This window comes from Danaus plexippus, chromosome 27 (assembly GCF_018135715.1).
Source record: "Danaus plexippus chromosome 27, MEX_DaPlex, whole genome shotgun sequence".
Lineage (NCBI taxonomy): Eukaryota > Metazoa > Arthropoda > Insecta > Lepidoptera > Nymphalidae > Danaus > Danaus plexippus.
Window position 1 is genome coordinate 3045024 of NC_083555.1, and position 115098 is coordinate 3160121.

The following is a 115098-nucleotide window of genomic DNA, read 5'->3' on the forward strand; positions in this document are numbered from 1 at the left end:
CTATGCTAATTTTATAAACTATGACTATTTTATTTTCTACGTTATAAGAACCTATCTTAATTATATCAAAGTAATCCCTAATATCTAAATCTAACACCTTCTGACTGCCATATAGGTTACTAACATTACTTATCATTGAATTCATAGTTTCTAAATTTAAGACCGCATGATGCACGGTGGACAGTTTAATAAAACCTAGTACGTTTTGAAGTTTATATAGCTCATGGGTAACGGAATCTACATTATCAGTTATAATTAAAAGTATCTGAGCTAAATGTGCATACTTAATTAAGTCGTTATCACTCGTAATAATGCTTTCACTTACTTGATTAATAAGGGTTTGCAAATGACTCTGATTTTCTATTATATTACTTATAATTTTTGAATACTGTGAGGACCATTCTTTAGAGAGACTGACATGACTATTGAATTCAATGACTAATTTGTTTTCACTGGCCTGAAGGGATTTTATAGCTTCATCATAATGCTGAGCGTCCGTATAATCGAGATCTCCCTTATACTTTTAATCACTGACCCGAGTCCATCTATGAGGCCTCTCTTTGCACGATCTGTCTCAAAAGACTTTAATTGATTTAAAACATTATGAAGCTTATTTTCCAAGTAATTCATGTGAGGTTGATATAATGAGTTGGTTCTATTGGTTTTTAAAGCGGCGACCCATAAATTTTTTATTGTAATTGAGTGCCTATCGCCGAGGAGGACATCGCTGTGAAGTTTGGGATTTTTCCGACAAAGGGTTCCGGAGATATTGAGGTGACCCCCAAAAACCACGTGGCACGTGGTCCGTGATCCAGACACGCCCGGGAGGCGCCACTAGTATAGCTAGGTCGGGGGGTCTCTCCCGATTCTCCGGACACATCAAGCTTCGCGCTGCGCCGAAAATTCGAGAAGTTACAACTAAAAAAGGTGCAGTGCAGTTGTTGGTAACCCTACCCAAACTTTAGACCCCTATATTTTAAAAACCAAAGCGGTGACCCTCAAATTTTATTTTTTAATTGTATAAAGCACTCAATACTCTGCATTATAAAATCAAGACGGGCTTCGCGCGAACATCGCAACTATAGTTATTAAATTTTTAATTTTAAGTAAAATATAGGTCAACTACTAAATAACTTTGTCGCCTAATTTCGACAGGTTCCTGGGGTCCTAGCTTGTTCGAAACACCATAGGCCTTATTTTTTCGGGTCCCTCCTTCGGTGGAAACAAAATTTTTTCCAAAATACCAAAGATTTAGGACACCCAAATGAAACTAGTGTTATTCGGATTTACTACGTGGATTTTATTATTTAAAAACTACATAGTAAATCCGAATAACACTAGTTTCATTTAAATGAATACTCGCGAAAATCTTAGATCTCATTATTTAGGACACCCATTTTCGGTTTCAAATTACGATAAAAAACTTGACCCCTTAAATTAAAATAGTTCCCGCAGTCCGATCTCCCTGAAACTTGGTTTCGGGATAGATCCTGCGGAAGACTACTCAGTGGGTCAGTCAAAATTCAAAATTTTCTAAAATTGAAATTAATAAAATTGAAAAAGTTTTTCCGATTTCCGGGAAAAGGTCATAGGAGGATCGGGGCGGATCTCCTGAGCACCCCGATACCCTTCATTTAATTTTCGGACCCGGGATCGAGGAGTTATTCCCATATATCGTGAATAAATCACTTGTCTCAGTGACGTGTCAGTGTACACACTTGCTCCGCATAATTTCAATTTTAAGAATATTTAAAGTGTATGATTTCGCATTTAAGTTAAGTGATTACGGGAAACTTTTGAAGATCATTGTGTGTTACTGTTGTGCAGTGTGTCTTATCTGCATATCACGGGAATATCAGTGATTTCTCTTCTCGTACGGTAGTCGGTAATCCTTGGTTTATTATAATTTTTAAAGTACCCCAAAGTTCTAAAGTTACTAGTGTATGGACCATACCTAAGTGAATTTTAAATAAAATAACATTACAGTGATAAAATAGATAGTACATAGTAAAGTTATTTGTGTGGAAACTTTGTTAAAATCAAAAGTGATAGAATGTTAGTCAATGATCAATAACAGTTTAAAATAAGTTCGATAAATTCATTAATTGAAGGAATCTGACGCTGGCCTAACGGTTTGCACGTTTAATCCATACTCCGACAAACCCGAGTTCAATTCCACCAAATTCTAAAACATTTTATAATTGAACTTTATATTTTGATAGTAAAATTAAAAGTAAAAAGAAAAAGGTCAAATAATTAAAAACAAGAGAATCTGGTATTTGTAATAAACACCGCGCCGATCATGCCTAAAAAATATATGTCAGATTATGACAATGTTACTACCAGAACTAAAGACAATAAAGACCAAATTATTACTACATCAAATGTCTCGATGCAGGAAGTCCGCGACGTCGTGCGCGAGGAGCTCAAAGTCGTATTCGACATATATAGAAAAGACATGTTGGAGCAAATTGAAAACAAATTTCAAAAAGTGCTAGATAATATGGCGGCAATTCATACTTCTATTGAATTCCTGGAACGTAAATATGAGGACGTTAAGCAAGAAATGGATCTCAAATTTGAAAGTATAAAAAATCTAGAACAAGAAAATAACCGTCTTCGAACTGACGTGAACGACTTGCAATCGCGACTATCACTAATGGAACAGCAATCTCGGGCCTGTAACGTTGAGGTGCAGTGCGTACCGGAATTCAAAAATGAGAACCTAATTACTACGTTAAACCAAATAGCATCGGTAATTAAATGCGAATTAGACAAAAAAGACGTTATAACGTGTACTCGAGTCGCGAAATTAAATAAAGATTCACCCCGTCCAAGGTCTACTTTGGTGAAGTAGCATGGATTTAGAAAGCGATTGCGAGGATTTATGGGTCTCGATACAGATGGGGGTGGGCAGATATAGACAGACTTTACACGTGTGCACTGTGTATCTGCCGCCTCCCGTAAATATTCCACTCCTAGAGGCATTTGTCAGCAAAGTGAACAGTACCATACCCGCACTTCGAAATGACAATAATTCTTTCTTGTTGGTTGATGATTTCAATTTACCTAGCATAATTTGGACGGATTCTGGTAGTAGTATTAATGGCAATAATAGTGCTTTAAATAGTATCTTTATCGATTTTTTAAATTTCAACTCCCTTTTTCAATTTAATTGTGTAAAAAACAATAAAAATAAAGTGCTTGACTTAGTACTCTACGACAGAAACGACAGTGACATCAAAGTGGAGGAATGCTTCTCACCTATTCGTAAAGTCGAGTCTTTGCACCCTGCTTTGAATATCGATGTAAGTATAAAAACTCCTCACAAGCTATCCAACTCTCGAAACACGTCAGTGAATAAATACAACTTTTTTAAAGCGGATTATGAGAAAGTTATATCTTCTCTTGACAGTGTCAACTGGTTGAGTGAATTCCAAGATTCTTTTAGTGATGTCAATAAAATGCTTGATATATTTTCTGCAAAACTTTCAAATATTATTAAATCCGACAAGGATGGTCTTAGGTGATTTTGTAGCGGAAAACAAAAATGACATATCAAACCTGTTTGCCACTCATTTTTCGTCGGTTTACGAGGATAACAATATTATTATCCGTGAAAGTGACGAACCCAAAACTTGCATTGGGAATATTCGTCTTTCACAGGAAGATATTGGAAAGAAGCTGAAAGGGCTCGACACTAGTAAAGGATCGGGTCCCGATGATATTCCCCCGATTTTCTTAGTTCACTGTGCTGAAGTGCTGTCATTCCCATTGTACGTCATCTACAAAGTCTCTTTAAATACAGGCGTCTTTCCCGATAAGTGGAAGGAAGCTAGAATTGTTCCCACTCATAAGGGCGGTAAGCTGGAGTCAGTGGATAATTATCGCCCAATCTCTATTTTGTCGACAATGTCAAAGGTCTTCGAATCTTTGGTTTGCCAACATATTTCTATCTATGTCAAACCGTATCTCAGTATACATCAACATGGTTTTATATCTGGGAGATCTACGAACACAAATTTAATAACATACGTCCACGAAATAATTCTGAACTTAGACAAAGGAGCGCAGGTAGACGCAATTTACACAGACTTTTCAAAGGCCTTTGACAAAGTCAATCATAATATATTGCTGGAAAGACTTAGATCGTTGGGTATAACGGATAGTTTACTGAAGTGGTGTGGTTCATACCTACGGTTGAGACCTTCGCGCGTTGTGATTGATGGAGTCAAATCTTAGTCATTTATTGCGCACTCCGGGGTACCACAGGGGTCCAATCTGGATCCTGTATTTTTCAACATATTTATAGACAGTCTATGCTCTAAATTTAAATATAGTAAATTTTTTCTTTACGCGGATGATTTAAAGCTAATTCGTACAGTTGACGCTCAATCCGATGTATTACTTCTTCAAAGGGATATCGAGTCTCTTGTTGACTGGTGTGTAGCTAACAGCATGAATTTAAATATAAACAAATGCTTTTACATGAAATTTACAAGGAAGAAGCAGTCTATAAAAAGTGAATACAAAATACTTAATGCTGTTGTTAAAGACGTTGACACTGTTCGTGATCTTGGTGTAATTTTTGACCCAAAAGTGCAGTTCACAGAACACATAGACCATATTGTTAAAGCAGCTTGGAGTAGTCTAGGATATGTAATAAGAAGGGGAAAGGAATTCCGTAAGACCTCAACAGTCATTACTCTCTACAACTGTTATGTTCAAAGCAAACTCGAATATTGTTCGGTTGTGTGGTCACCACAATACAAAGTACATGTTGATAGGATTGAAAGGATCCAAAAAAAATTCACAAAGTTCCTTTCGTATCGTTTTGGTGGTAATTCTTGTGGTAGGAACTACGTTGATAGTTTGAGGGAGTACCGAATGTTGCCATTGTCCGGCCGCAGACAACTCATTGACATGACCTTTTTGCACAAACTTTTAAACAATAAAACAGATTGTTCCCAACTTCTCTGTTTAATTGGTATTAACGTCCCATCTAGAATGCCTAGACAACATATTTCATTATTTTGCATTCCTCGAACTAGGACCCGGCTGGGAAGAAATTCTCCTGTCAGCAGAATAAAACGTACATATAATGATTTTTCTCAGACCTGTAAAGACTTGGACATCTTGCATAGCAGTTACAATAGTCTTAAGCGTTATGTTTTCAAAATATTACTCTTGTTAAATGTTAATGTTAATGTAGATCGAGGTTCTTGAATGTTTGTTTTTCTTTTTTTCTTTTATAGCACAATATTGCTTTCGGTATTGCATTTTGTCACTAATATTTTTGATGTTTTTAATATTTTAAATTGGTTATTTGATTTATTCTTAATAATTAAAAATTCACTTACTTGTGAAGTGTTGAAAATTTTATCTGATTATCATTCTGTTATTTACATTATTTTTACTGTTATCATTATTTTTATCATAAATTTTTTTTCTTTCTAAATTTTGGCATTACACTTTGGCCGAACATTGTAATTTTAAATATTTGATTTGATTATGATATGTTTGGAAATTTATAATGATTCACTTAAAGTGTGTAACTTGACATAATTAATATTACACGTTGTGATGACCTGTAATTGGAAGAACATTCAAACTATATATTGTAAGCTCATGTTTAAAAAAGCTGTAAATAATGTATCTTTTGTTGGTTATCCATAAATAAATAAATAAATAAATAAATATTTCCGAATTAAAAACCCTTGATTCTCCTGCTGTAGTTAACCTATCCTTAGTTAAGTTTTGTGTTGTGTTGTCGACCGTCCCCCCTATTGGGGACGTTAAAAATTTTAAATTGGAATTATAATCTACTTTGTTTTAATTATTTTACTATAAGTACGTTTTAAATTTTAAATTTGGAATTTAATACTTTTAACTTTTTAATTCAATATATTTAATTATAATAAACAAATTTCAATTTAATCAAAATTTTTAAAAGTTTTTAAATATATAAATTTTGAGTTTTAAATTGAATTATATAAAAGTCAACTGTGATAGTCCCCTATTGGGACGTAAAATTAGTTTTAATTAGTTAAGCTTGTGTTTGTGTTGTGTCGACCGTCACCCCTATTGGTGACGTCATTTTAACCTATCTTCACGTACAGTTTTAAACATGGCACTGCCGCAGGGCAAAAATATAAAAACCATAACAGTCGCATATACAGACGAAAGACAGCGAATTGTCCCAACCAATGCACAGCCCAGTGCTCGCCCGGTGGAAACTGCCACGGGGAAGGCAAATAGGCTTTACCAGACCGCGAAATCCCAACTGGAGCAATCGGGGAACCTAAAGTCGTCCATCAAGGAGGCTGTCCTGGATAGTCTATCGGAACTGTACGGGACGGTCCTCCAGGTGGACGAACGAATGCGGTCCCTGGAACTCCAGTTGGTGAAATTGCGGTTGGAAGGGGAGGAAACCTTAAAAAACAAATTAGAAGAGAAAGAGAAATTTATAAACACAATATTAGAAAAATTGGACTGGGGGGGCAAAATTGGGGAATTAGTTACTAACACAGAAGACATTAAAAAGATGATTAATTTTGACGTATTAGGAAGATTCGACGAGTATCCCCCGGGTAGAGTACTGTGCGGGACCGTTAAAAAATTAGAGGGCCTGATGGAAGAAGTGAAGAATGTAAGGAGGGTGATAGAGGATACGGGGGCGAAGGTGGACACGGTCGGGACGCGGGTGGGGGAGCTCGAGGGTAAGCTGATGGAGTACGAAGTAACCGTAAGGGATACCGGAAAGGCCATCGAGACCCTCAAGGCCTCGGCGTCAACATACGCCGAGGCGGCGAGGGCTCCGAAGCCAAAGGTTCAGCTTCCCCCGTGCCGCCCCAATCACGCGCTGATCGTGTCCTCCACCGCCCCCAAGGATACGAGTGATACTGTGATAGGAAAAGTTAGAGAGGCCCTCGACGCGCGTAGGTCAGGGGTCCAAATCGGCAGGGTAAGGAAAATAAGGGATGGGAAGATTGTGATCAGCTGCGGGGACCGGCCGGGGCTGGAGAAGACCGAAAGTCGACTCAAGTCCCAAGCTGGTCTCAAACTCGAGCCTGCAGCAAACCGAGACCCGAGAGTGATCATCCGGAATGTGTTCTGCTACAACACTGAGGCTGACATAATAGAGTCCTTGAAATGTCAGAATCAGAAGTTGTGGCGGGACCTGGATCCGGCTCACTTTAGGGTCAAGGAGGTTTACCGTAGGAAGGCGCGGAACCCTCACCAGGCCCATGTCGTGTTGCAGGTCTCCCCTAAGGTTTGGCGCAAGCTGACCGAGGCGGGGACCATATACATTGACATTCAGGGCCTGACTGCCGAGGATCAGTCGTCGCTGGTGCAGTGTACCCGTTGCCTGGGCTACGGCCACGGCCGCAGAAACTGTAAAGAGACAGTGGACCGTTGCAGCCACTGCGGAGGGGGGAGGGGGCACACCGAACGAACTGTCCCTCTCGAGTGGATGGGAGGCCAACCGTCTGCAGGAACTGCGACCGGGCTGGGGCCCAGGAGACGGGCCACAATGCAGTCAGCGGAGACTGCCCTATCCGGCGGAAGTGGGATGGTATCGCGCGTTTTTCGGTGAGCTACTGCTAAGGGCACCGCAGCTGTACCGGAGTGTAAGGAAAGCTTTGTGGTCTTCAAGCCAACCTCCAGCGTGCCCGTCTAGCGACGCAGGAACTGGTCATGGTCGCGCACGAGGGTGGTGTTGGGGTCGCCTTAATCCAGGAACCTTACGTCGGCTCTGAGGGGAGGGTCGGTAGCTTCCGTGGCGTCAGGGTAGTGCAGAGAGAGGACGCTAGGACCAAGCCCGTCAAGGCGGCAATCATGGTCTTCCATGAGCACCTGGAGGTTCATGTGAACCCCCAGATAATCACTGAGAACATCGTGGCTGTCGTCCTTAAGGCGGGTGATTGGACCGCAGCGGTCGTCTCTGTGTACCTTGAGGGCACGGAGGATATCGAGCCATACCTGGTGCAAGTACGAGACTTCCTGGGGAGGGTCGGCACCAACACGGTCCTCGTGGGCGGCGATTGGAATGCATGGAGTCCGTGGTGGGGGAGCGTCGGTGAGGACACCAGAGGCGAAACCCTACGGGGGTTCTTTGATGACCTGGAGCTGCACGTGTTGAAAAAAGGAGTCGTCCCCACCTTCGATGCGATCCGGGGGGGCAGGAGGTACACGAGTCATGTCAATGTCACCGTCTGCACCCACGGGTTGTTGAGAAGCGTCCGTGAATGGAAAGTGGACGACTCCGTGACCAATCTCGACAACCGTCATTAATCTCGAAACCTGTACCTTTTAACTTTTGAGCCGTATCCACAACCTGGGTCACGTACGCAGTCATTGATTGCGAGCTGCCTAGGCGGATGGAAATCAAAGTTCTGAGTAGGCTGATGCGACGCGTGAATCCGGAATCGTCAAATAACGACTTTAACTTTGCCCACAAGTTATGCATGGTGGTTTCAATCTTGATGTCAACGTAGAGTAATGGGTCGATAGTCATCACCATCTTTGCTTTAGCCTTCCGATCATCTTGCTCACTGAGAGTAGCACTGTTTTCGAGGTCGATACCTTTAGAGATCAAAAAGTTTTCGGCGGCGAATGCCCAATCGTCGTAATTATCTCTTCCCTTTAGCTTCGGGACGTTCAACGAATAATTTCCTGCTATTGTAACTGAACTATTATAAAAAAGACTTTTTAATTAATTTGGACTGGGCCCATAACCTGGTAAAACTCGAGTATGATTCGTAAGGTACTTACGCTTTATTTGAATTCAGAGAAGGGTTTACACTTAAGCTCACAGGTGGCGCTAGTTGTACATAGACAATATTTTTGTACCATAGATAAAATATACAATATTTTTACAGCTGTGTCCTTAATTTGCGTATGAGGGAACGGATATTATCGTGCATGAGTTGGAACTCCTGACCCATTTGTACTATTTGTACCCATTTGTGTGGGATAATCACAGTAGCCACTATCACAGCCTCATTGCGGTATTTCAGTGCATTCATGTTCCCTCTTATCCAAATGAGATCGGTTCTCTCACCGATACGAATACCAGCCCATACCATAATAGTGCCGCCTTGATATGAATGGACTTCTTGTGGATGCTGGAGACGGCTTCGTCTACCAGGAACTCGCCAAACCCTTAATCTTCGTGAATCCGATTGAAATCCAAATCGAGACTCATCAGAAAAAAGCACCATGGACTATTGCTCGTCACTCCATGCGAAATGTTCTTGAGCCCACAATAGTCTCGGTCCGCGATTGCCACGCCGCAAAGTTGGAACCCGAAGTGGTCTGCGAGAATGAAGACCAGCTTCATGTAAACTTCTTCTTACAGTTTGGTCACTAACCAACAATTAGTTGTCAGATTGTAGCCTTTGAACTATTTGCATAGCTGTAATATTAGGTTGTCTCCTAGCGATATTTTTAAGAAAACGATCCTGTCTAGGTGTGGTGAGGCGACATCTGCCAGAATGGCACGATATCGTGACCATAACCGGGAGATTACATTTTTGGCCGGTTTACAGAATTTCAGCAACCACGCTTTGTATAGCGCCCGCTTCCAACATGCCTACAGCTCTAATCTGCTTTTCCCTTGTCAAATCTCGACGTGACATAACAATAAATGAACAACCCGTTGAAGATCCGGACATGAAGGTTCCATACATTGCTAATGACTATAAATCGCTTTGAAGACATTTCAAGAAACCTACATTTTAGTGAGAATTCGAAGGAAATGAATAGAGCCGATCCAGCTCATGACAGAGCATTCAAAATACCATCTGTTCTGGATCACTTCAATCGAGCGTTCCAAGGTGCCATGACCAACACAAAAACGCAGTCTGTTGATGAACATATGATAAAGTTCAAAGGACACAATATAATGACAATATGTCAAAAACATACCAGTCTAGTGGGGGTTTCAAATGTGGTGCATGAGAACTTCGACAAAAAATTTCGAAACTTTGACTCATCCAGTTTGCCAACCTGTAAAGCGGAATTGCAACAGCATTTATTGCGGGTTCGTTACGTGACGAAAATTTGGAGAAATGCTCATTCAAAACATCCAACGTCTTTATCTCCAATGGCTTTCGGTTGGACCATTAACGGTGACAAATATGATTTTGTCTGGTTTTTGGGAGATCAATTACCATCCTCAGCTGCAGATATTATTGTTCAAAGTAAGTATCAAATGGAATATTTATCAATAATAACTAAAATGTTTTATAACGAACAAGAAGAATTACACTGTTTATTTTTTTTTTCTGTTGCAGATGATAGAATTTTAGAAGATAACGAAAGTTCTCAAGAAGATGATATGAATGACACTGACAAAGACAGCGACGATGATGATGATGATTATGAAGATGCCTCTTTTTTGTGACGTCACCATAGGCTGAAATAACTTGAAAAACTTAATATTAATTATTTATAACTTACATTTAGTAATCAGAACCATTTAAATAAAAAGTTTTGTTTTTTAAATTTTAATCTAATTTTATATTCCTTTTTATGCTTAATTTTTTTTTGAAACTTGCTGTGACTAGAATGATTATTATTATTTTTATTATTATTATTTAAATTTTTTTTATTATATAAACTGTTACAAGTAATTTACTTTTGTAATGGTTCTCTGTATCATTCTCGACTTATTCTGCAACTGTCTCTCTCGGACTACTAGCATTATACTGCAATACTTTTCATGGCTTTTTCATTTTAATTCAAGACTTGACAATCGAATTAATGTCTGGCAAATTTAATTTAAGTTTTTCTTATCATTAAATAAAATAATATTAAAATTACAGACATTATAAGATACTTTGAAATTTTTATAAAAAAAAAAAAATCGCGTATGGCACATCGTTAGCATTGTCAAAAATGTCTGGCAATAAAAAAAGTATGTCAGATAGACTTATTTAAAAACAAAAAATTAAAAATTACGCCTTCTAAAATGTTTTTAAAATCCAGGATTATTACCTGGACAGGTAGGATGCGCACTAATGAACGCAACCGCTACCGCCAGCCAGATAGCCCAGACTTTAACCGAAAGTGCTAAAGGACAACATATCACAAAATCAGCTGACCTAAAATTCATATAATAATAAAATATGATATAAACTGAACATAAAAAATCACTTGTCATTGTATTAGAAAACTTTTCAAAATATTTTACAATCGGTTTTCCAACTACCCGCGTTAATACATATGAACTTGAAATTTGTTTGATTGATCTAAGTAAAACTGTGCAAAGGAGGCCTTATCGCTCCTCTCAGAGGAACGAAAAATAATGCGCGAGCGAGCGGAAGAGTTTATAGATACCAAAATTATACAACCGAGTAATTCACCTTTTGCGACACCTGCGTTGTTAGTTGAGAAGTCTGACGGTTCGAAACGTATGTCTATTAACTATTGCGAGCTTAATAAAAATACAGTTCCAATTAGGTACCCCTTACCGTTGCTTTCTGAACAAATTTCTCGTCTTAATAGAACTATGTAATTATTTTACTAAATTAGATTATGCTAGCGGCTTCCATTTAATATCTGTTAGTGAGGGGTCAATTGAGTGAACAGTATTTGTAACCTCCGGGAATACGGGTTTCCGGCCATGCCATTCGGGCCTCGGAACGCCATTTCGGTATGCCAGCGTTCATTAATAATTGCGTTAGGTGAGTTAGCTAACACCTACATTGTTATTTGCGATGATGATATTTTGATATTGGCTGAGACTGAAGAAGAGGGTCTAGAGAGGTTAAATACTGTTTTGGAGATTTAAACTAAAGCTGGCTTCTCACTTAACCTCAAAAAACGGTCACTTTTGAAAAAGTGTCTGCAGTTACTAGGTTTCGAAGTAAAAACAGGTAAAATTCGACCAAACAAAAGGAAAATTGAGGCACTTAGCGCTTTACCTCCACCCGAGTCAGTAACACAACTTAGACAATTTATTAGACTTGCTTCATATTTAAACGATTCAGTTGCATAAATGCAGATAGCAGTTCATATCTAACTTCTTTCGTTTAATGGCACCATTACACAGACTAACTTCAGGTATGCCCATTTCTTTGAAAAGCGAATCATAATCAGATACGACAAAAGGTATATGGCTGATTCTCAAAAAAAATCGAAATTGATGTCCTTGATCATTTTTATAAACCAGGATCGTCAATAATGAAAAGTTTTTTTTTTTTTTAATAATAGGACTGTGCTAGATCTACGAATGTATGAAACAAATTTATTTTTTATATGATAAACAGCAAAGATATGTCCAAGAAAGTACCCTGAAAATCATTCCCTCACTATGTCCCAAGCGCTAAATTTGAAGATTAACTTAAAACGTAAAATTCCTAGGAAATTGTTTATTATCATATTTTTTACTTATATAGGATAGTATCGACTATACCTACATATATGTATGAGTTCATAGTTTCCTAAATGCGAATGGAAATATTTTTAGATATAATTCAAAATTTGTCCTTTAAAAAGTATCATTCCCTCACCGTTTTGTAACAGTGTGATTGGAGCAATACTCTAAGGCCTACCAAGTCTCACTTTAATTTTTTTTGTAGTTGACAACATTGCCCTTGAGAACATACACCAGAGTGGACCATTGAAGAAAGGATGTTTTCTTAAAATCAATTTGACAATAAGTTTTTTGAATATTACATTTTTTAATGTCATTTCCTCATGAAATGTTATCAAAGGGTAAGCATTTTTTTATTTAATAATCATAACATATTTTTACATGTTTTCGGTAGTAATAAAGTATTGTTTAAAATTCCTAAGAAAGTAAGGTTATGTTCCTCAGTTAGTAGCAATTTTGTTTCGTTTTGTCATTCCCTCACCGTCATTCCCTCATAAAATTTTTTAATGAGGGAATGATCTCGGTAAGGGAATGATTTATTTTTTAATAAATTTAGAAAACTTATGTTTGTTTGATTGGTTTCAGTACCCTGAACATCTATAATGTCGAAAAGTAGAAAATCAACCGCTGCAGAAGCAAAGCTAAATAAAAAGGAGTATGACAGAAAGCGAAGAGAAAAATTAAAAAATTATCCTAAAAGTTTGGAGAAACTTAGAGAGAAAGAAAGACTCAAGTATTTAAAGAAGAAGGAAAAAGGTCAGGTCAAGTCTGTAAGTGCTATGAGTTCAAGAGAAAGAAGGCAGAAACAGAAACAATGGCGATTAAACAGGTTCAAAATACAGGGAATAGAATCAAAATGTGCGTAAAAATCTAGAAAGATTGATGAATGAGACACCACCTGCCAGCCCAGTTTCACAAGCAAAACCTAGTTCACGAGTAAATGCTGTTAAAAACAAAACTGTTGCTTTACGACGAAGGCGACAACTAAGAAATCGACGAGCGATATTGTATGGAAGAATAGTAAAGTTAGAAAAAAATTTAAAAGAAAAGGTTAGGAAGAGCGAAAAATATAGAAAAAAGTACACGCGGTTAAAGGACCGAATAAAGACATCTTCACCTGAGGAAAAGGTCAAAACCCTGATAAAGAATACAAAGTTACCCGAGACCGTTAAAAAAAAAACTTATATTTTCTGAAATCATCACTAAACAATTAGCGCAATCTTATGCAAACCTAAAGACTCAAAAAAATAAACAAGCATACTATAAAAATTTTAACTTAGATCCTTTAAAAAAACACAAACTTATGCATTATTCTAAAACCTTTTTCAAAAATCAAAATTTAAAAAGAGGTAGAAACAAAAAACTTAAATCAAAAATTTAAAAAGTGAAACACGATATTATTGATTTCTTGGAGAAAGATGAAAACTCTCGAATGTGTCCGGAAAAGAGGGATTTTGTTAGATCTGGAAAATTACTAAAACAAAAGCGTTTGTTAACTGATAATATGCGCAATTTGCATAAAAAAAATTTAAACTCTGTTACTTACAAAATAAGTTTGTCAACATTTTGTAAGTACAGGCCTTTTTGGGTAACTTGGGCAAACCTTAAAGAGCGAGATATGTACGTGTAAATGCGTCGTTCACGCAAATATAGAACTATTAATTTCAAAATTACATGAAAATAAAGTCATCTTACATAATAATATTCCAAGTTTGTTATCTGATATAACATGTGATATTTACTGTACTGTTTGTTTAGAGAATGTATAAATTGTAGAGACAGGGCTGTAGAATACAACCTTTCCCAAGCTACTCAAACTGTTACCTACCGACAATGGATGTACGAAAATTCAACGTATGAAAAAAATGGAGAGACAAAAACAGTGCGTAAACCTTTGAAGAAGGAAATTACTGTTACTTTGAAGGAACTTGTTTTAGTATTAGAAGAGACATTAAAATCATTCTTACTACATGCAGGAAATATTGCACACCAGTACCAAATGATGACACAGTTAAAAAAAAAATTGTCAACAAATGAAGTGCTCATCCACATTGATTTTAGCGAAAATTATTGTTGCAAATACAGAGAAGAAATTCAAAATTGTAAATAGTACGTTACGGAATGTGTGCGGGGTGGGGGCAGAGCGGCGGTAAGCAGAATAAGCGATAAAATCGTTGCGAACAACTACAAAGGTAACAGATATTTGTCCGGCAGTTAGAAGCTCGAATGCTGAAAATGAAATTGTTTTTAAAAAAATTGCTTCTGTAACAACTGATGGTGCTCCAAGTATGGTGGGTAAAAATAATGGTTTCATAAGTTTATTTCAAACAGATGTAGCACTTTCCATTTTTGAATTCTACTGTATCCTTCACCAACCAGCTTTGTGTGCTAAGAGTGGTTCTATATCCCTTGATAATGTAATGGCGATAGTTACAAAAATAGTCAATCTCATCTCGTCACAGGCTTTAAGCAAGTGAAAGTTCGAGGCTTTGGCGGACGAAGTCAACTCGGTCTATAATGGTTTACTAATGTATAATAATGTTAGCTGGTTGAGTCGCGGGAACGTATTTGAAAGATTTGTTGATTGCTTGGATGAAATCAGACTGTTTCTGCAAAATGAGTGAAAAATTAAACATTACCCACAGTTGTTAGACGTTATGTGGCTTTCAAAATTGATGTTTTTTACAGAAATATGCCAACATTTAAATACATTAAATGTAAAGCTTGAAGGGAAAAAAAAAACAACTATTGTCATGATAGATCACATTTGCGCTTTTGAGGCTAATATGAGAGTTTTCATGAACAATATTATCACAAGAAACTACAAGTATTTTCCAAACTTAAAAAAATATATTCACGAGATATCAGACGTAGAAAAAATTACTGAGGTATCTATTTCCGTGATTGATTCTTCGATTAAGGAATTTTCAGCGAGATTTTCTCAATTCAAACAAATGTCAGAAACATTCAAGTTTGTAATGCACTCTGACGTGACGTCATTTCAAAAACCGAACCTGTCCCAATTCGATTGGTTGGAAATTGAAGAATTTGAAATGCAGCTCATTGCTTTCCAATCTAGTACAATATGGAAAGAAAAATTCATTGAAACAAGGAAAGAGTGTGAGTTAATTGAAAGTTTAAGATTAACAAGTAATTTAAATAAAAATGCTGATAACAAAATTCTGGAAACATGGAATGCTTTACCAGACACAGCTATTTGAAGAAGTTGGCTCCTGCTGTCTTAACAATGTTTTCATCTACCTACCTTAATCTTAACAATGTTTTTAAAGTAAAAATAGTGACTTGGTTTAAACAGAGTTGCGTTGCTAGTGATGAGGTACGTAAAGCGACTGCTGCGGCTATGGAGTCTCCTGCTAGGGTAAAATTAATACAAAGCATGGATACTCGTTGGAAAAGTACATATAATAAAGATATATGTTACAAAGATTTCTAGAACTCCGCAGTGTCATAAATGATCTTCTGTATCTAGTGTATCGTTTGTCATCGTGGTGTTGCGACCCCCTAAAAGGAGGTACAAAAGAAATTTCGGGTGATAAATACTGCACAAGTAGAAAAATTATTCCCTTAGTTCGTTGCATGCTCTCTAAAATAACTTAAGCTAATAACAGCTTCCGCAGCGAAGGAAGTGCAAAAACTTGCTATTAATGAAATAAATAAAAGAATGGGTTCTTTAGAACATGTGAGTGGTCTTGCAATCGCAAGTATTCTAGATCCACAGTTCAAAATAATAAATAATACATTTCAATGGTGCAATAGCTTGTTCGAATGCTGTTTCGAAAATTAAAGATATAATGAAGAAGTAATTGCCAAGGAATGAAGAATCTGAGTCAGATTCTGATAAATCTAAAAAAAATAAAGACGTTTACTTAGCAACGCTTAAGTCTGATTTTGATGTATTAGTTTTCACTGAAACGTGGGTCAATAGCGGAATATCGGACAACGAGTTGTTCGATGCGCGATATAATATATTTCGCAGAGATCGTGAATCATGCGATTCTAAGAAAAAGGAGGGCGGAGGAGTTTTGATAGCAGTCTTAAAAAATTATAAATCTTACAGGGTTAATTCTTGGGAAACTAATTGTGAAGATATTTGGGTTAATATAGTACTGGAGTCGGAAACTATTTCACTATGTGCAGTATATATCCCATCACCACTACAATACGACATTCTTTAACGTTTCACAATAAATGTTGAGAGAATAACAAATAACAAGCAATCACGAACCCTAGTATTAGGGGATTTCAATATTCCGTCCATAGAATGGAGTCAAGACCTTAACAATAATAAAATGTTTCCATGCAATAGTGGTCCAGTTATATCTCTAATTAAGGATTTTATGGGGTTAACGTCTCTTTCGCAATATAACTCTGTAACTAATGCATACGGGAAGATATTAGATCTTATTTTCAGTTCGAATAAAAAGGTTGAAGTAACAGAAAGCAACTTCTCAGCATGCTCGGTTGACAAGTTTCATCCTCCTCTACAGATTAAGCTTGAACTAGAATATAAACCATCGACGCTGGAGGTGAATACTAATGTTAGGTATAACTTTAGAAAGGGTGATTATGAAAAAATTAATGAACTCCTTGCCGGCATTGACTGGGAAACATTATTTATTAATTGCGACAACGTAGATAAAATGACCGAAATATTTTATTCACACTTGGGCAACTTAGTCCAGCAATGTATTCCAAAAGGGCAACTGAAGAATAATAGTAATTATCCTGTATGGTACACGAGTAATTTAAAGAAAAGATTAAGAGAGAAGAATAAGTACAGATTGCTGTTTAAGAAATATCACAATCCCATGGATAAAATTGAATACGAAATACTAAGAGACAGATGTGACATTTTAATTGACACTGATTATAGAAATTATTTAAATGAGATAGAAGACAATATTAAATTAAACACTAAACACTTTTACTCGTACGTCAAAAATCTGCGAGGTAACAGATGTGAGTACCCGGCATTGATAACAATGAATGGTTGCTCTTTCACAAATGGGTCTGATATATGTAACCAATTTGCAAAATATTTTTTCTAATATTTACGCTACGAACGATTTAAAAACCACTTCATCATCCCCCATTACAAAATCAATGTTTAACACACATTTGAACAATACGCACATCCTTGAGAGTGACATTGTAAAAGAGCTGAAGTCTCGATATTGCTAAAGGAACTGGTCCTGATGACATACCTCCATTATTAATTAAAAGATGTGCTGTTCCTTTAGCAAAGCCTTTATATGTAATTTTTAACAAATCGCTATTTCTTGGTGAATTCCCCTCCTTGTGGAAAAAGGCAAGAGTGGTACCCATTTTTAAAAGTGGTGATAAAAATGACATAAAGAATTACAGACCAATCTGTTTACTATCTGTCTTCTCAAAAGTTTTTGAATCATTTATTAGCCCTCTACTTACGTGGCACATGAAGTCTACAATGATAGATAATCAACACGGCTTTACTAAAAAAAGGTCTACTATGTCTAATTTAGCAATTTTTGTTGACGATATATCAAAGGCTATGGACAACTCGGAGAGAATAGATTGCATTTACACGGACCTGGAAAAGGCCTTTGATTTAGTGGACCATCATATTTTACTTCAAAAACTTAGCGACTATGGCATCGATAATTATCTTTTAAAGTGGTTGGAATCATATTTAACAGGGCGTACTTTGAACGTTGTCGTTGGAGGTTACCAATCAGATGCATTTACTGCGACCTCGGGTGTACCTCAGGGTTCTATTCTTGGTCCTATTTTATTTGGAATTTTCGTCAATGATATAGCTAAGTGTTTTAAGCATTGTGAGTTTCAATTATATGCCGATGACCTCAAACTCTATAAGACGATAAACGATATTAAAGACGCAAGGAATATGCAGATGGATGTCGATAGGCTTGGATTATGGTGTGACCAGAATAAATTAAAATTAAACCATTTAAAATGCTACGCTATTACCTTTAGCAGAAAGGAATCAAATTTCATATTTGATTATAATATTAAAGAAAACGTTCTGAAGAGGTTACATCAAATATCCGACCTTGGAGTTACACTGGACCATAAACTGACCTTTATTCCGCATATTGATAACATTATTACAAACGCATTCAAAGTATTAGGTTTTATTATAAGAATCACAAAGGAATTTAAAAAATCTTCAACCAAAATTGCACTCTTTAACTCATTGATACGCAGTAAACTGGAATATTGTTCTGTTGTATGGAATCCGCAATATCAAACACATAGAGACAGAATCGAGAGAGTACAGAAGAAGTTCTTACGTCACCTGGCCTACAAAGATAAAGTCTTAAGACAGAATGACAGTTACGAGGATTTGTTAAATCTTTACCATACGCCTTCCCTGTGTAACCGTAGAAAATTAATAGATTTATGTTTTCTTCACAGAATTGTGAAGGGTGATCTTGATAGTGCAAAATTTGTTAGAGAGAGTTGGATTGGCGATACCAAAATATAACTCAAGGAGCCACATAAGGAATAAACATACTTTCAGGGAAAGGTTTGCTAGGACTAACATCGGCCGTAATGCTCCCATCAACAGAATGACTCTAACTTATAATAACGTATTTAAAGGAGCTGGGTTAGATATTTTCAAGCATTCTCTGTTACCTTTCAAAAGACTAGCAAAGGGCTATCTGACTACTTGAGGTTAGTCTCGGTAATTCTACGAAGTAAGGTCTCTGTGGAATATACTGCGCAAGAATGTCTACGTTTTTGGGCTTAGTATTATCATAATTTTTTACTACTACTCTATTATCAGCCCAGTATTATTATTGCGTTTTGATTATGATTTGTGATCACACTTTTTCTTTTTTTGGTTCTCGTTACTTTTTCCTTAAGTCAGTGCTTGTAATTGTTTTACTTTATTTGTACCTCATTTTTTACCAGTTGTTACTTTCAACTGTTTTAAATTTGCTATTGTTTAAGATCATTATTAGATTATTATTATTTTTTTTTTTGTTCGTGAGTGAACATGCAAAGAATGTTATTTTATTACATATCATGTACATGCGAATGTCGAGTTAGCCTATAAGTGGGGTGTACAATTAATGCATGTAACAAATTAAATTATTTAGTATTAATTAGGACTAAGAACTAAAATTGTATACAACGTTGGCTTCCTATTTAAATAAATAAATAATAAATAAATCCGATAAAAATGAATAGGCCTTTAAATATCCGATAAAAATGAAGAGGCCATCGTAACTAGAAAATTAACAAATCTGAAGATGTTTTGTATGACCAGCTTTTAGTTTATCTCATTACTCCTGTTGGAAGACTGAACAAAAATCACTTAGAAATCTGTAAGGATTATAAAATACAATTCCCGAAGCTGTACAAAATAGCTTTCAAGGTTATGACTATAGCTAGCACGTCAGTCAGTACCTTCAGAAAGACTTTTTTCACAGGCAGGGCTAAGTAGTTTTGACTGAACAAAGGAACCGATTGAAGGGGGACGAGATTAAGTAAACTTTAGTTTTTACATAGCATTGACAAAAAATATTGGATAATGTAAGAAAAATGTGTTGGCTGTGTGATTTTGAACTGAATAAGTGCATTTCCCGCTTTTATTAATACATATTTTTGTTTTAATTAAGGCCTAACCTTTTTTTTGATGACGCAGGGAAACTCTTTTTACGAGCCGTCTCACCGGCCTTGGTGGGGACTCTTTCCCACCAACTCTTTGATAAGGTCGAGGCTTTTCTCGGCCTCGACCATTATCGCCTCCGCCCCCATTGCTTCCAGGTCCAAAGGGACCTCCTTCCCCTTCCCCTTCGCCTTCCCATCCCCGTTACTCTCTTTTCGGAGCCTCTTTTCGAGGCAGGAGTCGAAGGCAGCCTCCGACTCCTCCTCCTCCCTTTCCCTTAAAAATTTGCGGGCTCTCGCCAGCGTACGGCCGCGGCCCCGTCTTCCCGACACTACCGGACCCCGAAACATCCCACCCCCGCTCTCGGTGTCGGAACCAGATACGTCCGAGAACAGCCATTTGGCTCCTAATACCGATTCCGGGCACGATGACATCGAGTCATCCGCACACACACTCTCATTCATCTCCTTACCCGGTAATTCCCCTCGGGAAGCCCCCTCCCACCATCATACTCTCTCTCACTCATCATCTAATACTCAACCACACTCAAAACAACTCCTAACAACCACGAAAGCAAACGAAAAGCAGCGAAATAGCAGAAGAAACGAATGTAATTAAGGCCTAACCTAACCTAAAACACGTCATGGCGAAAACAGCCAATGTTTAAGCAACATTAATGCATTTCTCAACACTACATATTACCATTGATGTGACCGATGGATGCATTACATCGAAAAAATATTTTAAATTTTATATTTAAAAATATCCATCCCTACTGTAAATACTCTAAAAGTAAACATTCATAAAACATGGTAAGAGAAGCAAGTGTGACAATGAGTGACAATGAGTCATTTGCCGATTGTGGCAACAAGTGTTCCTTTGTAACATCCTTTTTGAATTACAGCTACAACTCAAAGCAGTAACTGGTGGCACGGAAGCAAACGGTCAGAGTTTTTATTTTCAAGTTCCAACTTAAAGACATTATATATTGGAATTAAACATTTTTTGTGTTTTTTCACATCAACATGTAGATCTTCAACGATGAACAAGAATAGCATAGGTAAGGCATAAAACTGTACATACATACATACCAACCAATCAGTGTTTGGTAAATAAGAAATATTGATAACATTTCAATATAGGATAAACCTGATATATATCAATATATCAATGTTTAAATAAAATGCTTCCCTATTTGATATTGTTAAAGACCCAACTAGAACTCGGATCGCCTCGGATCACATCGGATTTCTCTCTCAAGGACCAAACTTTAATGAGACGAAACCTCTCAACATTCCATGGATTCACCGTGCGGGTGCGGGGTCCATCGCAACTAGCTCAAGATTTTTGGCATAATTTCAGAAATTAATATAATTCACAGTTTTTTGTTTGCATTTTAGTATTTAGAACTTGTTTTGTAACTTAAAAAATAGGTTTACATATTTTATTTATTACCACTTAAATATTTATTATTATCTGTGGTTTGTTAGATCTTTTCCACAGTTTTGGGACCCCACCTGAAATTTTTCTTTTGGGTACTAAAACCAAATTGAAAATTATATCATGAAACATAGCTTAGTATAAGTCTGTATGATTAACAAAAACTTTATTTGCTTTAACCAAAAATATTTGTTTAAATTTTAAGTCTTCCTTATAATGCATAGCATGGACGCCTTTGTCATGAAAGGATGTTATTCCTAAATGCAATGAGTGCAGTGGTTTGCCTTCCCTTCATGTATATTAATAAAACAAGTCCAAATAATTAAAATGACTGAATAAAACTAAAACTAAGCAAAGACCAATTCAGTAAGCATACCTTACTTACTTACATTACTTACATGAAAGCTGACGAGCATGTCTTTTTCATTAAATTAAAATGTGGCTTAACGCATAATTTTGTTGTTTTTGTTGACATTGACATTTGACAATTTACATTCATCTTTCATTTAGATAAAACACAAACAAAATTTATGTTCACATCATTCTAGAAAAATCATAGTTTTACAATAACTTTAATTTCTACTATTAAAATAATAGTGATTTTATAACTTAGATTTTTAATATTCTAGAATAATTTAAGATTAAGATTTTAAAAAAAAAAAACAATATTATTTTGCTCAAAGAAAATAAACGCTTTATGTTTATGTAGAAAGGACTTGAGATGTAATAGGGGTTGCTAAGCAATTGACAAAATGTTTATCCTTTCAATATTTCTAGTCACTTTAATGTATTAGGTTAATTTTATGGTATTAAATTGAATTTCATATATTTTGCATATCAAAATGGCCCGAAAAGAGGAACCAAAAAGTAAGATTAACAAAATTATGATTGTTTATAATTCGTCAAAATCAGGACACATTTAATAAAAGTATATTTTGTCATTTAATTTTATGAAGTGTTTATATAATATAGTTTTATATACAGTAACGAGTCTTAATCTCTAAATTATATATCATTTAACTATTTATTAAAGGAATATATTTTATTTTAGTTCTACCTAATAATGAGCTTGAAAAGAAAATAATAGAGGCTTTCGAAGTTTTTGATCATTCTGGGAAACAAGTGGTTGACGTTCGAGAAGTCGGTACTATCTTGCGATCTCTAGGTATTGAAATAAAAAAACTGTAATTTACATAAATTCTTTTTTTTTTGTACAATAAGAAGAAAATGATTTTTTTAGGATGTTGTCCTACGGAAGCTGAAGTTCAAGAAGTAATCCTGGCCACTGAAAACAAAGAAGCTACCGGAAACGTTCCACTTATAAATTTTCTTCCCTATATGTGCAAGGCTATAACTGATCACAGGTAGCTATTCATTTTAACTCCTATTCATTTAATGAAACCTAAAATTTTGTGTTCGTTTAAATAAAACTAATATTTTGAGATTGCTACGCGTTACTTTATTATTTTTTAAACTGCATACTCCCGACGTTTCGGTTACTTTGCAGCAACCGTTATCACGGACAAACGAGATGGGAAAACATAATTATCTCTAAGATTTTTGCGTTTAGTCATTTAAATGAAACTAAGTTTTTCGGATACTACGCGCTTTATTATTTTTTAATTATATAATCCCGACGTTTCGGTTCATTTACATAACCGTGACTCATTCATCTCGTCCGCCCGTATTCATTTTTTTTTACTTTACAAAACAACAACCCGCACTATATTTAAATACAATAACCACCTATACTTTTTTTTTATTTAATATATTTCATATTCATAAAAAGGTTTTATCCAGCGAGCGCTGAGGTTTTGCTAGCAGCGTTCCGTTATTTCGACAAAGAAGGACAAGGTTTTATAACTAAAGAGAGGTTTTCACAACTCATGCTTGAGGAAGGGGAGCCATTTACTCAGGTATACAAAATAAATTACTTATAAATTAATTGAGGCTAACAATGGATTTTTTATTAATTTGCGATTCCGACAATAGCCTAAAATATGGGCTTGTGTTTTTTCCCGATGATTACTTTTAACAACAATTTCAAGTATTCAATCATTAAATAAACTTTCTTATATTTACAAAATCAATAATACTAATTTGACAAGTGACTGTCAAATGTAAAGTTCAATATTAGTCAAAGAAAATATTAAAAAAATACCGTTAGAGTCGTTCGGATAACTTGTTGATTTACCGGTAATTCTATCCCTATTATGATATCAATAGTATATTCATCTCACTACAACCATATTATTTCTTCTTTTAGGAAGAATTTGACGAGATGATTCAAGTGGCACTAGATCCTGTCACGGATACTATAACTTACGAGTATTATATTAATCAACTTATGGTAAGAATATTCAGACTTCATATGAAGTTTAAAAACATAATGATTACTAAGATTTTCGCATATAATCGTTTCAATAAAACTATTTTTTCGGGTACCACGCGCTTTTATAATTATTTTACTACATAATCCCAACTTTCGATTCGTTTACAGTAACCGTAACTCTTTCACTTTGTCCGCTCGCGATCACGGTTGCTGTAAAGTAACCGAAACGTAAGGATTATGTAATCAAAAAATAATAAAAGCTCATAGTATCCGAAAACCTTTGTTTTAAGTTTAATAATTTTTTTTTATTTAAGAGTTTTTTATACATAATAGTGACAACGAACAGTCTATATCACTATTAATCCATTATAATCTGTGCTACAATTTATTGTTTTAAAAAGATGATCTGTTATTGATACCTTGATGGAAAAGAAATAAAAATTGTTATAAAAAGTCTTATTTTGAAATATTCTAAAGGAATATTCTTTTATCTTGATGAATGTCAATATTTATAAACAATTTTTTTCTCGAAGATTTTTATAATATCCTACAAATTTTATATTATGCGTTCCGTTTGACGTCCCAAGTCCATTATGAGAGTACATCGCTGTCTTCGCCTCGCTTGGTCGCTAGATGTCGCTACTAATGGTCGGTATCGGATTACCGACCACCCTTCATGTCACTTCCAGTCCGGACCGTATTCTAACTTTTAAATACAAGCCACCCATTTTGTTTATTGTTGCATCGTTTTTCGAGCCGAGCACTTGGTCGTTACGAAAAACTGTGAAAAGTCATATTAATTGTCGCGATTTTTAAATTTTATTTAAATACCCTTCGAAATAAAAGTGAAAATAAAATGAGTGATCGGGAGGATATCGTGCCTAGTGAAAAGAAGAGTTCAACTGAAGGTAGATCTTCGGAATGCCTTTCGGATCATGACGAGCCACCAAGGAAACGCCAAAGGAGAGCTAGTCTGCAGGATCTAGAGGAAAGGTTTGACATATTGTCACAGCAGTTGGTGAGTCATTTAAATAATGTTTTAACGGCAAAGTTTGCTCCAGCTTCGAATAATGTATCTGCAAACGTGCAAGTACCCTTATTTAATAACACAAATAAGTCGGTATTGTCGGTCAATGACCAATTTTTATGTCCTCCGAAATTAGATGCGGGTAGTATTGTAAATTTGAACGTGGAGATTTGACTCACTTGACTGGAAAGCGGTTCGTTATACAGACGTTCAGAAAAAAATATGCGGCCTTCCCTGCATTTACTGAACTAAAAGTAAATGAGGATCTGCGACGTTTAGAGGATCCTTTTACTCCTTTACGTTGGTTTCAAATGAAACGTAGTTTTGCCGAGTTATCCAATGCATTTTTCGCCCAAAACGAAGCGATAAATTTTGCTTTAAAAATTCTAATTTATTGGTGTGCTTCTACTGACATTCAACTTAACGCGACCATTATTTATGAAAAATTAAACACGTTATTTGGAAAAGATTCCGATTACAACATTGTTCTCACGTCATACTGCAAATAATTTGCGGCAAACGAGCTGAAGTTTTAGAGATGCGTCGGCATGTTTTAGTTAAAAAATTAAAAGATAAATTTATGTAAGAAGACCTTAATAAAATACCTCCTTCTTGCGAATACATATTTGACCCCGGCCAGCTATCAGTATATTTACAAAAAAATGCTGGGGTATATAAATTATAAAAACAAACTTTAACATCTAATCGTTCTCGTCCGAAATAACCCGAGCCTTCGACCTCATCCGCCAATATCAGGTCATTTCAAAGTCGACATAGTAACAATTTTGAAGTCAAAGAAGACGAAGCCAAGGACCGTATAGGATTTCATCCGAAGAACTCCTCAACTACAAAAAAAGGGGGGAGAAAATATAAAGCAGAAGGTGGAAGGCCGGGTAAAAATAAATGACTAAAAGGTTTTTTCAGGCGGTTGTCTGAGATATTTTATAAAAAATTTGGCTTCATTTCAATGCACCCAAATCAATACGCAAAATAATTACTGGTCAAGGGATACCATCCAACAAGCCACCGCCGCTAGTTTTCCCAACTTTAGATGTTTAAATGAAATTTCAAACTCCAACTTTACATTGAATGTCAACCGAGATTCAGAGTTTGATTCGGTTGAAGGTTATGGAACCAGCGCCCCTTACACCATCCTTCATCTCCCCTCTATTCATAATATCGTAGCCTGATGGAAAAAGTCGCACAATTTTCAATCTCAAGGCATTAAACCAGTAACGATTACTTAATAGTTCATCAGGACGGAGATATGTTATGTATGATGATGACTCACAGCTCAGGTACAAGTCGCAATACAATTTCTGACCGATCTGGGTTGGTGGGTCAATACGGAAAAATCGATAACGACCCCAACGAGGTCTATCGATTATTTGGGAGTGGTATAGAACACCAATTTCAACACCAAGTTCTTACCCTCGGACAAAGTACAACGAATTCGTCAAATATTGCGTGCGAGACTCGTGGCCGGTACTTGGAACCTAAAACAGGCACAGCGCCTATTAGGTCATCCGTAATTTGCAACCTCCATCACCCACAGGGGAAGATTGCACTGCCGGTTATTACAGTTACACAGCAACAAGCTCAGGAAGTGTCTACAAACCCAGATTCAGTTCTCGGAAGAGGTACGTACCGAACTGATTTGGTGGATGGAAAATATCTGTAGACAGTCACCAATTCATCCCAAAAGAATGTCGACGAACCACGTCATCACCGACGCGTCAAACATTCAATGGGGAGCCCTTGTAAACAACGAATTCATAAAAGACGCATGGGAACATCATCTGACAAATTGGCATTGCAATCCGAAAGAAATGTCTGCAGTGCTAACCGCGATATCAGTCAAAGCGATGGAGCTTCGAAACTCGACAGTGATTCTTCAGAACGACAACAAAACGGACGTGACGTACATAAAAAACGAAGGCGGAACACGATCACGTCAATTATTAGAATTGACCCGACAACTGTTGAATCTGGTAGACCACTTCAACATTGTTCTTAGCCCGCACCACTTACCAGGTCTCCTGAACACCGAAGCCGACCGCCTGTCTCGAAACCGCGCGGCCGTCGAGTGGCATATCAGAGACAAGGAAACTTAGAGGTTATTCAACCTGTGGGGCACACCCGATTTAGATCTCTTTGCTTCCCAGACGGCACATGTCGTAGCAAACTAATGTTCTCTAGACTTGTCAGACGCAAACGCCTACTTTCACGACGCTTTCAGCAAATCGTGGCATTACAGACTTTCATGGCTGTTCCCGCCACCCAGCTTAATACCCAGGGTCCTGGATCGTCTCAATTCAGCCTCAGATTCATCCTAATAGCTCCCAATTGGAAGAACCAGCAAAAGTCGGAAAGTTACATCTGGAGGCCTGGCTGATTTTGGGTGGGATGATTTAACAGAGACATGGACACCACAAGAGAAACAGTTATTGTCATCGTGCTGGAGGCAGTCAACCATAAAGACTTATGCCCCAATTTGGCGTAGATGGGTAAAATTTTGTCAAGAAAAAGCATTAATTTTCGTTTACCAAAACCAGCAAATGTAGCAAGGTATTTATGTAGCAAGCTTATATATTTTTAAACCATGGTCTTTCCTACCGAACCATTCTTGTGCATAAATCAGTCATTGCATCCGTTTGCGAAACGATATCCGATATTAAGGTTTCTACAAATCCTAAAGTAAGACACATACTCAAAGCTATTTCGTTGACAAAACCTAAGCCCCCTCAGCTTCCAGTTTTAGATGCCAGGATATTGATCAGATCTTTAAAAAGGTACAATATAAATTTAAATAGTTTGTATCAGGTACCCAGACATGTAGCAGCTATATTATTATTATTATTATCTTCTGGTCGTAGAGTAGATGATCTTACTCTTTTGCATGTGGATAAACGACACTTTATAGATAATATAAATTCGATAACCTTGCATCCTGTTTTCGGTTCTAAGACGGACTCTTCTTCGTACCAACAATCTAGCTGGACATTTTTATCCTCACCAGACAGGAGCATTGATGCAGTATATTGGTTACGTACATTAGTAAATCTGACTTGGAATACCCGAGGAAATATAACAAATTTATTCTTAGCGACTAGGAAAAGGAGAAGGCCAGCGACTGTAGCAATGATTGGTGGTTGGATAAAGAAACTTCTGGCTGAAGCTGGTATTCAGACACCAGCTGGAAGTTGTAGATGAGCAGTCTCTTCTTTGAATTGGATAGAAAATTGCCCTATTAATGACATTTTAGCCAAAGCTAATTGGCAGCACGAATGTACCTTTAGAAAATTTTATCTAAAAAACAGAGATGATTTACATCCGGATATTTCGTCAGAAAAGTCTCTATCTTAATATTTTCAGCCTGATTCATAATTGATTTATGTAATAATTAAGTCATAATTTAAAATATATTTTTAATCACATTATATATATGTATATATATATATATATATTAAAATGTAACAATGTGATATATATATATATATATATATATATATATATATATATATATATATAAACAAGCCACCAGGAGATAACAAACAAACTCCCATAATGGACTTCGGACGTCAAACGGAACGCATAATATAAAAATTTTACCTTTACAATAAAATTGTATTTTTTTGTTTTTACAATAAAATTGTATTTGTATTATGCTTCCAAAGACGTCCGAAGTTCCAGTAATTTCTTCCTGGTGCTATATCATTATGAGCCTAACAATGAAGAAATTGGTGGCTTGTATTTAAAAGTTAGAATACGGTCCGGACTGGAAGTGACATGAAGGGTGGTCGGTAATCCGATACCGACCATTATTATGTACGGAAATCTAATTTTTTTATATTCAAAAACGTTCGTGAAAATATTTAAATAACAAAATAACAAAATCACAAACGTTTTCAGTTTTTTTAAATAGTCTCATCCAGATAATATTCGGTATTATATAAATGCGAAACCGATTGTAAATAACGAGCTGTTTAGTTTGCGATACCGTTTACAAAAGCTAAGATCTATCAAAACTATATTACGCAAGACAACACATAAAAACGTAGTTTTACAAGCTGCAATATTAGTATAGTGTCAATAGTATTTGATAGAGTAATCTTTAAACCATTTACTTAATATTCTTGCCGTATTTATTTATATTGTTGTGACGTCATCTTTGTCAACTATGTACGTAACACACTCCCAACGACATGTAGAAAGCAGGTTACACGAACTTTTTTTTTATTATTGAGAAATTTCTTACTGCTATCAATTTTAAATTACATTATAAATAAATAATTTGAAGATTTAAGTGTTTCTTTAATATAAACTTTATTAACAGTACTTACAGGTCACAATTGATTTCCCTCGTGCGTTCGAGCGACACGCACTCCCTCTCGCTCTCTCTTTCTACTCCCTCTCCCCGGGAGCGTTAAACGTTTAACGCGACCTTGTCGGAAGTCGCATAAGAAGTTTTACTTCAATAAAAACTATTTCTAGAATTTTAAGCAAAACTTTTATGTTAACTATTGCGAAACTTTTATATTAAAACGTATCTGTTATGGACTTCACTTTAACATTTTTACTTTGAAATGGTTTAATGAATAAGGTTGTTGTATATGATTACTGAAGATAGAGTAATTTTTTTGTTTCTAGGTATATTAACTGTAATCTGACATCTAGAACAGAAAAAGTACCGAGTCATCCAGTTTATAAAAGGAATTATTAATTAATTTTTATGTAAAAAATTTTACTCGACCCGTCACTTTCATTAGACTGGATTTGAATTAGATTTACTTTAAAATCAAACTTGGACAACATCTAAAGCCTTAATTATTCAGCCTAACATGTACATCTACGAATTATTTAAAATAACTCCAGTTTGTTTTATCGAAACAAAAATAGTAAAATAGAGAAAATGTTTTATTGAAATAAAAGCGAACATATAGTTAACTCATTAAATATTCACTTGTGACAAAATCCATCGTTGGGTATAAGTTAACGTGAAATTAGTTAAAATCATTGTAAATATTCAGGGATTATTCTGCGCTAGTTTGCTAGCTCTCCTTGTCGTGACCGTGGACGGCGTCCTGGCTAGCCTCGACGAAAACCTGGTCGGTGTAGATCGTCCGGGAACTTTGCTTTTTAATTCTTCGTTTTTATTATTTTCCACATTCAATACATTTGTATCATCTGTGCCACTGCGTTTAGTGCTCATGTCTTTCTCTTCATCTATAGTGTCAGCTGTTCCTGATCCGGTTGTCTCCGTACAAGCGGTTTCCATTTCAGTATTATCTTTTTCATCAATTTTTTCAACATTCTGTTCGCCGATATTTGATTTCTCTGTCAGGTCTTCGCGCGTCACGTCAGCGTTGTCTGTACATTCAACTTTATCAGCCGCCGGTTTGTCATCACCACAATCATTTTCATCGTCAGCTTTACGGTTATGATCAGAGATGTCATCATTAACTTTGTCTTCAACATTATTATCATCGACTTCATCACTCGCACGCGTCTTATCGGTAACTTCAGCAGATTTTTCTATAGAAACATCGTCGTTTTCGTTTAAGTTATCAGATTTTGAACAATCCTCTTCGTCAGCCTGCCTGATAGATGACAGCAAACTATTTATTTGATTGTCCAAATCGTTTGATATGAAGCTGTCATCCAGAGCTTCGTTATAAGACGAGTTCACGGTTTCCTCCTTCTTGTCCGATGTATTTTGTGATTCACATTTCTTTTCAGTCGAACTCTGATTCACTGCCTTGTTAGAAACCACTTGTTCGCTGGCCTTTATAATGAGTGTGGCATCACCTGTTCAATATTTAACCCCGTTCAATATGTACTGAACCCTATTTTATGTATAATTAATCATATATATCAGTTAGTACTTTATAGTTCTTTGTTAGTGCCATTAATATATTCATATTAGGTCAAGAAATGTAACTTAGAAGGTGATTTAATAGACATACATCAAAGTTCTAAGTGAAATGTCTATGGAAAGTAACAGTAAGGAATTTTATATAAGAATTAAATACAAAATAATATCTTGAGCTAAATGCAGATACAAATATTTTATTGGTAGAGCCCAGCTGATGTCAAATAAATACAGCTCAAACATGGGCTGGCTCGACCGGGGAAGTTCCACCCTGTCACAAAAGACTGCGTTTCGTCCGATAAGTGAGAGGCGGTTGCCCCTTACCTGTTCCCACCCTTTCCCTTTCCTGTCATTTCCTCATTCCCACCCCTGCCTTTTCCTCAACAACTAAGGTTGGCAAAGCATCAATAAAAACTATGTTGGGAATGTCCATGGGCAACGGTCGCTGCCATCAAGTAGGCAGTTTGCTCGTTTGCCAACTTATATATATATATACACACACACATACATGTATACTATTAATAAACACTGTCTTACCAATAACCGTTTCATTGGAGGCCAATATCCTGTTATAGTCATCTTTATTTGTGAATGATAATACGAGCAAATTGTTGATAGTCTTATGTTTCTTGATGGAATTGGTGTTGAACTGGTTCAGGAACTCGCAGATCTCAGCTCGCGCTGGTAGTTTGGGACGCCCTACAAGCTGGAAAAAAATTAAAAATATTCAAGTGATATTTTTAGACCAAATTTCGGCTTAGTAGGTTGTAAAAAAATAATCATTTGTTTTTCATAGTAATCAGACGCGCTGGTATTTGGTAATCAATAAAAATGAATAAAAAATTTAATGTATCTATATAATATTAAGGTACCCGCATTTTATCTAATGCATATAAATATTTTTTTGTTTCCGTCTGCCCTGATTAATCTATGTAACAGCTGGACCGATTTTGATGTGACTCGAATTGATAGATTGCGTGTTAAATAAAGAAGCATCTTAGTCCAAGTTAGTTTATTATAAAATATTTATTTATTAGTAAGTAATAAAATGTGACCGGTGGGAGAGAGCTGGTAATTAATGAATATCTTATTACTAAATATGTACATTTACCTTAACATAATATATGCCATCGTTTGTAGTTGTTCCTGTCGTATTTGTTGTTTTATCAATAGCAGTATCTCTAGACGGCTCTACAGATTTATTTTCATTTTTCTCAGCGTCTTCTGTGATTCCATCATCATTTCCTTTTTGCTGGACAGATTCGTCTGTTGTGTTACCCTTTTTCTTCATTTCGGTCATAACCATAGCCTTTGCACCGATGAAGTCTCTGTCGTGATACAGTATGTTTAAAATCATCTGAAATTTTCAGTAATTTGTTAATTATATTACTATTTGTTGAAGTGAAAATTCTTATGCGACGTTTCGTTAAACGTTTTACGTTCCTGGAGGAGGGGGGAGGGGTATAGAACAGTAGGAGCGAGCGAGAGGGAGGGAAGCGGGAGGGAATGCGAGGCGCTTGAACGCATGCAGGCGATCAATTATCACTTATAAGTAATGTTAATAAAGTTTGTCTCAAAGAAACACAAAAAATTCTTTAAAAATCAATTTCTACCCCTTCCTGTTTTCATTACAAAATTCCACTTCTTGAACGCGGAGGGACTCAACACGCAATATTTTTTTTTCATATGTCTTCTAACAAAATATATGACGAATTAGGTATAAAATTTTTATTTTCAATGCCATCGGACATGCCCGTGACTATGTCCGGGTGGACGTTGGTGTTTGGCTCAGAGAAAAATAAAAATCGATATATAAAGCAACCGGTAGCGACATCTATAGTCTGTATCTAAACTTATTTCTCAAAATTACTTCATACTAAACACAACTGCTATGACGTGTCCATGCCTTATTCTGATGTAAAATCTATATTTCTGTAAAGTTTCACCCAAATCATAAGCACTTTGTGTGCAAGGGCAAAAAACATCCGACCTAAGAAAATTTTACATATATATATGTATATTTAATTTTGTTAATAATATTATATAAATGTCATTATATACCAACAAAAATGACTCACATCCTTGAACTTAGGCAGGACCTTGGGCAGTCTCTGCTCAATCAATCTATCCATGAAGTCGATGTAATGCTTAGCCTTGTCGATCCTGCCTCCCAATGCCTTAACGAGTTCGTTATCATCGGGTACGCTTTCAAAGAAATTGTTCAGGATATGCTGCAAGTTGACCTTCTCGCTGTAATCATCTGTGTCATTGGTGTTAGCAGATTTGTCCGGTTCAGGCAATTTGTTGATACTCTCTATGATCTCTTTGTCTTTGTTCTCATAGAATGATTCCAACTGTAATATACGATAATCTATTAAGACAATAACAAATTAATAGAAATTTCGCTAAATATGGACCATATTTTAAGTATGAAAATATTTTTCTGGCTACAAAAATTATATAATAGTTATAGTTTTAGTTGTTGCGGTAATTTTACAAGCATTCCGATGAATATTTTCATACTTACATTAGAGAACAGATCATCCAATTTGTTGCTGAGGATACGAGTCATGTTCTTCCTGAAGAAGTCCTGGGGATCGTCTAAAAAACAATATTAAATGTAGGAAAAATGTTTCGTATGTAATTTATCGTCTTGCCATAAAAGGCACCCTGTATAAATATGTCGAAACAAGAACATTGAAGACAAAAATATCAGAACAAGAAAAATATGTGCTACATAGACAACAAATAAATTTCCATGCCATAAAACCAAATTTATGACGGCGAGATCGGTCCGGAAAAGGAGGATAAAACGTTTCTGAAGGTGGATTATTTTTTGGATATTTTTTTTTTTTTCATAGCTAACATCACAATTCGTCCGTATAAATAAGTTTGATGCAAAATTCAATTAAATGCCAGGCATTGAATTTGAATTTTGCGTATATAATGTGAAAATGTAAGCTGTCAACAAAATGAAGACAAAAAGGCTTAGTGAGGACGAGGGAAATCTTTGTAAGATAAAAAACATGAGGAAACCATAGATAATACAGTCGACCAAACACGATCTGAGACAGATTAAAAATAATATTGACAGGCATCGCATCGTTGACAAAGAGCTTTGTATGCAATGCGATGTATCATTATATAAATAGCTACCTGATTCAATGAGATGCGTAACACTCAGGTTCTTACTGCTGTAGGCTTGGGCCTCTTTGACAGTTTTTATTATATCGAGGTCGGTTTCCTTTGGATACGCCCCGCGGTAGTTGTCCAGGATGTCATTTATGGTGCCAACGGCTTTACCCATCATGACATCCCTGATACGAGAACGTATCGTACGTTTGACGATGCGTTGGATGTAATGCGTAGCGAAATACTCCGAAACATCGGGATCGCTGCTTAGCTCTAGGCGTAACTCTTTCAGAATCGAACCCAACGCAAGCTCAAGTCGCCCCTTCATTTGCAATGACGGCTGTTTATCAGGATGCAAGATGTGATCGTCATTCCTAGGCTCTAAAGATTTCATGGTCTCCGAAACTAAATTCTTAGCTTCGTTTGCTTGGTGGTTGACGATCTTAACGTTCTGTGCCCTGGCTTTGGGCTGGTTGTCTTTTTTTGGTCTGGATTTCGTTATCTTTGAGGGTTGGAAATCCCTTCGGTTCGGGTTTTCGCGTTTCAGACGCTGGCTGATGCCAGGCTTCACGGACATGAGGGGTACGGGTGAGAAAGAGCTTTTGGGGGGTTGGAAAGCTTTCCGTTGCCCTTGTACCGAGTCATTCTGCCATGGATTCACGGCCCGAGGGGCATTGAAACGTTTCGGGGGATTGGGGGCTTGCCAATTTGATTGGTTCTGACGCTTCAGGTTGTTACGGAAATTACGAGTGCCGCCTTGAGCTTCATATAGGTTAGAGAAGTTGGCTACATCAACTTGCTGGGGTTGAAACTGAATGTGTTCGTGCCTAAACGAGCTAGAGGGCTGCTCGTAATTCTGCCTCTGAAAATTAATCCAAAATCGTTAAATTAGTTACAGCGCCAATTAAAGCTCAATAGTTGATACTAAATTACAGTGTTGTCATTCCATACGAAATAAAAAAAACACTGTAAAATGTACCATCAAATGTGTAACGTCTCAAAAGAGGTTTTATTATGATGATTTCGATTTCTTCTTGGAATAATATAAGTTTTGGCATTTATACGACTCACGAGCTACATTATATTAATTGTAATTTACATACTTATAGGTGACAAAGTTATATGGGCAAAATTTTAATGTAAAAAAATGCATGGACATTTTTGTTACAATATAAAACATACTAAATAATGCCCACGAAATTGTACCTGTTGTATTTGTACTTGGACACAGTGAAAAATAATATACGATTAAAAAAAAATAATACTTGAAGCAACTGGCGACACCAGTTATAAAAAATACAACTTTTATGCTGTGTTCCATAGCGAGCTATACAGATTTATATCAATTGTATTTAAAATCTATCACTGGAAAATTTTATTAAAATCCATTCAATATTTTTTTTATGAAAAGCAACAGACATCCTCATTAAAATTTACATTTGTAATATATAAAGCTATATATACATTACATGTAACAGGTATAAAGACTCCGAAAAACATAAATGAACATTAAGCAAATGCATTGTGCAATTTAATGAGAAAAAAAAAACAGTACTGTTTAAAATTGGAACAACAAATGTTTATGGGATTGTACTAGCTTTTATTACCAATATCAGTCAATACTGAATAATCATATATATTTATATATAGAGAAAAATATTTTTTTATTCTTAATAATAATGCTTTGTAATAATGTATGAACTCACCGCTATCCTAGAGATCATATTTTGTTCTTGTTGTAAGATCTCTCGCTTGCGCTTTAAAAGTTCCAACTCTATGTCCAAATCCTTAAATAATCAAACATAATTACTAAACCAGCCAAATAAGATCAAGAAATTTCCTATCAATTGTAAAGGACAATATGTAAGTTATATTAGATGTATGATACTCACTATATACATGTTTTTTTGGATCATTGAAGTTAAGGACACATAGAAAATACATGTGTGCTTATACTTGAGCATTTAGATTTATATAGAATGAGAAAAAATTTATAATATAGTACTAAAGGGAAAGATTGGGGCTGAAATCTATAAGTGAAAATTTAGAATTCAAAGCTGTTGTTTGATACAAAGAAAACATTACAAACAGTTAAAACACAAAAACAAGTAAAGGGGGAATAGATTTTAAAGCGTATTAATTTTAATTAATATGTTACTATACTATAAGCGTTCCGTTGGATAATTGTATAGTAATAATGACGTTCCATTATATTTAAATAAATATATACTGAACTGTAAAGGCTTGAGTAATTACAATACTATAATATAATAATAAAACAATAAGTAAAAAAAACATTTTGAAAAGCTTACACGTAAATGATCGGTCATGAGCGGACCGTTGTTTTGTTTGATACCGAAGTCTCTGTTACGTCTCATATTGCAAACAATTAAAATAATTCACAGTAATATTTTTAAATATATATCCTTAAAATAAATTCAACAGATTAAAACTTAATCAATCAGTTCATTAAAATTAAGTCAAATAAAAATGCACCGAACAATCAATTAAATCATTTAGCACGTAACTGTCAAAACTCTTAACAGCTAAATAACAAATAGTATCACAGACAAGAAACAGAGTATAGTCAAAGTTAATAATTTTTTTTTTCTGATTAATTCGAACTTTTTATTTATAGAACGTTGTATACAATTTTTAAATATTTTAATAGTTATTTATCAATAAAAATCAGGTCGCTAGCAAAGAAACATATAATATAGCAGATGAAATAGAGAAAGAAAGATTAAGAATTGAAGCAGCGGCTCCCAAAAAGAGAAGAGCTTCGTCTTTGTTACGAGCAGCCCAAAACTAAAAAAATACCCTATTAGTTTTTGGTAACTTCTTGAATATTGTTAGAAAATCAATTATGTAGCCATTTATGTTTGTAGATTTTAATATTACTAATCATTTATATTTCAGGTGTTTTTTACTTTTAAAGTATTCGTTCACAATATAGTTTGTATTTGTCTTAATATATTTTATTAGACTAGTGGCACCTCCAAACGAGGTTGTAATCAAGTATTAATAATAATAATATTTGTATTGGTAGTGTTAGATCAATAGAAGCAAGTAAACAATTTTGTCAAAACAATATATATAATATATATATATTTAAACGACAAATATTTATATATATATATATATTTATATACAAATATTTATTTATATATATATATATATATATATGTATATAACATGAGGTTTGTCTTTTTTACAGGTGGAAGATGAGGCTATCGAAATCGAAAGTAATAGAAAATAATTCAAAATTTCATGCTATAAGAATACACTCAATGTATGATTCTGATACTCACAAAACATTTGTTAAATTGAATATCATATATATATTTGTATTTAACGAGATCAATAAAAACTCATGTCAAAATGTAAATTAATTTATTGTTTTATTTAAGAACATGTCTAAAAATTTCAATATACATATAAGTCAAAATTTTAAAACAAATTCAAACTAGAGGACAACAGAAAAGGTGAGACAGATCGCAGAGGGTGAGTCAAACAAAATTATTATTCAAATAACATTTTTATTATTACCAAAGTTATTCGCGATCTGACCCACTGCATTCATCCAGAACGACACCCCCGGATATTAATGCCAGTATCTCCTCGTCGGCCATCTCTTCATTCATTTCCGGATCCATTTCTTGAACTTCTTCGTACATGTCTTCATAATTCATGAAGTTATTATTCTTGCTGTCAATATGTTTATTTTCTTTAGATTTTATTACCTGTGCCGGTTCGTCTGCTGTACTTTCTTTATCAGGTGTTGGTTTGTTCTGACCAATTTCTTCATCAAATTTTTCAGTCTCACAACTCTCTATACTTGATGAATTTTTGTTTTTTACTTTATCTGTGGTATCTTCGTTGAAATAGTTTTCATATTCCGTCGTATCGTTGTAGACTGTGTTAAGATTTTTCGGACATTTCTTGAACTTGTAGCAAGGGCTCACTGTTATTTTTGCGCTACCTGTTTATAAAAAAAATTAAAGTTTCAAATATTTTTATTTTGCCTTCTAAATGATCCCAATTTAGTTTGCTCCGACGGTGAGTAACCACATTTGAATGACTCTTTTCATAATTCTCTTTGTATGTTAATATGCGCAAAATATATATTAATTTACATGCTAGTGGGTTGTCTTTGGACATAAAAGTTACAGTGTGCATGTAGCCTTTATCATAATTCAGATCATGACACATCTGTGTATCTATGTAATTAGATTCAAAGAAATTTACATGTCTTTTTAATTAACGAAAACTTCTTACTGAAAAAGAATTCCAAGATTCTAAAAAATTTATATATATATATATATTCGCGAATAAGAATGTCATGGTCTACCTAAAAAAGTCCAGTTGAATAACTTACCGCATTTTATGTTCTTGGCTTTACAAATTCTATCAAAGTCAGCGATCGCATCCAGCTTGGCGGCGAACGTGTTTGTCTCAGGGTCGATGCGTTTGAACCTAGTGATGTTGTAGCTTTTCAGGAATTTCGATAGGAAGCCATTTTCTGGACGACAGGAGAATTGTATCTGCGGGAAACATTGAAGGCGTTATTTGCATCATAACAGATCTTGGACCGAGCGAACAAAATATTTTGAAATATATGACATACCTTCACAAACAAGGGGTTGTGGACATTAAGCAGTCGTTTGGTGACATTAAGACCGAGAACCTTAAAACAAACAAAAAATGATTACCAAAATTTACTACGGCAGGCTATGTGAGATTTTTTCATATGACTTACATTCTTTAGCTCAACGAAAGCATCATTTTTCAACCTTTCCGCAATGAATTTCTCCATGTCAGTTGTTGTTAGGTTGGGTAAAGCCTTCCAAATCTGAAAAATAATTTTGAATTTAACATTAGTATAAAAAGTCTTCTGCTATTAACATTTTTACTGATATATATATACCATAATCCAGTTATATGTTAAGGAAAATACATCATAAGGCAGACAAATAAAATATTTTTATATTAAATACCTGTGTCAGAATATCTTGTAATTCATCTTCTAGGATAGTGGACATTAGCGTGTTTAATTTGAACTGTCCTTTAACAGCCTCATCAGACACATCTCCCTCAGAGACTAACAAAACAAGAAAATCAAATAAATATTATATATATATATATAAACTTCAAATTTCATAAATAACAAAACCATGAAGTAAAGTAAAAAAAAAAAACACTAACAAATTTTTGTACAAAGAATTCACTAAAATATTTTCCAGTATTTTATTATTTATTTTGACCATTATTCTAACAAAAACCTGACGCGCGTTAGATTCGAAGATTAAAATAAAATCAACCTTCTATTAAATTATCTAAGTTCAATATCAAAATTCTAAGTTCACTTAAACCAAAAAAAAACACTATGAAACTTATAGGAGAAATAGTATTGGTATCTTAAAATCATAAATTTAGGTTAAAATTACTTCATGTAGTTAAAATGATCTAACCTTGTGAATTTTCTTTTGACTCCGTTATCTCAGTAACGGTTTTAAACTCCTGCTTGGTTATTTGGTTCACAGCTTTTACTTTAACTTCTTTCTTAACAGCGACAGGTCCCTTTATAAATACTTTCTTAACTGATGGTTCTTTCTTGATTTCTTTATTCATCATAGCCGTCCCCTTTAAACCGTCTTCGTTTTTTGTGACCGGAGCCATTCGCCGTTTATTTTCTGGCATCTGTTTTAACTTCAACTTGGTGTTTCCAAATTCTTTCCGTCGCTCTGCAACAATTAATTATGCGAAATCTTAACTGAAACTGTAAAAGAAATGGAAATGGGGGTAAAAAAGGGTTTTTTAAAAATCCTAAATGGATATTATCATAGAAATATTAACAAAAAAGAAGAATGCCACAGGTACGAATTATGAGTCGTGAAAACGCTGAGTACAAGTAAATTTTCACCTGTAATCTTATAAAAAGCTGTCAAATTGTTAAAGAACCTATAACATAAAATGCCCAAAAAAGATAGTTATAAAATCCGTTACCGTACACTACATAAAAAATCATCGTAGCCACAGGCGATTAGAGTTTTAACCACGTTGCTTTATCTCCAACCAAATCTGAAAATTAATTGTCTTTCCTAATCATATGTTATTGCGAAACCAGAATTTCTTACATCCCACCGACATCCCTAAGTTTTTTATCACACGCAATTGAAGGCACCTCCGAGCAATAAGTCACAAATAGAATTATCTCCGAATTAATGACTCAAAACTTACCACATATTTTTCTGACTGCTTACTCTCTAGCCGCCATCTTCTCGACAGATACTGTAAAATGACCACTTATAAAACTAAAACACTGAAATTCTTACCCGTTTCCTGACACCTCTGGTTCCATTATCTTCATTTTTCAGCAATTTTTACGCCTTAATCCATTACAGATTCCTGAAATGTTCTGACTCAAGCAAACTGAAAATTTTACATCATTAGGACAGGAATTCGTTTTATGATAAATATCAACGATATTTCATAAATAATGAGAAAAATACTTATCCCACGTTTTTCGTATTATTATGTCATACACAAATACAGTGACGATTTCATGTAATGTAATGTATTTTTATAATTAAGATTTTTTTAATTGAAATACATCTACGTAACATACTCAATTTTTTAAATTATTGTCTGCTTTCGTTTTGTAAAAGTTTCAATGACAATAACATTTATATTTATTAGAAGCCAGGTAAAGAAAAAAAAATCTGATGTTAAAACGAAACGCTCAATTGTTCGTTTATAACTTTTCCAGTCGTTGTAATTATTTTTTTTGGTAAAAGTAAACATTGACCATTGTGATGTTTATAAGATAGAAAATCATTCATGATAATTTAAAAAAGACGATGAATATTTGACTTTTAATCTTTATTGTATCAAATTCAAGCTGAGTCCAGTTCGAGAGAAAATATTACGAGAAACAAAGAGACCTTCCCAAACTAATCTAAACATACGATGCTCTCTTCTGAATCCGACGCTAGATCCATGTTGTGAACGTCATAGGAGTCAATGAGTTCGTCTTTATATTGCCTAATCATTTCTTCCAAACGGTCTTGAGAAAACTGCGACTCAACTTTAAAGGTCTTAATATGGCCCTCAGCCACATAATCGAGCTGGTAGTGAATTTTAGACAAAGTCTCAACGGATTCCAAATCCATGTCGACTTCAAGCCCCACCTTTCCTTCCCTTCTTGAGATTATAACGTTCAGGTTTTTCCACATATTAAAATTTATACCCTTCACTCCTTGGTTACTCTGACGCAGACGTTCAAAAGCTAAAGCCGGTTTGAGATTGTAATAGTTCGGCATAACAATATTCATTCGAAAAAATTTTCCTTTTATATCATCGGCTCCTACAATGACTACAGGTTGTCGATTAATCCTTGGTATATCTAAAGAGACCAACCATTTTCTGGATTCTTCATTTTCTGGTAAAATACCAAAATAACCGGGCTGGCAAAATCCGTATTTCTCAAAATCGGTTCTACTTCTGCCTTCTAGCTCGTGGTATTTAAATAATTTAAACAAGATTATATCCTTTATTTTCCTCGCCATCCCCAAATTGAATGGTTTGTTGCCTTTCAGTGCAAATTTAATAATTCTTGGATCCTGCCCAAGAGACGGCATAGGACAGGAGGCTGGAGTAAGGGGTATCTCTATGGATGGTTCATTTAAACCAGCATCGAAAGCGTTCTTATCTATCGCAACAGCTTTAAAAAAAACGTTAACTTTCTGTAATTCATAACTCAACAACATTTTGTGTTTCTCCAAAGCACGTGCGGACGAGGGCGGCATATCCACATATATCCGTGTGCCGTTAGCCGTGATGATCCTCTTTATAAACTTCCACTTACCTATATTGACACCTTCCAATTTCCTGTTCTGTAACTTAAGTTTGGTCAGCGGATCGAATTTGCGATGCCTAGAATGACCTGGTAACCATATAGCAGCACGTTCATACCACAACTCCTCCGAAGTGTAAACTAACACCTTGAATACAGTGAAGTCACTGAAATCTAGGTTCAAAAGCCAATCCTTTGAGCGCTGATCGCGCGTAAAGACTTCATGACGATGTGTATTGCGCTGATTGCTGAGAGTGAAGTCCGGCGCCCAACCTTGGGATGTTTCTGTAACCTCAACCAGCTGCTTAATCAAAAAACTCTTCAATTGATCAATCTCATATTCCGAGATAGTCTGAAAATTATCCTTGCACAGATATAAAGTGTGGCCATCACTTTCGTCCTCCTCTTTTATATTAGACGTGTCAGGGTACGCTGTTATTACTGGATATTGTGTAGAAATAGGGACCATGATGGGAGTATTTAATAATAAACCCGACGCAGCCATCTGCGTTAATGTTGGATCGACCATGACGTTTCCTGGTATAATACTACCTAATTGACCATAATTCCAATCTGAAACTGACATTATAGACTGAAAATCTCAAGAAATACATAGCGATGTGACTAAACTTAAATAAGATCATAGAAAATCTTAAGTTCAGACTAAAATACTTACTAGTTGGCTTATTCACGCAGACATCTGTTAAACAACATCAACAATATTGTTAATTCGTAGACCAAAAAACGCTACATTTTGTAAAAAGATAAAGTTTTACCTGTATCTAAGGTTAAGTCTGCTGAGCGCCTGGACACTTTAGCAGGTATCCCCGAATTATCTGAAAAATATATACAATCAATTTATAAAGACAAATTAAAAATTTCTATATAATGAATAACGTGTTGCATTCCTTTTAGATATTATGTTTATTCAAATTAATTATGTTAGTTTCGTTTTATTTACTTTAGAAATTTTATACTGCAACAACAATTTAAAATTAAACGTATTAATGGTTAATATAATTTTAAATGGATATAATTTAAGGTAACGTTTTGCGCCTTGTGTACAGTCATAGACAAATGGAAACGACGAAGAAGGGAAAAACTGGAAACGCGTCTGGATTTATCAATTACGTCTCAGAATTCTTACCTTGAGCAGATCTTTTTATAGTTTTGAAGTGACTTGGTAAACAAGACATAACATCTTCGAAAATTCTTTCTTCGTCTTTTTGTGTATGCCTAGCATTAAATTTAACTAACATCTCTATAAATGAAACGTCCTTCTCACCGAACATTTCCAATAATATTTTTGCGACAGAGAGCTTTAACTCTTCACTGACTCTTTTTCTAAAATCTGGGGGTATATTTACTGCAAACTGATGAAGTATTTTCTCTGATATTTCGTCAGTGGCTTTGAGTCTCTTTATTTTGATAGCTGCGTTCACACCAAATTTTCTTTCAAAATCTTCAGGATCACGAGATTTTCCAAAATTGCTAGATTTATGTTCATTGGGTCTGTCTAGATTACGGCCACGTCGATTTTCATCGAATGAGTAGTGTGGACGTTCTTCATATTCCCTATCCTCTCGATGACGTTCTTCTTTGAAATGAAAATCTTTATTCATTTCACCTTTCTTATACATCTCAGCTTTTTTTGTAAAATCTACAGCCCGTTTATAAACTTCGTCTATCTCTTTTTGCAATTGTTCCTGTTTATGTAATATTTCTTTCTTTTTTTCTTCTATTCTTCCCGCATATTCTTCACGAGAAAAATCAGGTTTATAGCGAGCGCCATCGCGTTCTGATCGAGAGAGATCTTTCTCATGTCTTTCAGAATATGACTTGCGTTCACCATCATCGCGGCTTAAGGTGCGTCTCCTTTCCGGCTCTTTTCTGCCATATTTACCACCTTTTCGATATCGGTCATCATCCAAAAACCGAGTGTTTTCTTCCGAATTAACTGGAGGAACAGGTTTCCATTTTGAAAGTTCCTTCCTATTTCTCTGCTCTTCAAAATTGCGCCTGTCAGTCTTACTATAATTGTCCGTTTTTTTACACTCCCACACCGGAACCTTCATGACGACATCTCTGTCCGTCAATTTCGATCTCTGCTGATATTCTTGTTCCCCTCCATCTTGTCCAGGCCATGCTGGAGGTGGTGGGGGTTCGCGGCCTTCCGGACTCCTTCGTTTCTCAAGCGCCCAAGCTCTACGAGGCGAACGTGATGATGGTGACTGTCTCCTGTGGCGGCCCGGAGACTTCTCTCTCCTCGGAGATCTTGAATTACGCGATTGTGATCGCTTCTTTTCTTCCTCCATTCTTTGTTGTTCAGAAGCCCTAGGTATATCAAAGTTCTGCATCCTAACTATATCCCTCCTATCCTCGAGGACATTTTTAGGTGAAAACTGTTTTTCCCTATCTTTCCAATCTTTTCTCGGATATTGCACGTCCACTGGGACGTTTGGACGATAACCACCTGAGTACATAGCTGCTTTGGACGCCTGTAAATTGAAATTTTATTTGCAAACAAGAATAATCACAACATTTATAAACATGCTTTACGGATAAAATAATTTAATATAAACAAAAAAAACTATATACTAAAATCTTTTATAAAAAATCCATATAATATGTTTACAACTCATGTTAGATCCGTGATATTAAGCTCGAATTCACTGTATTTTCTTCTTATAATATCAGTTTTTTATTATTGTGTCAATAAGAATCCACTTTCTCATTTATAGTATATTTAGGATAAGTTTTCTTAAAGTAAATAATCTCTAAGGCTTTAACAAGCTGTCTGAATTCTGCTATACTCAAACTTCCCAAAGTCACTTCAAGAAATTATTTTCTAGATAAGAGATGTAAGTTCGTAGTAATAAAATTTTCTTGTTTCAAATGACGTTCTTCAGTGTTTCGTTGAAAATTCCTCCTTCACCTCACAATATAAATAAGTTTTGACGTCAAATCTCATTTCTTAAGCAGCAGCCGCACTTCCAAATGTATCTAGCCACTCAGGCCAAAACCGTTAAGTGGAACCCAATAGCCAATGAACCGATAATGTTATTCGAGCCCCCTAGGGTAAGCCAGCATAAGTCATACATAAAATACAGTGGCGTGCACACCATAGATGCAAATAAGCACTGCTTACCCTATCCATATAACAACTAAACCTACATTGTGTAATTCTTACATTCTTTTAATCACATATTACGGAATTCCGTATTCAAACATTTTTGATCCGCCGCTGCTAACTGCTAGCGCCGCTATGCAGCCAGAGCGGCGATAGGCATAACTACTCAGTGCATATTTTCCATACAAATAATCTCAAGGACGATCTACATATCTCATGTTCTATGGAGAAAATGTTTGCATGTGTGTGTTTGCAAAAACTGAGCATGTGTTGTGTTTTAGCGGCAATGCTTCCTTAATCCTATTCTTTTAAAATGTCATAGAAACGGCGTTAATAGTCAAATGAAACGGGACTCTGATTGGTCGGTAAACTGTTCATATTTTTTCGCCATTTTGTTATTATTGAATATTGTAATTTGTGTTTTTAAGCGCAACTGACTAAGTTTTAATTAGCTAAATAGTAAATAGTGAATTTATTTATTAACGAATTATGGAAAATTACAGCTGTGGCTCTGTGCTGGTGATGTGTGTTTATCGAAATTAATTACGAGTCGATTTTCAATATTGTCGTTTGATAATAAAAATTAAAATAATAACAAAGAGAAGGTGTGTGCCCAGTTTAGATTTAACAAAAAAAAAAAATATAATGTTACTCGTTTTAATAAAAAGTATTGTGATAGTTTTAATTAGCTAGCAGGTTGTGTACACACTAATGAGTTATTTTGTTTTCCTTGTTTGTTGTTTTCAAATAATAATAATGAGAATGTTTGGATCTCCACTGGATATCCGATTAAATAACTTTCATAAAGCGGTGATGAACAGATCGTTATCGTTTTAGAGTACTTTCGTGGCTGAGAGGTAGTTGATAGATTTATAAAATATATAGATGTTAGTTCTGATCGGACTGCTGTAACTTTATGCGCGAACATTATCAATGTTTCAATGAAACTAATATTTGCGGATTACTACGGGTATTTAATTATTTTTAAAAACTACATACACCCGACGTTTAGGTTACTTTGCAGCAACCGTGGTCACGGCACACATCTCGACAGCCGGTTAAAAATAACAGTTTCATTTAAATGAATAGTCATGAAAGTATTAGATCTCATTATTATCAATGTTTGAGAGGAGGAAACTATGATGAAAACTTGTATTTTTTTTCCGAACATATTCTTCTTACCCTACCCCAAATCTTTGTGCACGCCTCTGGTAAAATGACTTAAAAATCCTTATTTTCATGAATCGTTGCAAAAAATTCGGGTGCTGCGATTTCTTTGCACTAATTAACAAAATTTCATTTGTTTTTCTTTCAAAATTACAATACTAAAAATATGTTTGTTTTCTTATAATTTTCCCTTTGAAATTAAAAGAGATTTCTCTATGTATTAAATCTTTTTTGCTTCACCATGATGTCCATTTATAAATAATCAAATCAAGCGTATTGGAATGAACAAATCTTTTTCCTTTGTTCGGATATTTTTTTCATTCTGTAGATGAATCAAATCAAACGTTGGATAATGTTTTATATTTAACGATTCAACGCTAAGAGTTGTGGACAAGGTTAAGGTAACCATCGAAGTCTGATGAAGATTTTCCGCCGAACTGTTATCCAGAACAGTCGTTCATGCAACACTGAGCGAGACATAAAATTTCGTTCAGTCATCCTTGACTTTTACTGCTTTCCAAAAGAAACAAACATATGCTTTCAATACTTGGTTATAACAATAAAATTATTATTTCAACTTTTCGAACAAATTTAAATATTTCTATATTATAGTTATTTGTTCAATGAAGGAATTTAAATGTACTGTATCTTCTACTCCATTTATATCAAGCAATTTTATTTCGGCAGCTAACAATAAACGTGTTTAGATTACGATACGCGAACAAAATTAGATTTCATTATATGTGGGTAGAAACAGGATCAGAGTAGCTTTTCTGGAGACATAACGGAAGCAACGCTCGTTAAGTTTGTCTGCTAATTATCTATTGATTTCTTTAATTGCCCTCAATAACACTGATGTTCTTCCAAATAACATCCGTTAAGTTTTCCAAGTGGAGTTTATGTTCCTTTCCAAGTGGAGTTTATGTTCCTTTCCAAGTGTAGTTTATGTTCCTTTCCAAGTGTAGTTTATGTTCCTTTCCAAGTGGAGTTTATGTCTCTCATTAAAACCGTATGAACTAAGCTACAAATTGAACAAAATTTTCTTAGACAATTGTGTAGCTTTGAATTGTTCAAAACAAAACGTAGTATGGAATCATGATGATGTATCTTCTTAAGATGTCAATTATCAGGAACGAAAGCGGCCATTTTAAATAGACCCTTCATCAAAACAACAATATTCGGCAGAAATTGATGATGGAGTCAGAAAAACAATCACGTGGCCTTAACGGTTCAAAATCCAATCACTAGGAACCTCAACTTTTAGTGTGGTTCCATGTTGATCAATAAAATTTTCTTTCTTTTGTCTCCCAGATCAAATTTACTTAAGCCATAAGAGAGTTCTTGATTTTTCAATACAAACACTGCTGACACTCGACGATTTTGTTGTTAAAAACACAAACCAAGATAAATATCTTTTCTATAATATAACGTTAAACAAAAAACTTCTATATAAATCCAAATATTATAACCTGGAACCACTGATTCAGACATCTTTTAATGATAAAACCTTGCTATACGTATGCATAAAAATAAAATAAAAACAATCAACTTATAATTTTAACACATACCAAAAATAAAAACCAAAAAATATATATATAAATTTTACAAATCTGAACAAATTACACATCAAAATCAGACTTAACTGTATATATCGGTGTTTCAATATAACACCTGTTTTTGAGAATACATTTTAATGTACCCTCTCTTGCAAATAACTTACCTGTGGCTCATAAGCTGGTCTGACATCTTTGACTCTATTTTCGTTAAATTCCCTGGGCTTGTCTGTGCGACGTGGTGAATATCTAGACGAAGAAGTTATCTATATGCAATACTGTTTATATCTTTGATCAAAGAAAATTCTATAGTTATTTTAAAGTGAATTTGGCAGAATACCTTTTAGATTTTATTTTCGTTATAATGTATGTAAGCTTTTTTGTACGAAATTTAATATGCAAAAGTGTATGCTGAAAATACAAAATATGTAATTAAAAAATATATGCTATATGGATACGACGATACGCCGATATTTGAACCCACGCGTATCCGACTATAAAACTTCCTTACCTACAAGGAAAAAGGTTTTAAGTATCGCTTAGTTTAATAATTATACGAGATTTTTCTCAAAGCACATAACTCTATACCAAGATGTATTCAAAGACTGCAAATAGGTGTGAATACCTCGTTGCCCAGTCGCTTTTACTAAAACTCTCGCTAAATGTCTAGAGTAATGTCAACTTCATCCGGAATAAACAGAAATATGCAATGGCCGAAACACATTTACTTCACATAATAGATAATTGATTCCAAAAGTGAGCCAAATTAACCTTAAAATTAGGCTTTACATGGGGTTCATGGAATTTTTTGCGGTTTCGTAGTGAAGAACTAAATTGTAGGCTTCGCTCGACCTACCATAGATACAGAAATATGAAAACTCTCATACAAAGTGGCCCAAAATTTAAGGTGAAAACTAGACGGACGGAAACTTATCATCAAGAGCTTATAAAATCTGTTCCTAAATTTCGCAATTATAGAAAATTATTTGTACTGTATTTTGGTCCACATAAAAAAAAATAACTTTAATCGGAAGATGTATACAAATTTAATTGTTATTAAAAACCTTTATATCTAAATTGTGCAAATAATTAAATGATCGCTTGGTATTCATTCGTGTCACGTGTCACGTGACACTCTGCAGCCGCTTTAACCCAGGTCAGTGACCCGATATTTACAAATGGTGTTCTATTTTGATTTATTTATTGTGATATTAAGATTTTTTTGATATTTTTTTTTATTTCAACGTCACTATTAAGTACTAAAATTTAAAGTATTTCAATCTATTGTCGTATCGCCCCACCTAAATTGTATACTGTTTCAAATACACGAAGTTAATAACAAAATAATCTATTAGAACATCGAACGGAAAGTGCTAAAAATATATGCATTGTAATTTTAACTTTGTTACATTTTAAAATATTATTAAAAAGGCATTCATTAAAACAGGAGCTTCAATAATCCACGAATAGAACTAATATGAATAATTCGAATGTAACTTATTTCGTCAGGTTTTCACGATAGATAGATGGAATGTCGGAAAATTTTAGAATTGTATTGACAACTAAATCGTAATAAATAGAATGACTGTTAAGAAACTCACCCGGCCTGCCTTGTCGGAGATTGACGACTTGCCAGTCTATCCACTGTGAACATTACATAATTTATAAAATAAATTTGAAATTTATATTATATAAATAATTTTTGTATGATATTAACATTCAAGCAAATAGAACATATAAAAATAATTCACAAAATTAAGGCCGGTCACGATAGCTTAGTTTGGAAAGACAATGAAACGCGATAATCCAGTGATAACAAGTTAAAATCCTGCTAATTTCCTATGAACTTTTATTCTACTTTCTATTTTTATTTAATTATTATTATAAATAAAGGTAGTAGGCATATTTGGATTTTTGTTACTATTTCATTGATAAAATTGTGAACGAATACGAATTATAATAACTATTTAAAAAAAATCGCATATCATCGAAAAATAAAAAATTAAGACTATATTTTCATAAGTAATTATATTTCATATATTATAATGAAAAGTAATAATTACCCGGTGTTATTGCTGGCGGGGAAGGTCTTCTACTAGCGTACTCTTCTTTCCTCGTTAATGGAGATAATCTTCTTCGAGGTGATTGTTGACGATTTCTACTTGGTGAAAACCTGTCATCGATTCTAGATACTGGTGTTTGTCTTTGTCTTGTAGGTGATATTCTTGATATGCCTGTTTGTTTGTTGATATTTCGGTCGGCTGGTCGATCGATATCACGACCATACGGTCGATCAGCGTTCCGATTTGATGATATACTAATATTTCCTTCCGGCCGATCGATATTTCGACCAGATCTGTCTACATGCCTCTCGGAAGATCGATCTATATTACGGTCGGATGGTCGGATGTGTCGGTCAGATGACCGATCATAATCTCGATCGGATGGTCTAGCGACATGTCGATCGGATTGGCGTTCAATGTTCCGAACGGATAAACGATCGTTTTGTCTGTTGGGTGAATTTCGTCTCTCATCCGGATACTTCTGATATCCCGATCGATCATATTTAAAACTGTCTTTAGTCACATCCGTGGCGGTTTGGTTCTGAGGATATTTTCTCTCATTATATTTTTTGTCAAATGTTTGTGAATGTTTCTCGTATGGTTTTTGTACCTGCTTTTTATATATAAAAAAAACACATTTTAATGTCCGTAAATTATTATTATATTTTATATTTATATATATCTTGTTATACCTGCCCCGACCATGATTGGTTCGGATAATTAACCGTCTGTGTGCTGATGAATTGATTTGACTGTGGACCTCGGAAGTTCTCTTTCATAATCAATACCTGAAATTTGTTTTAACCATACATTATATATATGGAAATATAATTTTGACTTAGTCTTAACTTTTCAGTAGTTTTATCAAAGTTGATTACACCTTTTTTTTGCCATACCATTCAATTAAACTATTTAATTCCAACTAAACCTTATCACATGTTATCACACTAAAATAACTTTTCGATTCCGTATATACTTTAAAGACTTATATACACACACACACACACACACACACATATATATATATATATATATATATATATATTTGAAACATCCTTAATTTAGTTCGTTTTCTAAAATAAATGATGTATGTTTTTAGAAACATATTATATATTGTAAGGAAACTTACTCTAATACGAATATTAAAACTATAGAAAATCAATAGGATTGTATGTCTGCTTTTAACACCTTAGAACTTACAGGCTTTTCAGGTCCATCGTAACCCGGATATCTGTTGGCTTGGATACGATTAGACGCATCCGGAACATTCGTCGGAAGTGACGTAACATTTCTGTGTGGCTGGTGGGAAGAAAAAAAAATAATAAAAAAACTATCTAAGTAGACGCAGTTTTTAACTCTGTACAGGCAGTGACACGTTACGTTAAAGAGTTATCCGTGATCACGTCTACTTATATTAGGAAATTTCTTTAAAATCTGTTCAGTCCTTAAAATATTCATGTCACATTTCTAATATCGCTATGGCTGCAAATAGTCACTTACAAAGTGTTTATAGTCGATACATATATACTTTTTTAATGGTTTTAAATTAAACTTTAATATATCGCATTACTATGACTGAGTAATTGAGTAATCTCAAAATTATATTATATTTCTTTAATTAATTTATTCATAGTTTAAGATTTGCAATATATATATATATATATATATATATATATATATATATATATATATATTAATGTATATACACAATTCAAAATATCTCACCCCTAGACTTATCAAGTTGGTTTTACTTGGATAACTATAGTTCTGTGATACATTTGTTTGTGACTGCGCTCGGTTTGCAGTTGATATCTCCCGCGTATCAAACTGCTTGGCCGGCTGAGTGGATTGCTGGAAAGTTATAATATTAAATAACATGCTATTTAAAACAGATATTGTGTAAGGGCAATTCACATCAAGTGGAAATGATGTTCATGATATTTGTTTATACTCTGGTTGCTTATTTTTTTAGCAGTAAGACATATTCATTTTTGTGGGCTTTTATAAGTTTATTGTGAATAAAGTCATGAATTTTGGGGTCACACATACCTCGGCTGATGTGAAACATCCTGATGAAAGTTTATTTTATTTTCGTTTATGAAATGAATTGCCCTAAACATATGAAATGCAAAAAAAAAAATATTATACAGATATAATAATCATTATTGTTATAAAATAAAATAAAAATATATGTATTTATGAAAAAAAAATTATTTTTTTGTGTTCATATAAAGACTTGTATCCTGGCTTTCGCTTCCCCAATCATTGCACTATAATGTTCATCTTATAAAAAAAACATGCTACATACACAAAAAAAAAAAAATTTACTAATATGTATATATCCCAACATAATCAAAGAAATCCTTTATTAAATAAAAACATTGTCATTGGAAAATATTACACAATTTCAGTGTCAATAAGGCGCCAAAGCAGTATAAAAAATATATAGACTTTTTTTTAATTTAGATTATTAATATTTAATAATATTGAGAATCTAAATTAAAATTCTATAATAAATTTTAATATATTAAAACTTTTAATAAATATCAATAGACAAATTAAAAAATATCACAAAAACACTATGAATATTATATATCAATATCAGAACACAATATAAAAGTACTAATTATGCCATATAGCACTAAAAATAAGTCAAAAACGTCGTCAAATAAGCTTCCTTTGCTTGAACACAAACAAGGATTTTCATTCCCAAAGGGAATTCTTTCATTCTTTACTCTTTCCATTCTTTCATTCTCTAATAAACAAAATTTAACTTATAAAACTAAAAATAGGGATTTATTGCTTAAAAATACTCACAGATTGCACATACTGAGTGTTTAAAGCCTGAGGCTGTTGGTAGTTGTATGTATTTTGAACAGGATTCGTCGGCCATTGATTTCCCGACCAAGACAGTTTAGGCTCTACTGTCTTGGCAGTCTGATTGGGATAGTCACTATGTGAAAAATTACCCCTCGGTGGATATGTTTGTGGTTGATTGTTTGCGGTCTGTAAAATATATATTTTTAAAGATATTAGTTTCTTATATGTTATATATATTTTGTAGCAGAGATAAATAATGTTTTCACTGAAAGTATAAACTAAACAGGCAGACCTTAGATAATGGTTTTTGTAATCAACTGTAGATACAATATAAATTTTTTGATTAATTATTACGAAAATGTAACCACTTGTTGATAGCTACTCATATTTAAAATTCACTCTTTACGTAAATTATTATGGTTCTAACTTACAGCAGATTTGCCAACTGGAACAAGTTTTAAGACATGTCCAGACAAGCGATAACCGTCTAAATATTTCATAAGGTGGTTGCCTTCGGCATCGTCCGCCAAGCCGACTCTCACTTTTTTAGTGCCATCACCATCACTGACGAGATAGTCCAGTATAAAGTCGCTAATATTGCATTCCCGACTAATTAATATCTTCAAATCCTGATACTTAATCTGGAACCAGATATGATAATCAGAGAAAATATTTTTCTAACCAAATCGACCTTTCAAATATAAACTTACAGTAGCAGGTAACCCATATATTGTGATCATCATTTTGCCGAACTATTTTTAAAGAAATGCATCTATTAAGAGATTCAACTACTTAATATACATGAAATCGATAATCGCTAGAATAGTCAATGCAATTGAAAAATATCAGTGCAATCCAATGCAAGACTGTCAAATTTGACTTCTTCAATTGTAATTTGAAAGTTGACAAGTGCATGAAGATATTTAATGGAATTGCCAATTTAAAAAAAAAAAATCGATCAGTAACTCATTTTTTTTTAATTGATTAAATTTAACACGGAGAATTTTTTTTTTTGTTGTAATATTTTTAAATCTTCACTCTAATTCTTTTTTCCATTTGAGGCAAGTCCTTTTACTTAGGGTTTGCGGGGCAGGTATTAGAAAGAATTTTTACAAGTCAACTTGTTTAAAGTTTCTAATCACTTTCATATCACACTGATGACTTTAACGCTTTAAATAAATAAACTGGAGATTTTTTCCTCGTTATTGCTCATTTTATAGTAATAATTTAAGTTTTAATAGATATCATAAACATTAATTCTGTTACTTGGCAACACCTAGATTTCTTTTGAGTTTTGCGTTTTGTTAAACATTTGGCAATTTAACATATTGTTATATGTGTGAAAGCATTTACATTTTACCAATTGGGTAAAAAGTTACTTATACGTTAAAACTAAAATTTTTAACAAATTTAGGTTCTTAGAGTTGCATAATGCTTCTTATAATACATAATTTACCGAAAGAAGTAAGGATTACTTATAAGCAAAATCCAGTGATATATCTTGCACTTGTTTTTGAGGGTTTAACTTTAATTTCAGGCGGGATATATTGACATTAAGCAGTTGATACAGGATCAATGTGGATTGAGCGAAGCTATTCTAGACAACTTGTTAGATGAGGGCAACAGAAAACGTATTACAGTTGGTTTAGCTGAGGAGGAAGATGCGGCTATATTGATGAGAAAATTGAATGGCACTCTGTATAAGAATCGTGTCCTTTATGTGGAAGATGTACGACAAAAGAAGGTTCGCATTACTTATTGTTATAATATTTCATTACTTTGATGCTTAAAACTTTACTAAGACTAAATGAAACATTTTCGGATTACTACGCAATATTTTTCATTTTTTAAAAACTACACACTCCCGACGTTTCGATTACTTTGCAGCAACAAGTTTTTTTTTATAATAAAATAACGCGTAGTATCATGAAAATATTAGTTTCATTTAAATAAATACTCGCAAAAGTCTTAGATATCTCTAATAACGTTTTAACATAGATAGTATAACAATAGCCGGTACTTTATATTAAATTTTTATTATATAAAATGTTATGTGTGCATTTTGTAGTATACATCCCAGTCTTACCAAACCATAATCCCATCGGGATTGCAACCACCAGCCTTAAAAGCTCCGATACAATATCCTCTACAACCTGAATCATCGAATATGATGGGAGTTAACTTCAGCAACATGCCTTATTATATGACTCAAGTCTCAGTAAGTAAATCATGAATTAAATATTTTTTTACATTTTGGAATTAACATTACTAACTTGCATGAATTTTATTTTCATTGTCTTTTTTACTAAATGATTTTTATGACTAAATGAAAATTCATTAAACATGCTCTGTCCACGTATATGGCCTTATAAATGTTGGCTCTGTATGTTTATATGAACAAACTTTTTTTTTATAAATGTCCGCTTATCTTGTCCAATAAAATATCTATTATAGTATATATATATAAAAAAATCTTAAATGTGTCATTTGTCATATCCATATAAATACTTTCTTGAATTCTTGTTGAACTATTACAATTTAGGAGAGGCCTATGTCCAGCTGTGGACCAAGAGCGGCTAAATGTGTATTAAAATTTGTCCGTTGATTTTTATATGTAATTCATTGTGGCTGTATATAATGAAAGTTATAAGGATTTATTTCATTGAAAAGTTAATTTCAAATAGTTTTTCCAGTTATTTTGTTATATAATGTTAAACATCTATTTGGCTTACTTGTGAAATTAATATTCTTAACTTTTGAAACTTACAATTTCGTCTTTTTACAATATTAAGAATATTAGCATTTCCTTGGACATTATAGTGAATTAACAATTATAGTCTTTTGATTTTGGTGAAAGCATTAATTTTGGTTGAACAACCAAACCAGACCAAATTGGAACCAATTCTGCATTTCTTTGTAGTAAAATGCTATTGAACTTAAATTTTACAGGGGATTACGATAGTTTCTATTTGCTATAAATGAGTGCCCTGGTTTTACTTGCATTCAAAAAAGTTTAAAAGTACTATCATTAGCTAATTTTCTTTGCATTATTATACAAGAATTTTTTTTTCTAGTAGTCCCATATGTAAGTGTTTTTAAATAAACAAACTTTTGCATTGTCATTTTTATTACTTTTACTACATATATACTTTTACTACTTATATATATAGTAATTTATGTCGTTAGTTTCACCAGAATAATTTTTTTGCAACCTCTCATCAATCTATATTAAACTATTGATTTCAAACACAGGGATTACAGAGTTGGCAGAAATGTGCTATTATGATGCTGGCAAAGTTATAAAAATGTAAGCGCTATGTTTAGCACATAACTAACTTACTTTCAGCCAAAAAAATAACCCGGAAATGTACCAATGGTTTTAATTTTTTTGATATTGACCAATTTCTTAGTTGATGGTAAGAGATTTCAATATACCTATACACCCATGGTGTACCCATGAATAAAATTCATGTAATGCTACAAAGTAGACAGCATTCCTGAATTTTCGACTCGAATATTGAAATCTGAATTACTATAATTGTATCAGATTTTTCAAAGCCCTTAAACGAAACGAAAAAGTATCAGAAAAAAATACTTTCGTTTAAATGTGCACGCAAAAAACTTAGTGAAAAAAAAAATCTGCTATAATTACTTCTTCTGCGAAAGCTTCTGCTAGTTTAATAAAATATTCGTCTCTTGTTCATCTACATTATACAGTATAAAGATCATTACACCAAAGATTGCAAAGATAAAAAAAAGGTACTGAGATCGTTTTTCTTCTTATGTATTTTATTTTATGGTATAGTTTGGGCCATGTTGTATAAATTAACCATTAAAATAAATTATTAGTGAAGACAGATTAGCGATTGTATTTAAAAGATGCACCCAAAAACATGGAAAAGCGCAACTAGTACCAGTGATTCTAGAAATGCTGTGGCATTCACGTCAGATTTTTATGGCATATTTTATGTGGCTATTGTGTTCGTTAAAATTAGAACGGATTAATTTTGCGAATGTAAAAGCCACAAAAAGTTGTAATGAGGCATTAGTTGACAAAAGCTATTGCTACAGTCAGGCAAAAGTGCCGTCGACTGTGTCACCTCCCACTCTTGTCCTAGAATCTTTCAAGGCATAAATTCAAAAAAAAAAATCCTATCAGAGGAATCCACTATGGAAATTTATAATAGTTGTAAACACTGCAGATCTTTTACACCACAATCTTACGTCCACTGCCGTGGATGTTTGATAGTATCATTCACGCTTCTGATTGATTGAAGTTAAGATTTTTGCTGTATTTGTTCACAGAGCACTATTATGAACCACGACAAGCCCCAAGACACGCGATCAAATTCTAACCAACAGCCATTCCAAAACAGTCCATCTGAATATCAAGCATTAAATCAATGGTCCTACCCCATGAATATACTGTGCGCGAACAAAATACAAGATCCTACATCTTTAAACGTACCGCAGATTTACGACAGTTACCAAAACGATCGTGATATTTCTAACAGCAGACGTCCCGACAACCAAACTAATTATCGGGAAAATAAATCACCGCCGTCGAAGCGTCACGAAAGTTTTGGTAACTTCAGCCAGCGGAATTCTAGGGCTGATGGTAAAATGAACTCCGAATGGGAAAGTCGAAGATCGTATCGTGATCGCAGTGATGGTAGAAAGCCATCACAAGGTCGTGTTCGTGATAGATCATGGGATGATAGGCGTGATACGGAATCAAAAAGACGTTCAACACGATCGAATCGTGACCGTGACTCTTACCACGAACGGCAACGTGAGAGAGAGCGGAGTACTTACGATCGTAGCGATCGTAAAAGAGGAAATGAATTCGATCGGAATGAACGTTACAAATCTCAACCAGACCAAAATATTAGTATCTGGTCTAAACCACCGAACGTGACTGCAACAACGTTTAGCAGCGACCCCGAAAATTCTACTTTTTCAAAGTCTAACAGCAATATTTTCGGGACAGCTGCTAGCTTCGGTTTCGGGGGTCAGGCAACTAGCCACAGAATGATATTCAACCAGGCTAAACCAATTCCAGTACCACAGTGTGCTACCAGTGTCATGCCGGCAAAGAGACCGCGATTAGATCAAAACATAAATAACATCGCGCTGGTTAACAAGAATCCCAAACAACAAAATACCGCAACAACAAAAATAGATCCACAAAAAATGATGTTGCGCGTCGCAAATTGGCGCAGCCAAAGTGCGACGTTGCTGGCGAAACAAATCATTAGGAACGGGTCAACCAGCAAGATCGACAACTATGTGTTCAAAATCCTTCTCAAAAAGCTAAGGGAGTGTGTCTCATCCCGGCTGGATGTTATATTGGGGGACAAAATAGTAACATCTTTGAACGACATATTGGCTAGTTATCGCATGAAATTCAATGAATGCAATGACACTCCATTCTTCAAGGCTATCATGCAGAAGGTAGAACGCGAAATTGAAGAGAATGCTGATGGATCAGGTAACGTTTTTTAAATTATTTAAATTATTAATGTGCTGGTCGAGCTTAGCTGTGGTCTAGATACCTTCAGCTGCTGTTGTATCCATTGAAATGGTTCACTCTCATAGAAAATCAGCTTAAAGCGGCTGATCATATCAGAGAAAACCTGTTTTTCCTTTGGTGAGTGAACATTTAGGAATCCCCGAGTATAATTCCATCCCTCTTAATCCAATACCGTATTTTTCTACATATTTCTCCCTGTTCGCCGTAACTAAAAGGCATATTGTTCACTTCGACAATATCTTCAAGTCGAAGAATATGCCTGGATGGTATTTTTTTGCGTACTGTCCCTATATGGCGGGACACCTCTCACCAGATGGTTAAAACCAGTGCTGGTAAAATCATAAAAGATGTTCCACGTAATGTATACTGAGAAATGGATATTCAATTCTCTTTAAACACTTTGATAGTCAGGAGCAGCAGTCGACCCACAACGCCTTGGATTGCAAAAATTTTTACGTTTTTTGCCAATTCAAGGTATCTTTTTTCTGTATTTCCATGTGTCATAGAACATTTCCATTCAAAGCTAATGTTCATTAAGCCATGGATCTGCCTGTATTTTAATTAAAGTAATTCTCGAGGTTAAAAATAACTTTGCTTAAATTTGTTCCAACCCGATGAAAAAATTATGATGCCAGTTTACAAAAGAAGCACATATCGCGGAACAAGTCCGGAAATATTTGTAACTAAAGGATTTTCTTATCTTAAATCTAACATTCAAATTTACTTTTATTTTTGCAATTTATGAGATTTTCTCCTTTTACGTCTTCATACTAACTGTAGTTTGGTCTTTATCAATATTTTAACTTGATTATATATATGCCTACACATATATTTGTTAAGTTATTGCGACTGATTTAGACATAAAATTTGTGTCACCAAGTAGTTGCGCATTACGTGAACCACGTGATAGTTAACTTGGAACAAGTGAAAAATCGGAACAGAATTATCTGCAACTTTGGGCTTTAAAGTTACTTTAGAACCTCTAAAAATAAAGCTCCTTTAACACAAATACTTTTTACGAAATATTATTTCTAAGCTGACTGATTCGTTTCTCCTTATATTTATTATAAAAATGTCTCACCCTGCGAAATATCTCTCACATTACGTTACATTCAAGATACATGACTTTTTTTTTTGAGCTTCTTTTGTCTATTTTCATTGATATATCTGCCGTTCGTATAAATTTAGTGTTCCTATACAATAGCGTTACTCTGAGGCGAAAAATATAAGTTCAAGACCACGCGAGATCCACTATTAAGTACATTTGATAAACATGCATATGACTTTTTGAAAAGAAAGCCTAATATTTTCGACACTTAAACGAGAATTTTCTATTCGGTATATTATTTTATAAAGCAACACCCATATTATATCATTTTTTATATGATTAATCTATATATTATTTTCCTTCTAAAAAAACTTTGACATAGGAACGTGTTAAAATTTGAAAAAAATATATATAAATGTACAATTTTCTTTAATAATTCATATATTGCAGTAAGAAATATATTTTAAGTATCTATTCCAGTTCCCAATAATGATAACTCAATGAATCAGCGAGATCTAAGATTTAGATCGGCGACTGCAGCAAAACCAAGTAGGTGGAGAGATATTCATGTAATTGTTATGAAAAATAGTGCAAAAATACCTTCATTTTTCTGAGCAAAACTAAGATTTTTCGGATCTACTGAACGTTTTTTTATTAATTTAAACCACACACTGACGACGTTTCGGTTACTTTTACGGCAGCGACCGTGATCACGGGCAGGCGAGATGAAAATTAATCTTAAATTAAATACGTATGTAGGTCTAAAATAATAAATAACGAATAGTATATCCGAAAAAAATAATTTTGAATTAATAGAAACAAAAATCTTAGATATCATTTAAGTAGGTATTTATTATTATATTTTGTAGGTATTTATGACAATTACAATACAGCGCAAGGAGCACAGAGATATGTTTTACCAAATCAAAGTCATGTGACAACTGATAAAGTCATATCGCAGGGAACAAAAGCCCAAAGATTACCAAAATATCCCAACGCAGGTAATAATTTAATATCCGATCCTAACGTTGTCAACAGCAATTAACTTTAAATATAATAAGTAATGCAATAAAAATTTAATTGTTTCAGATAAAAAACAATTCAGAAGTGAGTGCATATTTTTTTTTTTATCTTGTTAAGATATATATAAAAAAAAAAAACTTGATTTAAAACGTGGGTAGTTTAAAAATACCTTGAAATGAAAAGGTATGGTTGGAAATATTTAAAAATCGATGTAATTAATTACAATAATCAAAACAATGTTTGCAGAATTAAAAAAGAATGAGGTGTTGGAATACCAAGAAGACTTCTACAAGATGGAACCAAAACTACAAGAAGCTGTTGACGATGAAATTGAACAACTGGTCCAATGTGTAAGACATAGCATGTACTCAAATAACCACATATAAAAAGAAAATGTGCCCTTTAAGTAGCGTGGATCTGTAAATCATACCTTGTGCCATATAAAATATAAAAAAAAAAAATTCAATTTGCAAATAAATCCACAGATAATATATATACATTAAATAAAGTCATCGCAACACAATATATATATATTTGCTATAAAATAATTTGATGTTTATTGATAATCTCAATTTTGAATATTATATATTCTGTAGACTGAAAATTATAGTATGGGAAAGTGTCTATAAATTTGTTTTTTTTTTCTTTCAGTATATGAACGCCTGTGAGCCATCTAATGATCCGGACGAAGAGAATGTCAGGAATAAAATATTGACAAACACAGTTGATGAATTCAAGAAGGTAGGAAAATAATATTAAAATAAATAAATATGAGAGTAAAGCACTTTTAACTTTAGTCTTACCTCTTTTATAATATATATATATATATATATATATATATATATATTATAGTAAAAACTATTCTTCTAACATTATATAATAAATTTTGATATAAAAAAAAAATCTCATAATTAATAATAATTGTTTGTTAACACGAGAAAAAATTTACTCATATGAAGTTTTTTAAATAATTTTCTTATATGATTATATTGATGATTTACAGATAATAAAATTGCAAGTGACGAAACGTGTTTTGAATATAACAAGCGGTCTGTGTGTCCGTATATTTCTTTCACCGAAACCACCGAAACGTGACGTGCTGGAAGCGTTCCTTCAAAGACACGGAGTTGTTAGCTTCAAGAAATCTGATAATTCAAAGATGTTCATAGCATATTGTGACTCATACGAAAACTACGACAAAATATTGGCCCTACAAACAGCTACATTTGGTAATTTCTTTGTTTTCGTGGGTAGTTTGAGAAAAAAATTCTTGAAACTTTCTGAAATATAGTACACTAGTCAATCTACCAGGTTACTTATAATATTTTATTCTTGAATATAAATGTAATTTACAAATGTATAATTTAATTTAATTTCTCAAACAAAATAATCAATGTGTAATGTGTATGCTTTAGATGCGAGTACACAGAATACCCGCGCTGTTTGTAGTTTTTTTATTTTAAAATATTATAAATACTTTTTGCTAAAATTAATTCAAATAAAAGACATATATCTAATATCTTATTATAAATTTAATAAATCACTAATTTGTTTTTTTTTTCTTTTAAAGGTGATAATGTAGGAATACAAATAAAACCTCTGCATATAACGGGGCCAACGGCGAAGAAAGCTAACAATTCAAATACTGGTGCGAATCAAACTGAAAAAAATGACTCGTCCAAAGATATGGAAGAAATAGACTTAACGGTGACAGAATTAGATAAAAGTCTTGAAGATAAAGACGATCCAGATGTTATGTTCATAGAGAATAAAAATGATGTGGTTTGTATACATGACGAGTCGTTTAACTTGGAAAACACAACGGATCAGATTGAGGAAGGTGTGACAAATATGACATCAGGAGACTCTATAACCGGTGATAGAGAAGATACGTCTGAAGCTAAAGAAACTGAAGAAGTCACTGAAAATATTAACAATTCACTCACAACACCAGCTAATGATAATATTGAAAATTCACAAGAAAATAGAAATTTAACAACATTAAATTCTAATACAGATGAAGAGAGTGCACAAATAAACGACTCACTGGCAATTTCTAGTGACAATCAAGATAGTAATACAGTAACAGAAATACAAGATAAAACAATTTCAGTTAACGATGATTCACAAAACAGTACCGGTAATACAGTAACCGATTCTGAATGTAAAGATGAAATGTATGAAGAAAATATAGTCAAAGACGCAACGCTTCAATCTGATAATAATTTAAATAAACAAAACAGTATTCAAGATATAATAATTGATGAAAGGAATGAAGTCACAGAAACAATAGATCCATCAAATAATAATAGGGATTCCGACTTAATGGAGAACGATCAAGTTGAGGAACAAATATGCAAAGAAATTGATACGGAATCTATAGATGATCTGCTAAATTCAATTAACGATATCGCTGAAGATGACTTGGAAGATTTTTAATTTTATATATATATATATATAATGTGTGTGTGCATATATAGACATATATGTATATGTAACAAAAATATATATATGCTTTTATTCTAAATAATAGCGTTGTTAATATATTCCAGGGTTTTATTAATAAAACACAATTATTAAATATGTTTTATTATCTTCATAATTTATTCTGTTCAACAGTTAGTAGTGGAATGAGATCTATGAATTATACAACAAAAAATATTCTCATAATAGCTCCGTATATCTATTATGTAATTAAATAGAAAATTTTATTCAATCTTCACTACCTCAGCAGAGTTGTCCTGAAAAATACATCCAAAAATATATATCCAATTGTTTAATAAATACTCTCTTCTAACTAGAAGTTTTCTATTCATAAATATACATTAATATTGTCATATGAGAAGATATGTGAATGAAAAAATTTAAAACTATGTATACAATGTTGAAAATGTGATCGTGTGGTAAATTATACAAATATATTGCAATGGCAACCCTAAATTAATGTCATTTTAATCAAAAAGGCGGTAAAACTAATTTGACACTTGATAGGGACAATACGAGACGGTTTTATTTTATATATAATATTAATCTGACACTTTCAATAATTAAAACCGGGTATTAAAAAAGCATAAAAACGTTTATTGTAACATTTTTATTTAATGTTTTGATAATGTTATAGTGTTTATGTAATTACCTTATCTTTATCATCTTCGAGCCAGTCGTCTAAATCGTTTTCTATATCAAATTCGTCAGTAAGAGCCGTTTCCGTTGCCGTTTGATCGATCGCAGCCATACAATTATCTTTGCGTTCCCTTACATATTCGTCCTCAAAGTCTTCGTTTTCATTGTCACATTTAATTAAATCTTTTGTTTTATATTCGTATGATCTTTCGTAGTCTTCATTAGCATTTTGAACATCAAAATCACAGCACACGCCGTCGTTTGTATTTTGCATGTTTTTGAAACACAATCCGCTGTGTATTGGACCGGTATCCAATCTGAAACCGTCTTCGAAATCTGTGTTCACATCTTCATAGAAAATCATATCATCATTTTTATCAGTCATTCTGCTTTTGTGAGGTTTTACGCCTGTTGGAAATCCTGACAACATATACAGATAAGTACATTTATTTAATATGTGTACACTTAATTGATCGGAAGAAAATTAATGCAAATATCACGCCTACCACGAGTTTGTAACAAATTAAAACCGTTTCTATTGTGATTCAAATACATGAAATTAACTGTTTGGTTTGGCGACGTAAATTTGTTTTTGGTATACAAAGATTTGTTCGACTATAGAATAGAACTAATCTAATATTAGGTAAGCATTTAAAAATATATTACACATTGAATTGAAACAGAGACTTGATAGAAAGCAACTGGTGGGTAGCAACTTCACTGAAGTCTAGACCGAGGTCTACAGACTAGATTTAGGGCTCTAAGTCTCTAGACCTATAATAATAAAACAACAAAAAAAAATATCATTCATTTATTTTTGAAATTTGAGCGAATAGACAATTATGTTTTATTATATTTACCATATTCTATTTTTAAATATTTTCTAAATGTAATTATATCAAAAACTTATCAAGATGGCGGTAATAATGAAAGTGCGAAAATTACCTTTATTATTTTTTTGTCCCGTATCCGCTACCTGCATGTTGCTGCGATTTTCTAAAACAACATCCATAAGCTCTTGAACGAGATTTTCATCCGTCTCTTTGGGATAGAATTTTCTATAAAAAGCAAATATCTCCTTCGAAGACATATACGCTTCGTCCTTTAAAGCGAACAACAAACGCTTTCTGACGTTAGCACGCAACAATTTCATGAAGGCGAGGCGATATCTTTTGTCAACTTTCGATCTTATTATTTGTGTCATTTCGCCAAATATTAATTTGCACGGTCCAATAAATTCGGGTACTTTAGTTGGTTCCTGCGCAATCTCAGTAGTGACTGATTCAGTTTTACTGTTACTTTTCTGATACAACATGCATAGTTTATGAAGATCATTGGGCCCCAGATTCTGAAAAAAAAACAAGTAATATCTTTGTAGTTAATTTTAAAACGTTAAAGATTCATATTATAATAAATTTATTTATATATATAAAACTAATATTTTAGGATTTACTACGCGTTATTTCATTATTTTAAAAACTATATACTCCCGACGTTTCGGTTTACTCGCAGCAACCGTGATCACGGGCAAACGAGATGAGATCTCTGATCTCGTGTAGTACCTACGTAATTTTTAAAATAATAAAATAATTCGTAGTAATCCGAAAATATTAGTTTTATTTAAATGAATCATCTCGTACATCTCATAAAAATATATATGTACATATATGAAGGCTATGCAAATTATATTCACTTAGCAATGGTTAGGTTTAAAATAAAACTAACAATGTTACAATTCATGTTTCTGTAGTATATATATATATGTATGTATGTATATGTATCCCACAAATATTATTGAACTAACCTGAATCATCTCGAGTCGTTTCTTCTCTATAAGTAACTTGCTCTCCTCTTCTATAAGAATTCTTTGTTTTTTAATCAATTGTATCTGACGCTGTAAATAGTAAGTTATAAATACTTAATAATTCAAATTCATTAATTACTTTTTTATTTTGTCACAGATTACACACGAACAAAACTATAATAAATGTTAAACAAAATCTCTTAATTTTTATATATATGCACACTTTTGTTAGCTTGTGTATAAAAGAAATGTGTTTGTAACACCTTAAGAAATACCGATACTTACTAAATTGTACTAATATTATAAATGCAGAACGCTCTAAGCTGATTTTGATGAAACTTTAACACCAGAATAGGATATTATTAATTTATTCTAGAATTTTCTATGGGCATAAACATTGTATTTCATATGGCTTCACATGTGATTGACTGCACATGTTGCTGCACTTAAAATTTTTTTTTTAGAAAATTTCCAAAGTTAATTTATACAACAATAGTGCATATATTATATTTCAAGTAAGAATAAGAAATAAAAATTGCCAAAATTCTAAGTAGTATTATAATGCAATTCTACCGCATTAATATTGTTGATCTTCAGACGACAACAAAAATAATTTAGTATAAATATAGTATTGTTAGAAAAAATTCAGGATACAACTTGGAATACCTTTTAAAATATATTATCTAATACTAATCTATCAATGGCTAAAAAAGTATTCATATTTTCCTTACATTTATGGCCTGTAATTCATCTGGTGCATTTAAAGTGATTTGTGAGGGTTGTTGGAGATATGAAAATGGTTGGGAGTCATCAGCGTTGTTTATATCTGAGGGGCCGTTTTCTCTCCAGCAATGTAACGGATATTTCAACCTTCGAGACGTAAATTCGTACCCGTCCAAGAATTTGACAACTTTACGGGCTTCATTTGACCTCATGCTTAGTGATAGTTTTGCCTTATCCCCATCGTTACACACGTAATTAACATTGATTTTAATATTTTCTTGAAATATATTATAAAGTAGGAAGTCGATGAATTTATGCACTCTTAACTAAAAAAAAATATATGTTTTTAAATTTTCATATTTATTAAAACTTACAGATCTTACCATAAAATAGTTACGTTATACGGAAGGCCTGTGATAATAACATTCACCATTTTATTTCTGTACAACGAGTAACAGAAAATTAAACTATAATTGCACCAAAGCAAATTGCGATGCGAAGTTAAATGTAACCAGTGAAGAAAGTAAATACGATAATTCAAAAAAATCCTCACTAAACATAAACTTTCACTCTATAGCTTTCCGATATAATGTTATATTTAATAAAGCATCGCTTAACTCATAACATTTTACGTTTATTTTACATTAAAATTGTATTATTGTTGTTTCGTCAAAGTCAAACTGACATATTATTTTCATTATTGATTACGTTTTGTCAAACAATTAATTACCTCCACCGCTGACGGTCACAACTAAAGGATTTGAATTGGAAAATTTGGTTCAGTAAGAAATATCAATTATCGTTGCTTTTATAAAGATTTAAATTATACCGTTCTTGATAAGAGTGTAACTTTTAAAATAATTACTTATATTTCATAAAAAGTGATGTTATCTTCGAAGACAGAAATGTATTGTAAAAAGTGTAGATATTTTTAATGGAAAATGGCCTTCTAAGCACTTAAGACGTTTTAGATATTTTGATTGAAGAAGCAGTTTAAATAATTTATATTTTATAAGTAATAAAAATGACGAAAGGATAGTTTTAAAAAGTTTTGAATTAATTTATCAACGACAACACAATGTTACTTGTCAGTCTTCGATTATTGTCATTTGAAATAAAGATGTTTATTGCATTTATGAACTGTTGTTGTTGTTGTATCACATTCAATGTTAAGTAATTTAAACCAAGTCTTTAAAACTTAAGTGAAAAACACTAATAAAATGTCTATTATTGGGATTCGAGGAATACCTCCAAAGGTATCTTTGTTCAAAAAATGTAAAAAAATTTTGTTTACGTAAAATAATAAGAAAAGGTTAATTTTTTTAGTTATCTTTAATGCAATTCATAAGGAAATTGGCTCACGTTTTGAACGGACAGTTCGAGGCATTTAGCGCGACTCATAAAACGAAGTCAAAGACGTTTTATTTAAAATTGTCACCAAATTTGGAAACGCATTCAACAATAGAAATTATCAATAAAACTAGATTTCCATTTCAACTGCAAGCATTTTTGCCGAAAAATGTCATTAATGTGAGTGTCCTGTGAGATTCACGTATTCTTTTCATAACTATAACAAAGTTGGATGTAGAATTAATAGTGCGTTATATGTATTATATTTTTAGATACAAATGCCACAAAAGACCAAGAAAATTCCAAACACATTAAGAAAGGCTTTAAAAATTCCACTAAATTTCACACCCGCACAGGTAAGCTTCATAATAATTTTATTCAACTTCATTATCAGCCCTTAATTACTATTTCTGTAATGAAAATTTATTACTAACAGGTTTTTATGTAATATAAACTTCGTTCAATTTAATATCTAATGCAGTTTGTCTAATAACCTGTATAAATTAGGGATACATAAACAAAATAGTTGTTTTCTCTTAGTGAATACTAATTTATCACAAATTGATATCATTTGATTAAACTACAGACATTATTGCATGTCTAACTATCATAGTGAGACTGGATAAGTATCTAAAGTGTTATTTTAATTTGGTTCTGTATAAAAAATATAGGTTCCTTTAATTATATATATATATATATATATATATATATATATATTGTTAATACATTCTTATAGTGATTCTCTAACTTTGTTTACCAATTTGATTTTTATGCCAGGTATTATCTATTACTCATGAACAAATAATTATGGAAATGTTATCAAAATTCACCAAACTGTATGAGCTGAGCTGCTCCACCTATCACTTTTTATTGAAAACGCTGTATCAGGTAACTATTTTTGTATTTTATAAAAATATTTAAAATTGTTGGTTGCATATAAATTAATTACTTAATGAGTTGTGTTCAAACTCTTTAAATTATTAAAATTAAAATACTCATAATAAAATGAAACTAAGTTATTGTTATATTAATTGAATTTTAATTTTTTATCTACATAGTTTCGGTTCCTATACACCAACCGTGATGACAGGCGGAAAAAATGAAAATCAATTTTAAATTAAACATATATAGTATTAAAATTTTAGCTTTACATTAATGATATTTTTATTTCAGACGGTATATGAAAAATTAGAAAAAGTGCAAAGTCAAGGAGAATTCGATTCTTGCTACGGTTTGAGCAAGTGCTACCGGGATCATTATCCTCACAGTAGCGACATCCAGCTAATTAAAGACATTTACATGAATTATCAGCTCCAAATGGGTTTACCGGAAACTGAATTGAATGAAAAAGAGTTCTGCGAATATATTGTCGAATGCCCTGGTATGATTTTACTATACAAACATATATAATTACTATATAATATTAAAATTTTTTACAAGGTTTTAAAAGTTTCTTAAATAATCGGAATGTTTGACCGATTATAATGTTGACATACATGTTGAAGCTCTTTAGATCATTGAGGGTTAGGTCATGGGTTAGTAGTTTAAAAGCTTTTAAACTATTAGATAAAACTCAAATTATAATTTTTATAATAAAAAGTAAAACAACACATCAAATATTATATTAATAAGAAAATTTTTATTTCATTCAGATGAAAGCGCCTCATGTACCAATTTAATGAATTTGAGCCACAATTACTCGTGCAAAATAATTTCCAAGGTATTCCATTGCTTGGATTAGATTTATTCACTATGCAGCGGTGTGTAAGACACATGTAATGTATGTAATTTTTATTTTTCAGATCATGGACCATATAAACAGCTATGATTTTGACAAAAATAGACATCCCTCGGCTGCGATACAAGTTAGACAGCACATAAAGAAACTATCTCCATTAATGCCGCAAGTGAGTTGTAAATATTATTTTTCTAATTAAAATTAATTTAATCGCCTATTGATTATCATATATTTGATTTCAGATAGTAAAATCCATTATGAAGAATCAATTCAATATATCGGACAACGAAACATTTGAACTTGTTCGGGTGAGTTATATATATATATATATATAGGTTAAGATACAACATATTATTAATTTTTATATTTAAGTATTTTGAAATAATAATGAATTATTCCACAAATTCCCGTAGAATTCTCGAAAATTTTTCTATCAAATATTTAGTTATACTTTCTAAGTATTTTTCTCTGCTTATATTATTTTTAGCCACATATGAATGCTTTATTTTTTTTTTATTGACATTATTTTGCTTTTTTCACCAAAAATAGACCAGGTCATTGACCTAATATTTTTAACATTGTCTGTTTAAAACAGTATATATATATTTAATCTCATAACATTTCAGGTTTACGGTGAACCGTTTCTGCCGAACAAAAAGATAATGAATCCATTCCTAAGAAAGTTCTCATATAAGTCCGCAGAGAGGTCGGAGAGGATTTACAACTTAATAACTGTCAAAATACCGACCTCAAACTATTTCAAGATATTAAAATCTGATGGGACCAACATCAGTGAGTTATTCAAACATTGAGAGAACTATTAAAATTTATAACAGAATTTTAGTTATTATCATCAATACTTATTATAAATTATCATTTTTAAATAATTTTTCAACACTCACGTTTCTTTACACAAATTTTTGTAGATCGTTAACATGTATATTGTGAATTATGAAGAGTAATGTAAACTAAAATTTCAACAATTAAGGGGAAGTTGTGTATTTTCTTTTTAAAGGAGTTTTTCTTTTATTTCTAGTAGCCATGAACAATATTTGTCATACATATGTTTATTTTAAGATATGGCAACATTGGTTAGTTTGTCATTAAAACTAAAGATTCTTGCACAATGAGCTGTCAATGTCAATGTCACAATGTTGAGGTATTTTATAGGGTTATAATATTTTTTTATTCTATGAAAATTAATAATACATGTTTCATAACACACTCAAAACAATTAAACCCGAGCCTAAGTAAAATATATTTTTATTTCGATATGAAATGTATTAAATTAGACATTTAGAAAAGTCGAAGATATAAAGATGTTTTTCGAATTAAACACATACTGTTCACTTTAATTAGAAAATATAGTAAAGTTATAAAAGATTTTTTATAATTATTAACCTAAATTATGATATTGAAAATTTATATCCAATATACCATAGACACTACCATAGATTTTTTTTTTGTTTTTGACAGTCGGAAGCAAGTTAACTATACGGCCACTGAATACGAAAAAGCATATCGCAACATTCAGAGAAATAAAAATAATGATCTCACAAGAGAAAAATGTCATTGATCAAAAGACAGTTCGAGAAGAGGAAGAGCATAATTAAATAATTGCTGTATAATATTTGTTTTATTTGCTACGCGAAACCTATGGAATAGAATTAATAAAGCCGGGGACACACCTTTGTACGCATAAAAATATTAATATAATAAAAAATTATTAAAAACATATTGTTGTAGTATAATTTTTGGTACGAGACTAAAACATCGACTGCCGAAATAGTTACCACTCATCAAAGTTTTGCACCAAACCCATTAATCCGGTTATAATGTTGTCTGATGCAGCCTATGGAATTTTGGTTTGAACAGTTATTGTGTGATTCGAGGGAATATTAGTTTGAATAGTTATCGTGTGATTTGAGCTAGGTAGGACACAAAAATTGAAGGCTCGGTCAGTAATCGGCAATCAGTGGACGAGCAACCTATGAGATTCTGTGAATAATCCCAGGGACACTCGATTATGCCACTTGGGAACCAGAGGAGAGGATCCAATGTCGATCTCTGGGAAATTCGGGCGTCCACAAAGTGTAGATCAAGCCATTAGCCCAGCGAGTCTGGTTGTGGTGTTGGATGTTAATTTAAGGTCCTAGTTTAACCTCCATTCTCCAAATTTATTTTTTACTCTATAAAATCCACAAAAAAAATAATTTTGAACAGCGACTGTGATTCCTTTTCTTATAAGTGCGTCTTTCTAACGTCAGAGGTATACACTCCAATCTTGTCAGTCCACCGCTTTTCTAGTTCACTATCGAATGTGGTCAGGCTGAAAAGCACAGACGTGTCTTCGACGGTTAAGGAGACGGCATCAGTGTACGCTTGTTTAATCGCAGAGCACCTCTCTTTCCTGATTGGTTCTGTTACGACAGGTAAGTGTTATTAATAATAAAGTACTGAGATATTAGGCTAAAGTAATAAAGGTAAGGAAAACAAATTATAAGACTGAAATCGCCAACCCGTCTTGAGCAAGCGTGGTGATAAATGCTCAAACCTTCTCCTTGCGAGAAGAGGCCTTTGCTCAGCAGTGGGCTCCGATAGATATGATGATGTTGAATAAAGGTAAGGCCCGGATGGTGTACCAGCTAATTGCTAAAAAGTAAAAATATCTACACTAGAGTCGTCTACATTTTGACTCGATTGTATTGTCTCTCTTTAGTATCTAGTACAGGGCCTGTCTTGGAAGCTTGTGTTTACGAAACGTAGCACCTGTCACTAAGATATCAAGCAATCCAATTTCTGCTAAGTATAGCCGAATTTTAAGTGTCTCCATAAAGATTATGGAAGTTATAACGGACACCTCACAGCATACCTTTAAGACAATTATCAAAAATATTAATGACCATCATTATGGGTCTCAACGAAATCTTTCAATTGAATATCTCTTGGTCCACGAAGTGACGTTTCTCTCAGTTTAATTTGTTGTATCTAAAGGTTTTGACTGGTTACGACACGAGAGCCACTTTTGTAACCGTTCTGGCATATTCCCTAATATGATTGCCTGGATTATTCATTCCTAAGAGCACGCTCTTTAGTAGTTTTTAATGATTACTCGTGTAATCAACTGTGGGTCAATACTCTCTCAACTTTATTTTTGTTGAATATTAATGATCCTTTATTGGTGGGTGTTTTTGTTTACGCAAATGAGCGTAGTTGTGGAGTGGAATCAATTCAGTCCTTGGGCTAGCCTGGATCAAATAGAGTTGGAAAGTGAGGGATTTAAATGCTTTAATTCCTGTGTTAGCTTTTTATTGTCAGAAAACCAAACGTACTGCGGGCTTCTACCCTTTTATTGTGGACCTTTCGCGAATCCACATTATAATTTGGGTGTTTTGAAAGTTAGAGGGAATAGGTTGTTCTTGAGGCAGGGCATTCATCGCATATGGATTCATTATCTCCTACCAACAGGTGAAATAACAATTATGTCAGCCAATATGGCTAACCATAAATCGCACTCTTTGTTGCTAAATTTCAGTTTAGATTTTTAAAATAATGTTTAGTAAAGTAAAATTAAACTAGGTACGACTATCTTTAAATTTTGTTGATATGCTTGTGATGTTTTCGTTTTAATAAAGTGGATCTTTGAATTGATGTAACTGACGTTATATTGTACTAGTATATACTTGATATTTACTTAATACAGGTTAAATTTTATAATTATAAGAATAACTTTTGGTGAAACCAAAACTATTTTAGTTTCTAAACGGGATGATGGGTTTATATTTCACTGTCATATGTCATTACTCATTAGGCAATAGGCATCACTCTTTAGTCTTCACTGCTGTATTGAGTATTGACTGTTTTAGTTTACATGCTGGAGTTAGCGATGTTTTATTTGTAATATATAGATAAAATATTTTTATTCCTTGTTGTCAATTAAGTAATCATATATCTCCATTAAAATGACTAGCATCGCCGTAACAGGATTTCCGGTTTCGGTATATATTGGTTTGTTTGTAAATAAATTTTTACAAATGGATATTTATTCTTAATAATATTGTTTCAGTATTCCCTCAAGCAAGTATATTTACTTTTTAACACAGTAATTGAAGGTCATTTCCAAGTACTGAATTTCGATCCTAAAGTAAAGAAACCAAAAACTTGTTACATCCGTCTATCAGAAGATCTCGATCCTCAAAAAGTTTCAAATATGATCAGGAAATTAAGAATAGGACCTTATAAGTTGTACGCATACCAACCTCCTGATATACCTAACGTGAGTATTTCAACCCAAATAATATTTACAAGCAATCTTTATTTAACACCTTTTTTTAGAATCTACCTACTTTTTTTATGTATATTTAACTATAAAATTGAATAGTAATTAATATATATTAATTGTTTTTTTTCAACAACCAATAAATAAAATGAAATTAATTTTGTCAACAATTAGAGAATATTTTTTTGAATTGTAATAATCATTGGTGAATTGATATTTCAGTTAAAAATTGGAAAAGGTTTAAATAAAGTTAAAAATACCATCAACAACCCAAACCTGAAACCAAGATTCACTTCAAAAGCGGTAAGTGAACCTAGTTACTTTAGAATTATTTCATCATCATCATCATCGTCAGCCTATCGGAGCCCATTTATGAGTAAAGGCCTCTTCTCACATGGAGAAGGTTAGAGTATTAATCATCACACTTGCTCAAGACAGGTTGGCGATTTCAATCTTATAATTTGAAATTATAAGATCAGGTTTCCTCAATATGTTTTCCTTCATCGTCTGTCAGTGGTGTCTAAATACTCTTAGAAAGTACATATGATTCGGAAAAGGTCTCATTGGTACTTGCCAGGTTTCAAACCTGCGCCCTCAAGTATGCGAGGCAGGCCTTTAACCTCCAGGCCACCACCTAGAATTATTTACTAAGTACTATTTCGATGTAATATAAATTAGATTTCCTTTCAAGGAACAATGATGCCTATTAATCCTGGGTTCGGTGATGTATCTTGCACCTACAAACTTACTGTATATATCAAGCCACACAGATAAAGTCACAGGTATAAGCTAGTGAATAACTAACAATATATAATGTTTTCAGCTACCAGTTGTAAAAAAACCTTTAAAACCAACAAAACCATTAAAACCGGCAGAAGCGAAAAAGAATGCAAAGGTTCGAAAAATTCAGCCGATTTATTCCAAGGAAATGGTAGGTTGATTATCTCATTATATAAATGACAGTGGTTTAAAATTAATATAAAATTGATAGTACCTTAAAATTTTAATGCCTCCATTCCCTAACAAGTCAGAATATATAGTTAAAATATTCAATTTAACAATTTTATATATATATATATACATATATATGTATATATATATATATATGTATATATATATATGTATATATATATATATGTATTTCTTTTAAAGCTTATAAAATATACGCACGAACAAATAATGTTGGAAATGCAAAGCAAATTTCCAGGGCTCCACGACTTGAATAACAAGGTTGATGACAAGTTGTTGACTGCCGTCGGACAAGTAAGATATATGTACTTATATTATAAACATAAAACATAGTCATTGTCTGTCACAATTTTTTCTAGAAATAATTCGCATTTTATATGTAGAGGTTTTATGCTGTACATAAAGATATACTTAGATCAATTTTAATACAGATAACATATAAATTTAATTTATATGTTATCTGTATTAAGTGTAAGGATTTAGTGAGGATTTTCATAACTTATACATATATTGTGACCTCATAGTAATAGGTGTTGTTAATATATTAAGTGTATAATTTCAGACTGTACATAAACGTCTCAAAGAAGTGGCCCATAATGAGAATTCTGAAACGTGCCGCAAGCTGAGTAGAATGTATAGAAATATATTTCCACATTCCGGAGATTTTCAATTAATATCAACTACCTTGTATAGGATTCAGGATGAGATGGGAATGAAAAGAGTACAGGTCGTGGAAAAGGATCTGACAGCAGCTATTATAAGACCATATGGTTTTAAATTTTTTTTTTAATATTATTTATTTTTATATTTATATATATATGAAAATTTATTTAATCTGTATGTATGGACACACAATAACTACCCAAAATAATATTATATATGAAAGATGTGATTTTTTTAATTGTTTATAAACATTCCATGTAGTCTAAGTCACTCAGTTAAAATGATTGAAAATATATTGCTTTAAATTTTTGCAATGAATTTTCAGATTTTGATAAAATTTCTCCTGAACAGCTTCAGGAGTGTTCGAGCAAATATTCAGAGGACATTCTTAAAGCGGTGAGATTTGTCTGCTCTATGTATGGATTTCTGCAATAAATATAATATATATATATATATGTGTATGTTTTTTATAGGTCTTAGATCATGTGAGTAATCTATCAACAACAATAGATCCGTTAAAAGATCCCATAGAAGAAGCGGCCAGAATAAAAGTGAAGGAGCAACTCAAGAATATGTCCCCCTACCTCCCGGGGGTATGTGTGCTATAGCCATTCAACCGACTTTAACAAAAACATATTATGTTTACATTTCTTATAAGTGTGTGGATTTTTGTATTTATTTGAACATCTTAGTGTTGAAAGATTTTTTTTTCCTACATCCATAAATAAGTTTAAATTATTCACTCAATTAATAATTAATGAATTATTTGATTTTTTTTTTAAATCTATTCTGTATAATAAAAATAGTGAGTTATTTTTATATCCATTGTTTCAAAATAGATATCGCTATATCTTTAATTTATTTTTTTTCCAGATAGTTAAAGGTGTGATTTCAAAACACTTGGTACCTCAGAAGGCTTGCTACTACGTCGTCAAGGTGAGTGGGCTGATATTATTGAAATGCTATCGGTAACATTTTCACGAAAAAAACTACTTGACTTCAGTGACGGAGGTCACAGAATGACATGTAAGTTGTAGTTCCGTATCACGGACAATAGATGGCGCTGTTCCTACGTTTATATAAAACTAGCGATAAATTAAGTGTCAGTAATATCTCTCTAGCCGAATACAGTTCAGATGGAATAGCGGACAAGTACTAGTGATTATGAATTATTATATAATATTGACAGATATACGGCGAGCCCGGCCTGCCCGCGCGTCCGCTGTTGTGGGCTTGGATGCAACGTTTCAAGATGTTCAACGCTATCCGCTCGGAGCGTATGTACAACTTATTGCTAGCGAGGACTCCGGCCGCTGAAATGGCAGCGCTTCTAGCCGCTGACGGGACCATTATGGGTGAGTGACGTCACTCACACAGCGCTATACACTGCCTTACACACACAGATATAGATCTATATTCTTGACTAAACATGTACATATATGGAAATTATATATATATATAACGGAGGATCAGAAGATAGCTCATTATCAGACATAGTGAACGATGGAACAAGATTTAGTTGGTAACGCAGCGAGTTCATCCACTCCAAAAATGTCGGTGACATTCCCTTTTTTCTCTGTCAGTTGTCCAACGTCAAAACCAACACCGGGGTGACCTCACTCAAGCTAACTGCTTGACGTTGCCAGCTAATTCGTAATAATTTGTAAAATAAAATGGAAATAAAATCATAATTAATTCGGACTCCGGTTAAAAATTAAATTTTGTAGATATTGTTTATAAGGTACTGTATATTTTTAATCTGTGACATCGATGAACACATTTAATTTGAACCTAATGATGTTTAACAATATGCAGATCAGTGATTATAATTTTTATTTCGTAATTTTGAAATTTTATTTCAGGTGGATCGAAGCTCATTATAAGGCCAGCCGACACACCCTACATCAGGATACCAATATAACAAACGGTTCAAGTGATTCGGATATACTTTAGACTAGCATTAAGTATTTTCTATAAGTAAATAAAAATTTACGATAATTTCGTATGAGATTTTTTTTTTCGTCCACCTATCGCATGTCGCGTTACAGTCAACCGTCGGTGAAGTGAAAGGCGCTTAGCAAAACTAAAGCCCATATACATTGTCGTCTTAATATTTCCAACGTAAAGTACTTTCAATAAATGTTTAATTAATTCGAAAACCAAATAGTAATTTAAATTTTTATTTTTACGTTTTAGAATTCATAAGCAGTTTCTAGTATCTCAAATCGATTGAACTATCGATAAATGTCAGTTAATTTGTCTAGAATGAACTTCACTTGTTTCTTGATCATCAAACCAGCAAAAAATAGGTTAGGCTTGTCTTTTAGGTTCTAACCGATAAATAGGGACTAAATTCTCTTACTTCATATAATTCTTCCTTCATATAATTCTTCGCCCCGGACCGCTGCGAAGTTAACTTGCTCAATTTAATTCTCTCGTTTATTTATCAACTATTTGGTTGTGAAAATAAAACTGTGCTAAATATTAGGAGAACATAAGTAGTGAAGACGTGTTGTGCTCCTGGTACCGTCATTACGCCGAAGCTATTTGCATCTCTTTCTCCATAACGCTGCTCCGACGTCACTGTCTCCGTCACTTAAGCCACACCTCTAAGGCCAGTGGGTGGGTGATTGACCTCAGTAGCCACTCCCACTAAAGTACGAAATATCGTCTATCCTCCTCCCTGTCGCTGTTATCCTGGTAGCCGATATAATAAATAAAAAATCTAATAATGCATTTCTAGACGACTAACCTACCCTGTTCGATACTTTTGTTCTGTTGGTGACGGACAACGAGAAGTATAATAGTGGGATTAAAATCTGTTGGTGCGCCTGGATGTGATAATATGCCCGTCATCATCATCATGATCAGCCTATTGAACAAAGGCCTCTTCTCACATGGAGAAGGTTTGAGCATTAATCACCACGCTCGCTCAAGACGGGTTTGCGATTTCAAACTTATAATTTGAAATTGTAAGACCAGGTTTCCTCGATGTTTTCCTTCACCGTCCGTCAGCGGTGTCTAAATACTGTTAGAAAGTACATATGACTATGAAAAATCACATTGGTTCTTGCCAGGTTTGGAACCCGCACCCTCACGCATGAGAGGCGGTCCTTCAACCTCCAGGCCACCACGACCATATCCCCGTATACTTCTTAAAACGTGTTACAAATAAAATCATTGTTCCTATCACATCTTTCATTAGTCTATGATATAAAGCAGGCTTCATCTCAAATGACTTAAAGAAGTCTACGACAATACCTATCAATAAAGGCGGGGACAAGTATGATGTGACTAATTACCGGCCGGTATCTATATAACCTGCTACATCGAAAATAATTGAAAAATTATTAAATATCAGGTTGGTAAAGTTCTGAAATAAGTATGCATATCGTCAACCAACCAAATCGGGTTTCGTCACGGGGGATCTTGTGAAGATGCTGTTGGTATCCTATCCTCACGTGACGAGACACCTAGATAATGCTGCCAAGCACACAAACATCTCAATACTTTTGGACCTCAAAAAAGCTTTAGATACGGTTTCTTCTGCAATTTTGGTGCGTAAGTTACAAAATTGTGGCGTTCGTATCAAATACTAAATATCTCGGGGTTATATTAGATCAGACCTTCCTGGCACCCTCACGCTGACAGACTAAGAAAACTGGTTTTTATATTTAGTTCACTAAGATATTTAGGGTAAAATATAATACTCAAAAGGATCGTCTAAATAAAATTCCTTATGATATCTGTGGCTTTAGCTCAGTCTATACCGCCATACTGTATCACTTTGGGGCGGCGCGTGTAAGACCCACTCGATCCAATGGGAACGAGCTCAACGTGCATTGTTAAAATGTATGTATTCTAAACAAAGAGATTTTATACCGAATTTATACCCTTCCTAAGTTACTAACTGATAGAAAAATAATATTCAGCATAGTGTATTGAAATTACATAAAACGATGCCAATTGACCAAATGAACTTGCAAAAAGGACTGATTTGGCGCTACACGTTCCCCAAACCAGAACAGGATTTGCGAGTACACAATTTGACAAACGAGCAGTTCAGCTTTATAGCAGAAATAAATAATTCAATAAAAATTACTAAACTTACGTATTTTGAGTGTAAACGTGAGATAGCAAAAATTCTACGTCCATTAAATCATGAGGAGGCAGTGAAACTTTTAAATTCATACACTTTGTGCACGCACGCCCGTGCGCATGCGCACGCACACACACATTCGCAGTTGTTACAACTTTCATATAATATGTATACATAACAGCAGTCGAGCTGTTGTTATCATTTTAAAGTTGACTTCTCCGTCAGCAGGTTTGTAAATGTAATAAACGAGCGTGTAATTCTTACTACTACTGACATAAGATAATATATATATAAATGTTCATGGTGAGTAGCTCATAAGGTGTTAAAAATTAATGGTAAATCTAAAGGAAGAGCATGGCGCCCTAACACGAGCAGTGTCTGCTTAAAGCGATGCCCTGGTCAGTGGTCACTCGCTTTGTAACAAAGGTACATTGAAACATGTTACGTGCGCGCAACATATTAAAAATCAAACATCGTCGGGTAACGTCGTTGTATGGATGAGATATCATATAACGAGTGACGCCGCTGGCTCCAGGAACGAACATCAAGCCGTGTGAACCAGAAGATTCCTGATACCACCAAGCTATGGAATGGGATTGCTGTCCTAACATCGGGGCAATCATAGTCTTAGGTATAGGTTATAAGTCTTAATATGTAATTCTTATTATATATACATATAAGTAAGTTCCGTAGTTTCCCTAAAAACTATCATTGTTAATATAAATATTCAGATAAAACATAAAAACATTTTAAGGTACTCGTGAAATGACAGCCATTATTTTTTATATATAACATATATTCAGATCTCTTTGAGGATATAAAATAATAAAAATTTTCATACAGATAACTTGCAAGCGAAATGCATTGTCATATATTAGCGTATCGATGAGTGTACTGGGAAGCGACCGCACAGTCCCTGGAGGAAGAATATTCACCCAGCATTGGAATGGGTCATCGGTGGATAAAATGCTCTGACGAGTCGTTAAAAAATACCCGTATAACATGAATTTGTGACTATAATAACTTTTTGGCGGACAATTTTGGACTTTAAGTCGTACGTGATAAGGCTTTTTAGGAGTAGACTGTGCGATTCAGCCATTCGTCCAGAGAAAACGTGGCGTAGTCGCCGCCCGACGACCTGCCTTGGAAAGCGTCTGAAACGGGACAAATCCTTTTGTTAGTACATCATTTTAGTTGGCGCGATTTTTACGTATTAGTAAGCGTATTGGTGTGCTGTGTGTAGCGTGACGTATCATTTGCGGTTACGCTTATATGAAAAAAATAATTAATTTATAAATAAAAAAAAATAATAATCTGACAATGCGTAAACAACCCGCAAATAATATGTGGCCGAGATTAGAAGGCGGCGTACGTTAACGCCATCTAGCGGCAGAAATGAGTCATTAAACGCCCCTTCACAGCTCGGCCGAGGCAGACACTTGTTGACATACTCTATCCTTATACCATTTGTATATAAATTTTCTTTTATATGAAAAAAATCTAAAAAAATTATATTTGGTCTGTCCAACTGGTATCTATATTGAGCCCACCACACTGCACGAACACGGGGTGGTGGGTTTTTGTATACAAATGGTATAACAGCACAGTATATATATTTGTATACTTGTGTCCTTCCGTCCGTTGGGTGTCTCAAGGCAGCTCCCGTTCAAGATTCTCAAGCGGCTCGTTGTTCGCTGTTTGTTTTAATTATTTGAATTACAACTACAGGAATATTTAATTACACTAACATATAACACACATATATATATATATATATACATATATATAAATATTGTGGAAAATAACTAAGACCAGCTTAACTTGTTACTTATGTTAAATTGTAAGTCAAAAATTTTAATTTTCTTTCTGTACTAATTTTATCAATGTAATATAGTTTCTGTATGTTTGTTTATCATTAGGTACACTGTGTTTATGTGTATCTCCTCACCGATCATGGTCTTCAGCCGCACCGAACACATGATGAAGTCATCAAACTGTATGTAGCCATCGCTTGACCCGTATCTGGAAGTTAAAACACATTCTTAATATTACTCAATAGAAACATTGATAGAGAAAAAATTTTTCAAAATTAAAGATATGTGAGGGTAACTTTTTTTTTAATAACAACAGTATAAAAAAAAATCCATATTAATTAATATCTTTATAATTATTGAATGAAAATTTCACAAAGATATTTTATTTTGAAAAATAAATAGATAAATATATAAAGGCTTGTGTGAAGACGGCCGGCGACAGACTGTCCCAGCAGACCAGTGAACGCAGCGCGCGGCGGCCCGCGTGTGAGGGAAGCCGTTTGTTCACTGATCTATTAGGCTGTCTGCTTAAGTGAAAGCTATGGCACTTGTTCGAGAATTTTCTTTAAAATCAAATAGGTGTCGTAGTGTGAGTGTTTGTGTGTGTGTGTGTGTGTGTGTGTGTGTGAATATGGGAGCGTGTGTGTATCTGTCTGTGGGCGTGTCTGTTTGTCTATATGTGTGTGTGTGTGTGTGTGAATATGGGCGCGTGTGTGTATCTCTCTGTGGGCGTGTCTGTTTGTCTATATGTGTGTGTGTGTGTGAATATGGGAGCGTGTGTGTATCTATCTGTGGGCGTGTCTGTTTGTCTATATGTGTGTGTGTGTGAATATGGGAGCGTGTGTGTATCTATCTGTGGGCGTGTCTGTTTGTCTATATGTGTGTGTGTGTGAATATGGGAGCGTGTGTGTATCTATCTGTGGGCGTGTCTGTTTGTCTATGTGTGTGTGTGTGTGTGTGTGTACCTGTGAGCGAGCACGTTCAGTACGTGTGCGTTGACGGTGTATCCGGCGGAGTGCAGCGCGTCTCGGAGACTGTGGGCGGGGATGGCGCCGCGACCTTCCACGTCATACAGGCGGAACACGGCCTGAGGAGACACGGGGGATATAACTATATCTATATATATATGTATGTAAAATGTTTTTATTTTAAATAAAAACCTCTGGTTCAATTATATATTCAACGAAATAAATTTTGAATATAATTTCATTTAAGCTGACTATACTAACCGACTTTTAAAAATAACTAATGTATGTAGAAGTAATTTTTTTGAGGGTAGTCTGGTATTTGTTTTTAAATATAATCTCTGCTGTTGTGTATTTGATAGATAATATTGAAGGGATTGCAAGGAAAATCTGAAAATTAATGCCACATAATTCCGTATATAACATAAATTATCAAACAGCGCGTCACCTACCCTCCAGTTGCGCAAATCGATCCAAAGAGATTTGAACTCTTCGAAGCCGAGTCCGCCAGAGTTGTCTTTGTCCAACATAGCAACCATACTCCTACAGACTTCCTTAGAGAAACCTTGTCCTTTTAGTTCTGTAATTTACGTAAATTATTATGTAAAATGTGTAAATTTACACAAACTACGTAACAGCTAGAATATATGAACATTATATATAAATACATTCCGGCCGTACTTAAGTAATAATTTTATGGAAATGGAGGTGATTCTACATAGTGTAATAATTACGAATTTAACGAAAATGCCCATTTTTTGTGTCGAATAATATACGCATGCGTGTGAAGCTCGAAATGTCAATACTTGTGAGGGATCAGAAATATTCACATTTCCGTGTTAGTGGCGGTTAAAGCGTTACTTGAGAGGACCTAAAAAAAAAAACAAAAATACAAAAAAATCTCTGCAAAATCTGTAAATGAACAGGTCACAGACAAATAAAAATAGACATTTTGTGAAAATAATGTCCTCCATTTCGATAAAATGCCTTATGATTACTGTAGTCGCATGCGGCGGTGTCCGCTCACCTGTAACATGTCTAACGCATTAGAAAAAATACATTAAAAAAAAATTAAAAATAATCAGTCATACTAACAAAAAAAAAATACGTTTTATTCAAATGCTATAACACATTTATTTAGAAGTAACTTTAATATAAAAATAATAATACGTGAATTACGTAAAAAAAAAATTTTTGTTTACAGCCGTTACACAAACCTTGCGTCTGCGGCTGGTTGAGGTGGACCTGCTCCGGCTGTGTTTGCATCTGCTGCAAGTCTATTCCTATCTCCTTGCAGATCGGCGTGCAGAGCGCGCAAAGCAGCTGTTCCAAACAGCTCTGTTCGCTCGGCGGGGATCCCCCGCCCCCGTCATAAGCGCCATGCCGCATAGCCATTTCTGTAGCCCGACATTACTTTCAGTGCGCCATTTTATTGGTCCACAATTAAAAAAGAGGTTTTTATCTTAATCCTAAGCATATTACAATCTGTTAGCTAATAGATAACAAAACATCAACTTCAATTGATAATATAGAAGCAAATCATAATTTTATATAAAAAAAAAAATATATATCTAGAAAGAAACAAAAATAATAATAATAATTCTAACTATAACTAATGTAGTTAAGGTTAAAATCTTACTTACAGATGTCATCGGTTCGTTTGGCGGACAATTACAAAGCGGCATTAGGTCTAAGCGTTACAGTTCGCGACATAGAAATGGGCATTTTGTGTAAATTACATAAACATGGGAAAATTTTTTTGTCGTTTAAAATCAAGCTGACGTAAAGTCACCTCACTTGATTGATGTCATTTATAACGAAAACCAAAGGTAAATCATATATTATATATAAAGCAGAATTAGCAAAAAAAATTAAATTAACTAAGTAAAGATTAATGTGAATTCGTGTGCAATGAAATGTAAATGTATACTACAGTAACATTACTTATTGTTATGTGAATATGAGAAATATTGCAAGACAAATGAAAATGTGTGTGTGTGTGTGTGTATATATATATGTAATGCGTGTTTATGGTTATTTTGTTATTTTTTAGCTTCTTACTTCTTAATATATTATTTATGGAGATATCTATCAATGTATTTCCATCATATGTGTGTGTGTGTGTGTGTGTGTGTACGTGTGTGTGTGTGTGTGTGCGCGCTCACCCTCTCTCATGGCGTAGTCCAGTATCTCCTTCAGTTCCTGCCAGTCCACCTCCCCGTCGCTCCCAGCCAGGCGGGTGAAGAACTCTCTAACAGGATCCGCGGGCTCCGGGTTGGGAGTTATTTCCTTCACCTGACACACACACACACATAACACTATATATATTATTCACATAATAGTAAAAAAACTATGCTTCTTTCCTAATGAGTAAACAAAAATACAAAAATGTATCTAGGAAGTATTTTCTTTGTATCATGACTCTAGTTCTAACAATCCCATCCTCGTTTTGGTCATGATGGCCATTTTGTCCATTCTTATAGCAATAAATTCCACGGAATGCCAGGTCCACTGCGTGTCTTCCCAGCGTCCGTTTGACCGCCGTAATGACATAATCTAACATTTTCTGAGAGATGAGGACTCACAAAAGTTGTTAGAGTATGTAACTGCGGCGTCATCTCCCGCAGGTAGCCGACACTCCCATGTATTATATACATATAATAACTATATATATATATATATATATATATATATGACAAGACAATACTGAACAAGAAAATGTCATCTACACGAGGTGGAGTCGAACCTGGGACTTGTTTATATTCAGTAGAAATTTCAATTCAGACATATATTAGCTTTTGAGAGTTCGCGTGACTCGTGTTAGTGTAACTAGTGTATTAAAAGTCACTCACTCTGTCATCCACGTCTCCCATCCCTACTTCTTCGTCGTTCTCTCTGGAGAGAAAAATAAATAAATTAGGCACAGCAAAAATAATGGCAGCGAACTCGCTGTAACATAAAAATTGCCCTTTTTGTGGGTATTTTTGTATTTTATGAATATGGGAATACCTTCATTAGTTTGTCAGTGTACTGAAAATAAAACGAGATATGTAATTATTTTCATATAACTCACGTCATGTTATTCGTTTTCTCGGAGAACACACGCAACAGGAACTCCCCTTCCTCGTCAGGTTCGAAGGTGGACGGCACTATGACGTAGCTTCCGGGCTCGAATTTGAATCTATGGAACAGTTTGTTAATACAATTAGGCTTGTAAAAAGTATTTTAATCAACGTCACATTCTCCATCTCTCTCCCTCTCAAACATCCCATCATATCTCTCGTCTCCTTTAAATCTGAACCTGCTTCCACTCTCCGTCCCATTCTCGGTCTCTCTCCCACTCACACCCCTCCATATCTCGCGTCTCACCTGGCGCTGACCTCCCTCAGATTGATGAAGGCCTGCGACCTGCCCACACTGGCGTTGTATTTGAAGAAGTTGACATCTAAGGGCTTGGGCACATGGCCGTAGTCGGGCAGGCGGTACACCGCGAACCCTATGGTGAGGCACTCGAGCCCCTGGTGACGCTGAGAGCGACGGTTCTTTTGCATCAACGCCACTATTATCTGTTCGCATATAAAATAATATAAATGTCACTAATGCCATTTTATGTACGTAGGTAGTCAAAAATAAATTTCGAACGTTGCCATAGCGATTCATTTAAAAGAAATTTTAGGTAAAATCTGGATATATGCACAAATATTTAGATTAAATGTATTTAAAACCTGTTTATTCTATATATATGTCCGTATAAGACCCACAGACACTACACCAACAATCTGTCGTAGTATATATATTCCATACGTACGGTACATTTGTTCTCCGCGTCATCTTCGTCGGGGTCTTTCAGTGTAACGGTGTATTGAGGATTCTTCCAAAACGATTCCAGGTAATTCCTACAGCCGCCAGCGGTTACACCTTAAAAAAAAAGCATTATATATATAACCTTTATTTTGAAGTTTCCTTGTAAGCCCCTACAAGTTAGGTTGTCGTATTTGACTTCAAAACTATCGCATTAACAACATAAACATATTGTTATAACAGCACACCCAAATGTCAAGATTTGGGGCGTGGCTTGTGTGACGTCACTGAAAGTTTGTAGGAGTGGGGGTGAGCTTAAACAGTATATAATACTCCGAGAGTATGAATGCATTTATATAACATGAAGCCTTCATCATTAGAGCTACCAGCTAAAGTCGACAGAGAATAACTTTCACTCTATCTGATGGGATAAATGATTGTACACTATATATATATATATATATATATATATAAATCCTTACCGATATAATATATGCATGTAATAAGATTATTTATTTAATCCACTATATTAGTATAAATCTCACCTCTGACCCACTCCCCTTCAAACACAGACATCTCCCACTTCTTGGTGCAGCCCTCAGGACATTCTTCGGGGTCCAGGGAGTCGGGGTTCAAGTTGCAGATTTCGACTCTGGAAACACACAATACAAACTTTTAGTCGCGGAGTCCCGGGTCAACACTAGTGTAGTTGCAACCAGTCATAACATGTCACCTATCAAAGTTGCTGGTGAAGTCCTTGAATGCCATCCAAAATTCTCCATCATCGTCAAACGTCAACCCCAGCTCCTCCTTCTCGGATTGCGGGATGAAGCGCCATTCTGGTGATCTACACAGATAATATATTAAGTATATATATATATACTAGATATATATAGTTATGTCTGCATGTATTATAACACTATAATAGCAATTTCTTCATCTATACAAAAATTATATAATAATTTTTTTTTGGTTTAAAACTTTGGGTAAAATATTGAATAATATTTTTGTACCTCCTTAACATATAGTTTTATTTAAAGGTCTCTTTAATCATATATGTATATATATATATTTCACTAACTTATCACTCCAAGGTCCGTTCCATTCAGCCTCATTGCCCCAGGGGTTCCTTAACCTCAAGAGGGGTATTTTCCCAGCACGTCCCGGGGTCTCTATGTCAACATACTTGACCCTAGTCACGGAGTACGCGTGACCCCTGATCAGACCTACTGGGGTCTCCGCTTCCAATACATTGGGGTCCGGCTGAAAAAAGATTAATATTTAAATCTAAATTTCATTGTTATTTAAATATACTAAAGTTACTTGTTATTTTAAACTATTATCTTCTATGTTAGTATCTTATTTTCGCTGCCGGGTTACAATTTATGTCCATCTCTTCCAGTCTCATCTATCGGCCGTCATCTCCAGTCACACCTTTCTTACTGATGTCATCTTTCACTCATAAAGTTGTGCATGAGGGTTTAAGGCGGAGTTGAATGGCATAAGTTGTGGGTGATGAGAATAAGGGCATTCATCCTGTCATTTTATTTATATATATATCTACATATATATATTTACATATATATGAGACATATCAGTAAGAAGCACACAGCAAACATCATCACAACACCAATCATCATCATCATCTCAGCCGGTTCTCACTGAATACTTTCTTATAATTTGATGAGTTACTTCGTCTCCTTGATTTGGAATCTACCCTCGGATGCATGTCGAGTAAGTCAATGTCTGAATATCGTCTGATTTGCTAAGTACCCTCATGATTCGGTAGGCTGGCATTTTGTATGTAGGACAAAAGTAGCTCTTATTAAACGAATCGTCTCATTATAATCTGAGCCAATATAAGTAGACGTGAAAAATTGCTGGTTAATCTATAGCCAGAAATTTGTGTGTACTTTCAAGAGAATTCTGGTATATTGATAAGCGAATGCCACAGATATCATTGGAGTAACAATTTTTGCCTTAACAGTTTTCGATTTGACTTTAAACAAGCTGTAGACAGCGTTACGGAGAAAGATGTGTTGTACTGGCGTTCGCAGTCATTATTTTTTTCCTGACTACCTTTCATTTCGATTGAAATCTCATTGTAAAATATTTCTATGTTAGTGTAAACGATATTGATATAGCAATTTTTAAATTATTTTGTCTTGGTGGCCTGGAGGTTAAAAGGCCCGCCTCTCATACTTGACGGCGCGGGTTCGAAACCTAGCAAGTAACAATTTGATCTTTTCCGAGTCATATGTACTTTCTGAGAGTATTTAGACACCACTGGCTGGAACAGGCTACAGCAAGCCTTGGGGTCTAAAAAGCCCCAGAAAGTGTTGGTGCAGAAGGCAAGGGGAAACCACTGCAACTATCTTCCCAAGATAGTCATCATGTATACGGAACACTGATACGGGATGACCACGACGAGTCTGCAAAGACTCTTGCGACGAAAAATAAATAATTTAAATAACCTTTTCTTTGGCGGAGTAGTTTACCCTACCTCAATACTGCATCCCATGAGTGAGTTACGTTCGTATGCTTTCAGTAGTATAGTATAGAAGTTGGGCGGTAGTTCCGTCATTTCGTACATTTCGGTCACACCGCCCGTGAAATCTTCCATGGCTTCACAGGTTGAACCTCCCTTTAAGGCTTCATAGGAACCGTGGAGTCTGAGGAATTGATTCATTAATTTATAATATATATAGCAGCTTTGGTTGTATTAGTAATTTTATTCTGTAGAACTTTTAGATAATAAATCTCTTAGAGATAATAAATCTATTTTTTTTTCTTAAAATCTATTAATAACCATACTTATATAGTATTCAAAGACAAATTCCACTGAAACTAGATATTTTGTGCTTAAAACTGGTTAACAGCATGGCTTCAATATAAAATCTTATAAAAAACGGTTCAAGAGATATGTTTAACCAACACAGACATACATACATAAAAGATTTCTTATATATAACATATATGTAGTTATATATTTTTGTCAATTTTCTATATAGATGTTGTTTAATCCTTATACATACTTAGCATAGGCCTTCTCCAATAAGGCACTCCAAAACTCATTTCTCTCTGATGAGTGAAGAAAGACCAGTTTACCGCGGTACGTCGGCAGGCGGTCGTCGACGACAACGTCCACCCAGCGACCATACTGCCAGAACCTGGAACGTGAACAGTGTGTATTGAACGAGGGATCAAGATATAATGGAATTTGATGTGTACTTTATATTGGACTATATTAATATATGATGATGATGATGATGACAGATATACATGTAAGTGTATGGTAGAGAGACTCGTATCGAAAATATTCCTTTTCTTGTATTCATTTATTATCTAGAAGTAATAATCTTCATAAGTAAGATCTTTCTGATTGTTCTCAAAATACCCTCTTCATCAATGTAAACAGTCTAAGCAGTGCATGAGGTCCGTTTTGTGCAAGTACCCACAGTTGTAAAACAGAATCTGACATACAAAACTCCAGGCGTAAATGTACTGAATTCAATCTAAATTGTCTCAAAAGTCTTAGACTTATTTTATCTAGGATTGTTTTTCAGCATATAATTATCTATTAAGGTTTCTGTTTGGTTAAAATTATGTAAATATCTTGATGTAAATTGTAAAATTAGTATTTTTTTTTAATTGTTTTTGGGGAAACCATTGAAGTAATCCGTCGTTGTTATGTTTGCTTTTTTTTTTGGTAATTTTTTTGTTTGATTGCTTCCGACAAATATATTGATTGAAGTCATACCACCTCCCTGTTTGAGCTTTCTGATTTTTGGCAAATACATTTAGTTTTATATAATACAAAATTAACCGGAAGTGGAAGACACCAGCGTATTCTTCGTCGAAGCTCTGGTCGTCCGGCACTACTTGGAAGAAGAGTCTGAAATGAGATGGGATTATAAATACCTATACACATATCACATCTTGCCCGCCAATGATCAAGGTTGCTGCAAAGCAACCGAGACGTGAGGGTATGTAGTTTAAAATAATAAAAAAAAAACCGGTATAAATCCGAATAAATTAGTTTCATTTAAATAGTTAAATTATTTAACCTGTGCTCATTACGTTTTAGCTATACATATAAAGATTTGTCTTTTCTAATATCATTAAGTGAGAAGGCTTATTACTGATAAACTGTTAACGCTGCGTATCGAGTGTCGAAGCAAACTCGGAGTAGGTTCAACAAACAGATATGTTTCAATTATATTGTACGCATAGATTTTATAGTAATTTTCAAACCCTTATCGGAGTGACTTGAACATTTTATTTTTAATTTGTTACATCTGATTAATTTTTGCCGATAATAAATACCAGCGAAAACAATAGTATTACTTTTTTTAAATACGTTATTTAATTTAATTGTGTGTTTTTATTTTACAATTCTTATCACTTATTAATACTAAAAAGTGTTTATTAATTTAATTTCGTTATTGCATTAACTTATATACGACTAGTTAGTGGATTTTGAGGAATTAATTAATAAAAGTGGTATGGAAATAAAATTACGAACGTAAATATAAATTGCAAGCAGCACTTTTTTGCATAACAGTCGGATAAGTTGAAAACTTTGTCGGATAAGTTGAAAATTCGGATATAATGCAAAATCGTCGGATATTATTATAATTTCAAGACACTCACTTTCTATGGAGCGTCAGATTGGCGACGGCAGCCAGCAACCAACAGTCTCCTAACTCGCCCTGTTGCACGTCGAAGCGACTGTAGCCCTCCACGAATAGCTGCGGATCTTCGCTGATTTCCTGAATACAATATTCATATAAAGATACGTTCCATGTTAGAAAATAAAAAAATATTAAAACGCGTTATGTCCAAGAATTATTAAATCGCAATAACTGGCCATATACAAAAAAAAAATGGCAATTATATCGTACATATTATAAAACTATTGGAGCTAGCTAAATGTGGTCGGATTTATTGCAAAAAATTTTTCTCAAAAAAAACATTAACTTTACAATTTAATTTTTTAGCTTGATAAATGCAACAAAAATTCTAAGTACCAAAGAACAAAGGCAATCATTACATATATATATATATATACATTCTTACCCCAGGTCTTAGCCATGTTAAGGGTCTATCCAGACGTTCCTTGTAGTACAAACTGCGATCGGTGGCCGGGAATTCCGGATCCTCGAACAGCCTGCCTTCGGAGAGACAGCGAGATCTGATCTCCTTGAAATCCTGGTACGTGGCTGGACCGAATGATGACGGACGGGTCTCACCGAGCTAGACGACGTATGTAATACATTTTATATATAATGTTATATACATATATGTTTTTTTAATGTTTCGTATATTGTTAATGTTCTTGATAGGCTTGTGTTCCCATGTCAAAATAAACGTGGAAACTGTTCTGGCAAATTGTTTTTAGCTTACCGAAATAATTTATTGTAATATCAGCTATATTGTTTCACATAAATAAATAAATATTTATGTAATAATATAAGCAAATGTTTACCTAAAACGTTAATTAAGATAGTATTGTCTAACGATTTATATTTTTTCTTTGTCGTTATCGTAACCAGACGTATGTGTTGAAGGCAATATTATTTAAATATATATACATAATGTATGCAATAATAATTGCGTAGATGATTTCCAATAGAAAAATCACAAACCCAGAACAAACGTTCGCCTGTAGGCATGAACATGTGACTGCCGTTGTAATTTACTGGCGTTTTGAATCGATTTACCCTACTTGGTACGACGATCGATTTTTTACGTGGTGATTTATTTTTGATTTCATCGTTATTAACTTCCGATGTAACTTCGGACGTAACTTCCGGTTTGGCGAAATGAAATCTATTCGAGATGTTTGACCTGTCTGTAGTCGATACTATTTTTCGGTTCTCGATATCAATTCTTTCATCTGAATCGATTTTGTTGGCCCAAAGAGGTTTTCCTTTTGTCTTATCGATATCCGACACATTCGATTTCCTTAGTAATTTCGCAAAAAACCCCGCGTTTTTAACATCTCGATCGGTTTTAGGTATGGATTCAGGTTTATTGAAAGCCTCAACTGCCGTTAGTACAATCACATTCTGGAAACCGGTGGTCACTTTCATGGAATTATTTTTATTCAATTTAACAAATTCTTCTTCCATGTTGGACACGCTCATTAGGACTGGTCGCAGTGATGAAGTTGTTTGGATCCCTTTATAGGTCAGGGCCGGTTAATCATTTGTTAAGTACAAATAATTGCTGTCACATGTCCTCGGTCCAAAATCGATATTTCTTGTTTCAAACGATATAATTTGTTAGCATATTAATGGAAAATGTTTACGAGGTTGCCACCAAATACGACAACCGCTGACCAACTGAGTATTGTGAGCGTACACCATTAAAATATTCGCTGATAACCAACTTGTTATAATCCCATAGGGTATAAACGTCAGTTGTGTGAACCACTTAGTTAAATTGATATAATCATCCATATAAATTGTTAACTATTGTGTGTTCCGTATAAGTTTTTGCGTTTCTTGGGATAGTTACACGGCGTAGTTCAAAAATATTAAATTCATTTTAAGTTTCCATCATTAAATTTACTTGAAATGAGTTTTGAAAGTGACGTCACCTGATGTATATAAGTATTTTTGTATGCTATTATAATTGTTGTTCTGTACTTATAACATCCCGAAATAGCACAACTTATGTGCTCGAAAATGTTATTGACCTAACAGAATTCTTGCGAGCTTTTATAATATTTATAGTTAATTAATTTTTTCTATGGTCATTCCTGTATTGATATAACACAAATTAGGCATTTTTTACGTTCAGTATTTTTTTTTAATATAATAATTAACAAATTTATACTCAAATTAAATATAGAGGAAATACTAACACTGCTATCAGTTCTTTTTATTTTGCGTTAGCTATATGAAACGCATTATTATGACGTGGTCCAATAAAATGAGTATAACCGAGTTTAGGTAAATATTTTACCTTTACCTTGACTGTTGATAATGGCAGTCATAAACGGCGCTTATCAATGGACTGGTCTATTTATATGACATATGCATAGTAATACTAACTCCAGGGTGTGACCCGCTGATCTAATAAAATTATCTATGACCAAATTTATTGTTTACACCTATATACACACATATATATATATATATATATATTATTCTGACAGACTAATATATATTATTCTAAGTAATATGATGTACTACAGATTATATTCTTAATTCAGAAACAGGAAAAACTGAGGGTAGAAATAGTAATCATGTCTTAAACGCGTATTTTTATTTTTTGTATGTATGCATATAATATCTTAAAATGTACCTAAAGTTTATTAATTTTTTTTTAGCATATATGATTTTTATATAAATGAAAAATAACTTGATGATATATTATTTCATACAGTTTTAATTAGAGGACGATTTTTCTTAATATTTTAAGAATAATACTTAAATGTACATATAGCTTTATTCCGTTGCAAAGCCTTCGTACACACTAACCCTTACCTAAACTCAATGTGCCGCTGAAACCTTTTGACTGACCATACGTTGCAACGGCAAACTGGACGCGGAAGGGTTTTAAATTTTTTAATATCTGCTAACTGTTGAAATCAACGGAACACTTGGAGAGTTTATATAGCTATTACGTTTGGGCGGAATTTTAAATTATTATATATTTTTACGTATTAAATATTGCTTCAGATTTTAGATTGGATAGTTGAAAGGGATAACATAACTGTATAAATCAATTTTAAAACGCCTTTTCACAACCGGGGATTCGAGTTTTGCAATAAAAAAAATCACTATTAATGAGAAAACGTCGAACTGTCGGTTTTGTAACCTTCTACTAAGGATAAATAAAGTAAAACTTATACTAAGGACATTCAGTTTGTTCAGCTTTAATGACATTAACTGAACAACGTACGTTATGTCGAGCGAAGGTTTATTTATTTTAAAGCTAACATTGGCGCAGTGCTTATTTTAATATCAACAACTTTATATGAATGCTTTTATTATGATAATAAAATGTATGGTCTATTTCAGGGCGAATTAAATTAAGGATACATAATAAACTGGTTTAGACTTTAGAGATAAATGCATGGTGTATTAAAAAATATATATATATATAAAGCCTCCTTCAGCGAAATCTGTATTATTTGTTAAAGCACTTCATAATACAACTCTTATAGTGAAATAATATCCATTACTTTAACTAGTCATTACTATTACTAAAAACGCAATTCCGAAGTCAAAGCAGAAGAAGTAGCGAGCTAAACTTAGTATTAATCATCTCTGACAAACATAACAGTAATTCCTATAACCATCTTGTGTGTTGGTTTAATTTAAAAATCAATAAAACTTTTTTGTTAACTGTCTAGACAAGGGGTCTATGTTCTCTACAGGAAAGACGTCTGACAATATTATAGGATACTTTATTATAAAAACTAGTCTCTGTACACGGCTTTGCTTGTTACATTATTATTTACTATGAATAAAATATAAATTATTTCTATAAAATAAAAAGTTGTGTCATAGCAATGTTGGTTACTAGATAATCATTTTTTGTTTATAGACGAAGGTATTTACGACACAAAATTCGACTATTGTTCCAATATATCGTCTGAAAATCAATGAAAGTTATATTGAAAACGACACAGCAGTTTCCTCGGAACGTTACGGCCCATAAAGATAGTTGGGAGCGGTTGTTTGTCTTAAAAAAAAAAAAATTCAAACATTAGATAGATTTTATTTAAATTCCTCTGTTTCACTGTTTTCTTGAACAGATTTTTTTATCCCGAATTAATTTAGCTGCACTTATAAATTAATTATAAACGTATACAATACATATCAACACATTCTTTATATGTGTTAACAAATATAAATCGAAGCAGGTTTTATTAAATATAATTTTTTATAAAAAAAACCTTCCTAATGAAGCCAGTCTATATGTAATCAGTAATCACTACATCTATCTCGCGACCAGTTCGAGATTATTAATAGTTCTGATAGAGTAAATATTTATAAATTCGTTCGCTTCTGAACTATTTTATTGCTTCATTTTTGCTTCATTTTATTGCTTCATTTTACTGTAAGCCTGAATTTGACGTTTGAAGACTTTACTGAGATACTTTAAGTATGATAGTAAATATTCAAATTATAGAATGTTAGTGTAACGTTTCTTTAATTTACCCCTAACAAGGAACGATTTATTAAATTTACCTACAATTTATTTTTAGGATTTGAATAGAAAAATAAAGTTTTTATTATTCATATTTGTCAAGAGTTTAACCGTTTAATGAACCGGTGAAGCTGTTGAATTAAGAACTTCTTCCTTTTGATGTTGGTTAAAAATATAGAGGGAAAGATCTACGATGTCGTTCTTGCAACTGGGGCTAAGATATAACAGCATCGGGTTACTTACAAATTGGTCAATTACTGAAATCGCTCAGGCCTTGAAATACTATCTTACTGATGGTTGAATTGTTTAAAGTAAACCTAAGAACTACGTACAGTGAATTGCGTAACTGACAATTACTTAAAAAAAATACCATCTCGTTTTAAATCCTTTCAAATTTAAATAAGGAATATTAATGATATATTTTTTTACACCATGAAGTTTTTAATCAATTTCGTAAGCTTTGCGAAACTATGACGTCACATGTCAGTTCCTAGTGACGTAGCAATGATTCATAGTTTATTTGAGAAGTCCACGTTGTAAGACGCGAGATCTTTTGATCTTGTATTTCCTCAAATGCTTTGTCATTATTTCCTTTTGATTACACATAGGCAGTTCGCCAATTACATACATTATTATGTATGCAATATGACGCATAAATACCTATCCTTCACGGACATTAATCCATAGGTAGGTACTGAGATTCAATACTATGGCGAAAAATTCCAATACCTTGTGTTTATATGGAAGATGATATGAAAATTGAGAATTCATTATATTATATGGAGTAAGTAGAATAGATAATTTTTTAAGATGAAGTCGAACGCCCTTGGAATATATGAAGCAATGATGCTTTGTTGGATTATGGCTATACATAGAACATACTCCACATTGTGCACACGAACATCGACAAAGTAAATTAAAATACATTTTAAATTAACATCGAAAACAGGAATTTAAAATTAAATATCAATTAAATAGCACATATATTATTTAAGAGAATATTTAAATTATAAATTTATTAAATACACACATTAAAATCATTATCTTTTAAGTAAACCGCGGAATAAAAACTAGTTTCAAATACCGAATATCGTGTGTTTAACTTCAGTCAATAAACTGTGTGGGTGTCCTGACTTGCTTGTAATGCCACGACATTTCGTGTAGGTTACATTAAATTAATAATTAATTATTTATGTACCCCATGGGTAACATAAAAATTAATAAATATAATTAAAAAAAAAATAATTTGAAAATACAGCAAAAAGGTTTAGTTACATATTTGCAATAGAAAAAAAATATAGACATCTCTCGTTATAATACTTACCACTTTATAATTTTTGATGCTCGGTAAAACTCTCTTATGTTCGGCCTCTTTCTTTTGGAACACTTCGTTAATTATGTTCCCAAGCGCCTGAGCTCCATAATTCAACAATGCTTGACCGCCTTGGTTCAAAATTTGTCGACCGGCCCCGGACAATAGCGCGCCAAAATCAGCGCCGCCATTTTGCCCCATTTCTCACTCACTTATTTACACTACTATTTTTTATTTACCGTTACGACATTTTAAGGCTGTTTAGAAAAAATATATATTGTGATGTGTTCAATGTGTAATTTATATTGTTATTGTATTAATTGGAACAGGAAAATATTTTCAAGGACAATTTATGCATTTACAATAAATGATATGACGATTATTTGACATCGCTGTTAACAACCACAACAGTAGGAAGTGAGGTTATTTAACACATTGTTATCGTGAGTAAAATATATTATTTAACTGATACTGTTTTACTACCCAGTAAAATCGAACCAACAGCAAATTAATACATGAGTATGTAAGTAACATGTGATGGTAACTATTTTAATTTTCTCTTAACTAGTTATAATTTATAGAAAAAAGTATAATAATAGCACTGCAGACACATAAAACTATTGTTACTATGAAGCAATAAAAAAGTTTAAAACAAGAAAATTAATTGTCACAAATATAAATAATCAGAGATCAAAAATGTCCAACGTCCTTGTATATAAAACCCAAAAAAATATGCACAAAAGCAACAAAATATACCACAGTCTTTCAAGTGTTACAATACTACTTTAGTCGGTGTACGTTTAAATTATGAGAACACATCGAGATAACTAATGACATCATCACAGAAGGCTCTAATTAAATGGTATTTTTACATAAACAGCACATAGACTGCGGTATGTACATTAAAGTTGTGATAATTATTATATAGTATGTTTGTTTTATTGCGATTAGTAATGAAATCGAGCATCTAGCTGTAAGTTCTAAGCAAAATCGGTTGATAGTATGTTGCACCAAAAATTATATACTGTGTGCGAGCATTTTTAATATTTTTATATTGAAAATTAATCTATTCAACGATAATTAACAACGATTTTTGAAAATAGTTAACATTAAATTCGATTTTAAACTGATTTACATTTAATATATAGGTTAAATGTTAATAATTAAACTTAAATGAAAGTCACTTAACAAGAGGTACATATGGAAATTAAATTGTTAAAAATTAATAATTACATGTGACTTAATTAATTGAATATGATACTGTGCTGTTAAAATTAATGGAATTAAGTAACAACCTTATAATTAAAATTAATATCATGGGTGGAGTACTGTTAGTTGCAAAGTAGGTCAATATGTGGAACACATTTTCACAAATGCATTAGAAACTTTACAAACGTGTAGGTTATTCACAATTTTCGGCTATGTACTTTATAATGGCATATTTTTAAACCAAAACCCATCAAAAGGAAGTGATATCATCGACACAGAAACAACCAAAAATAGTTTTTACTACCACGTCTAATCGAATATCCGAAACACTTAACACATCACGACATACATATTTTTTATATTAAACCACATTTATACAAAGTTATACTTATTATTATTATGTATATCAGTAAATATTTTGTAACACAACCGTACCCAGAATATAGGACGAAAATTGACAGCGTGTAATCCGAACTATTAGAAGTTTCTAACTGTTCCACGAGATCAAATTGTAAACGCGACCGACTTGATATAGCAGCGTTATACACTAAGATTCTTGCCAACATCAAATGACGTAAGACTGGGCGCCCATTGATTTATTTTGTTGGCTACTTCAGATACCTATACTTTTCTATATAGCTGTTATTTTCTGTTTTATATTGTATTGATATATATAATAAACAACTATTTTTTTTCCGTGGACGCTATGGCAACACAAGATGGTGAAGCTTAAAATATCTTTATTAATATATGTGGTCGTGTAAAAGTATTTTTAAATGTCGGTGTCGGATGTCGGCATATCTTAATGTCAGTTTAAGTAAGATTTTTAATGATTAAGATAAGGCTGCCAAATAGTACGTTGTTATGACTCAAAAGGCCAAAAACGAAGGTAATATATTCCATAGCATCGAGGTCGTACATTATATGTGACTCAAAACGAGTTCGATTTTATGATTTATTACGATAATTTAATTTTTTAGTGCACTTTTAATTAGCAATAGATTTTTAGTACTCAAGATAGATTTTTAGTAGACAAGTTTTGAATAAATTGAAATGGTTTCATCTGTTTTTTTTTTTTTTTGTTTAAAATATAAAGGCATAAGTAAGATAATAAGTGACATTTATAATTTTTGGGTTGAGGACGTCTCTTCACCTTTTTAAAATTCACCTCGACTTTCAATCACCGCTTGGGATATTTCTTTTTATTATAGTACTATATTATTTTCATACTCGGCCTTATATGACGAATGATATTAATGATACTAATTTTTACACCATCGTAAAGAAACTGTTTTAAAAATCTAGGATGATAATTCTTAATTTCAAAAAAGAATAGAGTCCAAAAAAAAATACTTCTTTGACGTAACCTTCAACTATGGAAACTTAAAACGAATTTAAGTTAAATTATCCTGGGTATTTAGAAGCTAGCAAGAACGGATATATTACTTGTTCGAAGCTCGTACCAAATGTTTTTTTGACCTGAATTTAACTACACAAGTGGTAAACTGGTTTCAGTGTTCACAACGGATTTATAAATATCTTTACTCCCTTAAGATAATTTTAGCATCTGACGCGTATTCTTAGTATATCTTTTATCTTTATAAATTTTACTTTCAATTTACATGTATATGTAGAGACCAAAGGTCTTAATAATCCAGGAGAGAATTTTACTGTTATGATTTTTTTTTGTATTAGACTCCCATAATGAATAGCTTATAGCAATATTTTATTCTTTTAGTTTATTAGCGAAACTCTATTAAAGATTTAAGAAAAAATTTTTTTTCTTAAATTTTTCCTTTTCAATATTAACGAAAATAAAATATAAAGCCAATTAACTTTTGAGTGTCGATTATAGTACATAGATAAGACTTATATCGCACATACATTTACATATGTGCAGGTTATCATAAAAAAATTACCTACCCACAAATAATTTTTAAAGAAAATGTCGCTATTTAAGAATCATCATTAAAAAAATCAAATGTGACATATATTTTTTAAATAGTAAATAAGACATGATATGAAGGGAACCCGAATCTAGTGTTATTGAAAATAATACACATTAATTTACCTGTTAAGATAAATCTAATTAGTATGTTTGAATGAAATGCAAAGCAAAAAGATTGTTGTCTTAAAGCATTCGCATTTTCAGTTTTACAATACAGGTTTTCGGTAATTAATAAGAAAAGAAATAACATATGTAAGATATACACCTATTCCTTCTAAAATACCACAGACAACGTTTTTCTTTTTTTTAATGAGAAATTTTTAGATCATAATTGTATTTTATATGCAAATAAGTAAATATATTAATTAAATTATGCATACCGAAATTATTTCTATCGGTTATTAGCTATCATAAAGCGTATTAAAAAATAGTATTACAATTTTAAACAACATTCAGAGACGATATTTTTTATTAAACTTTATTCATACTTTTGTTATAAAAGATTATTTGTTTTTCAAATTAGTACATGATTCATTATTATCCAAAAATTTAATGAATCATAACAAAGTGATCACGCAGTTCCTTGTTTGAAAATGTAACGGTTAACGAAATAATTACGGTTAAATCGCTCCTTAAATTTTGTTGTCTGCTTAACTTTTCAGAAGAATCTTTCTGAGTCAGATGATTTGTCTCTTTCGTAACTTAATACATGAATTATATTTATCGTATTAAAAAAATCACAATCTACCCGCGTCACTTCTGATGGTAAGTGTTCATCGATGTTTTAAAGCTCGAGGAATATGGGAATGAGTTATAAAATTGAACTAAGATGTTAAGGTTTCAATTATTTCGTCTTTCGATAGAGGATAGTTTCCAAAAAATACAATAATCAATCCACAGTTTTGATGCTGTGATTCCTTCAAATTATAGTTTGTGTGTCTTCAGGGCTAGAACGAATAGTGTTACTGAGATAGTACGTTCACCACCTACGACTTCATTTCTACCCACCACATTTCTATTCCACGGGTGGAATAACAGTCAAGCACTATCCAGTCAAAATTAAAAAGAAAGAGAAGGCATCTGGGAAAGGGTAGACAGAATACACAATTGAAACAAAGTATATGAAATAGTAATTCAACATATGTAAATCGTCTATGAAATCACTAATTAAACGATAACGATTTGTTTACTAACTTCCAGAAAAGGCATCAAAACAAAATGGCTAAAAAGATGCTTCTTTAAAAATATTCTTCGCCATTTTGTTTTTTCTATTTTTTTTTCACTGGTATACACTTTGGTATACTCGTCAATATATTTATATACAATTACAGTCAACGGTATAATAGAGTTTCATAGAGTTCTTAACTGACTCGGCTTGTGGGAAGTAATGCCTCTCAAAGCCTACATATCTAAGCCTACATATCTACCTATGCAAAGATTTTTGCACACATAAATACTTTCTGCATACAACACAAGTTTTAACGCGATGTATTTTTATGTTCACTTCTGATATATGATAGGACTTTTAACAATTCATAAATCGAATGAAACCTAAGTAAGAATGTAACAAAGGAGGTTTTAATTATTTTTCGTGTAGGGCTTGCAGTATTTGCATTTATGGTGTTCACGCCATTGTTAATTATTACGGCACGCTTAGTTTGTTTGGTTGCGGTGAAAAAGTTTATGAAGAGATTTTTTTTCTTACAAAGAATCTCTATGTTGAGGGTAGTGTGAAAATTTTAACGGTTGATTTCAAATATGGTATAACGCGATAAAGTTAATAAAAAAATCCAAGATTTAAGGAATATAGTTAATGAAATCAATAGAAAAGAAATATTTCTGATTAATTTTAAAAAATATTTTGAAATAGGTACTCGTTATTATATTAAAAAGATAAAAAAAACTTAAAGTTTTTCTGTATTATTTAAAACAAAATGTGTATTTTTGGACTTACAGTGTAAGTGTAATTATGCACTTTTGTATGAATTTAAACTGCTAAATCATTCGCCTTAACTACTGAAACCCGAAGAAAGTTCCGAGCTAATTTTATTTGTATAAACAATATAACCATAGACATTACAAACACCAACAAGATTGATGTGTGCGTTCAGGTATTTTTAGTTTAGTAAGGGATTCGTGCGAAGCATTCTTTGTTCAATGTGTTTTTTCGCTTCATCATTAACTTTATTGTTATTTTTTTTTTATGAGAACGTGATTTTAAGGATGGATATATGTTTAGCACGATTACAAAAAATAACGACTAAATAACTATAAAACACTTCGTTGTGTTCCGAATTTAAATAGTAATATATTTGTTCTTTTTTTAAACCTTTCGATTACGCCACAGTTAACGTTTTAAAAACGTATTGTTTTATTTTAGCGTATACTGTGACGTGAACGTTTTAGAAATCGTATACCATCTGAAAACATAAGTTCCAAAGAGAAAAACAGGAAGTGATCAATATAGGTAGTAATCACAGTTATAAAATATAGCACGAAATGATAAGTCACATCTCCTTTCATTACAGTTTAAGTCATGTGAAGATTGAGTCATGCTTTTACTGTCGCAAACATGTTGAGAGATAAAATGTCTTATAATAATTTCAATAAAAATAAAAAAATAAGATAAACTCACCTCCAAGTTAACATTCACAGCGGCACACGCTTCTTCGATAACTTCCTCGACCGCGCCGCTCTCGTACTCCTCGGCCGGTAACGATGGGTATAATTTTACCCCAGAGAAACCAGCGTCATCTTCCGTGGGTAACGCTGGGTAAAGGCGTCCATTCCCAATCAACGGCTCACTGCTACCCTGACCTCCCCTCTCCTTGCTCAAAAATCCCCTAACAGCGGAGGCAGCGTTGGCAGATCTATGCCAACCCCAGCCATTGGCTCGAAAATTCTTCGGATAGTAGAAAGACATTTCACCAAAACAACTTCACAAGTGAAGCACTCACAACTGGTGTATTCTTTATAATCTGAAATTTTAATTGACTCATTTGAGTGACGTTTAATGAACCTATTATGGTTATAACGGGTGATAAGGAGCGTGTCATAAAAAACGCTTATGTTAGTCACGATGAAAGTAAATTTTATATTATATAAATGAAGATATATTAATAGAACATATTAGATAATACTATAGGCTATTTTCATCTACCATTACCATTACCTACTTAATACCATTTGGGAATAACGATAAACTTAATTCCTAATTCCTATGATAAAGGTGAGGTAAAGATCTTTATTCTAATTCCTGTGTAACTATTTACAGCCTCTTTATCACTTTTTACTTGTCTCTGGCCAGTAACAACTTTATGTGAGTACAATTTAGCCCGGAAATGGTTACACTTTACAATTATAAACCCATAAAGTTTGAGTATTCGTTTGAATGAGATAAGGAACAAAGAGTGACATATCAATTTTTTTTTTGGCTTTTTCATATAGCATTTTAATGGAGAAACAGAAACTGTATACAACTACTACTACTACTGATGAAAGAGAGTACCAACCTTAAAAAAAAAGCGGAAATTGAAAAAAAAAATTTTTTTTAAACTTAACTTGTAATAATTATTTAACCTATAGTCCCATAATGATAATCAGGTGTCGTACCTAAAACTTCCTAATATACTTATAGGTATTTGATAAATATTCTCAATTCATGCAATTATGTTTTTAACATAAGAGCAATATTGAGTTAAATTCTAATAGATTTATATTTCAATTTAAATTAGACAACATACAATGAGAACTTCATTACAACGAGAAGTATACGATTGCTCTAAAACAACTTGAACGCGGCATTCTGGTCGCAGGTTCGAATCCTGCACGTGTCGATTAATTTATCATTATATAGTTCCTAATATGAAATTAAATATTTTCATCCTATATTCGAACAAAGTCGCGATCTTGAGCTAGTTGCATTATCAACGTAAATGCATCTTACTTGATGTATATGATACTTTAATGCGTTAGAAGCCTAACTATGTACCGAGTCTTAGTTTAATCTGACTTCACTGAAGTCAACTATCGTAATCGTCTTTGCATTTTAACTACCTTTTGTTCGCGAATCCTTCTATATTATTACCAACGCTCCAAATTGCTATCTACCTTCATTACGAATATCATCGAATTAGCTCTGTGTTTTGTTCATATACATAAAGTTAGTATAATTATTACTAATAACATATTTAATTGTATTTTAATGATGTTATTATTTGGAGATAGAGCTGCGAAATGTATGTGAAGGTTAGAAAAGTTGAAAAGCCTAAAGCATAGCAAATTAATTAATATTTCTGATACTAACAATCGAAATGGTTTGAAAATAGTTCTTGTGACTTGTGAGTTATATTAAATAAGGTTCATTTAAAAATTAAAATCATATTTGATTGAATAAAAAAGGTAATTGTTATTAAATTCGTTAATGAGAAGGAATTCGATACGAGTTGAATAATAATATGGCAACACAGCAAGTGAAATGGCTTTTATATTTGAATTCAGTTTTTAGATTACTAGATTTTTACTCGTTACAGTAGAAATATTTAAAATTTTAATACGACAACTATCAAGGAAAATCCTTGTAAGGGACATATAAGGCTTATTATTAATGATCGTTCAATTCGTCTACACTCTATGCCCTTAAATGGAAAACTCGAGTCACTAACGTTTGCTGCACAGCATTCTTTTCAGTATGAATTATTATATTTTTATAATTAATTAAAATCAATAACACTGGCTGTCTCTTCCTATATTAAAATAGCAAGAATTTTAAACCTATTAGTAGAAATATTTTTTATTGTTTAAAAGTTATAAAGATTTTGACAGATTCTCTAGTATATTGTGGTTTGTTGATTTATTTTTATTTATAATTTAAGTATAATAGTTTTCCACTTGTATGATGAATGTTTATACATAAACATAGTCACTGGGAAAAATTTGCAGGTATTGAGACTGTAACGCTGTTAAAATAATGATAGATAAGTTTCTAGGGATTGATGTCTAGTTCAGAGAAAGGCGAACAAATTTTGAATAGATTTATTTTAAACAAAACTAATATATTCGGATTCACTGCGCCTTTTTTTTTCATTATTTAGAATGGCAATTTCATCTCGTCTGCCCGTGATCACGGTTGCTGCGAAGTAACCAAAACTTCGGGACTATGTAGTTTTAAAATAATAAAATGCGCGTAGTACATCCGAAAATATTAGTTTTATTTAAACGAATGCTCGCGAAAGTCTTTTATCTCATCATTGATTTAGTTCACTATGACTATCTACATTCAGCAAACTATAAGGAAATATCTTTCATGCAGGTACTTCACAATCAATGATTCAGTCGTAATGATAACATTATCATTTGTTTTCATACATTTGTCATGTGCCTGATATGTTATATCACAGATGACAAAACCATTAACATGATATTATTTTCGATAAATTATTTCAATGTTTTGTTCTGAATGGCTTTGTAAACAAATAAATACACTGCATTGTACGAAGCTAGAATATTAAACGCGTTTCACAGAAAAGCGTTGAAATTGAGCCAACATTTAACTCAGATCTAGGCGAGGTTTACTCCCTTGAATCAATAAACCGATAGACAATAAATACTTACAGATAATTCGAAAATATCATACATTTTTGAAAATTTACTTATATCTACCTAGACAAAGACACGTGCCTTTTTTTGTATTTCCTAATTGTTTAAATATGTCACTAAAAGAAAATATGTGTGTTTTAACAAAAAAGGTTTTATAGGCAGTTTATACATAAAAACTTTTTTTAAATTCTGAGTAACGATTTGGGTGGGACATGATTAATCGGAACAGCGCTCCTCTGTGACGTCATGAAGTACAAACACAACATATTTTAGAGGCCGTTGATTACTTTCTAATTGATATTGTTTAGGTGTGTTTTTATCTTATCTGGTGTACATAATATTCAGACATATGTATTTCATAATTCTGATATGTTAGGAAACTGGTATCGCGTTGCATTTAATGATTATTTATCATAGAAGATCAATAATCAATAATGACCATATAAAATAGTCAGAATCCGTCAAAATATTAACCACAAATATAATCAAACTTTATTGGCTACCAAAGTATGAAAAAGGTCCCTTAATAAGCCCTTTAATCTAAGTAACGAAGAAAAGGCAAAAGAATATCCAAAAAAAAAAAACCGTAAAAACAACATTTCGTTATACGGAAACGTCAATTCACAGTTAATAAAGAGGCAATAATTTAAAATCTTTTGTACACACCCAGCTGCTATTTTTACACACGAAACTACAGAGGTCGTTGACACAATCACAGGGACAGCAAGGAAAAAGTAAGGATCGAGCATAAATAATATATTTTGAAAATTATACACATTAGATATCATTGATTTTAGACATATTTATCCTTAACTAAACTTTCGTAGTTACCGGAAACGAAATCTGGAAAACACACAGGAAAACTCAACGAAATGTTGACTCATAGACGTTTGTGCCAATTTCGGACATGTGAATACTACTCTTTTGATCCCATACTACACGCGAAAAGCATATATATGACCACCATGTATATATATATACAGGTTGGTGACGATTAAAACAAGAAAATTTATTTTATACAGAAACATGAAGTGTCCTACGGTTAATTATTTTAGTTTTATTTTAAACCTTAACCATGGCAAAGTGAATATAATTTGCATAGACTTTATCTTCATATGCGCAGGTACACGAGATAATAGCATTAAATTCACATGACTTTCAATTTAAACATAATAATATTAATTTATATTTCTGTTTATAAAATGTAATTTTTTTGTTGTTATCACGTGATCTCAAACAATTGCTAGTTTTTGGACCTTGAAAACAGATGTTAAGTTAATTAAAAACATAAATTGATTCAAGCATTTTGTCTTCAAACATTGGCCAATAGTACAAAATAACTACGTTTTGTACCAGATGTCCCGTTAATTATATAGAGCAAATATATTAACATCGCAATACACACAAGTTTCGCTAAAAACACTTACCAGAGTACGTCACCGAACTCCAAGATAAAGATGAATGAGATACAGCGAATGAACACAGAATGATATGATCAGATTTGCTCATTCACTTGTTGCCGCGCTAATTGACAGATAAAATAGAAGTGTTTTGACGTTTAACAATCGTGGCAGATGATATCTAAAAAGATGTAAATTTTTACCAAGTCCTGTCTTGTTTCGTTAAAAAATATCGTTTTGAGAAATACATATAAGTCCCTCAATTAAAAGATAATAAATATATTTATGGCGATGTTTATTAACAAATTCCCTTTTCAAGTATATGTGAAATATAAAGCCGTGACATATTTACTTATCTATGATTTTATTTAATGTCAAACAGATACATTGTTTTGGTTTTTGACATATGTCAAATACATGCATTGAATAACACGTGTTTATGGAGAGAAAAGTTAAAATATATATTGACTTAAGGAAACAATTAAAATGAAGGTATTATCAGAGGACCGCACGAAGAAACTGTTCGAAAAATTGACAAAATAGTAAGTAAAATGGATATGAGTTAGTTTGTACTAGTGATATATTAGTATTAAATTTATAAACATTAACAGTGTTAACGGTAAAATTATAAACGTTGTTGCTGTCTTTAAAATAAAAAGACTTCACAAAGCTGTAGAGCTTTCATTTTGTGAACACTTGAATCCAGCAGCAATAATTCCATTACCCTTATTTACTAAACAGCACGTAACAAAACTTTTCGATCCAATTCGCATTCTTTCATTCCAGTATCGGAGTAAACGTTAAGCTTCTAATAGACCGACCGGACGGCACATACTGCTTCAGAGAAAAGAAAGACAGGGTGTATTATATATCTGAGAAATTGTTACAACTAGCACAAACTGTGAAACCTGAACATCTGATATCCGCTGGTACATGTTTTGGTAAATTCACTAAAACAAATAAGTTCCGGTTGCATATAACGGCATTGACATACATAGCGCCATATGCTACATACAAGATATGGGTTAAACCATCGGCAGAACAGCAGTTTTTGTACGGACATCATGTTATTAAAAGTGGTATGTAATAATTTTCAATTATACAAACACAACCGAACTCAATATATTCACTCCTGTATATCTAATCCTTAGTGTACTAAATAAATCAATAAATAAACGAATATAATTTTATATATATGAAGTTTGTCATAAAAAGTTTATATATCAATTCCAGGACTCGGCAGAATAACGGAAAACACACCTAAACACCAAGGAGTTGTTATCAATACAATGTCAGATATACCAATAGGTTTTGGAGTCGCAGCTCGATCGACCACAGAATGTAGACACGCAGATCCCTTAGCAACAATCGCGTTCCACCAGGCCGACATCGGTGAATACATACGATCGGAAGATACTTTAGTTTGAAATAAAAATATTTTAGCAGTAGTGAATTTTTTTTATTCTTGTTTATAAAGATCAGATGTTTTTCGCTATCATACTATTGAGATGTGTTACTACCCAACATAATTCTTTAAAGATTAGAAATCTAAAATGAGATTTTAATACAAAGGGCTTCCTGGTGAGAGTCATTTTTTTTTTAAAGAAAAAGGTGAATAGTTGTACATTAATTCTAATCACTATGTTCATAGAAAAACTATTGTGGCACTCTATTCACAAATATTTATATGACTTATGAAAGTAATGTCTTTTGTTTCATTTATATTTAAGATCGATATCTAGAGGTGGGTTTCGAATGTAAAAATATTAATATATATATTAAGGGAACACACATTTAATTTGAACCGAACCTTAAAATTTCCGAACGCACCCGAAGTGACGTTAAAGCGATAACATCTGGTTTGCTCACTTTTACGCGGGAAAGTATTTTGTCGACGCGACTTGTGCCTGTGTAAATTGAATTTAACTTATCTAAGGTGTTTTGATTTAAGATAATAATGAGTGTGTTCTAGTTAAAAGTACTGGCTTTATAAGGCAACTTTATTTTTTTAATAATTTTGTTAGAAAACAAAACAATATTTTAATTAATTCAGGTAGAATACTTGAAAACTTATAATTCCAATAATAAACATGTGAAGACGAAACCTCTCAGCATTCCATGGATTCACCGTGCGGGTGCCGGGTCCATCGCGTTGCAGGGAGAGGAGCTTCAACAGTGCCTGGGACTTGCGACCCAGGTGTAGGTTTAAGGGGCCACTATCTATTGCGCGTTATACGCTCACCTCCACCGTCCAAGCTCCTCTCCCTACCTCACCAAATTTGAAAAGAACCTACTTGGGCTGCCTTCGAAGTACGTTCCAAGAAAGAATTGATGTGAGTTCTGGACAGGCCCAAGTCTTTTAGTAGGTTCTAGAGAGATTTAGCCGTTATACCTCGCGCTCCCACTTCTACCGCGTATAAATCTACGACGAACCTATTTCGAGTGAGCTCGTAATACTTGTTGACCGTGATGGTATGGTCTTTGGGGATGTTGGTTTCCCAAGGAACCGTAAGCTCTATCATCACAACGCGCTTTCAAATTTGCGAATACACAAATATGTCTGGTCTGGAGGCCCAGACCAACATATTCATTTGTTTTCAAAAATATTTAATGTATTTTTTTTTTATATTTAGAAATTGTTTTAGCACCAGTGCCCAAGATTTTCGATATTGAACGATGTAATTTGTAAAATCTGAGAAATCAAATGATTCTATTTAACGACTTACCGAATACTCTGTTCCAATGACACATTTGATAGTTGATTTATAAACAAATAGTTTATAGCACGGTCACATCCCACCGGCTCTGTATTTTTAAAATTCAAAACTATAAACTACTTATAACGACCAAATGGCATGTTTATAACTCTCGTTCCGACTTTGTCAAAACGATTTTCTTTATTTGTTAATTATGTGACATAGTTTTCCACTCTCTCTCTCTTTCTCTTTTATTTATAGGCGTTTCTTGATAGATTTCGTGAAAAAATTACATGTGTGAATATTATACTGAACTATGTAAGGAGGGATTTGTGAATGAAGAAGATCGCGACTAGAATTTAAGAACTTTGATACTGCTGAGGTCGTTCACCGCGACTACATACTTAACAATTATTTAGTAGTACTACCGAATTACTACTACCAAACAATTTTATACTATGATGACATTTTATGATAAACGCCATCTGTCGGAAAACTTAAGAGTTAAAAATACTTGGAAGAACTTAATACTTTAATAGCAAACAGTCTACTTAATACTAGATGACACCACTAGAATCACGTGCAATATATTGGTACATATATATTATTAATATTACGTCAGAATGAAAATAAAATTCATTTTTTAAATAAAAATCTTAATTAATTCTTTTCTCGTATATGTCGGCCGTAAACAATATTAATTACTATTATTTAATTGAAATAATAACGTAATTTATATATACATACATATTTTTTTATAATACTAGATGATTAGGTACTTACGAAATATTTATGGATAATGCTATCCGATCAGAAAAAATAACTTTAATTTAAAGTTTTCTTTTTAATAGTTTTAGAATTTAGAGATTCTTTCAATACTTTTTATTCTGACATTTTATTGACGATATCTTAACATAATATCTCAAATATCTGTGATACAAATTTTTTATATATTTATTTTTTGGCTTACAAGACATTCTCTTGGAAAACACTTTGTTACTTTGTATAGCAATTCTCTCAATAGCCATTCATATTCCATCTTCTTCAATAGTTGCATTAAAATTAATATGTTTTGTCGTTCTATCATCATCAGGCTATCGGAGCTCACTGCTGAGCACAGGCCTCTTCTCACATAGAGAAGGTTAGAGTATTAATCACCACGCTTGCTCAAGACGGGTTGGTGATTTCAATCTTATAATTTGAAATTATAAGACCAGTTTTCCTCACGATGTTTTCCTTCGTCGTTCTATAAATTTTGTAAAAAACACAAGAACTAATTACATTATATAAAATGTAAGTTTTATTTTATAAATAACGTTTTAAATTATTATAAAGTGATTTTAATAATAGTCAAGTTATTTTGTTAAATTATTCAACAGATACCTTCAGAATATATAATGTAGGTATACGAGAGGGTAGTTGAGACTGACGACATATAAGCAGTTGTCAGACGACATCACGACTCTTTTTCGTTCGTAACGCGCGTATGTGTGATAGATTAGTCGTTAGTATATTTTCGAAGTGTGTTTTAAATATTTCGTTTGTGTTATATTCGGATTTCATTTTACGATTAGTTTAAATGAAGATAGTTGAAAGTTATTAATATAAAATTGTTTTTAGTTTTTGTAAATTTAATAAATTAAAAGTGAAATTTTATTGAATATTTTTTTTTTAAAGTCAATTCATATCTTGTTTCTAAGAATACATTATTGAAGAAACATTTCAATGTATATTTTTTTATACAATATTTATATAAATGTGATTAAAAATCGATTTTATTATTATTTCGATATATGCAAGGGTTTGTTTTCTTATCGTTATTGAAAACGCTAAAACTTTCGTCATTCCATTTACTTCGTTAGTAACACAGATTAAATAAGTTATGTCTGGTGGCATTTCACAGTGAATTCCGAGCGGTTCTATTATTTCTACATAACGAAACTGTGTAACAGTTGATGGTTTGTTTGTTAAGCGGGAATTGGTTGGTCTCGTTGTGAGGTATACCTACTCAAAACTATCACCCTTGATTTTTATATTATGAAAGAATCTGTTCCTACTTGTAATGATATCTAAGATTCTTGCCAAATGACAATTATTTATTGATAAATATACAATCTAAATGAATCAATGTTTTCGTATATACCTTCAACAGTGGTTAAGATTTCCAGGAGTTACCCGGAAATTGCTCAATTGATGGGACTTATATTAAATTTTTGTAACAAATTCATCGTAATCTCAGGCTTCTAATTTGGCACGGTGAATACTACAAGGCAAACAAAATTATTAACTATTTACTTTCAATTTATTTACCATATAACACGATTATTGGTTAACAAATAAGATCTGGAAAAAAAATGCATATACATACATAATTCTGTTTATTTTACATTGTCACGTGATCTAAGGAAAAAATTTTCAAAAAGTTATTCCATATTGTATAAATAATATTATGATCGTGATCTATCTCTATCTCTCTCTAGCTAGTCTATCTCTAAAAGTTGGGCAGTGCTAAGCATGATAAGTACAAAATATGACATGTAACTTTTCAGTACTCCGAGATTTCCTCGACAGCGTACCCAAAAATACTTTTAATTACAAAATATATTATCAAAACTAAATATACATACTTCGATAACTCGTTATTTTAAATTTCGCTTCAATTATATTATAATTGTATACTAATTAATAATAATACATAAATAAAAGCCCTTTATTTCTGAAAACTTACAATTTACAAAAGTTTGCACAGAAATTACGTTGAAAGTAAATATATTTTTCTACTAAATAATGTGTCTTATTTCGTTGTGCCTTACGGCAAAGGCCTCCTCCAGTTCTTTGCACTGCTGCCTATCTGTTGCTACTCTGATCCAAAAGGGTCTTAGGGTCAATTTTATTTCACCTTCCCATCTTCTTACTTTGCGACTTCTACTCCTAACTCCATCTCTTGGGTACCAAACGCAAACTGTTACCTGTTTGCTCCAGTTTTCTATTTTGCAGCGAGCATATGTCCAGTCCATCTCCATTTAAGTTGATCATTTCCTAAGAGTATGTCCGTTAGTTTCGTTTTACGCCTTATATTTGCACTTCTTTCTTTATCATTTAATTTTATACCCAACACACTCCTTTCCGTGATTCTTTGATATTTCTCCAGTTTGTCCCTATGTTGTTTGGTCAGGGCCCATGTTTCACAGCCATATGTGATGCAAGGCAGAATACAGATATCCAAACCTTTTTTCTTGATCTCCACTCTCAATTCCTTGCTTTCCATGATTTCTTTCAAAGCCCACATATTTTCCACCCAATCGCAATTCTCTTGTCTATTTCCTTTGACATTTGACCACTTGGAGATATTAACTGTCCAAGATAGACGTTCTTCTACATATTCAATTTTTTGTCCATTGATGGTTATATCTGTAGGTACTGAGTTTGTCATCATTTTGGTTTTGCTTGTGTTTATCAAGACCTACCTCCTTACTTACGTCTACTAGGTTTTATACCATGGTCTCCAGTACCTTAGGGTCTTCTTCCGATATAACTGTATACTAATTAATTAACTATAATTATTGAATCGTGTTGCTGTGGACTACGGTTGTTCCAAGTTCGTTATTTTTGGCTATCATATATTCTAACCACTTAATATTTTCGTTATGTTGTTTTTTTCGGTATAATAATATGTTGAATGACATTTTTAATTTATAAATATAACTGAGAGTAACTTCACAATGTCTTTATCGTCCACTAAGTATTTTTTATATAGTATACTAAGACACATTAAACTAGTTCGTTATTTATTTAGTTAATATTTTTTTTGATACATATATATATATATATATATATATATATATATAACTACATGGGAAATAACATATGTTGACTTTGCTCTCGAATCTCGACGTCAGCGTATTTTTTTTAAATTTAAAATTTGAATGTCTTGCCCACGAGAGACAATACACATAAAACAGTCGTTTAGAGTTTACGAATTGGAGGATACGAATTGAAATGACAATAGGCATAATAATTACCGAATAATGGTAATAAAATTGCTTGTTAATATAAAAAAAATTGGCAACATTTGATAAAATTAAAATATGTTCATTAATACGAAGTAACGTATTAATGTTATGTAGACTGTGGAGTACAGCTCAATGAAGTAAGGCCATTTCGTTCAATAGATTCATCCGTAGTGAAGTTAAGTTTTCAGTATATATAGTAGTAAGCTAATTATATAATCCATCACGATGTTAATAACAGTCAGGACGGAGGCAAATTAATCTATCAGATAATCAGCGATAATGCTGGCCATGTCTTTAATAATGGCATAATTAATTACCGTTCGTAGCTCTCCGTTCTAATCCATATTATCTTTACATTTAAAGCATAAAACTGCAAATATTTATTTTTTGTTTGTCAGAGTTTATTTAAAATCGTTCTTATGTAGATTTCTTGAAAGATATTTCGGAAAAAAACGATGCAAATACTGAAATTTATAAACATCAAGCTAGTAACTTTTTACTGTATAATTTTAATTACACTAAATCCGTTTCCCTCGGAATATTTAATTTATCTTATATTAATTTTTGCACTTAAAAATCTTAATCAAAAGATATAGATTAAAAATATATTTTTTTTTTATATATTCGATGTAGTTTATCCGAGCCAAGGTACTTTTTAATTTTATTGCTATGAATGTGATCGTGTATAAAAAAAACAATGTCTTTTTTTATTAATAGTTTTTATTTTTTATTAATACATTCACGAACAGCATTGCAATATCCAATTCCATCTGCGATAATTTTATGAACTTAACAAAAATATAGATGACGTAATTTTTTTTTAAATCTCATTTTCACCGACGACCCACGCACTATTGTGTAATAAAAATGACATTAAAAATAATTATGTCACAATAAATTGTAAAGAAAGTCTTAGAAAAATTTCAACAATCAATTTGTCTGAATTGAATAGAATGAGGAAGCCTTATTCTTTAAATGTATAACGTAGATATTTTTGACAATCTCACTCGAAATGATTTATATTCGATAAAAATTTTACACATTGTGTAAGATTTATTTTTATTATTTTTGTATTGTTCGTTGATATATGTAGATATCAGAAATAGACTCTGTAATATCTGCTCTGTATCTTATATGATCATTGAGAACGAAAATAAAAAGATTCCTTACGATTTTCTCTCTTTTCATAAGTAAATTTACATTTAACTGTCAATATATAGATTTTATGTCACATAATTATGTGAAACTTATATAAAATTAATATTCAATAAAAAAGGTCGAATTAAAGATAAAAATAAATAGATAATACGGTATTATTTGAATTTTTTAAAGACCACAAGAATGTTAGGTTAGGTTAGGTTAGAAAGAGAGGAATATTTTCATAAAAATTACCCCGGATAGTAAATTATTGTTCCTAATGCGATAGTTACTCATTAAAGTGGTTGTATCCGGACAAACTATAATAATTGCATTTTTCCTTAACATGATATGAATGTTGGTACATCAAATAATACTTAAAATACTCGGGCTTTTGAATTTCAGTAATGAAGTGATGTTTGCTGAAGCCAAATATGAATCGTAAAACCTTGTATAATCGGTAAAAGAAAGAAAAGTATAATATAATTATTGCTAGGAATCGTAAAAAATATTCAAATGATTTATACTTAACACTTATTTCTAACCCACTAGTGATGATTTTTTTTGTTTAATTAAAAAATATAAAGACAAGATACAAAATAGTCCAATTGTGCCTATGTTCAGTTATCACATATTGAAAGTGTTCGAGGTACAGTTAAGTTTCAGTCTTGATTTGTAATGTTCAGCGTTACTTCCAGTAATGTCCTACATAATGAGATCTAAGACTTTCGCGAGTTTTATTCATTTAAATGAAACTAATAAATTTCGGATATACTACGCGTACTTTTCTGGCGTACCGCTCTGGATGCCGGCAGAATGCGCTTACGGTGTCACCGTACATTCAGACAGACATTCACATATCGTCTGCCCGTGATCACGGTTGCTGAAAAGTAACCGAAACGTCGGGATTATGTAGTTTTTAAAATAATAAAATCCGCGTAGTATATCCGAAATATATTAGTTTAATTTAAATGTCCTACAAAATGGCTGAAGCCAGTATTTATAGTTTTCAGATACAACTCGATACTTAAATATTGACATTACAAAATTACAATGATTCAGAATTATAATTAACTATAATCAATAATAATAAGTATAAGGTGGTGGCCTGGAGGTTAAAGGCCCGCCTCGCATACGTGAGGGCGCTGGTTCGAAACCTGGCAAGTAACCAATGTGATCTTTTCCGAGTCATATGTACTTTCTAAAAGTATTTAGACACCACTGGCAGACAGTGACTTATAATTTCAAATTATAAGATTGAAATCGCCAACCCGTC

The 115098-nt window shown here is 33.1% G+C and overlaps 11 protein-coding genes across 30 annotated transcripts; 7 read left to right on the top strand and 4 right to left on the bottom strand.

The window, feature by feature from the left end:
- Window positions 1-2302: 2302 nt before the first annotated feature.
- Window positions 2303-2857, top strand: LOC133319717 (uncharacterized). The gene has a single exon (XM_061524976.1). The coding sequence runs from the start codon at window positions 2303-2305 to the stop codon at window positions 2855-2857; it is 555 nt and encodes a 184-aa protein (XP_061380960.1).
- A 670-nt stretch (window positions 2858-3527) lies between these two features.
- Window positions 3528-10547, top strand: LOC133319744 (uncharacterized). 2 transcript variants are annotated; one of them, XM_061525153.1, is made up of 2 exons: window positions 3528-10205; window positions 10299-10547. In XM_061525153.1, the coding sequence occupies exon 1, from the start codon at window positions 6128-6130 to the stop codon at window positions 7595-7597; it is 1470 nt and encodes a 489-aa protein (XP_061381137.1). In that variant the 5' UTR covers window positions 3528-6127; the 3' UTR covers window positions 7598-10205; window positions 10299-10547. The 2 variants fall into 2 exon arrangements, with proteins under 2 accessions (XP_061381137.1, XP_061381138.1); XM_061525154.1 differs by lacking the exon at window positions 10299-10547 and having other exon boundaries at window positions 3528-9386; window positions 9473-9500.
- An 11642-nt stretch (window positions 10548-22189) lies between these two features.
- Window positions 22190-37184, top strand: LOC116775730 (dynein regulatory complex protein 8). 2 transcript variants are annotated; one of them, XM_032668705.2, is made up of 7 exons: window positions 22190-22325; window positions 22510-22623; window positions 22699-22822; window positions 23248-23374; window positions 23725-23808; window positions 36514-36655; window positions 37039-37135. In XM_032668705.2, exons 1-6 carry the CDS (start codon window positions 22301-22303, stop codon window positions 36631-36633), a joined length of 594 nt encoding a protein of 197 aa, XP_032524596.1. In that variant the 5' UTR covers window positions 22190-22300; the 3' UTR covers window positions 36634-36655; window positions 37039-37135. The 2 variants fall into 2 exon arrangements, with proteins under 2 accessions (XP_032524596.1, XP_032524597.1); XM_032668706.2 differs by lacking the exon at window positions 36514-36655 and having other exon boundaries at window positions 37039-37184.
- LOC133319737 (uncharacterized) lies at window positions 29717-36344 on the bottom strand. Its single transcript, XM_061525141.1, has 8 exons — window positions 36134-36344; window positions 35528-35608; window positions 33846-34683; window positions 33217-33290; window positions 32768-33043; window positions 31801-32046; window positions 31227-31395; window positions 29717-30625 (listed from the first exon to the last, which is right to left on the bottom strand). Exons 1-8 carry the CDS (start codon window positions 36197-36199, stop codon window positions 29844-29846), a joined length of 2532 nt encoding a protein of 843 aa, XP_061381125.1. The 5' UTR covers window positions 36200-36344; the 3' UTR covers window positions 29717-29843.
- On the bottom strand, window positions 37038-53284 carry LOC116775729 (zinc finger CCCH domain-containing protein 13-like). 3 transcript variants are annotated; one of them, XM_061525140.1, is made up of 17 exons: window positions 53120-53279; window positions 52841-53050; window positions 52407-52595; window positions 51315-51440; window positions 50790-50888; window positions 50282-50377; window positions 49590-50202; window positions 49128-49170; window positions 47694-47775; window positions 42824-44174; window positions 42453-42512; window positions 39293-39565; window positions 38819-38922; window positions 38581-38673; window positions 38449-38508; window positions 38200-38365; window positions 37038-37803 (listed from the first exon to the last, which is right to left on the bottom strand). In XM_061525140.1, the coding sequence occupies exons 1-17, from the start codon at window positions 53150-53152 to the stop codon at window positions 37376-37378; spliced, it is 4026 nt and encodes a 1341-aa protein (XP_061381124.1). In that variant the 5' UTR covers window positions 53153-53279; the 3' UTR covers window positions 37038-37375. The 3 variants fall into 3 exon arrangements, with proteins under 3 accessions (XP_061381124.1, XP_061381123.1, XP_032524594.2); XM_061525139.1 differs by lacking the exons at window positions 37038-37803; window positions 38200-38365; window positions 38449-38508; ... (1 more) ...; window positions 38819-38922; window positions 39293-39565 and adding exons at window positions 40689-42255; window positions 42353-42376 and having other exon boundaries at window positions 49590-50199; window positions 53120-53284; XM_032668703.2 differs by lacking the exons at window positions 37038-37803; window positions 38200-38365; window positions 38449-38508; ... (1 more) ...; window positions 38819-38922; window positions 39293-39565 and adding exons at window positions 40689-42255; window positions 42353-42376 and having other exon boundaries at window positions 53120-53284.
- Window positions 53285-53708: 424 nt separating this feature from the next.
- Window positions 53709-62594, top strand: LOC116775501 (uncharacterized). Its single transcript, XM_032668381.2, has 11 exons — window positions 53709-53873; window positions 53947-54153; window positions 54478-54627; window positions 56715-57900; window positions 59471-59539; window positions 59860-59991; window positions 60080-60097; window positions 60260-60363; window positions 60665-60754; window positions 61017-61242; window positions 61584-62594. Exons 1-11 carry the CDS (start codon window positions 53841-53843, stop codon window positions 62450-62452), a joined length of 3084 nt encoding a protein of 1027 aa, XP_032524272.2. The 5' UTR covers window positions 53709-53840; the 3' UTR covers window positions 62453-62594.
- LOC116775502 (uncharacterized) lies at window positions 62587-66328 on the bottom strand. Of its 3 annotated transcripts, none has more exons than XM_032668382.2 (6): window positions 66061-66328; window positions 65672-65989; window positions 64941-65030; window positions 64082-64484; window positions 63150-63556; window positions 62587-62754 (listed from the first exon to the last, which is right to left on the bottom strand). In XM_032668382.2, the coding sequence occupies exons 1-6, from the start codon at window positions 66094-66096 to the stop codon at window positions 62722-62724; spliced, it is 1287 nt and encodes a 428-aa protein (XP_032524273.2). In that variant the 5' UTR covers window positions 66097-66328; the 3' UTR covers window positions 62587-62721. The 3 variants fall into 3 exon arrangements, with proteins under 3 accessions (XP_032524273.2, XP_061380992.1, XP_032524274.2); XM_061525008.1 differs by having other exon boundaries at window positions 66094-66325; XM_032668383.2 differs by having other exon boundaries at window positions 66047-66325.
- Window positions 66329-66761: 433 nt separating this feature from the next.
- Window positions 66762-70379, top strand: LOC116775503 (uncharacterized). Of its 3 annotated transcripts, XM_032668384.2 has the most exons (10): window positions 66762-66919; window positions 66990-67193; window positions 67286-67369; window positions 67791-67901; window positions 68187-68394; window positions 68666-68733; window positions 68816-68920; window positions 68994-69059; window positions 69378-69543; window positions 70228-70379. In XM_032668384.2, exons 1-10 carry the CDS (start codon window positions 66884-66886, stop codon window positions 70362-70364), a joined length of 1185 nt encoding a protein of 394 aa, XP_032524275.2. In that variant the 5' UTR covers window positions 66762-66883; the 3' UTR covers window positions 70365-70379. The 3 variants fall into 3 exon arrangements, with proteins under 3 accessions (XP_032524275.2, XP_061380993.1, XP_061380994.1); XM_061525009.1 differs by lacking the exon at window positions 66990-67193 and having other exon boundaries at window positions 66775-66919; XM_061525010.1 differs by lacking the exon at window positions 66990-67193 and having other exon boundaries at window positions 66918-66975.
- A 2174-nt stretch (window positions 70380-72553) lies between these two features.
- Window positions 72554-76667, top strand: LOC116775732 (uncharacterized). The gene is made up of 11 exons (XM_032668708.2): window positions 72554-72749; window positions 72818-73027; window positions 73253-73333; window positions 73854-73961; window positions 74183-74293; window positions 74562-74769; window positions 74988-75058; window positions 75136-75255; window positions 75536-75598; window positions 75852-76017; window positions 76525-76667. Exons 1-11 carry the CDS (start codon window positions 72714-72716, stop codon window positions 76581-76583), a joined length of 1233 nt encoding a protein of 410 aa, XP_032524599.2. The 5' UTR covers window positions 72554-72713; the 3' UTR covers window positions 76584-76667.
- A 2869-nt stretch (window positions 76668-79536) lies between these two features.
- Window positions 79537-106117, bottom strand: LOC116775548 (calpain-B-like). Of its 12 annotated transcripts, none has more exons than XM_061525014.1 (20): window positions 106004-106117; window positions 101614-101956; window positions 90421-90597; window positions 89995-90113; window positions 89168-89236; window positions 88377-88511; window positions 87845-88013; window positions 86423-86604; window positions 86075-86188; window positions 85887-85993; window positions 85349-85458; window positions 84910-85106; window positions 84614-84721; window positions 84393-84435; window positions 83706-83835; window positions 82758-82937; window positions 81993-82120; window positions 81541-81662; window positions 80710-80783; window positions 79537-79915 (listed from the first exon to the last, which is right to left on the bottom strand). In XM_061525014.1, exons 2-20 carry the CDS (start codon window positions 101899-101901, stop codon window positions 79833-79835), a joined length of 2535 nt encoding a protein of 844 aa, XP_061380998.1. In that variant the 5' UTR covers window positions 101902-101956; window positions 106004-106117; the 3' UTR covers window positions 79537-79832. The 12 variants fall into 12 exon arrangements, with proteins under 12 accessions (XP_061380998.1, XP_061381002.1, XP_061381000.1 ...); XM_061525018.1 differs by lacking the exons at window positions 101614-101956; window positions 106004-106117 and adding exons at window positions 95834-96078; window positions 97466-97579; XM_061525016.1 differs by lacking the exons at window positions 101614-101956; window positions 106004-106117 and adding exons at window positions 95834-96078; window positions 97338-97479.
- Window positions 106118-106356: 239 nt separating this feature from the next.
- LOC116775494 (60S ribosome subunit biogenesis protein NIP7 homolog) lies at window positions 106357-107424 on the top strand. The gene is made up of 3 exons (XM_032668374.2): window positions 106357-106518; window positions 106763-107055; window positions 107210-107424. The coding sequence occupies exons 1-3, from the start codon at window positions 106463-106465 to the stop codon at window positions 107401-107403; spliced, it is 543 nt and encodes a 180-aa protein (XP_032524265.1). The 5' UTR covers window positions 106357-106462; the 3' UTR covers window positions 107404-107424.
- Window positions 107425-115098: the final 7674 nt, after the last annotated feature.

Coding starts and splice junctions, on each gene's coding strand:
- LOC133319717 (XM_061524976.1), top strand. CDS start 2,303: ATGCCTAAAAAATATATGTCAGATTATGACAATGTTACTACCAGAACT.
- LOC133319744 (XM_061525153.1), top strand. CDS start 6,128: ATGGCACTGCCGCAGGGCAAAAATATAAAAACCATAACAGTCGCATAT.
- LOC116775730 (XM_032668705.2), top strand. CDS start 22,301: ATGGCCCGAAAAGAGGAACCAAAAA. Junction 22,823..23,247: donor AAGGCTATAACTGATCACAG/GTAGCTATTCAT, acceptor ATTCATAAAAAG/GTTTTATCCAGCGAGCGCTG. Junction 23,375..23,724: donor AAGGGGAGCCATTTACTCAG/GTATACAAAATA, acceptor TTCTTCTTTTAG/GAAGAATTTGACGAGATGAT.
- LOC133319737 (XM_061525141.1), bottom strand. CDS start 36,199: ATGAGACGTAACAGAGACTTCGGTATCAAACAAAACAACGGTCCGCTC. Junction 33,044..33,216: donor TGGATGATCTGTTCTCTAAT/GTAAGTATGAAA, acceptor CGTATATTACAG/TTGGAATCATTCTATGAGAA. Junction 31,396..31,800: donor ATGGCATATATTATGTTAAG/GTAAATGTACAT, acceptor ATTTTTTTCCAG/CTTGTAGGGCGTCCCAAACT.
- LOC116775729 (XM_032668703.2), bottom strand. CDS start 53,152: ATGATGATCACAATATATGGGTTACCTGCTACT. Junction 53,051..53,119: donor TATATGGGTTACCTGCTACT/GTAAGTTTATAT, acceptor ATCTGGTTCCAG/ATTAAGTATCAGGATTTGAA. Junction 51,441..52,406: donor ACACTCAGTATGTGCAATCT/GTGAGTATTTTT, acceptor ATAACTTTCCAG/CAATCCACTCAGCCGGCCAA.
- LOC116775501 (XM_032668381.2), top strand. CDS start 53,841: ATGCTTCTTATAATACATAATTTACCGAAAGAA. Junction 60,364..60,664: donor TTGAACAACTGGTCCAATGT/GTAAGACATAGC, acceptor TTTTTCTTTCAG/TATATGAACGCCTGTGAGCC. Junction 60,755..61,016: donor CAGTTGATGAATTCAAGAAG/GTAGGAAAATAA, acceptor GATGATTTACAG/ATAATAAAATTGCAAGTGAC.
- LOC116775502 (XM_032668382.2), bottom strand. CDS start 66,096: ATGGTGAATGTTATTATCACAGGCCTTCCGTATAAC. Junction 65,990..66,060: donor TCACAGGCCTTCCGTATAAC/GTAACTATTTTA, acceptor ATTTTTTTTTAG/TTAAGAGTGCATAAATTCAT. Junction 63,557..64,081: donor GGGACAAAAAAATAATAAAG/GTAATTTTCGCA, acceptor ATATGTTGTCAG/GATTTCCAACAGGCGTAAAA.
- LOC116775503 (XM_032668384.2), top strand. CDS start 66,884: ATGTCTATTATTGGGATTCGAGGAATACCTCCAAAG. Junction 66,920..66,989: donor TTCGAGGAATACCTCCAAAG/GTATCTTTGTTC, acceptor TAATTTTTTTAG/TTATCTTTAATGCAATTCAT. Junction 69,544..70,227: donor ATCTGATGGGACCAACATCA/GTGAGTTATTCA, acceptor TGTTTTTGACAG/TCGGAAGCAAGTTAACTATA.
- LOC116775732 (XM_032668708.2), top strand. CDS start 72,714: ATGACTAGCATCGCCGTAACAGGATTTCCGGTTTCG. Junction 72,750..72,817: donor TAACAGGATTTCCGGTTTCG/GTATATATTGGT, acceptor ATATTGTTTCAG/TATTCCCTCAAGCAAGTATA. Junction 75,256..75,535: donor TGTCCCCCTACCTCCCGGGG/GTATGTGTGCTA, acceptor TTTTTTTTCCAG/ATAGTTAAAGGTGTGATTTC.
- LOC116775548 (XM_061525011.1), bottom strand. CDS start 91,490: ATGAGCGTGTCCAACATGGAAGAAGAATTTGTTAAATTGAATAAAAAT. Junction 85,107..85,348: donor ACGCGGAGAACAAATGTACC/GTACGTATGGAA, acceptor ATATGCGAACAG/ATAATAGTGGCGTTGATGCA. Junction 81,663..81,992: donor TCGATTTGCGCAACTGGAGG/GTAGGTGACGCG, acceptor GTGTCTCCTCAG/GCCGTGTTCCGCCTGTATGA.
- LOC116775494 (XM_032668374.2), top strand. CDS start 106,463: ATGAAGGTATTATCAGAGGACCGCACGAAGAAACTGTTCGAAAAATTG. Junction 106,519..106,762: donor TTCGAAAAATTGACAAAATA/GTAAGTAAAATG, acceptor CTTTCATTCCAG/TATCGGAGTAAACGTTAAGC. Junction 107,056..107,209: donor ACATCATGTTATTAAAAGTG/GTATGTAATAAT, acceptor TATCAATTCCAG/GACTCGGCAGAATAACGGAA.